Here is a 144,179-nt window from a genome sequence, read left to right as displayed (position 1 = left end):
GACCCCCTAGGGTCAAGGTCACCGTTAAAGTGTTACTAAAAATAGAAAAATTGTTTCCGGACAATAACTAGAGTTAGGAATGAGATATTGTAATCCAACTTGGTGTATAGCAAGCTTATTTCGAGACCCCAGTTGTGATTACAATTAATTGAAATATTTCTTTGTACACAGTTGATAGTTTGTGTTCAAATTTTTCTTCAGACTTAGTCTGACTACTTTTTTTCAAAAAGTCAAAGTTGCTGGTGGGGGTATTAATCACCTTCAGTGATAGGTCTAGTTTATGGGGGGGGGGGGGGGCTTTTGTCCTATGTGTAAATATCATGGGGGGGCTTTTGTCCACCTTGTCATTTTTAGATGGGGGGGGGGGCTTTTGTTCGTATCCCTGAATATCCATGCACAATAACTAAGACCCCATTTTAGGTAAATCAATACTTTGGAAAATATTTTTGCAGACGACACGGAAAAGGTTGGGAAGTTTCTGTTTGTCTGATAAAACCATTTTAACATTGCTTCTTGGTACTGAAATATATTCAAAATAAAACAGGTCCGGAAAACTGCTATGAATTTTTGAATAAGGTGAAAAAGGTGTTACATTTCAGGCCTATATTCAAATTAAAAAGTAAAATGAAAGTGCAACATTAAACAGATGGCAATGTTGGACAGGTACCTACCTTTGTCCTGTCAAAGTTTTGTTCGCCTCCGTAGACTGATTTTTATTTTATTTGTTAAAAAATGTGATTTGTGGCCGGAAACTGCTAGGAAACCAGTAACCAATAAAAATGTGACGCGCTAAAAACAAGTACGGAAACAAATCAGGCGCCATTTTGCTTAATATCAGGTAGGGCAGTATTTAATTGATGATGTTGTGTTAGAATCGGAATAATATATCCAAATCGGTCACTTTATCGCTTGATAAAATCACTATTTGTTGTTTCTTAAGTTACGTATTTAGCTCTGGGGATTTAACACCTTACAAATTATCGATGGACAGCAATTGTTTATTAGGTGCGTCGTAAAGCCTAAAAGAAAAATTGTTTGTTTCCTGTGTCCCTATCTACCCTATTTTATGGCCGCCGACCCTAAACTTTTTGAGGGAAAACAGGCCACATTTTTTGTTTGACGCTGCATAATAAACTTTGCGTCGCATATTTATATTTCTGTCGCATACACTTGATATAAAAAAATATATACAAAAAAAAATGCCTGCCTACCTACCCTATTTTTTAAAACCATGTCACTGGAAACAAACATTTTTTTGTTAGGCCTATCTATATACACCAAAATACACAGCGATATTACATGATATTTTTTTTTTATTATTATTTTAATGTACACGAGTAGTTCCTGTACAAAAGAAGTACCCATATTTTTCGCTTAAAAATTTTTTACTTGCATTCTTTAACAACTGAAATCAAATCAGGCTGATATTTCCATCAATCAATAATCAAAAATAACATTTTATTACATGCTTTTTGTTGGTTTATAGAAATATATCAGTGAAATATAAAACTGATATTTCACTGTTTTGATATTTTCACTGTTTTGAATTAAAGCCTGTTACGTTGTTTCAATGATATACCAGCATACACAGTACTGGAAAAGAAGCACTAAATAAAAGCACATACAGAAACCCTAATCTTGGATCATTCTATGACTGTTTGAGGCAAAAAACTCAACAGACTTGAACTTCTCTCTCAACAACAAAACAACAAGGAATCAAAAAATGTTATCCTGTATTTAACAACATATAATCCCTATGTTCCAGATATACGAAATATTCTTAACAACTTTTTAAGAATATTAACAAATAACACATCTACCCATTTTATAAATAATTCCAACATTATTGCTGTACACCATAGAACAAGAAATATTAGGAACAATCTTGTTAAAACAGACTTAAATCCACAACATGAAGTAAATGGAAGTTATACATGCAAACAGATCTGTATAACTTGTAGACACGTCTAAGATAAAACTCATTTGTATCATAGTTTGGAGGCCTTTCTGTTGAAAATGTGTCAGGGTTAAATCGTATACATATACATGCACAGTGCGTTAACTGGAGTGCGGGTATTAGTTACCCCGCACTCCAGAGCATGCCCATTGATTGGCTCATTTTTGCTGGGGTTTACATATTGTGCCGGCAGAGAAAAGGAAAGCGACAGAAATGTCATATTCAGATGTTCGTTCATTGGTTCATTTTTGCCGGGGTTTCATATTGTGACAACAGGGAACGTGCTTTTATATTTGACTATGATACAAAGAGAAAGAACACCAAAACACTCGGCAATCTGTTTAATACTCGGGGGCTACGCCCCCTCGTACAAATCAGATAGCCTCGTGTTTCGGTGCTCTTTCTATTACATAACAAGTACAACTACAAAACAAACCTGTAAGATTTATGGACACCATAACTGCAGAACAATAAGCGTTATATATTTAATAACCTGCAAAAAATGTGGCTTACAATATGTAGGTCAAACTGGTAAAACAGACCAAAAATAAAAGGTGTTCAGAAATAAAAACATTTCTTGGGCATAATGTGCCTTTAAGAATAGTTTCATAAGAATGAATATCTCATCTTTGAAAAAGTTATTCATTTATGAAATAAGTCATTGTTGTTTGATATTTTGTAGTGATTGGAGCTTTGATTGGCAAACAGACTGGAAGAAACATAGAAGTGATGAATTCCTTTGAGTTGCTTTTTGATATTGTTGATGGGCAAATTGTTATAGACATGGATTACTATAATACAAAAGAAGAACAGTGTAAGATTGTATAATTTTATACTTTTTATTACCGGGTAGCTCACCTGTCACAAAGTGACAAGGTGAGCATTTGTGATCATTCGTCCGACGTATGTCCGTCTGTAAACTTTTACTTTAAACAACAGCTTCTCATAAACTGCTAAGCCAATTTCATCCAAACTTCATAGGAATGTTCCTTTGGTGGTCAACTTTAAAAACTGTTCAAAGAATTTAATTCCATGCAGAACTTTTGTTGCCATGGCAATTGAAAGAAAAAAATAGAAAAAATCTTCTTTTCAAAAAACCCAAAGAGCTAGAGCTTAGATATTTGGCATGAAACATCTTCTAGTGAGTGTTTACCAATTTTGTACTAATGAAAGCCCTGGGGTCAAAATTGGCCCAGCCCCAGTGGGTCATTGATTTTCCTAATATGTACACATCTTTTGGAACTGTTGTTTTCCCATAGCAATAGCAACCAGTAATGTTTTACAGATGCACTAGTTCAGATAAAAAATGAACTTTGTGATATCAGTTTAAGAGTTAGATTTTATATTTGCTTATGTTTTCATACATTGTAGTTTACAATAGTACTTGTTCCTTGTCATGGAGTGTTAAGGTATTCAGGTTAGCAATTTTAGGGCCATCATTGCCCTCTTTTCTACGGATAGATTTAGTGTCATCCAGGAATGCAACAATTTACTGTTTTACCTATGTATGGATGATGCAGCATTGGCTGGTATGGTATGGAATTCCCAAACTTTCAAGTTTCATTAGATAGTTGTTCAAAATGAACAATCATGCATTTTAACTATTTCAAGAGCTGCAACCTTGTAAATGTACAAACTACGTACAAACAAAATTAATGTTTCTGACATCTAAAAAGTGATCACAGAGAAAACAGTTACCCTCGAGAAAGATATTCCGGTTTGAACAGGCAGCCGGTGTAAGATCCTTATATAGTTGTACAGGCAGGGCATTTTTCAACTGCTTTTATTAACCAGGTTTTCAATTTTGAAAATTAGATTGAGGTAAAATGGGCAGGCATCAAACGTGAGGGTTTCCGGTCAATTACTTACCAAATGGCTGCCGATGTATGTATAATCACAAATTTGGTCCAAAATATCTTAAGACTTTTTATATAGCGCTTGTTTACTTAGTAATTAAAACATTCATTAGTATGCCCTGTTAGGCGTCTTTAGCTTAATTTTAAATATTCATTATTTCAATATTCATACACCTGATAAGAATGGTTAATAGGGTAGTGGGAAATTGTCTCATTTTAAAATGTTCTCTGGTATTGAAAGGGGTTTGCTGAAATCAGCCACCAATGTCAAAATTCTATGTTTCAGTTGTATAAGCAGTCAATAGTTGATTAACTGGTAATGAAAGATTTCTTTCTGCAAAATATATTGCATTTTACATTTAATTTTGTTGTGAAAACTTGTATTTTATTACAATTGGTAGTGTATTGAAATATTTTGTCAAATTGAAAGAGCCTGTTTTTTCAAAGGTTGATTTCTTTGTTTCAGTCAAACAGGTATTCAGTGAGATGGACTTTCTTGGCTGGTATACAACAGGAGACAGTCCTTCACATTCTGATATACATGTACATAGACAGGTATTTATAGTCATACTTTATATTTCTACTGCTGGTTACTTGCACAGTTACCATTTTATCTTAACCAATTTATTTCTCCATTATCAAACTGAAAATGATTTTAAAGTCAGCTCTAATAAAAGAATGAAACAAAAATTGTTTAGTGTAAAATGGGTCATGTTTCTGAATACACAAAATGCACTAGCTGTTTTTTCTTGCATTGTCTACTTAAGGTTTCTTGTAATGTATGTAAATTAAAAAAAAATTGTACCTTTCAATTCTTCAGATTCTTATAAATTGCAAACTGATTGGGACACATTTACTTTTCAGATCTGCAGTATAAATGAAAGTCCTGTTTTGTTGAAAATGAATCCAATGGGCAGGAACCAAGATGTAAGATGTTAATATTTACATGACAGGCAATATCAGTGCAGTGTGCTTCCGTTTCCATTTTCAAGTCCGCTCTATAAATCCTATGCCAATTGAAGGATTTTCTTCAAACTTGGCTCAAATGTTCACCTCAACATGGGGATGTGCAGAACCCATGTTACCCATGTGTCAGCTCAAGGTCAAGGTCACAATTGAAGGTCAAATATTAAAAATCATATATTAGACAGTATGTTGTGTCGCTCTGCAAGTCCTACACTAATTGAAAGATTTTCTTCAATCTTGGCTCAAATTTTCACCTCAACAAGGTATTGTGCAGAATCCATGTCACCCTTTTGCCGGCTTAAGGTCAAGGTCACACTTGAAGATCAAAAATTGACTTGGAAAATATTCTGAAATTTTAACATGTATTTGAATATTTCTGAAACTAGAAAAGGTATTTGCTTGAAACTTAAAATATATATGAAATGTCACAATTTAGATATATGCAGGTCAAGTTTCATAACTCTATATTGCATTTTTTTTTTTAACAAAGTTATGCCCCTTTTTAAGTCTTCAAATTTACATACAATCACATATTAGACAATATGTCGTGTCCGCTCTATAAATCCTATACTAATGGAAGGATTTTCTTCAAACTTGACTCAAATGTTCACCCCAACTGGGCAACGTGCAGAAACAATCTTACCCTTGTGCCAGCTTAAGGTAAGGCCACACTTGAAGGTCAAAAATTGACTTAGAAAATGTTTGAAATTTTAACATGTACTTGAATATTTCTAAAACTAGAACAGATAATCATTTGAAACTTCAAATATATACAAAGTGTCGCAATTAAGATATGCAGGTCAAGTTTCATAACTAAAAAAAGTGGGGGGGATAACTTGTATTGTATTTTGACAAAGTTAAGTCCATTTTTAGCTCGACTATTCGCAGAATAATCGAGCTAATGCAGTCAGCCATTTGTCAGTGTCGGCGTCCCTGTGGTTAAGTTTTTGTGTGTAAGCTGGTATCTCCATAACTACTGAAGGGAATGGATTGAAACTTCACACACTTGTTCTCTGTGATTATCTTAGATGATTGGCACAAGTCCCATAACTCTGATTTGCTTTTTTACATAATTATGCCCCTTTTTCAACTTAGAAATTCTTGGTTAAGTTTTTGCGTGTAAGCTGGTATCTCCATAACTACTGAAGGGAATGGATTGAAACTTCACACTCTTGTTGTCTGTGATTATCTAAGATGATTGGCAAAAGTCCCATAACTCTGATTTGCTTTTTTGCATAATTATGCCCCTTTTTTGACTTAGAAATTCTTGGTTAAGTTTTTGCGTGTAAGCTGGTATCTCCATAACTACTGAAGGGAATGGATTGAAACTTCACACTCTTGTTTTCTGTGATGATCTAAGATGATTGGCAAAAGTTCCATAACTCTGATTTACTTTTTTGCATAATTATGCCCCTTTTTCGACTTAGAAATTCTAGGTAAATTTTTGCTTGTAAGCTGGTATCTCCATAACTACTGAAGGGTTTGTACCTTTTTAGACAATTTTATGTATTCATATAGGTAAGCATTATTATACTCAATGAAACACCCTTGTGACAACTTTTCGAATAGTCGAGCGTTACTGTCCTCCGACAGTTTTTGTTATGTCTTTAAATTTATTTACATGTGTACTATATTATTTCTTAAACCAGAACAGATATTAACTTGAAACTTAAAATTTATATGAATGGTTACAAGCAAGCTCAGATGATGAAAATTCTACAATTCCATTGAATTATGACACAAGTTATGCCCCTTTTAGGCTTAGAAAATGTTCTGATATAACCATTAATACTTAAATGTTTCTGAAACTTGAACAGATATTCACTTGAAACTATATTATATATAAAGGATCACAAGTAAGCTCAGTTGCAAAGTTTTTCTGCTCTTAATTACATTTTGACATAATTATGCTATTTTGATAACTTTGCTGCTTTTGTTTGTTTTAGTACATTGGGAAAATGAAAGGTTATTTTGTAACTGTTTCAAACATGATTTGACAATATATATTTATACTATTACCTGTACAATTTGTCTTTTTTTCAACAGAGATTATTTCTTTTTATGTATATGTATTTATGCCACTAAAGTTATTCCCTTAACCACCTTTCCAAGTCGTCTTCTGTCAAGGACATTGGTGGGGGTATGAATAGTTCTAGTTACTACTGTAGGCAATATTCAGCAATGTATCATATATGGATGAAATGTATATATGGACCATATGGATAAAATATTTCAGTTTAATTTGGTGTGTGTGTTTTTTTTTATTGTTTTTTTGTTTTCTTCAGAACTTGTTTTTTTTCTCTTCAGAACTTGGTTTTAGATTAGATATTATTGCCTTAGTAACCTAAGAATTGTGTTCAAGTCATGGCACTGTGGTCATATTTTGCATACCAGAGGTCATTTGGTACTTTAACAAAATTCTTGTCAGAAACTAAATGGTGTTTAGTTAATATATTTGCCAGATTGCGAAATGGATCTCTACCAAGTTTTTTCTTCAAATCATGGCACATAGATTGGTCATATAATTTGGAAATTTTTTTTTATTGTGCACAATCTTGTTCAGTGGACATGGGTCTGTGTTGCAAATGCTGAAAATAGGTTTTTCTACATTTCCTCTCAAAGTTTTTATTAATGGCCAAAATTTCAGATATTTGGTATGTAGGTTTCTTGCTTGCAACTTCATACATGTACCAGATATTTGAGAGGGGGTAGATTTCTCTGGTGTCAAAATCATGGTCATGGGGTCTTTATAATGCCAACGCCTGACTGAGCATGATATAAAAAAAGTAACTTATTTAAGGCAATTTAAGGAGAATCATTGCACTGTTGTTAAATAGAAGAATGTGTGTATTTGTGTTTATTATTATTTATTTCAGTTACCTGTTGCAATATATGAATCAGTGATAGATCTAGTGAATGGAGAGGTATGATGTTATGTTATAAGATAATAAGGTTTTATAAGTTATCAATTAACAATTATACAGATTATGATAAAAAACAATAATGTTTTATTTTGATAAAAAGCAAGACAATAGCTATATCAAAAACTTGAAGTCATGGTTACAGCCTTAGCTTTCTGTTTGATTGAATAAGTTTCAGATTGTTTTGTGTGAGAAAGTAAACTTCAGTCTGACCATAATGAAGCTTTCTTGATACTTAAACAATTATATATTTATACACCATTTTAAATGTTGTACTTTGACTGTTGCTAATGGGGCATAGCAGTAGAAGGCATTTACTACTGGTGTCTGTGTACAGTTACAACTATATATCAGACCTATATTGTAGTATTTTATAAACCCCTGGGGTGTTTCACAAAATGTTTTATCCTTATTTACTATATTATTAATGCTATAATAATGCAATAAGTAGAATTATGAAACTATTTTGAAGATGTTTAAGAATCATAATAAATACTTGATAGATATGAATTGTTGTTGGATATTTTAAATTATTATACATTTGGTAATGCTAGGCAACAATGTTATTTGTGGAATTACACTATACACTGGCTACAGAAGAAGCTGAAAGAATCGGTGTTGACCATGTTGCTAGAATGTCTACAGCTGACACTGGAGAGGCATCAAGTGGTAACGTCTAAATGTTCACACTTTGCACATGAAAAACATCAAGAAAAAAACTCTAAAAATATTTATAATTTATTCATGAGAGGCATCAAGAATTAATTAAGGTCTAAAATATTAACATTTTACAATGAAGATCTACCACAAAAAGGCATGTCTTCAATATAAACATTTTATTTTGGAGAGACATCAAACAGTAAGGTCTTGCAACTAGTGAAAGTAATTCTGGAAATACATCAATTGTTAAGCCTGGTCATGTAATTTGAGAAAAAACATATAGCATTGAGGGATAGTAAATCATATTTATATATCATCAGCTCCTGAATGTCAATACAACAGGCTTATGCTTAAACCATGTCCAGATAATAGAATATTGCATATCACCTCAGAAGGTTGAAAATTGAATCCATTTTTGTGTTTGATTCATAACTATGACATTCCTTTTCACATCTCAAGATACATTGTGTGAGGATCTGTATGTTGTTACTATTACAGAAGAAGCTGAAAGAAGTATTTTTTATCCAGTCCACAGCTTTTACATTCCTTGATGGACTTTGAAATTACTGGCTGTCAAACTTTAAACACAGATTATATTGTAAAGCATCATACTTTTAGTGAGACATATTTTAGGGTTTAATGATCATTTGTTAAGAAGAAGATGAATTGAACAATTTCAGAAAATAGCCAGATAAATTATTAAACTACTAAACTTTATAGATGATTATCCTGTTTTCTCGTATTCTCGGGGGGTTAAGCACTAAACTTGGTTGAATAATATTTAAAAAACATTTTGTTACAATATTTTTAGCCTGATACACAGAGAAATACCTTATTAACAAAATATAAAGAAAGAAAGATCGTAACTGTAAGCAAAACTAAAGATATTTCTGCTTGTATATACTGACCTTCACCCTCTATGTGAAGCAGGTGCTTTCTCATATTCTCGTGGATTTTGATTGGTTGTTAAGGCTGGTCGCTATGTGATGATTTTATTCTACATACCAGTTCAAATCATTAGTGCCACACCTAATTAAGTGTTAAATGGCCTAAATCTGTAATTTTATTGTGTTTTAATAACAGCTTGGCAGGCAATATCAAACTTTTAGGATCATATTGACGCCTCTTTGGTACCAAATGATTTTGATTGTTCCAAAAATGGTTTGAACTCCATTTAGTGTTGTTATTTACATAATCTCTCTAATATATATTAAGTTTACGTTTATTTATTAGTGACCTATTAGTTATATGAGCATTAAACAATGAATACTACTGTTTTCCATTGCAGTTGTCAAAAATGAAATGTGTTTAGGACAAACAATGTTTCATTATTGGTTTTTAATTGGAGTTCATATCCTTTTTATACTATCTATTCGTGGAACAAATATTTTGAGCTGTATTGTATAAATAGTAGTGTGAGACCGTCATTTGAAGCGTCTTGCGTCAGAGACCCGCTACAGGTTTCTGCAACACGGAAAAAACTAGAAAATTGATGATTTTTGGGGGGAAATTGATAAATTTAATGTTTATTCTCTGGATTTTACGATTATTTCCACAGTTATTTTGGTTTTTGTGTCGCCTCTACGGAGTAGTGGCGACATATAGGGATCACTTCTCCGTCGTCTGTCTGTCCGTCTGTCCGTCTGTCTGTCTGTCCGTCCGTCCGTCTGTCCGTCCGTCCGTCACAAAACTTGTCCGGACTACTCCTCATAAACTACTGGTGCAATTTCATCCAAACTTTACAGAAATGATCAGTACCGAGTCTAGTTGTGCATATTGTCAGCATTTTCCGGTTCAATGATTTTTGTCAGAGTTATGGCCCTTTGATAATTTTTATTTTTAAAGTTTGTCCGGACTACTACTCTTATACCACTAATGCAATTTCAATGTAACTTTACAGGATTGATGTGTAGCTCAAGTCCTTGCGCATATTGCAAGGGTTTTCCGGTTGAATGATTTTTGGCCGAGTTATGGCCCTTTGATAAAAAGGTTTCTTTTTCTGTGTGTTGCCAGATACACAAAAGCTTGTCCGGACTACTCCTCATAAACTACTGGTGCAATTTCATCCAAACTTTACAGGAATGATCAGTACCAAGTCTAGTTGTGCATATTGTCAGCATTGTCCGGTTCAATGATTTTTGTTTGAATTATGGCCCTTTAAAAATTTTTATTTTTAAAGTTTGTCCAGACTACTTCTCTTATACCACTTATGCAATTTCAATGAAACTTTACAGGATTGATCTGTAGCTCAAGTCCTTGCGCATATTGCACGGGTTTTCCGGTTGAATGATTTTTGGCCGAGTTATGGCCCTTTGATAAAAAGGTGTTTTTTTTCTGTGTGTTGCCAGATACGCAAAAGCTTGTCCGGACTACTCCTCATAAACTACTGGTGCAATTTTATCCAAATTTTACAGGAATGATCAGTACAAAGTGGTTAGTCTAGTTGTGCACTGTCCGTCTGTCTGTCCGTCTGTCACAAAATTTGTCCCAACATGAAATTGGCCATCATGAGGCGACACATGTGATTACTGATCGCTCTTGTTTATCTGTTTTTGTCGCATTTCTTTTATTTTTTTAATGGAGATGAAAATGCTCTGCTAAATAGACATGTTTTCGGATATCGACGGAAGTCGCGAGCGTCGCTTCCATCCGTTTTAATTATTCCACGAGAATACGAGAAACCCCGAGAATACGAGAAACAGGGATACAGTTTGATGCAACTGCTTGGCTTTAATTATAACAGATTGCATACTAATATGTATTTGCTGTTTTCTAGAAGTCTTCATGAAATTAGATGTTAAATAAAGAAATACTACTTAATGTTTCTTCGGTGGTTTATGTCCAGTAAATATAAATGTATAATATGTATATTCAACATTTAACAGTTGCTGAGCAGTTGATTGCCCAACACAGTGCTATAAAGATGTTACACAGTAGGGTGAAACTAATATTAGAATACATCAGAGCTGTTGAGGCTGGTATGTCAATAGTGTACAATATTTAACTTCATACACATAATAAAACTTATCCTGTGAAAAAACACATAGCAGACCTTTTTCACTTGAAAATTTTAAAAAAATTGACATTGTTGAATAAACTCTTAGTAGGATTTTCAACATTTGAAAAGTGTTTGACTGTATTAGTTTTTTTTTTTTTTTATCATTCAAATATTTGTATTGATCATTGTTGTGTTTTATTGAATATATATTTATCAGTAAGAAATAAAAGGTTTATAATGTAAAAATAGTTTTAAATGTTAATATTTAAGAAATATATGTTTCACCATTAAAATCTTTGGTCTAATTTAGGTGAAATTCCGAAAAATTTGGACATACTAAGAGAAGCATACAGTTTATGTTACAGACTTCCTGTGTTAAATACAGACAAATTCAAGGAGGATTTCTTTAATGTAAGTTATTAAATGATTTACTTATATTTTCATTAATAAAAATAAGCATTAAAATGATTACAGTTGGGTTTTTTTTTGTTTTTTTTTACAAATTTTACCCAATATATAGTGAAAGTTTATAAACCTATAAAACCAAACATTGAGAAATTCTGAAATCTCGAAGTACGCTGTGTATTTTTATGTTTGGTGCCCTATTAAAGTTTCCAAAAAGTTACTCATTAGCCGTATAACTGAGCCATCCTTCACATCTATTGCATTTTGGCAATTATTACATTTATAGTGAATTAGTACTTTGCATGGAAAACAAAATACCACTTTGTTTACATTTTACTACTCTAATGAATAATAATTTCACATTCCACACACCGTTCTTTTGATGATAAGCATCACATGTTCTAATCCTTTATCATTGCATTACTAAACACAATTTGCCCTTTCTACAGACAGAAAAAAATCTTTATTTCTGAAGCAAAATGTACCTTTAAGCTTTTTATACGCCCGTTCGTATAACAGGTCATAGTTTACCCCCCATGGCAGGCGGGCGGGCAGGCAACGTCCAATATTTTGTCTGGAGCATATCTCCTACACATATTGAGGAATTTTAATGAAGCTTCAAAGAAATGTTCACCACCACAAGAAGCAGTGTCAGGCTTATGAACTAATTCCATTGGTCAATGGTGAATGTCACACTTAGAGGTCATTGAAAAGTCCTTGTCCTGAGCAAAACTTCTACATTCATAGAAGGATTTCAATATAACTTGGGACAAATGTTCACCATTGAGAATCGGAGTGTCAAATGCGAAATTAAGGTTCATGCAGGCAAGGTCACACATAGGGGTCAAAGTGCAGATAAATATATGAAAATGTAATGAAACCAATTTAGTATTCATTTATTGAGGGATTGAAAACACAAATGGTCATTATCATAACTACTGGTGTGAAACATGTAATTTAGGTAAATATATGCAAGGTCAAGGTCACTAAAGATGATAAAATATAGAAATTTTGTCCAGAGCATATCTCCTCCACGCATGGTGGGATTCTAATGAAACTTCATAGAAATGTTCACCACTATGAGAAGCAGTGTCACGTGCATGAACCAGGTCTCTAGGTTAAAGGTTAAGGTCACACTTAGAGGTCATTGAAAAATGCTTGTTCGGAGCAAAACTTCTACATTCATCAGGGGATTTTAATGTAACTTGGCACAAATGTTCACCATTGTGAGGCTTATTGCGCACATAATCCAGGTCCCTGCTACCAAAGTCAAGGTCACATAGAGAGGTCAAAGTTTGTGTATGTGGACCATTTAATCGTCATTTATTGATGGATTATAACACAAATGATAACTATCATTTATCTACAAGTGTGACACATATGATTTAGGTTAATATTTGCAAGGTCAATGTCACTAGAGATGATAAAATATCTAGATATTTTCCGGATATTGCCAAGAGCATATGTCCTATATGCATATCTATAATGCCCACATATCTGTCAAAAGCTTTTGTGACGGGCATATTTTGCGACAATGTTGCCCTTGTTATTAATACATGTATATTAATTGTCCCCTGCCTTTGGGGATATAGAAATAGGCCCTGTCCGTCTGTCACACTTTCGTGTCCTGTCCATAACTTTGTCATTTATCAAAGCAATTTGAAATAACTTGGCACAAATGTTTGTTATAATAAGACGATGTGTCATGCACAACAACCAGACCCCTACCTCCAGGGTCAAGGTCGCACTTGCTCACTCAAGGTAAACATTGTCTATTTGAGGGTATATGTCTTGTCCGGTCCATAACTTTCTTATCTTTGAAGGGATTTTGTAAATATTCGCCGCAATTATTTACAATAATCAGACAGTGTGTCATGCGCAACAACAGATCACCTACCTCCAAGGTCAAATTTGGAGGTCAAATATTAACATAGTCTGTTATAGGGTATATTTGGTGTCCAGTCCATAACTTCTTCATAGTTCAAGGAATTTTGAAAAAACTTGGCACAAATAGCCACAATAAAAAGACGATTTGTCAAGTACAACACCTGCACCCCTATCTCCAAGGTCAAGGTCACATTTAGAGATCAAAGGTTAACAGAGTCTGTTATATGGTATATTTTGTGGCCTGTCTATATCTTCTTCATAGATCAAAGGATTATGAAAATACTTGGCACAAATAGTCACAATGATAAGATGATGTGTCATGCCTAACACCTGTGTCCTGACCTCTAAGGTCAAGGTAACATTTAGAGGTCAAAGATTTACATAGTCTGTTAAAGGGTATATTTTGTGTACAGTCCATAACTTTTTCATAGATCAAGGGATTTTAAAAATACTTTGCACAAATAATCAAAATAATAAGATATGTCAGGTGCAAAACATGGGTCCCTACCTCCAAGGTCACACTTAAAGATCAAAGATTGACATAGTCTGTTATAGGGTATATTTTGTGTCTGATCTATAACTTCTTCATAGTTCAAGGGATTTTGTAAATACTTGGCACAAATAGTTACAAAAATAAGACAATATGTCATGCACAACACCTGCACCCCTACCTCCAAGGTCAAGGTCACACTTAGAGGTCAAAGCTTAACATAAAAGATTTTTAAATTCTGTGCTTCATTTTATTTCTTTAATGAATTTATTGTTGCATTTGCAGATCTAGCATTGATCATAATTTTGGACTGAAAATCCTGAGATCCATACCTCAATCTTTTGAAATAGCACAATTTTATGCTTCATATAAAACTTCCCTGAGGCGGGGGATGTTGGTAACTCTGTTACAAATTCTTGTTTTTCTGACAGTACCAGACAGCACAGATGTGTATAACTCTGTTACAAATTCTTGTTTTTCTGACTAATACACATACTGAACGAAAATGGGGGAAAAAAGATAAACATTGCAACTTATTGATTTGCCTAATTGGTTTATTATGTTTTTATAGTTTGTTACAGTAAAAGGCATAGATGTGACCTATTGCATACTGCTAAAAATGCACAAGGAAGTGTTAATATAAATTCACTTAACATAAAAAATAGCTTTAATTTCCAAAATATCAATACCACGGAAAGACATCTATGGGTTCCCAGTTACATATTCCTGTGTCAAGACATGTTTAACTAGAGCTGTCAATGAAATAAAAAGTTGACTAAAGAGAGTGAAATTTTGCCAAAACCTACCGGTACTTGAAAATCCTTATCTTAGAAATATGGCATTTGAAATTTTACCGCAATCATTATGAAATGTGTTTGTTAAATTATTATCCTGTACCCAAATGTAACATGTGTGGATATACTCAAATATTCTGTTATTAGATAAATACCGTACCAAAATAAGATTTTATTTTTTATGCAATTATGTGACATGTTAAAAAAACTGTTCTAATTACAGTTAATTAAGCATACTGTATGTGCTTAATTATGTGATTACAAAACAGAAAATATATAGGTACATGTACATGTGATAGGTAGTTTTGTTATAGTTGTCATATTGTTAGTTTTCTGTGGTGAGAGAACTGAACAGATGCAATTTGTCTGGGATATTGTTAGTTTTTAGTGAGAAGGGTGTTTGCAGTCAATCTGTGATGTTGCCAGTGTACTGTGGTGGGAGTAAATCTAAGATATTGCCAGTGTACTGTGGTGGGAGGAGAAATGGCAGTAAGCCTAAGATATTGTCAGTCTAAATTGTCCTTTATTTTATAGAAAAAAATGTTTAGTACTGTCATATGGTTTATTTTCAGCAATGTAATGATGTTTGTTTAATGGCATACCTGGGAACTATTACAAAGGGATGCAACACAGTGAATCAGGTATATTTTTATGAGTTTTTTGTTTGTTTTTTTGCGTCATTCTGAAAATTATATTATTTAGAGTCTAGCTGACAATTTTGAAAAGTATAATATGTGTCTTTAATAAGTTGATAGGACTGCACATACAAACATGTTCACAGAATTGCCAAATTCATTTTATATGATGATATACTAGAATACAAGGGTTGTTCAAAAAGTAATAGGACTGCAGTTCTACTGTTTACATTTTTTAATTTACCTGCATATTTTTACAAGAAAATAATATAGGAACATATCCTCTATATACAGTGAAAGAATCAATAAAATATGTTTAAAAGTAACGAGTGTGTTAAAATTTAAAATGCCAACCAGGGTACCCGCCCTGGCGCACGCTAACAGTACAATAAATGATGTTTATGACGTTGTAAAATAAAAAAAAATGTTACAAACATCATTCCTTCTGAATGAATTCTCCCTAGTGTTCTTGTCTGTGACCAGACCTCATATGTGCAGATGAAGCAAGAAAGAAAATTATCACATTCTCGTTCCACTCTCAAAAAAAAAAGAATGCGGCCACTCTCCGCTTTATCTCTCGTATTCTTATAGTTATCAATATAGATTAAAAAGGCATGAACTTATATTAATGAAAAGGCGATTTATAGTATTAATTTACGCATATCATTGTATGTTCTTTATGTAAGTAAAGTAACAATATTTATCAATTGAAAAGTATATTTTCCTACTACCATTTTTAAAAGAAAATCGGGGGTAAATATTAATAATCATTATTATATTAATTTATTGATAACACGTATATATAGTTAATTGCAATAGAATATTGTTTGAAACAAATGTCTCATATTAAATCAATTGGTCAGAACTGAATCAGTAGACCTGATGCAGACATCAAACATGCCAGACAGTTCCTGGACAGTTTACAGTCGACCCTTTTTAGAGCTTTTTTCATTTGAAGTCACTAATAACCCGTCAATTTCCCACTTAACTATCATCCTCATCCTGTTTGTGATCTTGTATGTGCCGTTTTTGAATTGCTTGAGCAAGCTGAAAATGAGTATCCTGATAGCTGATTAATTGTACTGTGTTAATTTTATGTTTTTGTATGTATCTGAAGGAGTATCGCCAATTTGTTGGAAAAGATTAACAATCGTATGCATTTTCAGTATTTTAACGAAAGTCAAATATCCACATTTAACGGTATGACCACTGCTGTTCAAAACTTGATGATTTAGCGATTTCATGTCTGAATGACGTCAAATTTTAGATCACTTGTTGGGAATCTATCAATTTTAGATGACTTGTCGGGAAGTACCTCAATTTTAGATCTTTTATTGGGAATTACCTCAATTTTAGATCACTTATTGGGAATTACCTCAATTTTAATCATTTATTGGGAAATACCTCAATTTTAGATTACTTGTTGGGAATTATCTCGATTTTAGATCATACTGACATGAAGACATTCGGAGACAGCTTTTATGATAGTCAGTTGTATTATATCTAAAATTTGCTTCATTTAAAATTTGTTTAATTAGTTAGAAAAAATAGTGGAATGTGGTGTATGTGTGTCCTTAAACATAGATAATTATCCATACACATTGCAATTTAATTATTTTTTTTCATGTGTTTAGATAAAAAAAAATCCAAAATTACTAGAGAAACTGTCATGTATTTGCACACACAAACCCCCATCAGATACTTCACTATATAATTATACTGTAACTTGTATTGATTTATTTTTGTCAACATTTCAGTTTGTGAATAAGTTTAATGTGATACATGACCGTCATAGCATGGGCAGAAGAATGAGAGGACTGTTTTTTTAAGTTCGGGAGCAGACGTAACTTTACAGCTAACTATTCCTGTTGTTTTGACATTCACATAAAGGAAAACTACACTACAGAGATACTTTTACTTGGAATTATAACACTTGTACTGTCATAATTACTTTTGAGTTTACATGCATTTTGTTGACAGGAATGTACTCTGTGTGTCAGTGATAGAAATGTTTTCCTGTTGGACAAAATCATCAGAAGTGCTATTATTAAATTTAAAAACATGCTTTGTTCATTGTTTTATCATGGTAAAAGAAAAACAATACTGAAGGACGTCACAAATAAATAAGAACTTGGCTTAACATGGGAATGTCATTTTACTGAGATGCTGCCATTCCAGTTGATGTCAAGTGTATTACTTGACACATAGTGCAACCTTTAAATACTGACATTAATAACCTTTTAAATATTTTACAAGGTAAAATTGTAATATATCTGAAGTTTGGAGTTTTGTTTAACTAATCATAAAGATCTGAATGTGTTATATTTAGTTTAAATGAAAATTACATTGTTACAACATATTCTATAAATGATTAAACTCTACCAAATTATTTATGTTACCTTTTCCCTAATTTACCTAGTAAGGCCATCAAAATCAAATGCTTAATGTAAACTGAATGCAAAAGATGTCGTGCATGGAGATTTGGAATAATTTTGTCATATTCATTATTGAAATTATATGAAGTTTGGTAGCATGATTTATGTCAATTGATTACCTACTAAGTCATCTAACTTGTAAGCTGTTTGCATAGGCATCTGATGTTTAATTTTGTGTGATAAGGGGGAAATGAAATAACACAAATAGTGTTATTGGTGTAATATGGAGGATAGTTGGCTTAGTCTCCCCACTCCCAGTAATTCCTGCAGTAATAGTGATGAAAAATTAGTAAGTTCGCAAATAAGGCAGTCGTGTATTATTTGTCACTCAAATAAATGAAGAGTTTGTAGTTTTTGTGTCCCCTTGAAAAGCCGACATATAGGGGTTACTTTTGTCGGCGGTGTCGGCATCTGCAGTGTCTGCGGTGACGGCGTCGCTTGTCCGGAGCATAACTTAGTCACTATAAGTCGGATTGACTTCAAACTTAGTATGCATGCTTCTTTTAATAACCCGAAGTGCAGTGCACAAGGACCCCTGCTCTGCACTTCTTAACTTTTGAGTAATTGCCCTTTGTAAATTTTCATACTTTAATTTTGTCCGGGCCATTTCTCTTCAACTATAAAAGCTATGGACTTGAAACTTCATAGGATGATAGATCTCATTAAGAAGAAGTGCAGTGCAAAAGAACCAGTACTCTGCATTTCTTATTTTTTGAGTTATTGCCCTTTGTTAATTTTCATACTTTATTTTTGTCCAGGTCATTTCTCCTCAAGTATGTAAGCTAAGGACATGAAACTTCATAGGATGATAGATCTCATTAAGAAGAAGTGCAGTGCAAAAGAACCAGTACTCTGCATTTCTTATTTTTTGAGTTATTGCCCTTTGTTAATTTTCATACTTTATTTTTGTCCAGGTCATTTCTCCTCAAGTATGAAAGCTAAGGACATGAAACTTCATAGGATGATAGATCACATTAAGAAAAAGTGCAGTGTACAAGAACCGGTACTCTGCATTTCTTATTTTTGAGTTATTACCCTTTATTAATTGTCATATTTTTGTCCAGGCCATTTCTCATAAATTATAAAAGATATGGACTTGAAACTTCAGAGAATGATAGATCTTATTGATAACAAGTGCAGTGCACAGAAACTGCTGCTCTGCATTTCTTATTTTTTGAGTTATTGCCCTTTGTTAAATTTTATATTTCATTTTTGTCCTGGCCATTGCTCCTAAACTATATTGTTCACAAGGCGACACATCCGACTCGCGGAGTTCTAGTTTATCTAGAGCAATATGTTTAGATTATATTCAAGAAAATTAAAAAAATTGGGAAAAATGTACTAAGATTTTAAGAAAAATAAAATTATTCAATATTCAAGAAATGATTTACATGTTATGTGTGAATAAGGACTGATTTTGCAGTATTTATCACCATATTTTTACTGCATTACTAACCAGTAAGGACTATTTTTCACTCACCTGAGCTAGCTCAGTGTGAGCTTTTAGGATCGTTTAAAGTCAGTCGTCCATTCGTGAATATTGGCCACTTGTGCAAAAACTATGTCACACAGCCCTTATATGGAAAAACCTTGTTAACACTAGGGTGTACTGTTCCAGTCCAAATATCCTGGAAATTTTGGTTAAAAAGGTTGTTTGAATACACAGTGCTATGGAATAACCTTGTTTACACACTAGAGGCTACTGTTTTGATCCAAATATCCTGGAAATTGGTCACACAGATTATTTTGATGATTTCTAGATCAATCTCAAATATGGGTCAACTGGGATCAAAAACTAGGTCACATAGCCCAAATATGGAAAAACCTTGTTTACACACTAGAGGATACTGTTGTGATTTAAATATGCTGAAAATTGGTCAGATTGGTTGTTTTGGTGATTTCTATGTGAGATTCGAATATGGGTCATCTGTGATCAAAAGCTAGGTCACACAGCCCAAATAAATTGAGATTGAGCCTTCAAAATCAGGTGAGCGATATAAGGGCCATCATGGCCCTCTTGTTTATTATTTTACCTCTTTTTAGCTCACCTGTCACAAAGTGACAAGGTGAGCTTTTGTGAACACAATTCTTTCGGCGTCCGTCTGTCCATCACTGGTCCGTCCATCGTCTGTCTGTCTGTTAACTTTTACTTTAAAAGACTTTTCCTCATAAACGGCTAAGGCAATTTTTATCCAAACTTCACAGGAATGTTCCTTTGGTGGTCACCTTTAAAAATTGTTCAAAGAATTTAATTCCATGCAAAACTCTGGTTCAAAACTCTGGTTGTCATGTCAACCAAATGAAAAAAATTGAAAAAAAAAAATTCTTTAAAAAAAACCCCAAAGAGCTAGAGCTTAAATATTTAGCATGAAACATCTTCTAGTGAGTGTCTACCAAGTTTGTTCAAATAAAAGCTCTGGGGTCAAAATAAGCCCCGCCCCAGGGGGTCATTGATTTTCCTTATATGTATATAGGAAAACTTTTAAAAACCCAAATAGCTAGAGCTTAGATATTAAGCATGAAACATCTTCTAGTGAGTGTCTACTAAGTTTGTTCAAATAAAAGCCCAAGCGTCAAAATTGGCCCCGCCCCAGGGAGATTATTGATTTTCCTTATATGTATTCAATCAAAAATCTTCTTTAAAAAAGTCCAAGGAGCTAGAGCTAAGATATCAAGCATGAAACATCTTCTAGTAGGTAATAAATTCCCTGGGGTCAAAATTGGCCCGCCCTGGGGGTTATTGATTTTCCTTATATGTCTATGGTAAAAACAAAGAAAATATATTAAGCATGGAAAATCTTCTAATAGTGTCAAAATTGGCCCCATGCAAGGGGGTTATTGATTTTCCTTACATGTATATTGTAAAAATTATAAAAAATCTTTTTAAAAACTCAAATAGCAAGATCTTAGATTTTTAGCATAAAACATCTTCTTGGGAGTGCTTGTTTAAATAAAATCCCTAGGGTCTTAATTGGCCCTGCCCTGTGGGGTCATTGATTCTCTTTTTCAAAACACATGTTTTGGAACTGTTGTTTTCCCTTAGCAATAGCAACCAGTAATGCTTTAACACATGCACTATTTCAGATACATATATGAACTTTGTGATATCAGTTTAAGATTTAGATTTTATATCTGCTTTTGTTTATATCTGCTTTATATTGGAATTAATAATTTGCTGCTTAGATAAATCCAAAAATAATATGTTTTTGTATTATAATCGTTTACTTGAGTTTGCCTAAAGAGTAAGTTAAATAAAGACCTTTCCCATTAGGTTATATGTTCTTCTGGATGCCATTTCGATATGAAGTTTCCACAAATGACGTCGCTAGAACTTTACTAAATATCAACTTGCGCATACTCTTTTACCAGGAGACATATCTTGAGTTATTTCTTCATCTTCAAGTAAACTTTGGCCTATTTGATGAATGATACATTGTCCCACTCTCTTCTCGACATTGCCTCCAAAGTAATGAGAAAAATGTTCTACCTGGAAAAGCATTCTTCAATTTTTGAAAGACTTGCTTATCCTTATTTTTGAAAGACTTGCATATCCTTTAAAACGGGTATTTTTTAAAATGTGTTAACCTTTTAAAGCTTTGTTTTTGGTCGAGGGCTTTCAGATCCCAAAATGTGAAAGAGCCACCGTATAGTAGGGATGTATATCACACTGCAGATAACCCTTGACAATTATGCCAAACATCAAATTATTCAAATAATGGACATAGATAATTTCTTTAAAAGTTCTTGTGTAAAACACGGTGAATCTATTAAAATATACTATTATGAAAGTAGTTCTGTCACTTCTAAGTCACCAGGTACTGCCCCTTAATTATTTAAATTAAAAACTCCCATCTATAGATACACAAGTGTTAGTGATTGTGCCGGATTCAGTGGACTACAAGTATCGAGTCTGATATACCCAGACTTTCAATTAATTATCGTAGATGAGATGTTGAACACTCTTCTATAGGCGACTTTAAATAAACATTAAAGCACAAGTGAAAGAATCGGCATTACACACATACCTTATTCATTAACAAAGGAGAATAATTTAGTATGTATTGAAGTGTTTACAACCGCCTCTATTACTCCCTGGTGCCAGTCATTTTCAACCGCGGGCCACACACAAGTAACATCGAAAAATGACTGAACCGGTGTGCCCCTTTGGTAAATTACGGTCCAACGGGGACAATTATTGGTAAAATTCATGATAAAAGATACCGTACTACAAGTTAAAGCCGGTGCTATATGCATGGGGCGTGAGAGGTGTTGCGCTCACACTCAATGAATCTGAGTCTACAACTTGTATACCTGCTCTCCGCATGCGCTTGTAAGTGAGAACTGGGTTACAAATTAACTTTTATCAATTTAAAACAGAAGAACAATAAAACAACAAGTTTCCCGTACTATTAATAATTGGTAACCAGATTCAGAGACATGTGATAAATTACAAGATTCAATACATTATAGGTAGTTAACCTGTCAATAAACACTGTTTGATGTAGCCCCGGGAAATATTTTACTCTGTTCCAGTCAGTTTGTAACATCTTTCTTTTAGTTAGTCATAAATTACACCAGCTTTTACCGTTATAAGACTATACTGTGATTTCTTCTCAGTTATAAATATACTAGATCACATTCCATATACCACACGTCTTATAGATACTCATAACCTGCACATTTATGGTCCGGATAAGTTCTTATCACATTTCTTTGATAATTCGTTCACTTAATAAGTTTTTTCACTTGTACAATATAAGTTACGTTTATTTCCCGTCATATATAATATCAAGTCTCATGATAATTACATATATAGTTACAATAACTATCACATAATTCTTGTCACTCTTTGTTTTCCTGACGCTTTTCAATGTACACACATACATCCTTTCAAGATGGACATACTTATGAAATCGAATTTACAGGATAATTGACACTCTATTTCCATTTGCATGCTGTAAGCAGAGACAGAAATTACTATAGCATAAAATGCGTATATAAGTATACATTTATAGAATATTGTTCACAGATATAACATCAAGATGAAGTGCATACCGAATCACAGGTACTCACTGAAATTGCATTTCTATAAAAATCATTTATTTGATAGCTCTTGAATAACTACCGAGATATCTAAAAGATTTCTTATTTTCTCTATTAAATTTCGACATTCAGGTAAGATTAACGATTGTTATGGCTGTGTGCGAGTTTTTCGCCTTTTTCCTGGAGGCGCTCCCCGGCTATAATAATTCACAAAAAAGTAAGTATATTTATGTAAGTGCCTCAATTCATCACATGTTTTGTCGTAGGTTCGTAATAAGATATATACTAAATCAAGCATTGTTCTAAATAATACCATGTTCCAATTCTCATTAAGAATATATCAACATCTTCTAATTAACTTATTGTAACATCAGAATAAAAATAATAAAAACACACGCACGCACACACACACACACATTCGCACACACACTATTTTTTAAAATATCAAATAAACACTTCATTAGAAGAAAGAAAAATTACTAACAAAATTTTAAATAATCTTTCTCCGCATTTTTTTTGTTTATAGGTCTTGTTTATTAAACGACGTTTACACTGGAACAATCTATAAAATAAGATATTTTAACATGTACGAAGACACAGTCCGTCAAATGTATCTCGCCCGAGCAGACTGACTAGTGTAGCGCATGATATCTTAATTTTGCTTGTGGACATTTCCTGACAAAGATGAAGATATCGTTTTACTGCCCAGCCCTGCGGGACCTTTACCTTTCACGACATCATTCATCAATTGTTTACCAACGCAATTTAACACTTGTATCATAGTTACATTGGTACACGAACTAATGCTGCATAAATACTCTTTTAGAGAGAATTTTAAGATTTAAATTAATTTTGCCACTGGTGGTCATTTTTTTTTCGTTACAAAACGTATGCCGTATGAAACACGATAAATTGTTAACTATAAGAAGTGCAACATTTTTGTGATAAATTGTTTGTCTTATCACGTTTGTTTTAAGAAATTTTTCTTTCAGAATTATTTATTTTGGCAAAATATTGTCTTGACAGAACCAATTCATTCAACAAATGTTTAATGTTTTATCCGGGACTCGTCTGCGGCTTTTACGTAAGAAGGGAGTGCACAAATTTGGACACCTTCAAATTGTCACATGTAATTGATTCTGCAGAGTGACAAGCTGAACACATTATAAGCGGACAGCTGACTTACCTAACTTATTTACATAAAGGTAGTTGGTGACAGCAAACCTTGCTACGTCCTCTTTTGATAAATTTCGTTCTTACATTTCGGATACTTTTAATAGCGTTTATATTTGATTGCGAATAATAAGTTATTTTGTACTCAGTATTTCTTTAATATTGCTGATTTTGAAATGGATTTATAACATTGTGATTTTGTGAATTATTCCGTGTTTGGATTCCTAAACAAGATGACACGAGAAACACCGGAATGGGTAGAACATATGAAAGGCGATACAATGCCGAGAATGTCCACAAAGACTGACGATGATTTCTGGAGAACGACTAATTCTGTATGTACATTTTTTTCTGTAGGCTCACTGTACAAAAAGAAAATATATAAAGATATTAGTTTGACATTAATGCTGAAAATATATATGATTCTGTATTAATGAAGCAAGTAATTATTTGATATGAAGCAAGTAATTTTTTTATATATAAGGATGGTTGAATATTGCTCGTGTTAATTAATATAATAGTGAATTGCGCTTATTGATGGAGGCCAAAATGCACTGTATTTGAAAGACTTCTATGGTAGTCTTGTAAAATATATTGTAAATAGTTACGGACTACTTTGAAATAATAACTAGACAACTAAATATCTAAATTATTGAATATGTTCGTTTATATTCCGTGTAATTATGTTGCATATATTTTAAATTAAATACATCAAATTATATATCATGTTCTGTGTATCAAACGGTGTATTATAAAATTTAAAGTATCAGGTAAGATATATAAAATTATCAATTTATGATTATATAAAAATTATTTTATATCAAATAATAAATAACAGTAATAAATATCTAAAATATTTTAGTTGTACATATGGTGTTGAATATATTATCATATTGTTTACAACTCTATCATACCTGTGATATTTATAATATATATGACAAGAAATCATCTTATAAATATAAACAGGACAGATATCTTTCATACAATTTAAGTACACAAAAATGATGTTGAACGGGCATGAACATGTTTAAACATTGTACAACCTAGATGTCGAATTAACATTACAAGGTCCATGTTGTAATATAACCTCTTGTCATTATTTCAATGAAGTAATTCTTATATAAACATGTACTGTCTGTTTGTTATGTCAAAACGGAAATATGTACATTAAATCATCTGTTGTCGTCGGCTCGGTTTAGTTTTTCAACAAATTTGATGCACCAAAAAAGTTTGAATTACTTTTTATCTGCTCTTTTCAGTATTATTTGACTCTAGTAAATTGGAAAATGTTTCAAATGTAAACACTTTGCTGGAAATATTTGTAAAGCAGATTAAAATATAATGTCCTGGGTGCCGTATGATTTATACATGTATTTAGAATCCACTATAAAATAGTTTGGTCCATTTACTATCAGGCGATTCGGCGTTACTCGTGCTGAATTCCTGCATTATTTTCACATTCCTTTAACGGGATACACACTGTAGTTAGCCTGGAATGAAATTCATTGTCACTAAATGATTAAGTTATAGAATAACAATTATCATACATGTAGTTGTTATAACCATGTATTGAATATTTCGTTGTTTTATTTTTTGTTGTTGTTTCTTTTGTTTTTGCTTTTATTTTCAATGACACAAAGTCCACCCAGCTGCTTAACTATGATTAGTGTCATGTGTACATACTTAATAAAGATTGGTGAGTTCGACATGATATCTATGAGTGGGAGTTATGGCCGTGGAGCATGTTCCGCGAGCTAGAGTCGAAACAGAGTAAAATGTTCCATGAGGTAGATATGTGACCGAGTAACATGTTCCGTGAGCTAGAGTCGTGACCAAGTCACTAGTTTCATGAGCTAGAGTCGTGACCAAGTCACATGTTCCGTGAGCTAGAGTCAGCAGGTCACTTTCGTTACGATTCATCATGAATTCTTTTCTACGGTCATTCGCACAGAAGTTTCTATTCCTGGCGAAAGTGAAGGCAACTATAGTACTGGTAAACTGCTTGACAGCCTGCCCAGGAACGATGCGGTGGCTGAACTGTGCTCTGGTGAATTCAATGTGGCTTAATTACTGCCATGATCCGGAGTGAAAACTACCAACACCACCACCAAATGTATATGATTGAATTAATTGGGCGTTCATATATTGATTGAAAACCAAACTCTGCGGAAACTTAAAAAATACGTTTTAATTGATAGCAGAATAACACGTTGCATTATATACGCTATTTTGAAAAACAACTATTTTGCTTATGTATTTAAACAAATTTGATTCTTGCGTGAATTAGACTTAAACGTTTATGTTCACGCTATTTTCTTATGCAACATAAGAAAATAGCGGGAACATAAACGTTTAAGTCTCAATAAATTCAACTTTAAAATCTCAAAATAATTGGCTTGTATTAGTTCTAAAGAAAATTAGTATTCATAAGTTAAACATTTGTAATTTTATTTTGAAAACTAAGGTATTATTATCATTTTGATCTTATTTCCAAAATGACAGTTCCTTTTTCCCAAAATATTTAAGGATTTTCTGGACAGTTATAACATACATTACAATGTACATGTATGTATTGAAAGGTCTCGGCATAGTTTTCTGAGCTTTAAAATAATTAACACCATTGTAATCATAGTGATAGATATGTTGGAATAATGCATAATTTATTAAATGTTATAAAGACGGCTTTAACAAACGATGAACAAATGATACACGTTGTTACTTATATAAACATTAATTTTGGACTGTAATTTTGCAGGTAGGGTCAAAATAAAACTTGATCATGTGGACAATTTATTGAAACAATGATCAGATGATAAAGAAGACCCGGGGAGGGTATCGGCCAGTTTTATATCATACAAGTATATTGCTGTCAACACGTCGTGCTAGATCAAAAGAATAGAGTTATCTGATAAGAAAACATATGAAATGTTATCTGTTAACATAATACAGGATCAACAAGATCATTATCAGATTCCCAACAGACGATATTATATTGATGAAATGTTTGGAAAAACTGCTTATGAAATACGTTGAAGTGAAATGGTTAAATACAAAATAAATAAATTAATAAAGACAACGGACCCAATGAAATGCGCTCTTAGATAATCAGTGCTCATTTTGTACTCGATTTATAATCACACATTGCCTGCTAGCTGAACTTAGTAATCAAAACAGCAAGAAACGCTTTCAAATCATCAATAAATTTATAAAGTTCAGATTTTCTGTATCTCTTTTTAACGATAAAGGTGTCTTCTTTGGCCATTTACCGCGTACAAGATTTGATATTATGAAGTATAAACAAAACAAGTCAACAACAAATGGCATGTGAAGGAATGTATCGTTTGACCTAAGGCTGTTAGACATGAGACCGGAGATATATTGTATGTAGCCACTAGCCTGATGATGACCATCTTTGAACTTGATAGTACCACGTGATAAATTAAAAACAATTTGTCACTTAACACGATAGCCCACGTTATGTCTGTTTCAAGCCTACAAAATGACTTCAAGCCTACACAATGTTTCAAGCCTACAAAATGACTTCAAACAGATTTATAAACGATACTAACAATATTTGAAAGATTTGTGTGTTTTCTAAGTAAACATCAAAACATTGGATACTTTTGATATAAATTAAGAAACAAACATTCTGTTATTGATAAGCCCCAGTCATTGATAGGCTTACTCCTTTTTTGTTATTCATTTATATAAAATATAACGTTTTTTTTTTTCGAGTATCTGCCAAATGTTCGTTGTCTGTTATTATACTGAACATGGATTAATCCTGTCTCCAAACTGCGAGGGTGACTCTAGAGTGTTATACATAGACAAACGATGCCGTCTAAACATTATTATTTTTATTTGACATGTATAATACATATATATAGACAAGTTGTCTCTTCTGATAATAACTGCTACATTTACCAACGAATGCTACCACGTCTCTTATTCTATCACATAACCACAGTCTTCATTATTTGTTTTTGTCCAAGCATAATTGATAAAACCTGGTTTTGTTGCATGACAATTTCCTGTCATTTGTATATCATTTAACACTAAGGGAAAGCTGGATTGTATGAGTTACTATATCAAAATAATTGACTTTTATTCATGTTTAGAGAGGACCACATTGTTTAACTGCACATCTGCAGTTTCAAAGTATACAGGCATTTTTCTTATAGAGATAATTGATAATAAACATGGAAGTAATCTACGTGCGCTTGCAGCGGGTCTATAAGAAATGTACATTAAATATAAATATTGTTTTGCTGTTTGTTTTAAAACATAAAGTTTTTGATGACATGTGAGTCACCACAGGACAAGAGTGCTGTGATATATTGCGGTCATTAGAGATTTGGTTAGTCCACCCATCTCTGACATACATGATATAAATTGTTGATAAACTAGCCTTCAGTTACTTGCTATATACCTGAGTCAGACGTTATAACTTTCATTGTTGAACGTTATTAAATTATATATACAGTATATGTTTTTATTGTATTAGGTTTATTTTCAACCATAATCCAAACCAGGGATGATGTAAATAACAGAGATAAGCAACTCCTATATACTCCATTAAAATATATCACACATGCCTATGAAAAAGTGGAAACTTTTATCTATTGCTGCATTTTAAAATACTGATAACTTTCTATACCTTTCACTTCAAATAACATAGCAGAATATAGCCTTAGATTCTTAGATTCTGAGCCAGTTTTTCGTCATATGTATAGCTATGTAACAAAAGTTAATAAGTAGTAGTTCTGTTAAAAAAAATGATGTATCCTTTATTTAAATGGGAACTATAAAAGTTTTTACCTGCTGCCATAGACTTTCAGAAAATATATTTTACTGATTTTGATATTTTTAATTTTAAGTTTAGCAAGTAGACGTGATATCTTACTGGCTCTGTCCGAACAAATAAAAGAAACATGTGTTCTAGATCAACACATCTGCAAAATGGCTTTTCAACTTCATGAATGGCAACTTAATGAATGGACGTTAAAATAGGTGTAATCTGATGGCGTTTCCACTGATCATTTCACAAGTTTTTCACAAAGTTAACACCATCACCATTCGACGGCCTCACAAATGCATAAGCTCATTTAATTAAGTCTTTGATTAAAACATACGACGATCGCCGGGTATATGAATATGTTGCTAAACGTTAAGTGGCTAGTAAAGACTTATTTAGTTGAAACACATAACTCAATATACCGGAAAAATGCATCATTGCGCTTACTATTTACATATCTTAGAGTTTTAAAATAATAGTACTTTTGGGATTTCTTTTGCAAATGAAGGAGCTTATGACCATTTTTCTATAATTAATCTGCAGTAATTGTTCTCTGCAAAACTTCAAAGTAGCGTAAAAGCGTCCATAGATAATACCTTCATTAAGTTAAAGTTGTAATGTTTGACTGACTTGTTATTTTTTGTATATCAGATGCCGCGTCGTTTCCATGGTGGAGACTCTGGCGGTGGTTATCATCAGGGCTGGAGTCATAGAAACTATGACTATGGAGGCTCCTCCGGGACATTAGGAAATAGTCCTAGTGATTCCATCAAGTCGACCAAATCCGCACGTGCAGTGACGGCACGAAATTGTTGTCTCATTGTCTTACTGATAATTGGTGCATTTTTGCTGGCTCTCGGCATTGGATTACTTGTTTATTATCTATTATTGGGGTGTAAGTATACATATACTGGCAGATCTTTGTTATCGTATAAGTTTTACTTTCATTTTATAACTGTCATTTTTTAACCAGTTAATATGGTACGAACAGAAATATTAAAATAATGAATGCTTTCCTACAGAGAACTTTGTGAGAAGAATTACTAATCTAAAAACAGGTGTTTGTCTTTAAAACATATGATATTGAGAGCATATTTAAAGTGTGCACTGTGAAAATATAATTAAAAGTCCAGTAAAAAAATCTCACCGAGACAGTACAGTGATGATACATGTTTCTGCTCACGAAAACCCTAACGGGATTTGAACCCAGGTAGTCTACAATCCCCGCCACTACTAATTTGACGATTAAAGCATTCTATCGCCGCCACACAGAGTAAAATCTCGTTAAAATGAAATATGCATATATCTTGTGCAAGAATTTACAAAAAAAGAATGTATTGAAGAAATAGATATATACATGTATATGAAAACAACGCAATTTAACACATTATGACAAAATACACATTTGATACTCAGTAAAAGATATATACATACATTCGTATACGCTTAATGTTTGTTTTCTTTTATATATATTTCATGCATATTTCATTTTCATTTTCAGCCCCTGGCTTTGCCAAATATCGTAAGTAAATCATGTTTTAACGGAGGTAACTCTAACTTTACTAAAATAAGCGTAATCTAGCACTATGCTTTTGTATGTTACTTTCATGTTCCCAGCAGGGTTTGATCTTTATAAAACATTTACGTAAAATTGAGTATGTTCATTTTTCAAATATACCTGACACTGACATTGATATATTCGACAAACATTGCAGCATTAAATAACGAATAAACGTATAACACTACTTTATAATTATGTATATATATATATATAGGAAGTACAACTACAGACAACGAGATGAGATTACAGAATGTACCATATCATCCTTCAATGGCGAATACATCATCAGCAGCATTTGCTAATGTTGCTACCCCTTTCTGTGCTGAAGTAAGTCGATCCTTGCACCATAAATAACACACCTATAACACGCCATACGTGCAGTCTAAACCAGGCTGTTTATTTTAACGTCAGGATAGGTAATTCATCAGTATTAATTAAGTGGCTATATAAAGATATATGATAAAATTAAAGTCAATAATAATAAGAAACATTTTTATACATTAATTACGTTTTTAAAATTGAATTAACGTTCCTTTACCAATTGTGTTTATAAATATGAATAATAGTTTGTTTATAAAATGTTGTCCATTTGTTTCCTTACAGATAGACAAGTATTTCAAGGACAGTAGTTATAAAGACGTCTATGTTGGTTGTAAAGTTAGGGAACTAAAGTAAGATATTCAGCATATGTTTTTTAAAACCTCAATATACCATTGTCAAGAAAAATCTATCAAATGTTATATTGCAGTGAATGTTAATAAAACACAATGATTTAACTAAGGAACACAAACGTTGTGTGTTGTGCATATTAAGAAAAAAGACAAGATATAATTTTCTAAAATAGTTATTATCGTTTAACAAAACAATGCTTCGTATTTCATATTCTTGCATTTCATATTCTTGCGAAAAAATATAATTTGAAATAAAATATAATATCTTCAAATTAGATTTATAGGTTCACAGTAGTTAGTGGCATTTTTATCCATGACATGCGTAAAACAACGAAACTCAAAGCCCGTGATTCAATGGATCAAGAACACAAATTTCATTTTTTTTAATTGAAGACAGTAATGCACTTAAATAAAATAACGCATGCTGTAGTTTTAACGATATATCTATTTAGACTTTTTTCGCTTTTTTGTTTATGCAAAAAAATCTATTTCCCTGGATATTTTGTTAATTGATTATGTTGTACATTTTCTGTTCGTGTAAATGTGTGATTTCGTTCTAGATAGTCTAAAGTTTGCTAACAAAGTAATAAATTGACAATATTTTTATCTATATTACAGACCAACAATGGAACCTATTATTTGTGAATGTGCTGGTATTTGGAACAAATCCAGCCTCGCCGAGTACATAGAGTAAGTATAACTTTATAGATCATTCTTTCGTTTAATTTGCAGTCTTTAATGAGATATCAAATGCATTTCATTCTTAGTGCAACATTTTTTTTCTCGTAAATTATTGTTTCCAAGTGCAACAAAGAGTTTTTTCTTCATTTTCCTTTACAAAAGTAACTTTTATCTCAGCAGTTTTTACATTGTATATATATTTTCGATATTTTAGAGAAGGAGCGGTTAAAGTTCGTTTCAATTTGACGTTTCGAGGTGACCTTGATGGACTAAAGCTTGATATTCCCAGCATTATAGACTCTAAAACAAACAAAAAGGAGGGAATAGATTACTTAGCGTTGTTCCTCAAAGATTTCTTGGTGGATGTAAGAAGTAAAACAGGAATTAAACCATCAACTAGTAGACCTATCAATCCAGAAGGTCAGCTCATATATATACATCGTTTATAGTAAAACAACTTCTAACTATAGTTTTATATAACTTGAAAGTGTTGAAGTTCTAGATATACATGATACCACACTTGATGATTTATTATAATAATCTTTGTGTATAAGTTTAAAATCGCGCTGCAGCTGCCACATTATTGACTAAAAGAGTTAACATTAACATATTACGATTAAATTTTATTAAATGCAAGGTATTTTAACAATTAACTATGTGTTGATAAAAGGAATTACGCTATCATTAATATGTATTTCAGTTGGTGTTTTGGCCAATTTGACAATCTGGGTTTACAATTTATCTTACTCGAGTATACTACGAGACAAAAAGTCTTCACAATTCCTCCATCTGGCAAATCCATTCTGTGATGATGTAAGTAGATTTATGTATGATGTAATTTCTAATAAATCATAACAATACAATATTGCAAAAAATATGCTGATCATGATAGTTTCAAACAGATATATCGTGGGTAAATTACGGGTAACTGTATTTTATAAGAAGTTTTATATGACAATATATCGTATTTACATATAGAAATCTATAAACATAACGCACTGGTTTTAGGAAAAATTATTTGTAAATATTCATATTTTTGTTAATAGTTACCTGTTTCAAAAGAATGTTGCTTATTTATTATTTAAAGGCTAATGCAACTTACAAAATCCTCATTTCCAGAAGTTATCACCTATTCTTAAATCTACATACATTTATGTGGAAAGCACGAATGATGGATTATACTGTATGACGATTTATGATATACAGCTAATATGAAAAGAGATTTTTAGACATGTGGTTAGACTAACTGTTAAACTATGTTTATTTCAGATCGGGTCTATAATGCAGAATAGCATCCTCAGTAACCGCTACCACAGCTGTGAAGTATTTGCATTCGGGTATGCCTCTTTTGTTATACAAAGTTTTTTTATAGGAAAGAAAGAATAAAATGATTTCTGTAGACAACTAATTATATAGAAGTGACATGTTTTCATTTGTAAGACAGTTAACTGTACATTTGTATATTTGATAGTTAATCATAAGATGCGTCATGCACATATGCTTTGAAATGTCCTATTTTAATTTCTTGAAGTACAAATCCGGACGTGGCGATAGCGCACGTGAGTTTTACCGGTGATGATACAGCGGCATTACAACGACTTATAGCAAAGACAATCATGGAGGGAGCTAGAACTGTTCTAGTTGATGGGAAGAGACGTAAAATGTTAGGGACGCTATTGATTACTCCACCAGAGGGAGATGGTAACATTGTTGTCGTACCTATCCCGGTAAATCCCGGGGTTACCATCAAACCCACACCCACAGCCACCATTAGTCCAGGTATATATAGATAACATCTTCTTGTGTATTTAAGTATATGATTTCTTCGTTGAATATTTTTATTTAAGATGTTTGTTCTGTTGGGGGGTTTAAGTCACACCGACACAGAAGTTCATATGGACCAACGATCCATATTTTCAAGAACAATACAAACATCGGGTTTTTATCAGTAAACCTATTTGATAGATAAATATCACTCGCAATACCAGTTTTTCTGTGTATCTTTATATAAAAAGTTAAGTTCTAAAACTCTTGTACTCAAGAACTTATCGTACTAAATAAAGATTATTATTATTATTATTATTATTATTTCTTAATAACAAAATTTAAACACATTATATAGTTTAAGAACACTTAATTAAAGTCTTTTTTCTGGGAAATAACATGCATATGTTATAGAAGATAAACAAATAATTTGATGGTGCCTTTTCTTTAAGTGATTATATATTTTACAGATGGAAATCCGTACATTGATATGTACCTGTATATATATAATTTGACGTACCAACCAGCTCTCAGTGATAGAAATTCCGTGCTGTTCAAGGACTACTCACAGCGATTCTGTAAAGATGTAAGGATAGAAGTTTTGACGAGTCTCAAATACAATAAAATGATCTAAATCTCCTTATAAATTCATTGTAAATAATCTGTTTTACGAATCCAAACAAAATAGTACAATAACATCAGGATTTGCTAAATCTAGAAAGTTGTAATAAACTTTAATCCCTCATCTATATCACACTATTCAATAAACATTTTCATCTCTCAATGCTCAATTTCTTCTATATATACATTATGCTACGATATCTATGGCTCGGCGTGCTTTGATTTGTATTTGTAGTTATTCTTTCAAAATGTCAACATAACAGGCTCTTGAATTGTTAATAATCGTATGTTCATATCTTATAAATGTATTGAGAATAAATGCTGACACAATGTTATAGGATTTTCTATTTTTCTGACTCTGATATAATAGAGTTGTTATTGTAATTTGTTCATTTATCCTGATTTTAGTTGGAACGACACATTAGAAGAAGTTCCTGGAAGGATTATTTTTACTCTTGTGATATAATTGGATTTTAGTAAGTTCTATATTTCTTTGTGCATTTTACAAATAAAGAAGTTGTTTTAATTTTAAATCGAATACACTTCTGGTATGTGCTTTTAAATTTTAACTATTTTAGTTTATTTGGTGTTTTGATGATTACACATTATTGTATTAGCTCGCTTGATTATATCTACAAGATTTTAACACACGATTGTTTAATGCTTTAGTCCACCAGGTCAAGGAAAACGATTCTCATCTCTTCGTGCTTTACTCAAAGTAGCAGATCCATTTATCTACAACCCAGACTCGCTGAAAAATATAATAATGACATATGCACCACTATATGAATTCATGGACGATCCAGATGGACCATTGAAGACATATTTAGTTGGAGATCTACTCGTTATTCTGGCGGATGGTAGTTTTGTAATGCGCTACACGCCGTATCAGACGGCCACATCTTTATATCCATCCACAGACACTTTCACAGCGCCAATGACGTTTGCAACAGCTTTTACATCATACAGTTTTATTCCTCCAAAATCTACACCCGGGATGGTTTGGCCAGTGTCCAGTTCCCTTACTGTGATAGTTTACAGTAAATTTTATGTTTCTATTTAACTTGACTCGATGTAATGATTTTAATTCTTCATAACTTGTTTCATCTTTAATGACCAAACTTTTATTCATGTCTTTATACAGGGTTTTGATATTGGATTTCATTTTTCTACGCTACACTATTATAACATATACACAAGTTGATAAAAACAAATTTCTTGTAATTGATATTGAGTTCGCTAGTATGTTTATATAAACGATTATAAATGAATGAATGATCTCAGACCTGTATGTAACTTATACTTCTGTTTTTTACATATAAGATTCAACAAACGCCTTTGTGGACGCTCTATTGTATGGGTTTGGATATACAACCGACTTGGATGATAAAACGTCACCTGTGTTCCTGCGTCTACAGTCACGATTTTGTACTGATGTATGAATATATTCTATTCCTGGAATTATAATACTTGACACACATGTTATAATTATAATGAGGATATTATTTGTTTGAGTAAAAATGAATTAAATATTTCACGAAAAATGAAAAAATAACAAAATTGATAACAATAAACTATTTCTTGGTTCACAATTAATTTGTACAGCGCGCAATAAAATATTGATTATATGAGTAACGCGGTTCAAATGTGTTGAGAAAACATAAATTTTCATTTGTGATTACGAAATGAGTATTATGACTGAGGCTTATACTGATTGTCAGAGAAAACACCATCGAAACTAGTCCCTAAAAATAGATATGAATTTTGATTTGACCGATATAACACCATTTTCCATGTATATATAATATAAAGTTCTCAAGAGGATAATAAAATAGTTGTGTGGTAAATCATACGATTTTAGCCGGGGTTATTTCCAAAAATATAATTATGTTGATTAATTTACAGATTGAAAGATATTTCAAAAACAGCAACATGAGAGAAATCTACCAAGATTGCAGGATAGAGAACTTCAAGTAAATTTTCATACACTTTTACAATAATCTTAGAATTCATGATGAAAATTAGTTCTCATAAATATGTCTTGTATGACTAAATATTCCATTAAGATTTTCCATACAATTCTCAAACTCACGGAAGTGTGGTGACTTGATAAACACGGAAACGATGACTTTATGATATTTATATATGCAGATTATTTTATAAGTGCATGATTTACGACTCTTACTGAATTTATGTAGAATAATATTGTATATTTTGTTACACTTTTTAAAGCTGTTTCTCTTTTATTAAAGGCCTTCTCCTCATGGGCTTGTATTCAAATTGACATTTGCGGCACCACTCGGGGATTATCTACGCAAAAATATTACATCAATTATAGCAAATCAAGCTCCACATGAATTACTTGGAAACTACGAGCTCCTTGATATTGGTGACCTAAGGTGAGCTTATTTGAAACTGAACATAAATTTTAATAGTCACAAAAATGCTATTGTCCGCCGTAAAAGCAAGAAATAGATATTGAATATGTTTTCAGGATCCATTTGTTAAATTGTAATAAAACTTTGCATGAATATGTATATGATGAATAAAAAGGAAATGATTCTATAATCTAAGATGCAATAATGAGATACTGCTTTTTCTTATGATCAACTATTCTTGTGCCTTCAATCTGTGTAGGAGAGAGCATTAAAAGAGTAATGAACATTGGATGTAATAATAAACAGTGAACATTGGTATAATAGATCAAGATGAAATAATAAACAGTGAACATTGGTAGAATTAATAGATTAAGATGTAATAATAAACAGTGAACATTGGTAGAATAGATCAAGATGTAATAATAAACAATGAACATTGGTAGAATATATCAAGATGTAATAATAGATAGTGAGCATTGGTAGAATATATCAAGATGTAATAATAAACAGTGAGCATTGGTAGAATATATCAAGATGTAATAATAAACAGTGAGCATTGGTAGAATATATCAAGATGTAATAATAAACAGTGAGCATTGGTAGAATATATCAAGATGTAATAATAAACAGTGAGCATTGGTAGAATATATCAAGATGCAATAATAAACAGTGAACATTGATATAATAGATCAAGATGTAATAATAAACAGTGAACATTGGTATAATAGATCAAGATGTAATAATAAACAGTGAGCATTGGTATAATAGATCAAGATGTAATATAAATAATAAACAGTGAGCATTGGTATAATAGATCAAGATGTAATATAAATAATAAACAGTGAGCATTGGTAGCATAGATCAAGATGCAATAATAAACAGTGAACATTGATATAATAGATCAAGATGTAATAATAAACAGTGAACATTGGTATAATAGCTCAAGATGTAATAATAAACAGTGAACATTGGTATAATAGCTCAAGATGTAATATAAATAATAAACAGTGAGCATTGGTAGAATAGATCAAGATGTAATATAAATAATAAACAATGAGCATTGGTATAATAGATCAAGATGTATTAATAAACAGTGAACATTGGTATAATAGATCAAGCTGTAATAATAAATAGTGAGCATTGGTATAATAGATCAAGATGTAATAATAAACAGTGAGCATTGGTATAATAGATCAAGATGTAATTATAAACAGTGAGCATTGGTAGAATAGATCAAGATGTAATAATAAACAATGAACATTGGTATAATAAATCAAGATGTAATATAAATAATAAACAGTGAGCATTGGTAGAATAGATCAAGATGTAATATAAATAATAAACAGTGAGCATTGGTATAATAGATCAAGATGTAATAATAAACAATGAGCATTGGTATAATAGATCAAGATGTAATAATAAACAGTGAGCATTGGTATAATAGATCAAGATGTAATAATAAACAGTGAGCATTGGTAGAATATATCAAGATGTAATAATAAACAGTGAGCATTGGTAGAATATATCAAGATGTAATAATAAACAGTGAGCATTGGTAGAATATATCAAGATGTAATAATAAACAGTGAACATTGATATAATAGATCAAGATGTAATAATAAACAGTGAGCATTGGTATAATAGATCAAGATGTAATATAAATAATAAACAGTGAGCATTGGTAGAATAGATCAAGATGTTATAATAGATAGTGAGCAATAATAAAGCAGTTAACATTGATAAACATAGTGGCGGCATAGCTGAGTGTTAACGCGCCGGACTAGTGGCCATCAGGGCCAATACGTTGCTTATATGGGCATGGTTTGAGTGTTTCATTAAGCTTATAGCTTTCAAACAGTTGAACTTAACAAATGAGTGATATGAAAACTGATCTGGAAAAACATTTAACATTTATAATAGTGAGCTTTTAAGATCATACAGTGATTAAGCAGTGAAATTTGATAAAATAGTATTTTTGTTGTCATATTTATTGTCTGATTTTGTTTCAGGATAATTTGGAATGAACGTGACGTTAAAGTGTCTGTGACTAACTTTACTGGTGGAGCTACTGAGATGATTCGACCATCTAGAACAATTGATGTCCTACCTACAGACACAGGCGTTACTATATATTGTAAGTTTCTCAATAATCAAACTTTTGTTACCATACAACATTCATATTAATTTATTCATCAGTTTTAGATTTTATACCTTTCACTTTGTAATTGATATGATTTGCACATTATATTATCTTTCTCTGTTTATTTAAGCTGCAACACTAGCGGACATCACATGTCTACTATACAACAGATCTCTGCCATTTTATCATGATGACAGAACATCGTTCGGGTTTGTCAAACAGCAGGAACAATTCTGTGAAGATGTAAGTTTATATATAGTTCAACGTTTTCAAGTATTTTTCGACAGACGGAAAATAATTAATCCTCACTTGAAATGCTTGTGTACATGTATAATCATTAATTCCCAAAGGCTGTGGTACCTGCCCGGTCTATAACAGAAATCCATCAATTACTGTGAGGTACAAACTTGATAAAAGCAACACTATTTAACCCATTTAACTTTAGTTTTCTATGCTAAAATTCAAAATATACAAACTATTTATCCTGCACATGTTTAAATGATAAACACAAATATTGTATATTTAAAAGGTTGCCACCTACTATGGACATGGCAAACTAGCGGCATCTTACAAGAATTGCTACATTGTTAGATTCAGGTAATTATTTCTACATACATATGAACTCCTTATCTTGCTATGAAGTTTGCATCTTGATCATTTATTTATTTATCATCATGTACGGTGTGTGTTTTCATTCAAGGAAGTATTTATATTTTTCATTTGTAAATTATTTTACAAAACGCGCTTGCCTCAGGAAACTATTCGAATTTTTTTCGACCATATTAAATTGTTACAAAAGAATATTATTCGGTTCAGGAAATATTTTCATAGATGTGATCTCATATACATATTTTGTTCAGTTCAGTTTTTTTTTCAATTGTTCGGTTTATGACATATATGTTTGAATTGTTTAATTTAGGAAATGTAACATTAGTGTGTATTTCTTAATTACGTCAAAAGTTATATTTTTATTGGTAGACTTTTCATCTGTAGCACATCATTGATAGATACATGTAGGTGCATTACATCATTATAAATAGATAGATGCCTTACTTCGGCATGGCAGCAGGCATTTTGCATTATGTAAGATAACCGAGAGTTCGAGCCGTACTTGAGCCACGACCCTGTCTCCTCTTATGACACTAGTACTGGTTTGTTCTAGTCTCCACAGGCTTTCTTATAAACTCAACGTTCTTCACGAACAAGAAAGAATGAAATATGTTAAATAAAGTTTTGCATTGCACTCCTCTTTTTTATGCGGTCTCCGACTGCTGTATGAGAATTAATGGATGATGTTTAATCAAGTTTTGCTTTGCTTTTCTTTTTTCAGGCGATCTCCGTCTTCTGTAAACTTCCATCTTATATTCGGAGAGCTTTTGACAGATACTTTAAAAGCTGCAATTATTGATGAACTAGAAAGACATGCACCGCGTCATGTAATTGACAGGAAAGAAATGTTTGAAGTTGGAGATCTGATGTTAATAGCTAAGAGTTGTAACGTGTCCTTACACCCGGTCAATTACACACACACTGATCCGTCAATTATACCTTCAATCAAACCTACTCAAACCGCTGGAGTATCACCTTCTTTAAGTAAGAGTTTCTTATTTACTGTTATTTCTCCTGTGCAATAAAATTATTTGTTGAGTTGTAAATCATAGAATTGCACATTGTTTCTTAGTTAATCCATACATAATGAATAAATGCTTGGTGTACGTGTGTGGTCAGTGTAGTCAAAGTTGTTGTTTTTAGTTTTATTTATGCTCGGCGCCAGAATGAACCATATGTCAGCGTTCATGCCGGTCCGCATTAGCTGCCACATCGGGGATGTCTTCGTACATGGTGGTATCCAGTGGGAACGACAATAGCATCCATGCATCTTTCTTTCAAAACGACCCTTGCTTGACCACAATCCTCCCGAGTTTGTCACGACAGGTCAACCAATCATCGCTAGCACATCGGATGACTTGACCTGCCCTCTTATCGACATATACACCTCGGGAGGGATTTGAAGAAGTAGAATTAAAAAAACTAACACTTTTGATTTCATATTCAGTTTTTAAGTTCTGCTTGGGCAATCCCTGTCGTAATGGTGCAACTTGTGTTGAATCTATCAACGGATTTCACTGCCAGTGTCCAGATGGCTGGACTGGACATGATTGTAGCTACGGTAAGTTTAAAATCGTGTGATCAATGAATATTCGGGTAGTTAAATAATGTAAAATAAATTGTGAAATTAAACATTGACATGTTGTTTTACATTGATTAGCCATTTTTATAAGGGTTTTTATACTGGTACTATGAAAGTAGTGTTGTCTCGGAAAATCATTTAAAAGAGAATCTAGTTTGTATGATTGATAGTTGCTATTAAAGGTAATATCATAATATAATAATTATTGTTTATGTCACATATAGATATAAATGAGTGTAGCGTTAATCGGTGTAAAAATGGAGGTAAATGCGAGAACACTCCTGGATCATTCGTTTGCAGATGTCCCGATGGCTGGACAGGACAACACTGTGAATTTGGTACATTTAAATTGAATTATCTAAAAACTTTCTCTATTTTCTATGAAAGGGTAATGAATTGAATTCTTTGTTTATCAAGTTTTCTTTAATCGTTATATATTGTCATTAAATATTTGAAGGAGTAAATAACATTAAGTGACTCTTCATTTAACAACATTTAAACAACATTTCTCTTGTTTTATACTAAAATAACTAAATTCAATTAGGTAATTTTAATTACGTGTGAATATTAACTTAAATTTATAGGACACAGGAATAATAAGATACTTTTATCTATATCAGATATCAATGAATGTGCTGGAGGTAATCCGTGTCTTTATGGTGGTAGCTGTCAGAACACATTGGGTGGTTTCTTCTGTCAATGTCCACAAGGTCGTACTGGTCAGCTCTGTGAAGAAAGTATGTTCAATATTTTGTCTCTTAGTGAAAATAAGTCTATAAGTCTGGGAATATACCAGCATTTGTTTGTTTGTTTGTTTGTTTGTTTGTTTAGAATAGAAATAACATTTAATGAAATCAAATATTGATATTGTAAGAATGTTTACAAACACTGCCATATATTTACATTGAGTTTAAGTTAGAAAACAGTAATATGATATTATGAGGTAAGTATCCATTGTTGAGTACAATACTGAATTCTGTTGGACGAGTTTACTGTTGTATAAATTTATATTGAGCGAATATTAAAATTGATTACAGACGTGTATGAATGTCAAGAGAAAGGTATTTGTCTAAATAATGGAACGTGTGTTGATACAGCAGGATCTTACTATTGCCTCTGCCAAAACGGATGGACCGGTGACCATTGTGAAACAAGTATGTCATTTATTCATTGTTAACCTGCATCTTGTGAAAGTTAGATAAACTTTACCTTTTCTGCTTATCAACAAATTGATCATCATCACGTGTAAGCCGACTCATTTTTATTCGAATTGATGACACGTTTTAACACAAATCAATTTATTTTATTCACAGACTAGAATATTGTCAAAAAAAATAAAAAAATTTAATAATAATAATAGAAACAAAAAAACAACAACAACAACAACAAATATTTTTTTCAAAAGACGAAAAGATTCTTCTCGCCGGGACAAAAACTACAAGCATATTGAGATAAGATTTGACAAAATAACCGGATAGACAAATTAATTTGTGTTTTTAAATACAGTTCATCAAATCCAATTAAAATCAGTCGACATCAAGATCGTACTATAAACGGAGGCCCTCTAACGTTACCGAACTTCTAATATTCTATTCTTTTGTTACTAAACATACTGCATTTAGTAACAAAATATTCGGTATATTAACTTATATTATATCAAATTATATAAATACAGAAATTATGGAATTCCTGTCAGTATTGACAAGTATTAGATACAAAAATAATTTGTGTTTTACAATAATTTTACAATTAAACATGATTAATTTCAGATATCAATGAGTGTCTGGATAGACCATGTCAGAATGGAGCCACATGCCTGGACAATTTAGGATCATTCACATGTCAATGTACACCTCAATGGAGAGGTCCTTACTGTGAGAGAGGTAACATTAGTATTAACATTAATATTAAAAAAGAACAGGCGTCCTTATCAAATGAATTTGCTTTACTAGTAAAGAAATACTAAAGTCGGATTTCTCTTATATATCATTGGTTTAATTTTGCTCTTCACAATTATGTTTTTTCTATACATTCACATAAAAATGTACATTTACGTATAAATGATATAAGACAGTAAAAATATATACGCATTATTTAATAACAATATTTACTGAAATACAGCTCGTAGTGTCTAACAATAGATTTTTTCTTTTATATTTCAGATATACATGAATGTCTTGAGAAGCCAGACATATGCAAGAATGGAGCAAGTTGTTTTAATTTAGTGGGTGATTACATGTGTAGGTGTCTGTCGGGATGGACAGGTCGTAATTGTGAAACAGGTAGGCCTAATTAATTATGTTTCTATTTCGTATACAAGTTCAATTTTCTTCTATAATAACTGTTAATGATTGTTGATTTTCCCTTTTGTTAATTGAAAACTATTTAAAAAACCTACATTTATTTTCAGACATTCGTGAATGTGACACAAACCCCTGTCAAAACAATGCAAGGTGTATTGAAAAGGCAGGATCATATGAATGTATCTGTGAGCCAGGATATAGCGGGTCAAATTGTGGAAAAGGTTTGAAAACATAACTTTTATTACTTATTTAACAAGGGGAGGAATCACGCCGTTCGTTACCCAAACAAACAAGATGGCGGACGCAGCCAAAAAGTAGGTTTTTCCCTTTTTTCTCTGAAATTCGTGATGTTCTTGTGTAAAGGTACATATAACAACCTTCTACACAATTTTCCTGGCACACAGAAATTTATTTCATGGTGTTTCGTCCCGTACTTCTTCTGAAATGCGCGTCACCAGATTCGAAGCGAGAGAATTTTCCACCGGTTTGATCGTGGTAACGTACGGCTTCTTCACTCAAATTCGCTGTTTCTTTACATATATGTATATTAACTGAAACCACTGACTTTAAAAATTTGTAATATGTTGTTAAGTAATCATTCATGCCCATTTTGGCTAGATTTACTGGTGTAAATATTAATATCGGGGCATTTTCCGGAAATGATAACGTATGGCGTATAAAATATCAATGATAACGTACGGCGCATTTTTCTACTTGGTGGATTTCTATTTGTCCAGTCAGCTGATGATAAATAATTTGTATGTAGGAAATGATAGATATTTGAAACAAAAAGTTTGTCATTTCAGAAATAAATTATTGAACAATGCTGCACCATCGGGTATCAATATCTTTCTAGCTGGTGGCATAATAGATATTCGTTGTAAATATACCAAGTAAAACACAGGTTTATAGTTTGAGAATATTTTTGTATAAAATGCAGAAGGGAAAGAAAAGCCTCCACTTTTAGGAAACATTTGTGTATTGTTGTCTTCACATTAAATTTCGCCAGTGTTGTGCGATAATTATGGTCTTATCCCCTTATCAGAAAGAAGAAATGCATTCACCAGAGCAAAAATGTTAAAATGGTACGGAAGACTTGATATATTTTCTTTTCCAAAATTACTTTAACAAATTACTGATAAGAAAATCTTAATATTTCACGTCAAACATAAACAAAACGAAAAGTGATTGCGACTATCTTACACTCAGAGGAGATGAGCCTGTGTTTATACAATCTGGTCGCTCATTAAAAGAAATTCATAAAAGAGAATAATGAATCAGTATAGGTTCTATATTGAATTTATTGAATTAGTTAGAAAATAATGTTTTGCGAATAAATTCAATATATTTTTAAATAAGAAATTTCCAGTTTATTTGACGAAACGTTTTCTATTTAGCGTGACGTTGTGCCACTATGACGTCAGATATATTTGCACGACATATCCGTACAGTTTTTTATTATAAATGATTTGATCAAAACAATTACATCCAATTCATAAATTTGCCTATCATATTTTGGCTTTATTTCTCGCAAACGCCCCAACAAAAACAATCAATCTCTTACAAAATAGTATTGCAGGTATCAGCAATAAAAGAGTGTCATTGAAATTTGCGGTAAACATTTTACCGACCATGATAAAGTTTCAAATCGGATTTGGATTTCGATGTTTTGTCCATTACCGAGAACCCGTCTGAAATCATTAAAGCTAGACCGCTCATGAATGCGCTCAGATGACGTCATTATCTTTACGAAAGAACAGCTGTACAATTACTACGCTACTATGATAATAGTGTTTACGAAGTATATGTTAGTAACATATACTTCGTAAACAATAATATCATAGTAGCGTAGTAATCAGTTAGTGTTCATCTGTGTTGTTCTACAGAATTTAGAAACTTTGACAGGAGCGATAGCGGCCGGAGAATGTTTCTTATTTCCGTAGAACAGCATGGATGAATACTAACATATTTAGTGTCAAGCTTTATTTGGCTTCATTAATATTTACTTTCTTTCGTCACTATACTTGTCTATTTTACGAACACATTTCTATGAAGCACTTTGAAAAATAGAAGTTTATGTAGTGTCCAAATTTATTTCTCACCCAATGAAAGCGCTGTTTTTCTAAAAGAAAATCTGTGCGCTAATTTTCATTGAAGAATAAAAGACGATACTTTATCGAATACCGTTCATAGTCGATTTCTCATTTTCATAATAAAATTCATAGAACAGCATAGTGACGTAATAAAGTGCCAAAAAAGCTTGACGCTTAGTATGTTAGTACATTTTTGTATTCATCCGTAGCTGTTCTACAGAAATTAAAACATCATTCTGTCGCTATCGCTCCCGTCAAAATCTATAATTTCTATAGAACAGTACGGATGAGCACTAACATATACATAGATATTTGACATTTGGGATCAAGTTTCACTTTTGACGAAACTTTAAGATCACCAAAGGTGGAAAAGTTGCTCTATATTCGAGTATGATATGCAAGAAAACATATCACTCGTGATTACCTATCGGATTTTAATATCCATCCCACTGGCACCTGCACAAGGGCTTAAGTTAGCAAGACTCGTTACAGCCCAATGCGAAAGAGCCCTGAAATGGATCGGATATTTCTATCCGATACAAAAACACATGACAGATATTATGCAAACACTAAATAATATTCAGTTTCTTTATTTGGCTCTACACATCCTCTTATGTCTGGTAACTGGTAACATAACTTTTCTCTTATATAGAAAATCAATTAAGCAGACAAAAATGCGCCGTGCGTTATCATTGATATTTTGTGCGCCATACGTTATCATTTCCGGAAAATGCCCCGATTTTAATATTTTCAGCGGTTATTCGAGCCAGAATGGGCACGAATGCTTAGATGCCGACATATTACAACTTTTTAATGTCAGTGATTTCAGTTAATATACATATATGTAAACAAAACAGTGAATTTTAGAGAAGAAGCCGTACGTTACCACGATCAAACCAGTGGAAAATTCTCTCGCTTCGAATCTGGTGACGCGCATTTCAGAAGAAGTACGGGACGAAACTTCATGAAATAAATTTCTGTGTGCCAGGAAAATTGTGGAGAAGGTTGTTATATGTACCTTTACACAAGAACATCACGAATTTCAGAGAAAAAAGGGAAAAACCTACTTTTTGGCTGCATCCGCCATCTTGTTTGTTTGGGTAACGAACGGCGTGATTCCTCCCCTTGTTTAAGTTATTTATTTTAGACATATTGTTCTTCGAAAATATTAATAAATTTGTAACAGAAACTGCATGTATCCTTTTTACTCATCGACAGTATTTTTTACTGTTTTATCTAAAAATGAATGAAGACCTCGGAAACAATGAAACAACTACCAAAGTGCAGAAAACAGCTCATAGCTATGGAGATGGGGTTTCTTATAAACTTTATTAATATCCTTGTTTAAAAGTGGTATTTTTAAAAAAAAATATTTCACAATAATGATTACAAGTGTAAAAGACAGGAAAGGTCCCCCAGTATACATGTATTCTAGAGATGGATCTATGACCATAAAATCTTGTTTGTTTGTACGAATGTGGCTTTTTGGCTGTTTACATGTTTGATTATTATTTGTTACAATTAATTTGCTTTATATGGCATTATCTTAACAATATTCGAGATTTGATATGTGTGTTTTGTTGATATTTTAGATGTTGATGAATGTTTTGTATACAGTCCATGTAAAAATGGAGCGACCTGTATCAATGAAATAGGAACCTATCGTTGTATATGTCCGCCTGGTTGGACAGGAGAAAACTGTACCATGGGTAATAAATCTGTAATTTCTATATTTAGTGTATATACATGGTGACTGAAGCTTACTGCTTACTGTATGTGTCTTGCTTTATATTTTAGTTTAGGTGCATTTCCAAACTCACTTTATTTGTTAAATTTAAAGCACGTCATTTATTAACTGATCGAGTTAACTTCACCTTTTAATTGCTATAAAAGAACATACTATAATAGTGGTGTCTTTCTGTTTTTGAAATAAAAGAAATACATGTAGTGTTACCACAACGAGGGAATACCCCCTGTTAATTAAGTAGATGTACATTTATTATAAATATTTCAGACATTGAAGAATGCTCTATAAGCCCATGCCTGAATGGCGGTACATGTGAGGAATTACAAGGATCCTACAAATGCTCTTGTCCTCCAGGCTTTACTGGACCAACATGTGAAACAGGTAACTAAATTAACACCTTTATCCCTGTAAACATGCAGTGGTTGGGCCAACCACGAAAAATCGTCATAGGAAAATCGCTGTTGGGCCATGGTTGGCCCAACTCTAATTAACATGTACTATAAATGCAGTTGTTGGCCCAACGTCGAACCAACCATAAGTTAACGCCAGCGACATTTCTGCATTGGCCCAATAACGATAAATATGTACTTTAAAACAGATGTTGGGCCAACGTTTGACCAACGATACATTTTCGTCAAATATATTAATGATATAATTACTGCACCTGACCCAAAATTTATTTTTTTAAAGACAGATATGCATGTAGATATTTTACTGTATATAAACAGTACACTACAATGAGTAAAGACTAAAGTTTATAATGTTTTTTGAAGCCATGTTCAATATTGTCACATTCAAGAAATACTCATATAAATTAAATGAGAAATGTAAGAAATAATTACTTTTTGAGTCTAGAAATGCCCAAAGCCCAGGCTATGCAGTAGTAGGGAATATGTATCAATAGATCTATAGAAATCTTGAAGATCTGATGTATAATCTAAAGCAATTATACATGTGCTAGAATAACCATAATAAACCTCCAGAATCTTCCACTCTGAACTCTAATTAACCTCTGGTTATGTTATCAATGAATGAAAATAGGATCATTTTGGCACTACCCATCCTTTCCCTCGCTTGATTTCGAAGCTGCGTGGACGTGTTTACAGATAGATCTAAATAAATTTGTATTAGACTGCAATTTCTCAACACTGAAAAATGTAAGTAGATCTAGAGTTTTTTTACTTTAATCTTTTAAATAAACCCTTCTAATATAGTAATGTATTTACGGAATTAGTGTTTTAAAACCTGTTATACTATCCACGTGACCAGGTCATGTGATTAATACAAAATGGCGGATTGGTAGAGGAAAATACTTTGATGTTTTCAGGTACACAAGCCAGAATGAATTTGATTTTTGTAATGAAATTAAAACCATTTAATTCTATCAGTGTTTATCAACTTAAAATATGATATGTTTATAGTTTTACATCTGAATTTATTGTGATAACTGCAAAAAAATTGCAAGTTAGTAAAAACTGACAAGCTACAATTAGCACTGCAGTGATAAGCTCATACAATCTGTTCTGAGTATAAATGGGTAATTATGATTGATTATGAGTTATTTGCAAAATTCTGCTTTGTTACTAGACTTTTTAACAGTTACACCACTCATTGCAGAAGAGTGTATACGAAACTTTGTGTAAATTTAATTTGAAGTGTAACTTCGCATTAAACACAAATTACTTTACCCGACTGCAAAAATTGTTTTTATTTCATTTCAGACAGCAAATTTATGTCTAATTGGGAGAGCATTGTTCGCCATGTTATGTCTCACACTTTGTCTCAGGAAGTTGCCCTAGAATACAACTGGGTTGGAAAAGGCTCGAAAAAACCATTCGAAAAACTTAGACTTAAAAAAGTCATATTAGGTTTGTATTTTTACTTTTTCAAAGGTGAATTCACCGGTGCTAGAAAATTATTTTACACCGTGGGTGTAAGATGTGACTCTTGTGTTGTAAATGATCATCATAACTCTATTTGTATTTTGACAGAATTGTGCTCCTTTTTAACTTAAAAATTTTAGGTTAAAATTTTTAATTATGTCAAATATCTCTGTTACTATTAAATCTATTGACTTGTAATTTAAAATATTTCTTTACTATCAAAGTCTTATCCCCTTAGCTCTATTTGCATTTTGACAGATTTATGTGCTTTTTTACTAGTAAATTATAATTTTAGTAGTGTATATTTAAATAAAATCAGTAAACTGTATAAATTTCAGATGCTGTAAGAGGAAGAAGACAGGGGTCTACTAATAATGAAATCGAGAAGACAATGAAGGAGTGCCTAAGATATGCCAAGGATAGGGAAGGCGGGCGGAGGAAGAGATTGACTAAAAAGTTGCAACAACAAAGAGAAGAAAATGAAAATGATATGTGAACATCATTTAGTAATAAATTGTAGTAATTAGTATATATTTTGTTCTTTTATGAAAACAAGGCATTGGGCCAACAAAGGGCCAATGTTTATTGTAGGAAACCTGTCAGTGGGCCAACGGGGGGCCAACAAGAAGAAGGGAAACCAGTTGTTGGGCCAACAGAGGGCCAACGATAGGAAGGAAAACCAGTCATTGGGCCAATGGAGGGCCAACGATAAGAGTAGGAAAGCAGTCGTTGGGCCAACCATATACCAACCGTTGGCCCAACGTTGCCCCAATTAGCAAATTGACATTGGGCCAACGTTGGCATTATGTGTTGGGCCAACAGAGCAAATGTAATTGGCCCAACGTTGGGCCAACTACTGTCTGCTATCTGGGTATATACACCTCATATATGAACTACAAATGTAAAATAAACACAATTTACAGTTGATTTTGGGAGAATATTGCATTATTATTATTTGAATTACTTCATACATTGTAAGACGTGATAAGATAATATAATCAGACACATTTCAAATGTGTGCAACTTGACAGCATGAAATCATTGTCAATGCATCATATTTCTGTTTAATGTAGAACGAAGTCTATTTTCAGATGTGAACGAATGTGAACGGTTTCCATGTGGCAATGGTGCACGGTGTATTAATACTGTTGGAAGTTTCTATTGTGTTTGTCCACTTGGTTTTACAGGTCCTGACTGTAGACAAGGTGTATATTTTCTTTTAATTTAAATATTTATAAGTAATGAAATATTTATAATGTAAATGGCAGATTCGTTTAAAAAAATTGGATCTTCATAACGATAACATCAATTACTACAATTTAAAGAACAATACATTTTGTTTGATTATACAGTAAAAGACTGGATACTTTTACATAAGTTCATGATGCGTTTCATTACACCAACATAATTTATATGAAAAATCTTCCTTCATTCACTTGTGTATTATGTGCTTCTCCTGTTTGAAATTGGAACTGTTATCTTGAGGGAATCGTCAATTATCTCTGCTGAAATTCAAAGAATTATAATTCTAATTACAGAGCTTTGAATGACTAAATATAATATTTCCATGTTGAATTAATGTCAGTGTTTTCTTTTAAATGGTTGTGCATATAGTGAGTATCAAACTAGGATAATATAATAATACAGAATGTATACATTTTACTATTCAGATCTGGACGAATGTGGTAATACAGGTTTCAGCACACCATGTCAGAATAATGGCACATGTATGAACTCTTACGGCTCTTATTATTGTGTGTGTAGAGACGGTTGGACCGGAGTTAACTGCACTGTTGGTATGTTACATTTTAACAACTTGTTTTCCGGTACCTCATGCACCAAATATTAGGCCTTCACAATATAGACAATAATCCATCATCTTTGATTTACATGCTACCTTTTAAACTGTCAGTATACTTTAGATACATGCAAGCGATGTTTTATCAGTAAATTACAAGTTTGCTATGCTTTCATTTATACATTTATGTATTAACTGCAGATTTCAATGAGTGCTCCTTCCAGCCATGTGGAAATGGAGGAACATGTGTAAACACTCCAGGCTCTTACTATTGTAACTGTCCTGTTGGTTTCACTGGCAAAGACTGTGGAACAGGTAATCTTTAACATTTATTTGACAGGGGCTTCCAAGTAATATATCTTTATTCTCTTTAATGCCATTTGATCGATTTGAAAAGTTGGTACATGTATGTGTTTTTTATGTCTAACCTTTTGGTATATTTTTTTTATACTTTATAAGCTCTAAATGAGCTAATAAAACTTTTATAGTTTTGGCATCGTAAGACAAAAATATGGTTAATTTAATAAATGTATACAAGACGGAACAGGTATAACTGGCATACGGTTATTATAGTTACGTGCATATTCCATCAGACAAACTCTTATGTTTGAACATTTGGTAAAGTGTTTATAGACTGTGTTTTTTTCACGGTTCTGGGTCAGAATCTCTGAGTCAGAATCTCGCTTTACCCATACTTTCTTACCTCGATCATACACCTTGGACCTTAAAAACACCTATGATATAACAGGCACATTGTGTATGGATAAAATATTCTACAAAAAAAATAGTTATATGTACTGTAAGCATAAATATTATTATGGCTTATAAAAGCCATATGATACTGTCGCCTTGATAGATATAACATATTCAAATGTGCTTATAAATACAAAGTTATTTTCCTCTAATGTAATATCACCATTTGCTTACAAAATAGAGAAATCTACAATTCAGGTAAAATGTTAGCCCTAATAATTTATACCTATACACAACCTTTTTCTTGTTTGGGTGAGAAAAATGTGCAGCCTGACCGGGACACAAACTTGGAACACTTGGAATACCATTTCAACGCTACTGACTGAGCTATCTGGCCTCCTTAATATAGTGATTACATACTGTCCTGCTATATTGAAATTTTTCCATGATTTTCTCAGGGTTACAGAGCAATAGGCTACTTAATTTTGAGCTATATTCAGAAACAGTCCCTCGTTGGGTATCAAATGTCACAGGGTGAGAAAATATGAGAGCCAAATACAAATATTAGATCAAATAAGTTGATGATGACCCATTTATTACTATACATGATACTATACTCCTGAAATTTAATCATTTGATTCAATCATGATATATTTTACCTCCGCAATATCAATCTGGATCACACTCATACATTGTATGTCATACAAAGTTTCTTTCTGTAGTTGTGATAAATGTATTAAATATAACAAGGTATGTACATTTATATAATAAAACATTTTATCATACAAACTTTATGGTATTACAAATTTTAACAATTGCAGACATAAATGAGTGTCAAAGTGTAAATCCCTGTCTTAATAATGGAACATGTGTGAACACAGTGGGACTGTATTATTGTCGATGCCAAGATGGATGGTCTGGTGATAACTGCGGGACATGTACGTTTTTTATTCTAATGCAACCTTTCTATTTTCTTCTTTATGTTATTTTGACATGTTTACAAGTTAATAAAATCTGTTATAAAGATGTTTGACAGACAATATGACTGTGTATAAATGGTTGTTTGCTATATAACTGCGGCCATTGGCTTGGGTATTATATCATTACAACCATTAAACACTTCCAGGTAACATGTCATATTTTTTAAAATGAATTACAGCAAAATTCCTTACCTATCTTAGGGTAAAATGAAAAATTAATTAATAAATTTAGTGGAGCCATGTTTATAAATTATATAAACATCTTGAGTATATCCAATGAAAAGCTATGTTACATGTACAAGCATGCAGTATTACAATACATGTTTTTGATGATATATTACTTATGTTACTGTTTATGTATCTATATGTTGAATATAAGATGATATTTTCTATTTTGATGTATTTCAGTTGTTGATATATGTAAGACTATTTCATGTGATAATGGAGGAACATGTTTAGGTTTACCTAACCAGTTGTGTGAATGTACTAGAGGATGGTCAGGAACATATTGTAGAATTGGTTAGTTTGTTTTTGTTACAAACACTTACAATATATATAAACTTATAAAGTGACCAATATGGTCACATATTTTTAACCAAACTGTGCCTACATTTTGTAAATCACTGTTAAATCTGCTTTAATTACTTGACTTAAATAAATTGCATTAAGCTGGCCAGGCAAGTGTGAAAGATGGTTCATGTCAGACTTTTATCATATGTTTTCCTGTGATTTGTAGATATAAATGAATGTCTGGTAAATGCACCATGTAAGAATGGAGGTTCATGTATCAATATAGCTGGAGGATATGAATGTTTGTGTAAACCAGGATGGAAAGGACCAAATTGTGATACATGTAAGCTTAAATCATCATTAACCTGCTTAATTTTCAACAGTTCATTAGTAATTTAAGGAAATTAAGTGTAACATTACAAAAACAGAGTAGTCAACAAGAACTATTGTTTTAAACCATCAACTACAATATTGGGTTTTTATCATGTTCACTCAACAATACTTTTGTACATAGTTAGTACTTATTTGAAATTTTGCTGACATACAAAGACCTTATTTTAGTTTAAATTGTTCTACATACATTATCTAAGGAACTGATCTTATGATATTTAAAACTTAAAACAAACAATGTGATATATAAGAAGAAGTATGATAATGAATCATGATTTTACATTTATTATTATAAACAATTGTGGTTATTGTTAGTTTTATGCTGGTTTTATTTCAGTGAGTCAGGATTGTCTAACACAGCCATGTAAGAATGGTGCTACATGTATTGATGGTAGTGATGGTAAATACATCTGTAAATGTGCTCCAGGCTGGACCGGACCAGCATGTACTGAAGGTAATATAATATCTACAGTTGATTTGTGTGTATGTTTTTTTCTTTAAATTGTCACATTCAAATATTGAAATTGATTAAAAGAATACATTATTACATACCGTAAGTGACAGCAAAATTTATAGTTCAAATATATATGTATACATTGAAACATTTCCAGATAAAAATGAGTGCACAGATTTTGTGGAGGCATGTGAATATGGAGGGACATGTGTAAACCGAATAGGAGGATTTGAGTGTATATGTCCACGAGGAAGAACTGGCCCTACATGTTCAGATGGTAAGTGTACAATTTCATTTAGGTTTACATCACTTGTAGTTAGGTAACATTACAGCACCTGCATTTAGATGTATTTCTTTTGCAATTTGATATACTGCTCCAGCAATTAGGTATATATTTGTACCATTCCTATAAATGGATAGATTAACTGTTCTTGTAATTTTAGCCTTGGGTTGGCACAAAATTGAAATGTACTGAAAATAAGCTCATTGAACTTGTTGATTATCTTTTTAAAGATGAAGATGAATGTGTGTTATATCGGCCATGTGGAAATGGTGCCACATGTGTAAATACTGATGGTTCATATCAGTGTTTTTGTGCAGATGGGTGGACAGGACAAAATTGTACTGAGGGTATGTTTGATTTTTTGAATGCTACATGAATGTTTTTCCAATTTTTTTTTTAAACAATTTTTTAATTTAAGGGTATACATACAATATAAAATTCGAACAGTGTCAAAGAAAATACAAATTATTAAGAGTACAGTAAGATCTCCCACAATGCCATAGTAACTGTGTAGGAGATTGTATTGGTGTTTTCTGAGATGTTACTCATGTCTATCACACTTAAAGAAAGTGAAAATGAAAGCATCAAGACTTTGTCACTGCAGTTCTAGCACAGTGTCATGTGTGCGCAGACATTTGTGAACAAAACACTATAGAAATATGATAGAACACATTGGGAACTCTCTAATAACATAGTCACTGTAGGCTGTTGTGAATACTTATCTTCACAATAAAATTAATATGCTTTTTTGTGTGATTTTCATGTAAAATATTTGACCATGCAATGTCAAAGCATTGAGAACAAGGTATAGTGTGACAGATGTATAAGCATAGTAAGGATCATTTATATAAGACGTGTGTATGTATTTCAGATGTAGACGAGTGTTTGTTAGATATATGTACCAATGGAGGACGATGTGAGAACTTGTATGGTTCTTATAAATGTTATTGTACACCTAACTGGACTGGACCTAACTGTCGCAGAAGTAAATATTTTAATCATATTTTTCATTTGATAATATATTGGTAAATAAATTAAAATAAAGTTACAGAATATATATTTACTGTACTATAGCTTATAGTTATAAAAAACATATAAAGTTGCTTTTGACCTCAGTGGAGTTGCTTTAAAATAATTTTTATAAAATTTGTGCATGGTTGCAAATTTAATTTGTTATATTTGACTTTTACTATAAAGCGAGGTCTGTAATTGTATGATGAATTGTATATATATATATATATATATATATTTCTGTATCAATTTTTAGATGTGAATGAGTGTAATATTTACATGCCGTGTAGACATGGTGGTACTTGTATAGATAGTCCTGGCTCCTATACTTGTAGGTGTCCTGCAGGATGGACTGGCGCTAATTGCACTATTGGTAGGTACCAAATATTCTTAATATGTGGGTTTTTTTTTTGGCCAATTAAATTTGAAAAAGTTTATAACTTAATTGTGGAAATAGAGAACAGTTGTTTCAACAGATCAAGATACATAACTCATTGTAAATTTATAAAACATGTAAAGTAAGCTGGATTGTGTTACTAACTTGATAACAAAATACTCATCTCTAATAAAACTAATTAATATACATAATTTGTATCTATTTTGTATATTAATTTATAATGCTTTGTTCAAGGAACTAGCAAACCATCAATAAATATCAGCAAGAAATATTAGAAATAAGTAGAGAGTTTGTTCAGACTACTCATGTATGTGTCAACTGGCCTGACTTTATTATGGCAGTATAGTCAAGATAGTATTATAGTTATCATGTTAAAATGTTGAATTATTTCAGATTATAATGAATGTATTGATATTGTTGACCCTTGTCTAAATGGAGGAACATGTGAGAACAAGAATGGTTCATACAGCTGTATTTGTCCAAATGGATGGACTGGTTCTTATTGTGGAAAAGGTACACTTATTCTTCTCACAAATTGTTGCTAGGTAACATTGATAACAATAATTATAATAATATAATGATGAATATGTGAATATATACTTTCAGTACAATATTAAATACTATTATTATGTCAAGATTATGATAAAAATGTGATATTTTTCATGAATTTCTTTGTGAATATTTCAGTATGTTGTTTTTGTCATTTTTGTCTACAATCACATTAAACATCTCTCCTGTTAAGTATATATGCTATACATATTGATGACAATAATCATGTCTATTTTCCAGATGTTGATGAGTGTATGAACCCAACAATGTGTAAATTTGGAGGTACCTGTATCAATCTACCTGGCTCCTATAGGTGTCAGTGTCCACCTGGAAGAACAGGCAAAAATTGTGAAACTGGTAAGTAACTTTCAAATATGATCAAATTGTTCTTTACAACAAATAACAAGGCAAGAAATAGCAATCACAAATTATCTAATTATAAATCATCTGTTGGTGGATGCAGGAAATTGACATTAATGATTTAGTAAAACAAATAAATGCAATGATATTTCTGTGTATATAATTTTTTTATGTCTTTCTACATAACAGATGTGAATGAGTGTGATTTTAACCGTTGTATGCATAATGCCACATGTGAAAATACAGCCGGATCTTTTATATGTGAATGTCTGCAAGGCTTTGAGGGACAGTATTGTGAAAAAAGTAAGTTTATTACAGGAAAAATACATACTGTGGATCTAAGTTCTAGTGAAGTCACCAGTATAACAAATGAGTATGTTATAAACAACCAGTATATAGCGAACATTACAATATAACAAAATGTTAACACACACAATCATTGCAATATATCAAACAGCTACAGACACAATCATTACAATATAACATACAGCTAACGCACACAATCATTACAATATAACAAACAGCTAACGCACACAATCATTACAATATAACAAACAGCTAACGCACACAATCATTACAATATAACATACAGCTAACGCACACAATCATTACAATATAACATACAGCTAACGCACACAATCATTACAATATAACATACAGCTAACACACACAATCATTACAATATAACATACAGCTAACGCACACAATCATTACAATATAACAAACAGCTAACACACACAATCATTACAATATAACAAACAGCTAACACACACAATCATTACAATATAACAAACAGCTAACACACACAATCATTACAATATAACAAACAGCTAACACACACAATCATTACAATATAACAAACAGCTAACACACACAATCATTACAATATGACAAACAGCTAACACACACAATCATTACAATATAACAAACAGCTAACACACACAATCATTACAATATGACAAACAGCTAACACACACAATCATTACAATATAACAAACCGCTAACATTCACAATCATAACAATATAACAAACAGCTAACACACACAATCATTACAATATAACAAACAGCTAACACACACAATCATTACAATATGACAAACAGCTAACACACACAAATCATTACAATATAACAAACAGCTAACACACACAATCATTACAATATGACAAACAGCTAACACACACAATCATTACAATATAACAAACCGCTAACATTCACAATCATAACAATATAACAAACAGCTAACACACACAATCATTACAATATAACAAACAGCTAACACACACAATCATTACAATATGACAAACAGCTAACACACACAATCATTACAATATAACATACAGCTAACACACACAATCATTACAATATAACAAACTGCTAACACACACAATCATTACAATATAACATACAGCTAACACACACAATCATTACAATATATAACAAACAGCTAACACACACAATCATTATAATATAACATACAGCTGACGCACACAATCATTACAATATAACAAACAGCTAACACACACAATCATTACAATATAACAAACAGTTAACACACACAATAATTACAATATGAAAAACAGCTAACACACACAATCATTACAATATAACATACAGCTAACACACACAATCATTACAATATGACAAACAGCTAACACACACAATCATTACAATATAGCAAACAGCTAACACACACAATCATTACAATATGACAAACAGCTAACACACACAATCATTACAATATGACAAACAGCTAACACACACAATCATTACAATATAACAAACAGCTAACACACACAATCATTACAATATAACAAACAGCTAACACACACAATCATTACAATATAACATACAGCTAACACACACAATCATTACAATATAACAAACAGCTAACACACACAATCATTACAATATAACAAACAGCTAACACACACACAATCATTACAATATAACAAACATCTAACACACACAATCATTACAATATAACATACAGCTAACACACACAATCATTACAATATAACATACAGCTGACACACACAATCATTACAATATAACATACAGCTAATGCACACAATCATTAAAATATAACATACAGCTGACACACACAATCATTATAATATAACAAACAGTTAATGCACAAAATCATTACAATGTAACAAACAGCTAACGCACACAATCATTACAATATAACGAACAGCTAATGACACAATCATTATAATATAACATACAGCTGACACACACAATCATTACAATATGACAAACAGCTAACACACACAATCATTACAATATAACAAACAGCTAACACACACAATCATTACAAAATAACATACAGCTAACACACACAATCATTACAATATAACATACAGCTAACACACACACAATCATTACAATATAACGAACAGCTAACGCACACAATCATTATAATATAACATACAGCTGACACACACAATCATTACAATATGACAAACAGCTAACACACACAATCATTACAATATAACAAACAGCTAACACACACAATCATTACAAAATAACATACAGCTGACACACACAATCATTACAATATAACAAACAGCTAACACACAATCATTACAATATAACAAACAGCTAACACACACAATCATTACAAAATAACATACAGCTAACACACACAATCATTACAATATGACAAACAGCTAACACACACAATCATTACAATATAACAAACAGCTAACACACACAATCATTACAATATAACAAACAGCTAACACACAATCATTACAATATAACAAACAGCAAACTCACACAATCATTACAAAATAACATACAGCTGACACACACAATCATTACAATATAACAAACAGCTAACACACAATCATTACAATATAACAAACAGCTAACTCACACAATCATTACAATATAACATACAGCTGACACACACAATCATTACAATATAACAAACAGCTAACACACAATCATTACAATATAACAAACAGCTAACACACACAATCATTACTATATAACAAACAGCTAACACACACAATCATTACAATATAACATACAGCTGACGCACACAATCATTACAATATAACAAACAGCTAACACACACACACACACAATCATTACAATATGACAAACAGCTAACACACACAATCATTACAATATAACATACAGCTAACACACACAATTATTACAATATAACAAACAGCTAACACACACAATCATTATAATATAACATACAGCTGACACACACAATCATTACAATATTACAAACAGCTGACACACACAATCATTATAATATAACAAACAGCTAACACACACAATCATTACAATATAACAAACTGCTAACACACACAATCATTACAATATAACAAACTGCTAACACACACAATCATTACAAAATAACATACAGCTGACACACACAGTCATTACAATATAACAAACAGCTAACACACACAATCATTACAATATAACATACAGCTAACACACACAATCATTACAATATAACAAACTGCTAACACACACAATCATTACAATATAACAAACAGCTAACACACACAATCATTACAATATAACATACAGCTGACACACACAATCATTACAATATGACAAACAGCTAACACACACAATCATTACAATATAACAAACAGCTAACACACACAATCATTACAATATAACAAACAGCTAACACACACAATCATTACAATATAACATACAGCTAACACACACAATCATTACAATATAACATACAGCTGACACACACAATCATTACAATATGACAAACAGCTAACACACACAATCATTACAATATAACATACAGCTGACACACACAATCATTACAATATAACAAACAGCTAACACACACAATCATTACAATATAACAAACAGCTAACACACACAATCATTACAATATAACATACAGCTAACACACACAATCATTACAATATAACAAACAGCTAACACACACAATCATTACAATATAACATACAGCTAAGCACACAATCATTACAATATAACAAACAGCTAACGCACACAATCATTACAATATAACATACAGCTGACACACACAATCATTACAATATAACATACAGCTAACACACACAATCATTACAATATAACATACAGCTAACGCACACAATCATTGTAATATAACATACAGCTGACGCACACAATCATTACAATAACACACAATCATTACAATATAATATACAGTTGACACACACAATCATTACAATATAACAAACAGGTAACACACACAATCATTACAATATAACATACAGCTAACACACACAATCATTACAATATAACATACAGCTAACACACACAATCATTACAATATAACAAACAGCTAACACACACAATCATTACAATATAACATACAGCTAAGCACACAATCATTATAATATAACAAACAGCTAACACATCATTGCATTTTTCTTTATTCTTATTCTTATTATCAAAATTTTATGGTGATATCTTAAGTTAAAACACAAATTCTTAGCTTTGTATGTTTGTTTTAACAATTTGTTGATTCATCATAATTCAATACATATTTATAAGTTTTAGTGAAGTTATCTATTTTGAGGTAACTCACTTCTTCCCGCATTATCCCTGAAACTGTGCATAGTTATTGTTCTAGAAGCTGCTGAGATGGTTAACATGACTAGATGTATTATATTTGTTATTGTAGATATAGATGAATGTATGTTATACAGTCCATGTTTACATGCTGAAAGATGTATAGATATGTATGGTACTTACATCTGTGAATGTAAACTTGGATGGACTGGCAAAAACTGTGATAAAGGTATGTTTTCACTGATTTATAGGCTAAACAAATTATATAAAAATAATTTTATGCAGTATATTTAACAAGATAATTTTAACAGATGTCAAAATTATATATTAATTATGTTTTATTTAATTCAGTGAGCAATCAAAAATGTCTCAATAATCCTTTCCCTTAATCTTATTACAACAGAAATGTTCTTTTGTTCAATGTGAAGAATTAAGCAACAGAGAAGTAAAAACTGTTAAATATCAATACCCTGATAGAGTAGCAAGTTTCCATAATGTGAGTCTTGTAGAAAAATGGAAACATTGTTATTTATATCAAGAAGAAAATGCAACGGCTGCTGTGATGTAGTTGTAAACATCCTGGACCGGAAATCTAAAACCCTTGGTTCGAGTCTCTGATGCAGCATGCCGATTTTTCGTGTGATACTGCGTATAATTTCCCGCTCATGACTTTCATTATCATATATATGATTGATTTAAATTTGTTTAGATGTAGATGAGTGTTCAATAGCACTTGAGCCTGGAGTACCATGTTTTAATGGCGGTACATGTACAAATACTTTAGGATCTTATAGATGTACATGTAAGCCAGGTTGGACTGGTCAGAACTGTGAAGTTGGTAAGATATTTTATATATATTATTTAAAGGAAAATGCAAATCATTGTTTTTAGTTAATTGATTTTCATCTCAAATAAAACCATCTGAAAAATCATTTAAAGTTCTCTTCAAAGTGAATATTGAATTTTTATAATAGAAATGTAACATTCTGATTATGAAATATGATTAACCAAAGTTTACATTACCCTATATTTTTAGATAGTATAATGATATGATAGTCTAATAGTTACATGTAATCAGTAATTATTTTAAGCACGATTGGTTAATATCAATGTTACTCTGATGTGTGTAAAGTAAGAAAGAAGAAATCTGTTATAACTTCTTCTTTCCTTGACAATTAGATATCTTATAACAGATAATTGGTACAATCAAAATGATCACAATAAAGCATTTATTCACAGCAGAAGGACAAGCCTTTTACAAAATAATTGATATAACATAGGTACATATTCATCATGACATTATAGTTTATATAAGTGTTCATACTTTGGTTTATAGTCAAGTTAACTCTTCTTTCAGATGAGAATGAATGTAATCGTAATCCATGTAGAAATGGTGGTAATTGTGTGAACTTGGATGGTTCATACCAGTGCCAGTGTCCACCTGAATGGACTGGTAAAGATTGTTTGACTGGTATGCAATTTTATTATATACCCTTTTTTCTGTCTAATTGCTTTGGTATATAGTTTAAACAATTCTTCCCTGATAAAATTCAAAAAGGCTTTTTGAGATGATATTGTCTATCTGGAATTGGTTGTCCTAATTGTCCTGAAATGTTGCAGGAATGTTTATACATATAGTGAAATGACACCATATGTCATAAAAATCCACTCAACTGTTTTTGAATTATGGTTCTTTGTTTCTAAGATGGCATTTTATAGGAGAATTATCTTTTTTCTAGCCATATTTATTAGTTGGATTGTTATGAACGTTTAAGCAGGAATGTATATGATAAAATGAAATCATTAAATTCAAAATAAAAGCACTTCCCTTATATTTAAATTTCCATAAAAGAAATTGTGTACACTTGAAATAATTGTTGGAAAATATTGTATTGTGTTATTTTATAATATCTTTTCTGCCTAAATGACATTGTTACAAAATCAATATGATTGTAAAGTTAGTAAAATTGTATGTACAACTGCAGTAAATGATTATATGAGTTATATTTAAATATAGATGTTTATGGATAACATTTATTGATATTTTAGATGTTGATGAATGTACACTATATTCACCTTGTCTTAATGGTGGTACATGTACAAATATTGCTGGTGGTTATATCTGTCGTTGTCCCGAACAATGGCAAGGAGATGACTGCCAGTTTGGTAAGTAATATATATTTATACATTTGATATACAATTAGGATATAAGTAATTTTACTGAACTAGTAACATATTATATCAGTTATCTTTATTAAACATAGTTCACAGTTATCCACTTTCTAAATGATATGGGCAGTCTACCAAAACGCTGCATTATTTTTAGCTCAACTATTCAAAGATTGTACTCATCTAAGAGTCCATGTCACACTTTGGTTTCTGCATGCAAATTGGTTTCTCAAAACAATAGTAGGAGCTTGGTTGAAACTCAAATCAATTATTTGAGAGCATAATTGGAGGTCACTGTATAAGACCCATAATTCTAACAGGATTTTGTCAGAATTATGGCCCTTATTGAACTTAGAAATTTCTGTATTATCCAGACTCTTGTTTTACTATCAACCACTGAGAAAAATCCAGTGGATTATTAAATCAACAGCTTTAGTTGTTTATAATTTTTACATTGCTGAGCTTTTATAACATGTTGCTTTAGTTTTAATAAGTAACTTAAATTGAGCAAATGTGTTAAACTGTCTAACTACTGGCCTTAATATAATAGTAGCATGTGATTTACATTATTGTCTCAAAAGCTCCGCTGGTTAATTAGATACTCAATGATTACTTAAGTTTATTATTTATATGTAAACTTATCTAATAAATGTTTATATATAAACTTTGATGTTGTGATTATACAGTGTAAACATCATATTGTTATTATATAAACATAATATGTGATTATATAAACATAAACTTGTGAGTATATAAAATGTGTTGCTGTGAGTATTTGGTTATATATAAAATATGTTGCTGTAATTATATAAACATAGATGTTGTGATTTTAGATGTGGATGAATGTCTCAACATTAACCCATGTAGTAATGGAGGTACATGTATCAACATCAGGGGAGACTTCCAATGTTTATGTCCACCACAGTGGACTGGGGAAAAATGCACAATTGGTAATTATAGAATTGAATTATTGTATGTAATGGCTTTATTCTAGTTGTATTATGACTGTCTTAGATAAGAAGAAATGTTTATTTGTTGTCATAAAAATGGGTTTACTTTTATTATATCCACACAAACAAAGTTTAAAGTGGGTATACTGGAATCAAATTGTCATCATCTGTCCACACTTATATTATCTTGTAAATGCTACTCTTCTAACAGTAAAAGACAGAAACTAATTAAGCTGTTTGTGCTAGCATGTAGCTAGGCATCCAGAGAAGCAAATTATAATTCCTAATCATATCATCCACTGATTTATTGTGCAAAGTGACTTGATTCCTGCAAACACATTGAAAAAACAGTAACAACTAAAGATATACTTGAAATAAGCAGACCTGTAATGCACTTGATCTGTGGTGTGCTTATTCAAATTTAACTATGTACTTACAAAATTTTCATGAAACATAGATAAATGGTAATATGGAGATATTGCACATCATTTTGAGAAAAAAAGGTTGCATCTTGAAACATTATATAAACTATCCAAGATAATTATGTATAAAAGAAAACAAAGAATATAAATATATCATATATATGAAATTATTCAAAATAAATAACCTATTTACAAAGTGGCATGCAGGGGTATCCTTACCAGTCTGTAGCAGTTCTAGATTTTTGTAGTGTTGTCTCAACATAGTAAATTGTTATTTCAGATTTTAATGAATGTGAAATGACAAATCCATGTCTACATGGTGGTACATGTACTAATACTGTTGGTGGATACAGATGTTTCTGTCTGCCTGTATGGACTGGAGATATATGTGAATTAGGTTAGTAAATTATAATATATCATGTATACTACATCTTTCTTATGTAAACATGTCAGCTTTCTATATTGACTAAGTAATTTATTTTCATATTTTGATTTTACTTGCACAGATAAAACAGCTATTAAGTAGCATTATTTTGATGGTTTATGTTGTTTATGGCATGTTTATTAAGATAGTAAATGTGCTTATGAATAGTTGTGACAGAAATGTCACTAATGACTGTGTTGTTTGATTTTCTTCTATTTCAAGTTGATGTTTGATAAGTCTTGTAACTGTCCTAGTTGTGGTGACTTTTTATATATATTTACTTAGATATTAAAAACAATAAAATCACTAAAACTTTATAATAGTGTACAATCATGTTGTATTAGTATTTTTTATATTATATTTCAAGATGTAAATGAGTGTGAACAAACACCATCTATATGTCACAATGGTGGAACCTGCTTTAATTCTTATGGTGGTTTTATATGTCGCTGTCCGCCTGAATGGACTGGACCTACTTGTCAAGAAGGTATGTATAAATCATTAAATAATTGACATCACATATCCTGATACACTGAGTTGTTTGTTAAACTTTAAAGTTTAAATATCAAATGGGGTTTCTTTCTCTACAATTTTATAATAATTTAAACATGAATGTTATTATAATGTTTTACAGATCCAGATGAATGTGTAGATATAAAACCATGTCACAATGGTGCTACATGTATAAACCAAGCTGGTGGATATGTGTGTCAATGTCCTCCTGGCTGGACAGGCAAAGACTGTAATATAGGTAAGATAATTGAAGCACTATATTTCACTGTCAATGTTTTATAAACAGCTATTCCTGCTTTGAATATGTAACTGTCAATTGTTATATCAGTTTAAACTTTCCTGTAATGAAGTGATCTGGCTATATGTTACTGGCATAGACAACTGATAATATACAACTGGTTTTATGTGTCAAATCACATCAATACTACAAATTGATAATTTCACTTCCTTTAATATGCCTTGTAAGTCATAGATATATTTTACCAGTGTCTGTTAATCCTGTAGTAAGTTTTGTTTGTAATGTTGTCTGTTTTATTTTTCCCAAGTCCAGGAAACTGTTAGAAGTTATTATGATAAAATTTAACTTTGATTACAATAAGATAAAACAACAACAACAACATTTTTTGAATTATTTTTTTATGTATTAACCCAGGATGGTTTATTTTAATTCTTCACACAAAAACTATGATTTTAAAAAGTTTTAAGATGTTTATGTTAATATTGTAGATGTCAATGAGTGTTTACAATCTCCATGTGCTAATGGTGGAATATGTTTGAACAGTTTTGGGTCATTTACGTGTGACTGTCCTTCTCAATGGAGAGGTCCACTCTGCAAAAATGGTACTCTACTAACTATTGGTTTATGTATATAAGTATACTCTAAGCTATTTTTTTCTTTGTTAATAATCCAAGCTGTGAGAATTATAGGAAGTATTGTCTATGTGGATCCATCTTTATACATCTTTATACATTTAATAATTTAACAAAAAGAACTTGTTCATGTAATTTTAATCACATTTTTAACATTAAAGAATGACATATATGTAATTATAATAAAAGACATCTATTTTAACATCTTGTTTCCCTTTTTTCTCTTCAAGATACAAATGAATGTCAGTTGAATCCATTTATATGTCTTCATGATGGTGTATGTATAAATACTGAAGGTGGATACAGATGTGATTGTGCTCAGGGCTGGGGAGGCAAACATTGTGAAGAAGGTATTAAAGGGCCAGTAATAAAGTGATAATTGTACCCCTTGTTCATCAGTAGATAGCTGTCATTCAACAGAAGATAACTGTTTATAAATGGTAGCCTGTCAACTCAACAAACTGTTTTAACATAACTTTTATGTCTGTAAAATGCTTTTTACATAAAAGAAATATTTAGTTATAACTGCAAACTTCAGTGGGTGTTCTATAATGAATAACTTAAATACTTTACAACATTTGTAGAGCAAATTTCATTCAGAGCAAATTCTTAATGTGAATGATAATCCATAATTTATACCTGATTTTTTTAAATCTCCATTTATTGCATGAATAAGTACACTGGAGCCTTGATAAAGTGCTCTCCGATATAACGCTCATTAAAAAAGTCTATGAGATGAAGCTTATCAAACATGATTGGCTAGGGAGTGTCTGACAATTGAGTAGTCTGACAAATGAGTAAATTAATTTTGATTGGTCTTTGTTTGGTCAGCGCTAAAACATTGTGCATATAATTAATCAATACAAACATCTTGAGCATGACGTAAGTCGGTAAGAACTGCTGCCTTGACAAACTATCAAAGGTACCGTCAATGTACATTGTCTTAGCACCTGTTGACACTTTGTTTTTTGAGAATGGTAAATCTTTTTAGTTTATATTCTTCACCAACAAAAGGAAATGTTTGAATTGCTGAATGTGAGTTTCTTTATTCGGCTGATTAAATAACTGAACATTTTTATCAAACATCCATTGCATCATTTAAATTGGATTCATTTTGATAGTTTTTTCTTCAAACATTATGTCTTTGTTTCTTTTCAAATCAGTTCTAAAAATGAACCCGCATCACTGTAAATAAAACTCTCAAAAAAGGCCAACAAGAAATCGAGTTGATTTTTATGGACAATTTTTGCAACCCTTTTTTGTCAACTTAAGGCTGCTTATATGTATGGTACTCAGTAATACTTTACAAAATAATATTAAATTGCATTACAAATCATTTTAGAAAATATACTAATATCCACTGATTGGTAAGTGAACAATTGTTACCGCTAATAAGTGTTAAAAGTTTTGGTGGTGGATGGGGTAATGTAATTACACGTTGAGCATATAAACGGTTACCCATTACAACATGGTCTTGAGATCATGGACCCCAACATGAGCATTTTAAAGGGCCTCCAGTGTATATTGTAAAGAAATATGTATATTTATCACTGCAGACAAGAATCCATGTTTAAGAATACAGTGTGTAAATGGTGGTACCTGTGCAGAATCTCTTACACAGACTGGGCTCTTCAACTGTATATGTCCACATGGTTGGTCCGGAGACAAATGTCAATATGGTAAGATTAACAAGTCTCTCAAATGTAAAACAACACAAGTTTCAATAAAAATATGTCATATATTTATACGTTTAGTTTATCAAAATAATTTAAGACAAAGGTCAACAATTTACACAATCAATACTTATCAATTTACTTTATTTTTCATTCAATTCCAGATGTGAATGAATGTTTGGAGTCAAACCCATGTAAGAATGGTGGAACATGCACAAATTTGATTGGTTCCTTTTATTGTCGATGTCCAGATGGTTTTGAAGGAGAAACATGTGAAATAGGTATGTCACATATTTCATTTGTATGTAAGCCACATATCTATATGTAAGCATCATATCTCATCTGTATGTAAGCCTGATATCTCATCTGTATGTAAGCCAGATATCTCATCTGTATGTAAGCCTGATATCTCATCTGTATGTAAGCCTGATATTTCATCTGTATGTAAGCCATATATCTATATGAAGGTCTCATATTTCATCTATTCATCTATATGTAAGCCAGAAATCTCATCTGTATGTAAGCCTCATATCTCATCTGTATGTAAGCCAGAAATCTTATCTGTATGTAAGCCACATATCTATGTGTAAGCCTGATATCTCATCTGTATGTAAGCCTGATATCTCATCTGTATGTAAGCCTGATATCTCATCTGTATGTAAGCCTGATATCTCATCTGTATGTAAGCCTGATATTTCATCTGTATGTAAGCCAAATATTTCATCTGTATGTAAGCCAGATATCTATATGAAGGTCTCATATTTCATCTATTCATCTGTATGTAAGCCTGATATCTCATCTGTATGTAAGCCAGATATCTATATGAAGGTCACATATTTTATCTATTCATCTATATGTAAGCCAGAAATCTCATCTGTATGTAAGCCTCATATCTCATCTGTATGTAAGCCAGATATCTTATCTGATGTAAGCCACATATCCCATCTGTATGTAAGCTGTATACCTCATCTGTATGTAAGTTACATATCTCATCTGTATGTAAGCCACATATCCCATCTGTATGTAAGCCTCATATCTAAATGTAAGCATGATATCTCATCTGTATGTTAGCTGTATACCTCATCTGTATTTAAGCCACATATCTCATCTGTATGTAAGCCACATATCCCATCTGCATATAAAGTCTCATATCTAGATGTAAGCCACATATCCCATCTGTATGCAAGTAACATATCCCATATGTATGTAAGCCTCATATCTAAATGTAAGCCTCATATCTCATCTGCATAATTATAAGCTGTATAACTCATCTGTATTTAAGCCACATATCTCATCTGTATGTAAGCCACATATCTCATCTGTATGTAAGTCACATATCTCATCTGTATGTAAGCATGATATCTCATCTGTATGTAAGTCACATATTTCATCTGTATGTAAGCCACAAATCTCATATGTATGTAAGTCACATATCTCATCTGTATGTAAGCCGTATATCCCATCTGTATGTTAGCCACATATATCATCAGTAACGGTATGTAAGCCTCATATCTATATGTAAACCTCATATCTCATCTGTATATAAGCCACATATCTCATCTGTATATAAGCTGCATATCTCATGTATGTAATTGTGTTTAGGATTTCAGTTATTTCACTCATTCAAAATAATTTCTTGTAATGTTTAGATATTTTCAGAATAGGATATTCATTTTTTCTTAACTTTGCAAAATTATGCTAACAATTGGAAAAATTATTAAAGATATACTGTGCTCATCCTTGAATAAATTTTTTTTTTCACAGAAATTTATTGAAATCTATGAAATTCTTATTGAATATGTCTAATTTGAATAACAGAATAAAAAAACTATGTATGGGAAGCTGCGTTCCGTATTACAGGTCAAGTGAAGTTGGTCTTTTCTTAAAAAACTGCCATTTTTTAAAATGACATTATATATTCATATTGTGACCACCTATAGTGGGTAGAATATTAAACATGACATATCTACTTTGTGTGAAGTTTAAACATGTTTCTTTTATATTTACAAGAGACTGTGTAGCAATTATCAATATTTTCTAATGTCAAACTTGAGCATAGTATATCGTTAAGTGTTTTAAAGGAATCAACTTACTTTTGTTCACCTAACTGTAGCTTGTAACAAGTGTACAATTTGTACTACAAAATACTGTATATGCTGTTTTATGATTATGGTGGTCATTATTCATTTATTAGATCGAAATGAATGCCTGAAGAACCCATGTCAGAATGGAGCTACATGTGTTAACACAATAGGTTCATACTATTGTGAGTGCATTGATGGTTGGGAAGGTACACATTGTGCTTTAGGTAAGGTGTTTTTATTTAAAAGTTACATTTGTGTGCACACCTACCTTGATCACAGTAAAAGGTAGCTTATCTTGGATATCTACAGGAGTGTTTAATATGAAAATCTGAAATGATTCTTGTGTAAAAAATAATCAAAATGGTTTCTATATAAAAAAAATCTAAATAGTATCTTTTAGAAAATGGTTCTGTACAAATAATTGGAATGATTTCTGACAATAGAACAAAGTTTTGTTTTCATGATAAATGATGACTTTCCAGTATACAGCCATGCCAGCCTGTACTGCAATGCAATCTGACAAATTGTATAACAGCTGCTTAATTTTGAGAATTTTTATGCTGTATCCTCTAAACTACCAGTATTTACACATTTTTCAACTTATTGGTATTTACACAATGTTTACTGGTTTCCTAGCAGTTTCCGGCCACAAATCGCACTTTTTAACAAATAAAAAAAAAATCAGTCTACAGAGGGGTACAAAACTTTGACAGGACAAAGTTAGGTACCTGTCCAACATTGCCATCTGTTTAATGTTGCACTTTCATTTTAATTTTTAATTTGAATATAGGCCTGAAACGAAACACCTTTTTTCACCTTTATTCAAAAATTCATAGCAGTTTTCCGGACCTTTTTATTTTGAATATAATTCAGTACCATAAAGCTATGTTAAGATTTACAAGACAAACAGAACTTCCCAACCTTTTCCGTGTCGTCTGCAAAAAATATTTTCCGAATTATTGATTTACCTAAAATGGGGTCTTAGTTATTGCCCATGGATATTCAAACTAGAATTCCCCAGGTGTTGCTTATTTTTGAAAGTTGCAAGTTCTTTTATGAAACATAAAATCCCCCGGGAAATACTTCAAAACATTTTAAAGTCGTTGTATTTTTTTTAAATTTTCCCTGTTTACAAAGGAAAAAAAAAGTTTTCTCTGATTGATAAAGGGTAATAAGGGATGCTTACGGTAAAAATTAACTGTATGGACAAAATAAAAACACCCGGGGGAAAAAACTCCCTGGGGGAGGGAAAACTGCTGGGAAAACCCAGAAAAAATTTTTCAGAAATTTACTTATTGTTAAACTACCATATTTTTTTTGGGTTTTAAAAACTACCAGTATTTATTTGGGTTTAAACTACCGGGTTTTACACATTTTTTAAAGGTGAAAACGCTTTTTCCCGTGGTACTGCCCATAAAATGAAATTTAAAAACCAACTTTTTTTTAGTAAAAATTTGGGTTAATTGATAAAAATGGTAAAGGTACCATTTTAAAACATTTAAAAGCATAGTTTCAGGATTAACTGCTTCCAAAATCAAATTGCGAATGTGTTCAGGAAAGGTTGCCAAAAATATTATTTTAGGTATTTTGAGTGATCATTGACTACGCTGTCACCTTAGACTACTGGTATTTACACAGTGTTTAACATATCTGTATTTACAGTGTTTAACATATCTGTATTTACAGTGTTTAACATATCTGTATTTACAGTGTTTAACATATCTGTATTTACACAGTGTTTAACATATCGGTATTTACAGTGTTTAACATATCTGTATTTACACAGTGTTTAACATATCGGTATTTACAGTGTTTAACATATCTGTATTTACACAGTGTTTAACATATCAGTATTTACAGTGTTTAACATATCTGTATTTACAGTGTTTAACATATCTGTATTTACAGTGTTTAACATATCAGTATTTACAGTGTTTAACATATCTGTATTTACACAGTGTTTAACATATCAGTATTTACAGTGTTTAACATATCGGTATTTACAGTGTTTAACATATCGGTATTTACAGTGTTTAACATATCGGTATTTACAGTGTTTAACATATCTGTATTTACACAGTGTTTAACATATCAGTATTTACACAGTGTTTAACATATCTGTATTTACAGTGTTTAACATATCGGTATTTACAGTGTTTAACATATCTGTATTTACACAGTGTTTAACATATCAGTATTTACAGTGTTTAACATATCAGTATTTACAGTGTTTAACATATCAGTATTTACACAGTGTTTAACATATCTGTATTTACAGCGTTTAACATATCTGTATTTACAGTGTTTAACATATCGGTATTTACAGTGTTTAACATATCTGTATTTACACAGTGTTTAACATATCGGTATTTACAGTGTTTAACATATCTGTATTTACAGTGTTTAACATATCTGTATTTACAGTGTTTAACATATCTGTATTTACACAGTGTTTAACATATCTGTATTTACACAGTGTTTAACATATCTGTATTTACAGTGTTTAACATATCTGTATTTACACAGTGTTTAACATATCTGTATTTACACAGTGTTTAACATATCTGTATTTACAGTGTTTAACATATCTGTATTTACAGTGTTTAACATATCTGTATTTACACAGTGTTTAACATATCTGTATTTACAGTGTTTAACATATCTGTATTTACACAGTGTGTTTAACATATCGGTATTTACAGTGTTTAACATATCGGTATTTACAATGTTTAACATATCTGTATTTACAGTGTTTAACATATCTGTATTTACAGTGTTTAACATATCTGTATTTACAGTGTTTAACATATCGGTATTTACAGTGTTTAACATATCAGTATTTACAGTGTTTAACATATCTGTATTTACACAGTGTTTAACATATCTGTATTTACAGTGTTTAACATATCTGTATTTACAGTGTTTAACATATCAGTATTTACAGTGTTTAACATATCGGTATTTACAGTGTTTAACATATCTGTATTTACAGTGTTTAACATATCAGTATTTACAGTGTTTAACATATCTGTATTTACACAGTGTTTAACATATCGGTATTTACAGTGTTTAACATATCTGTATTTACAGTGTTTAACATATCTGTATTAATAGTGTTTAACATATCTGTATTTACAGTGTTTAACATATCTGTATTTACAGTGTTTAACATATCTGTATTTACAGTGTTTAACATATCAGTATTTACAGTGTTTAACATATCGGTATTTACAGTGTTTAACATATCTGTATTTACAGTGTTTAACATATCTGTATTTACAGTGTTTAACATATCGGTATTTACAGTGTTACATATCGGTATTTACACATTGTTTAAACTACCAGTATTTACACAGTGTTTAAAAATCAAGGATGGCAGCTCTATTATACAAATTTATGAAGATAAAAGTTTACCTAAGCTGAAAATGATAACTATATTGTTGCAGATCGTAAAGAGTGTACAATGATGACTAACCCATGTAATGGTCATGGCATGTGTATTGAGTTAGCAGGTTCCTTTAGGTGTGAATGTGATAAAGGATGGACTGGACCTCATTGTAAAGAAGGTGAGTTAATAGTATTAATGAGAACCGAGGAGTCTTAGTGTTTGATATCAGCTATAGTGGATTCCTCCCTAGTATTGTCTGTGAATCGTATATCAGCTATAGTGGATTCCTCCCTAGTATTGTCTGTGAAATTTCATATATCAGCTATAGTGGGTACCTCCCTAGTATTGTCTGTGAAATTTCATATATCAGCTATAGTGGATTCCTCCCTAGTATTGTCTGTGAAATTTCATATATCAGCTATAGTGGATTCCTCCCTAGTATTGTCTGTGAAATTTCATATATCAGCTATAGTGGGTACCTCCCTAGTATTGTCTGTGAATCGTATATCAGCTATAGTGGATTCCTCCCTAGTACTGTCTGTGAAATTTCATATATCAGCTATAGTGGGTTCCTCCCTAGTATTGTCTGTAAAATTTCATATATCAGCTATAGTGGATTCCTCCCTAGTATTGTCTGTGAAATTTCATATATCAGCTATAGTGGATTCCTCCCTAGTATTGTCTGTGAAATTTCATATATCAGCTATAGTTGATTCCTCCCTAGTATTGTCTGTGAAATTTCATATATCAGCTATAGTGGATTCCTCCCTAGTATTGTCTGTGAAATTTCATATATCAGCTATAGTGGATTCCTCCCTAGTACTGTCTGTTGAAATTTCATATATTAGCTATAGTGGGTTCCTCCCTAGTATTGTCTGTGAAATTTTGTATATCAGCTATACTGATTCCTCCCTAGTATTGTCTGTGAAATTTTGTATATCAGCTATAGTGGGTTCCTCCCTAGTATTGTCTGTGAAATTTTGTATATCAGCTAAAGTGGGTTCCTCCCTAGTATTGTCTGTGAAATTTTGTATATCAGCTATAGTGGATTCCTCCCTAGTATTGTCTGTGAAATTTCATATATCAGCTATAGTGGATTCCTCCCTAGTATTTTCTGTGAAAATTTCATATATCATCTATAGTGGATTCCTCCCTAGTATTGTCTGTGAAATTTTGTATATCAGCTATAGTGGGTTCCTCCCTAGTATTGTCTGTGAAATTTCATATATCATCTATAGTGGATTCCTCCCTAGTATTGTCTGTGAAATTTCATATATCAGCTATAGTGGATTCCTCCCTAGTATTGTCTGTGAAATTTCATATATCATCTATAGTGGATTCCTCCCTAGTATTGTCTGTGAAATTTTGTATATCAGCTATAGTGGATTCCTCCCTAGTATTGTCTGTGAAATTTTGTATATCAGCTATAGTGGATTCCTCCCTAGTATTGTCTGTGAAATTTCATATATCAGCTATAGTGGATTCCTCCCTAGTATTGTCTGTGAAATTCATATATCATCTATAGTGGATTCCTCCCTAGTATTGTCTGTGAAATTTCATATATCATCTATAGTGGATTCCTCCCTAGTATTGTCTGTGAAATTTCATATATCAGCTATAGTTGATTCCTCCCTAGTATTGTCTGTGAAATTTCATATATCAAGCTATAGTGGATTCCTCCCTAGTATTGTCTGTGAAATTTTGTATATCAGCTAAAGTGGGTACCTCCCTAGAATTGTCTGTGAAATTTCATATATCAACTATAGTGGATTCCTCCCTAGTATTGTCTTGTGAAATTTCAAATATCAGCTATAGTGGATTCCTCCTAGTATTGTCTGTGAAATTTTCATATATCATCTATATAGTGGATTCCTCCTAGTATTGTCTGTGAAATTTCATATGTCAGCTATACTGGATTCCTCCGCTAGTATTGTCTGTGAAATTTCATATATCAGCTATAGTGGGTACCTCCCTAGTATTGTCTGTGAAATTTCATATATCAGCTATAGTGGATTCCTCCCTAGTATTGTCTGTGAAATTTTGTATATCAGCTATAGTGGGTACCTCCCTAGTATTGTCTGTGAAATTTCATATATCATCTATAGTGGATTCCTCCCTAGTATTGTCTGTGAAATTTCATATATCAGCTATAGTGGATTCCTCCCTAGTATTGTCTGTGAAATTTCATATATCATCTATAGTGGATTCCTCCCTAGTATTGTCTGTGAAATTTCATATATCAGCTATACTGGATTCCTCCCTAGTATTGTCTGTGAAATTTCATATATCAGCTATAGTGGATTCCTCCCTAATATTGTCTGTGAAATTTCATATGTCAGCTATAGTGGATTCCTCCCTAGTATTGTCTGTGAAATTTCATATGTCAGCTATACTGGATTCCTCCCTAGTATTGTCTGTGAAATTTCATATATCAGCTATAGTGGGTACCTCCCTAGTATTGTCTGTGAAATTTCATATATCAGCTATAGTGGATTCCTCCCTAGTATTGTCTGTGAAATTTCATATATCATCTATAGTGGATTCCTCCCTAGTATTGTCTGTGAAATTTTCATAATATCATATATAGTGGATTCCTCCTAGTATTGTCTGTGAAATTTCATATATCATCTATAGTGGATTCCTCCCTAGTATTGTCTGTGAAATTTCAATATATCAGCTAATATGTTGATTCCTCCCTAGTATTGTCTGTGAAATTTCATATATCAGCTATAGTGGGTACCTCCCTAGTATTGTCTGTGAAATTTCATATATCAGCTATAGTTGCTACCTCCCTAGTATTGTCTGTGAAATTTCATATATCATCTATAGTGGATTCCTCCCTAGTATTGTCTGTGAAATTTCATATATCATATACACTTAACAAAACTTATAACTGTGCAGTTTTTAAATGTGAATAACTTTTTTATTACTTGACATTTTTTACCCAAATTTTGGAATTCATCGTTTGAATGGTTTATTTTTACAATGCTATATTCAGAAATAACGGTTATTTTTGCTGTGTGCGTTCATCCGTGACATGACATAAACAACAAAGTGCACGTGAGGATGACAGGTGGAGCTAAATGAAGTTATTATTGACTATCAAGGATTCTATTAAAATAAAGACATCCCAATAAACATAAATTTATTGCAGAATTTTTGCAATTGAAAGAAAAATGGCCGTCTAGAAGTTTTACGCTAGGGAATTTGCATTTCGGGCGCCCATTTTGAAAAATAAATTTGCATAATATTTTCTCTCAAATAAACATATTGACTAAGATTTTACTTTAAAAACTAAAACAAACTTTCTTGGTACTTTCATATTAATGAAAATATTGTGTTTTGCATTGCTTTTAGTAACTGGATACAAAGCGTTACGGAGATCGACATAAAACCAGTCTTTACTGAAATTCATAAAGCAAATATTAAAATCACAGTGACATAATGCCCTGGAATTCATTGTAGTATTATACCCTATCGGTGATCCTAATGTTTTATGTTTGTATTTTAGTAAAATCAAGAGATTTAGACCTTTTTGCACACCATTATAAATACGCATTTTACAGAAATTTGAAATTAGGTTTTCGCGCAATCTTGCACACATCGCTATTTCTCAGTAAATACGAATTGCCCTGACATAAAAATCGATACCCATCATTGCACATATCTGTACTGTACTTTGTTAAAATTTCAGAGACCTATGTTTATTAGTATTTGAGAAAATTTGATTTTTATACGTGCACAGTTATAAGATTTGTTAAGTGTATAGTGGATTCCTCCCTAGTACTGTCTGTGAAATTTCATATATCCATGTTGAAACACATTGACTACTGATTGTGATATAAGTTTATAGTGTGGATTATCTGACACATCTTTTAATTATTCCAATACTGAAATCCCTCAAACTATTCCTAGATTATTCCCAGCCTAATGCATGATTGATTCAGCTTGGTAAGAGACAAATGTTAATAACAACATCTTGTGCCACTTTGTCCCAACATTAAATATTTACACCTTTTGACATCATGAGATGTATAAAGAATAGTTCTTCAATATTGTCATCAAACACTTGTAATAAAAGAGAGATTGAGTTTAAAGGAAAAAAGATACTTTCATGGGAAACAATCTCTTCACTCAGACTGTGTGTTGTTTATAATTGGTCTTTGATTTATTTAGATAAGGATGAATGTTTGCAAGTCACATGTCTACATGGAGGAACTTGTAAGAACATACCTGGTGATTTCTTTTGTGAATGTACATCAGCTTGGACAGGGAAATATTGCGAGAATGGTAATTTCTATGACAAAATTATTTCCATAAAATATGTTACTTTTAAAATTCTGTTTTTAAGTTAATGAACATAAATGTATTCTGGGTTTGAAAATACAAAATGCAACTTTATTCACCATGGATGAGGATAGGGCATAGTTACAATTGTTTGTTGGATATCATGTACACTTATGTAAATTTTTATTTAAAAGTTAATGCATGATAACCTCATTAGTTTAATTAATTATCTGTTAAGTTTCTAACAAGAATACATGATTGTTTAATATAATAAAATATAAGAGAATATCTTATCTTCTAGATGTCAATGAATGCCTTAAGATAGAGTGTTTGAATAATGCTACATGTGTGAACAGGGCAGGTACCTACCTGTGTGAATGTATGCCAGGATATACAGGAGAATTTTGTGGTGAAGGTAAGTGTATAAAGAGATAGATATTGTATCAATTAGTTATTGCCCTTTTTAATTTTATATACTTAATATTTGTATTTGACAGAACTCAAAAAACGTGTAGCAGGTATTTACTTGAAACTTTCTTGATTGTTAGATCACATAAAGGCAAGGTCCAGTGTTAGATCACATATAGGCTAGGTACAGTGTTAGATCACATATAGGCAAGGTGCAGTGTTAGATCACATATAGGCAAGATGCAGTGTTAGATCACATATAGGCAAGATGCAGTGTTAGATCACATATAGGCAAGATGCAGTGTTAGATCACATATAGGCAAGATGCAGTGTTAGATCACATATAGGCAAGATGCAGTGTTAGATCACATATAGGCAAGGTGCAGTGTTAGATCACATATAGACAAGATGCAGTGATAGATCACTTATAGGCAAGGTGCAGTGTTAGATCACATATAGGCAAGGTGCAGTGTTAGATCACATATAGGCAAGATGCAGTGTTAGATCACATATAGGCAAGGTGCAGTGTTAGATCACATATAGGCAAGATGCAGTGTTAGATCACATATAGGCAAGATGCAGTGTTAGATCACTTATAGGCAAGGTGCAGTGTTAGATCACATATAGGCAAGATGCAGTGTTAGATCACATATAGGCAAGATGTAGTGTTAGAATCGCATATAGGCAAGATGTAGTGTTAGATCACATATAGACAAGATGCAGTGTTAGATCACATATAGGCAAGGTGCAGTGTTAGATCACATATAGGCAAGATGCAGTGTTAGATCACATATAGGCAAGATGCAGTGTTAGATCACATATAGGCAAGGTGCAGTGTTAGATCACATATAGGCAAGATGTGCAGTGATAGATCACTTATAGGCAAGGTGGCAGTGCTTAGATCACATATAGGCAAGATGCAGTGTTAGATCACATATAGGCAAGATGCAGTGTTAGATCACATATAGGCAAGGTGCAGTGTTAGATCACATATAGGCAAGATGCAGTGTTAGATCACATATAGGCAAGATGCAGTGTTAGATCACATATAGGCGAGATGCAGTGTTAGATCACATATAGGCAAGATGCAGTGTTAGATCACATATAGGCGAGATGCAGTGTTAGATCACATATAGGCAAGATGCAGTGTTAGATCACATATAGACAAGGTGCAGTGTTAGATCACATATAGGCAAGATACAGTGTCTTTAACTTTTGCAAAATTTTGGAGTTAAACACGCTATTTGTTATGTTATATCATGCATAATTTTAGTCCCATTCTAATTAAAAGCAGCTCTTAAAAAGCTACATGTAAGAAATAAGTAGATTTGAACTTAAATCAGATTGTTTTAGTCCAGGGTGTAAATCAAAAAGTACTTGAGAAATCAACTTGAAATTGATAATAATATTTTGAGGTACATAATGCTATGAAGGTTCCTTCAGTGGATTTGTATCATTTTGAGGGGGATATCAATTCAAAGATTTACTTGTTATCTTGGTATCAAAAGTATCAGAGCCTGGCATTGACTATCTTTTTTTAATCTTTCAAGTGAGTGTTTTCTTCTCTGTAAACATTGGGGGCTTTATAATAGGAACCATCAGATATCTGTGGCGTAAAATCATATTGTCTGTTAGTCTATAGGAAGATAGTTGTAAACATATATTTAACAAAGACAGATCTTTTGCAATTATAAAGGGGCTTTATACTGGAAATCGGTTGTCAACAGATATTTGACAATTGACTTGGAATACAATAAAAGGTGATGTACTAACTATATAAGATTATGTACTAACTATATAAAACAATACTTGTATGTACTAACTACATTTTTTTTTCTCAGATGTTGATGAATGTTTGAAATTGCCTTGCTTTAACAATGGTACATGTGTGAATACTAAAGGATCATTTACTTGTTTGTGTCCTTCTGGATTTGAAGGCGAATTTTGTCAAAGAAGTAAGCATTTTAACTTTTTATTTTGATTACCTATATAGAAATACTTTAATGTTATATTTTACTGAAGTAATATTTTATTTTGATTACCTATATAGAAATACTTTAATGTTATACTTACTGAAGTAATATTTTATTTTGATTACCTATATAGAAATACTTTAATGTTATACTTACTGAAGTAATATTTTATTTTGATTACCTATATAGAAATACTTTAATGTTATACTTACTGAAGTAATATTTTATTTTGATTACCTATATAGAAATACTTTAATGTTATACTTACTGAAGTAATATTTTATTTTGATTACCTATATAGAAATACTTTAATGTTATACTTACTGAAGTAATATTTTATTTTGATTACCTATATAGAAATACTTTAATGTTATACTTACTGAAGTAATATTTTATTTTCAGTCCATGTTATGTAAAATCAAAGCAGTACATTAATGACTGTTTTGATAAATTATAGTCAGCAGTTATTCTTGTTTCTTTTATCACTCAATGTCCCTGGTCTTTTTACACCTATCTTTTTACAGCTTTTCTTGAAGCTTCATTCTGTCATTTTGTTTTAAAATTGTTCATAGAACTGTTTTCCATGCATAGCTTTGGGTGTCTTTGGTGGTAACAAAACAGGAAATCTTTAACAGCCTGTTGTGAAAAGGAAATTACCTGATTTTGATAATATTTTGCAGAAATGATCATAAGAAAGCCCTATAACTTAATTGTTACAGCAATTTGATTTGTGAACAAATATGGTTGCTAAGGAGTCTTTTCTGTAGATATATATACTTGACAAATCTTTGAAGACCATCTTGTTTAAACCTGGCCCTGTGTTCACTAAAAAATACCATCTTGTTTAAACCTGGCCCTGTATTCACTAAAAAAAGACCATCTTGTTTAAACCTGGCCCTGTGTTCTCTAAAAATGACCATCTTGTTATAAGATATTTGACATTGCTTTTCTTCATAAGCATACTAAATAATTTAAAAGAGTTTTAAGTTAACTTTCATTATCATCATTATAATTTGCTTTTATTTTTCTAGATGTGAATGAATGCTTGAGAAACCCATGTAAGAATGGTGGAACTTGCATTGACCTGATTGGTTCCTATGAATGTTTATGCCCAGATCAATGGTCAGGACCAAACTGTGACAATGGTACAGTTTTTTTTAATAGATCAGTGTTTAGTTTATCTCAACTTTCCAGTATTAAAGTTCATCCTTTCTCAGTACTTTTTATGTGGTTATTCATTTAAAAATCATAAGTTTTAAACAGTCTTGACATCACATGAACTTACACTTTGTAATGTTGTTATGATATATTTTTAGCAAACTAACAAAAAGTCAGTCATTATGAAAAAGTTTGAAAACTTGATTGTCAATAATCTGGTATGAAAAAGTCATTGCTTATTTATTGATTTTATTTTCATTTACAGATACAGATGAATGCTTTAGTAACCCTTGTAGCCATGGTGCCACATGCAGAAATATTCCAGGTGGATTTATATGTGACTGTACAGAAGGATGGACTGGTCCCACCTGTAAAATTGATGACAATGAATGCAGTCGTGGCCCTTGTTTAAATGGTGCTAGATGTGAGAACACTCTTGGATCATTCCAGTGCATTTGTGCTGAGGGATGGATGGGTGTACTATGTGATGAAGGTAACATTTAGCTTTGTCTTTACTAAAAATGATTACTGAAACATTTGTTAGCATTGCAGTTAGATATATATAATTATTACATGCTTTTCAGTGGTTTATAGAAATATATCAGTGATATATAAAACTGAATGGTGTTTCATGGAAATGACTGCTTGCACAGTACTGGAAACCAACTCAAAACATCGTAAATGACGTCACATTGTATTATAATTTGGCGCGCTTTTCATTTAGTATTACGTTAAAATGTTTTTAAATGTTTCTTTGCATATAATAAAAAGAAAATTTGTTTAGTTTAGTGTAAGATAGAAATATATTTCACCTTCTGAACACCAAAAGTTCATATTTCACTCAAGGCTGCGCCACTCGTGAAATATATATTTTGGTGCTCACTCGGAGAATTATATTTCGATCTTACACTGAACTAAACAAAGTTCCTCTATATCGTCCTTATCTTAAGATATTTTCAGTACAATAGAAAGTACTGAGTAAGTTTAGAACAGCACAAGAAATTTATATTGTATAGCCTTCCCTTTTATAATATTTGACCCTTTAAAGGCTTAATGTTCTGAATAGTCACTTTTCCAACTTCAATTTGAGTGATATCAAACTAAAATGTTGGCAGTTGATCAGTGAACAGTGTAAAATCATAGTTATATTAGTATATATAATATTCTGTTGTCAGATATCAATGAATGTCTCTATCCACTCCCTGTTTGTAAAAATGGTGGTACATGTCAGAATACATATGGATCATATAGATGTATATGTCCACCAGCTTGGACAGGAAAAGATTGTACAGCTGGTAAGTTAATATCCACTAATGAAATAATAGTGATATCTTACTAAATAGTCACAAATATTCTGAGTACATTTATGAACCAAGAAATTAATAAACATTAAATTATGTAGAAAATGTTAGAAAATATCTATTAAAATAGTAAAAACAGATGTGCGCAGTTAAATATATTATTAAGTAAAATCAAAGAAAAATTAACAAAAACTTCTAACTTCTTTACTTAATTTTTTTTTTAAATTTTACTTTTATGTATTATAGATAATAAAATGATTCTGTTTTCTGCATAAAACTGAGCTCAAAACATAAAACATTTTTGTATGTTTTAGATTTTAATGAGTGTTCTAGAATAGAATGTCTACATGGAGGGTTCTGTATGAACTTAAATGGCTCCTACAAGTGTGATTGTCCACCAGAATGGACCGGAGATATATGTCAAAAAGGTTCTTAAACATATTATTATAAATTATGTCCAACTTAATCCAAAACACAAAGTCTATGTAACACATGTATATAACAAGTTTTAAAATGAACACAGAATACAATAATTTTATGTTATCAAATTTATTAACCTTTTGTTCATCAATACAATTGTTTTCATTATTCTACTTTATTTAAGTCAATAAAATGATTTTTCTGATATAATGTATATGTATGTAAAAAAATCATAACTTATTACTACAAAAATAAAATACTAAGACCATAATAATTGTTGTTTCAGATGTTAATGAATGCCTTATGGCAGATGCATGTCTAAATGGTGGTACATGTAGAAACTTTGTTGGTTCGTATCGCTGTGACTGTCCGGATGGTTGGTTTGGTGATAAATGTGAACTTGGTAAGCTATTCACTTATAACTAGTGCCTTACTGCAATGTACTTATCCCTGTAGATCAAAATGTAATTAAAGCTGTAGAATGGCATATTATGAAACCTGTAGATTGACATGTTATGAAAACTGTAGATTGACATGTTAAATCAAAGCACAGAAGGTGCTGAATTTGTTTGGGTCTCAGAATGTCAGAAAGGTGAATGTTGTGAGATTATAAACCAATTTGTTTTTGTATAGTGCCACCAATGCTTTCCAGTGTTTAACTGTAGTAAATTGGCTATAAGACTAATTGCAACACTGATATTCAATGTTTATTTGACTTAAAAAAAATGAGTTGCCTAAACTGGGATTCGAACTTCAGACCTCTCGATTCATAAGCGAGCGTGCATACCCCTCGGCCACGGTGAAGTTATATGTTAACAGCTTGAAGAAAACCATATTATTCTAAATTAGGGTTTGTAACTCTTATTATTTTGACGCTAAACCTGTTGTTTAACACAGATGTAAATAATCATGAAGCTTACTGTAAGCATGTATATCTATAAAGAATGAAACAATATTAGAATTCTTCGACCATTCGGGAACTACTATGCTTGAAAATTAATGCGCCTGTCATTTGACAATCTTTACACATTGATCTCCCCTGAATTTTTCGGCGTTAGTGTACATATAAAGGGAAGTAACCGCTTCAAAAAAGTGGACTACTTTAGGCATTTGCAATTAACAGCATTAGGCTCTGAAATTTCGCTACCATTATTTGTTTGGTCTGACGACCCGAACAAATAAAAACTGTAGATTTACATGTTATGAAAGCTCTAGATTTACATGTTATGAAAGCTCTAGATTTACATGTTATGAAAGCTCTAGATTTACATGTTATGAAAGCTCTAGATTTACATGTTATGAAAGCTCTAGATTTACATGTACTGAAAACTGTAGATGGACATGTATGGAAAACTGTAGATGGACATGTTATAAAACTGTAGATGGACGTGTTATAAAACTGTAGATAACTGTAGATGGACGTGTTATAAAACTGTAGATGGACGTGTTATAAAACTGTAGATGGACGTGTTATAAAACTGTAGATGGACGTGTTATAAAACTGTAGATGGACGTGTTATAAAACTGTAGATGGACGTGTTATGAAAACTGTAGATTGACATGTTAAAAAGCTCTAGATTGACATGTAATGAAAACTGTAGATTGACATGTTAAAAAGCTCTAGATTTACATGTAATGAAAACTGTAGCTACAACATTGAACAGACTTTTATTAGTTTTGCCTGCATACATTAATTTTTCCCCAATCTGTGATAATATGTTCTATTTAAGCAAAACTTTTCCATAGGATTTAAGAAAAACATTTTTTTTCTTTTATCATTTAGATAGGGATGAATGTCTACAAAATCCTTGTTATAATGGAGGTTCTTGTACAAACACAGTTGGTTCGTTTAGCTGTAGATGTGCAGCTGGATGGACTGGACCCACATGTCTCATAGGTAACATATAACAAAAGTTATAATGTCAGATTTAATAAATAATTTGTGGTTAAATTTTTAAAATTCAAATTTATTTAAAAATGCATGTACTTTGATGTAATTAATTGAATGAATGTTAGAGGGTAGGCACTGAATACAGTAAAATCAGAGATGGCTGACATTCACAGTTAGCATGTATTACAGTTCTTACATACTTAACAATAAATGTGCATAACATACTTTAATCATGTTTATAAACTGTTAGTTTTTTATGATTATTAGAGAAGTTAATATTGTTGACAAATGTTACAGCATACAGAAGAATAAGTTTAGTACTCATGGAGATTTTTTTTTGTATGAAGTCACTTTTGGAGTATACTTTGGATAAAACATAATGCAAATGTGAATTAATAAAAGTGAAATTGGCCCTGAATTTATTCAATAGAATCTACTAGTGGCCTTTTGTAAGTAACAAACATTTTACCATGAAATGCTTTTTAACACCACTGGTTGGGGACCACCAAAACCGGACAACCACCAAACCCGGACAGCCCCTAAAATGTTTAATTTAGTATTTTCTTTTTTCAGTGGTTGTCAGTCACTTTTTTATAAACAATAAATGCGTGTTTCCTCTAAAATTAAGTAAAATCTTTTATTTCAACCTCCTTAAATGGTAATATTTTAATGTCTATTTCAAAAATGTTGATGTTCAAATTTGGGGGTCAAGAAAGCAATGGCTGACCTCATATACCAGCTATAATCATTTGCAGAGTAAACAATAGAATATCCAAAACTTCAGCATTTGTTGCTGAAATATTGTTTATCATGTTAAAAATCAAAACACCCAAGCTTTTATCTGAATTAAATCATGTCATGTACATATCTTTCCGGACACATGGTACTGTAGTGTATACAATTTATGTAATTTTGATACCCTCCTTGTCGAGCCTCAGATATAAGTGTCAATGCAATCAGAAATAAACAAACTAGTTTGTTAGTTAGGAGAAGAACCTAGCTGAACGGTGTCAAATTTTTAGGTCTCTAGGTTAAAAATTATGAAATCTGTACGGAAAAATGTTCAAAAAGTGTCCGGGTGATGGTCCCCGACTAGTAGGAGGCTTGGTTTTTCCTGAATACTTTACAGTAGATTTCACATACATTAAGTAAATATCATGCCCAATTTTCTATAGAGTTTATTCTAAAAAATGATTGAAGTAAATATAAACACAAGTCTACTGTGTTTTAGCTCACCTGAGCACTTTTTGCTCAGAGATGAGTGTTTGTGGCAGTGTGTCCGCAATTTGTTGTCAGTCATTATCCACAGTTACTATAAAGGACATCTTTCCAAAAACCATGTGATGTATTTTGACCAAATTTCACAGGAAACAACTTTAGTCAGTCCTCTATAAAAGTTTTATAATTGGTCCCAGTCTGATCAATAAGTAGGTCACAGCAGCTAAAAATAGACTTAAAAATCTTCTTCTCAGAAACTCGAGTGCCCAGAGCTATTTGGCATGTAGCCTCACCTTGTGGTCCTCTACAAAAAAGTATTAAATCATGCCCCTGGGGTTAAAATTGACCCTGCCCTGGGGATCACTTAGTTTATGTAGACTTCTATAGGAAAATACATTTAAGTCTTCTTTTGTGAAATTACAATGCCAAAAGTGTAGGTATTTTTTGTTAAGCATTTTGTTGCAGACATCTATAAATAATTCTAACATTATGCAGCTTGGGTAGGAAATGACAAACCAAATGTGACATCATTACTGACTTTAACATTGTAAAATTAAAATTGTGACCTTTTCTACCAATGTATCTCAGGTGAGCATTCCATGGCCATCATGGCCCTCTTGTTTAAAATCCTTTTGAATCTCTGAAGTAATTAATCATTTTAGTGTAAATCACTATAAATTAATTTATCACAAAATGTTTTTAGAAACAACTGAACAACACTGGTTTTAATTTTAAAAAATGTCATCAATAGAATAATTAAGAAAGCCTGGATTGACTAGTAGTTTTACTCTTGTGTACAATATGATAAAATTTACCTCATTGAATTCCATCCAAAAATTTAAAAATAAAGTAATGTTTTTCTAACTTCTCTGATGTCTACAGTTATATAGAATTGGCTTTAATGGCAAATTTTATATAAGATCTCACTTCTACCATATCATAACCTTATCATCTTCCCACCACACTAGTTCTCTCACTTAGTTTGTTTACATCTCAAGTATTCAGTAATGTAAACTCAAGTAACTCAACCTTGCATGTATGATGTCTCTTATTTTAGATGTTAATGAATGTTTGGACACGCCATGTCTGAATGGTGGCACATGTGACAATACACAGGGATCATACATCTGTAGATGTCCAAAGGGTTATAGTGGACCAAATTGTGAAAATGGTATGTAAAACATATTTAATGTACATAAGTAGTATTAAGAGAGTTGTAAACGATCATTCATTGCTCATTTTATTAGTTATTATTTTATCTTATCTGGAACTTTAATTTTGTATTTAAAAGAAAAAAAACAATAATATTTTATACAATGAGTTTAAAAGTAATTTTCCATGTTGTTAATATTTTTATGTTTAATTATGTTATTTCTTGTGTACTTTTATTTTATTTTATATGAATATATTAGATAGAAAGTATAAATTTTGTGATTTTAGACATGAATGAATGTGAATTTGGTCCATGTTTGTATGGTGGTACCTGTATCAACACAGTTGGTTCATTTTACTGTGAATGTCCACCAGGAAGATCAGGCACTGATTGTAGAAACGGTATGTATATATACAACACGTACTGTCTGATTGTAGAAACGGTATGTATATATGCAGCAAGTACTGTCTGATTGTAGAAACGGTATGTATATATGCAACAAGTACTGTCTGATTGTAGAAACTGTATGTATATATGTAACATGTACTGTCTGATTGTAGAACCGTTATGTATATATGTAACATGTACTGTCTGATTGTAGAAACTGTATGTATATATGCAACATGTACTGTCTGATTGTAGAAACTGTATGTATATATGTAACATGTACTGTCTGATTGCAGAACCGTTATGTATATATGTAACATGTACTGTCTGATTGTAGAAACTGTATGTATATATGCAACAAGTACTGTCTGATTGTAGAAACGGTATGTATATATGCAACAAGTACTGTCTGATTGTAGAAACGGTATGTATATATGCAACAAGTACTGTCTGATTGTAGAAACGGTATGTATATATGCAACATGTACTGTCTGATTGTAGAAACTGTATGTATATATGCAACAAGTACTGTCTGATTGTAGAAACGGTATGTATATATGCAACAAGTACTGTCTGATTGTAGAACCGGTATGTATATATGTAACATGTACTGTCTGATTGTAGAAACTTTATGTATATATGTAACACGTACTGTCTGATTGTAGAAACTGTATGTATATATGTAACACGTACTGTCTGATTGTAGAAACGGTATGTGTTTATGTAACACGTACTGCCTGATTGTAGAAACGGTATGTATATATGTAACACATACTGTCTGATTGTAGAAACGGTATGTATATATGTAACACATACTGTCAGATTGTAGAAACGGTATGTATATATACAACACGTACTGTCTGATTGTAGAAACGGTATGTATATATGCAACAGTCGTACTGTCTGATTGTAGAAACGGTATGTATATATGTAACACGTACTGTCTGATTGTAGAACCATAGAAATGGTATATATATATGCAACATGTACTGTCTGATTGTAGAAACTGTATGTATATATGCAACAAGTACTGTCTGATTGTAGAAACGGTATGTATATATGCAACAAGTACTGTCTGATTGTAGAAACAGTATGTGTATATGCAACAAGTACTGTCTGATTGTAGAAACGGTATGTATATATGCAACAAGTACTGTCTGATTGTAGAACCGGTATGTATATATACAACAAGTTCTGTCTGATTGTAGAAACGGTATGTATATATGCAACATGTACTGTCTGATTGTAGAAACGGTATGTATATATGGAACACATACTGTCTGATTGTAGAAACGGTATGTATATATGTAACACATACTGTCTGATTGTAAAAACGGTATGTATATAATTATGCAACACTTACTGTCTGATTGTAGAAACGGTATGTATATAATTATGCAACACTTACTGTCTGATTGTAGAAACGGTATGTATATATGCAACAAGTACTGTCTGATTGTAGAACCGGTATGTATATATGTAACATGTACTGTCTGATTGTAGAACCATAGAAATGGTATATATATATGCAACATGTACTGTCTGATTGTAGAAACTGTATGTATATATGCAACAAGTACTGTCTGATTGTAGAACCGGTATGTATATATGTAACACATACTGTCTGATTGTAGAAACATAGAAATGGTATATATATATGCAACATGTACTGTCTGATTGTAGAAACTGTATGTATATATGCAACAATTACTGTCTGATTGTAGAAACTGTATGTATATATGTAACACATACTGTCTGATTGTAGAAACATAGAAATGGTATATATATATGCAACATGTACTGTCTGATTGTAGAAACTGTATGTATATATGCAACAAGTACTGTCTGATTGTAGAACCATAGAAACGGTATATATATATGCAACATGTACTGTCTGATTGTAGAAACTGTATGTATATATGCAACAAGTACTGTCTGATTGTAGAACCGGTATATATATATGCAACAAGTTCTGTCTGATTGTAGAAACTGTATGTATATATGCAACAAGTACTGTCTGATTGTAGAACCGGTATGTATATATGCAACATGTACTGTCTGATTGTAAAACCATTATGTATATATGCAACAAGTACTGTCTGATTGTAGAAACGGTATGTATATATGTAACATGTACTGTCTGATTGTAGAAACGGTATGTATATATGTAACATGTACTGTCTGATTGTAGAAACGGTATGTATATATATAACACTTACTGTCTGATTGTAGAAACGGTATGTATATATGTAACACATACTGTCTGATGTAGAAACTGTATGTATATATGCAACACTTTCTGTCTGATTGTAGAAACTGTATGTATATATGTAACACATACTGTCTGATTGTAGAAACGGTATGTATATATGTAACAAGTACTGTCTGATTGTAGAAACTGTATGTATATAATTATGCAACACTTTCTGTCTGATTGTAGAAACTGTATGTATATATGCAACACGTACTGTCTGATTGTAGAAACTTTATGTATAAATGCAACAAGTATTGTCTGATTGTAGAAACAGTATGTGTGTGTATGCAACATGTCAGAAACAAGTAGATCTACATGTATATTAAACTTAAAATACAGCTAGAATGTGCAACACATACTCTCTGATTGCAGAAACAGTATGTATAATAATATGCAACATGTCAGAAACAGTATGAGTTTATTGCAACACATACTGTCTGATTGCAGAAACAGTATGTGTATATATGCAACACATACTGTCTTATTACAGAAACAGTATGTGTATACATGCAACACATACTGTCTGATTACAGAAACAGTATGTGTATATATGCAACACATATTGTCTGATTGCAAAAACGGTATGTGTATAATTATGCATATATGCAACAGGTCAGAAACAAGTACATGTATGTGAAACTTAAAATACAGCTAGAATGTGAATTAAAACCCCACTAACAAAACATGAGATAATAAGATGCATTAGCTTAGTAATATAACAAATCTATGAAATTTCAAGTTTTATATAAATAATTGAAATCAACTACAACAATGTTTTTTTTTATGTTTTGGTACAAAGAAAGAAACAGTTTTATTACAATCATGCACAACATTTGTTGTTGTTTCAGTATATATGTCTTTTTCAGATACAAATGAATGTGAACAAAATCCCTGTCTACACGATGGTACATGTTTTAACACAGATGGGTCATACAGGTGTCAATGTAATGAATTTTGGGAAGGCCAAGACTGCCAGAAAGGTAAAATAAGTCTTTATAAATAGAATTATGTTACATAGGAGGATAGAAAGTGACTAACATAAATATTTGAGAAACATAACCTTTACATCAAAGTTCTGTGACATTTAAAGTACAACACATGGTTATCATGATGTTTGTAATAAAATTAAAATTATACTTTTATATTATATTAATGAAATTATTTTTTAACAAAATGTATTGGTTTTTTTATTGTTTTTTTTTTTCTTGTTAAAGACCGAAATGAATGCATGGAACTGATGTGTATGAATGGTGGAACTTGTAACAATCTGATCGGTGGTTTTGAGTGTGTTGATTGTAATCCAGGCTGGGTTGGACAGATCTGTGAAATAGGTAGTATAAAATTTTATACCCCATACAAGATATTACCTTAGGCTACAAGTATATGATCATTTTGTTAAAGTTGTGTAGATATATAATCAGTGTCTATGTTTTCTAGAGGTTTAACATATGATAACATACTACAATCCTTTACAGACTTGATGTTATAATCTATAAATTTTAAATATAAATTTAGATAACCTGTGTTTAAAATAAATTTTTTTTTACTTTTAGTTCTTTATGACTAGCAAAGTAAAGTGAAATATACAAATAATGATTACATTTTTTTTTATTATCATAGATATCAATGAGTGTTTAAATGTGACGAATCCATGTCTACATGACGGGAAATGTATCAATACAAAAGGTTCATTTATATGTCAATGTATGACTGGCTGGAGAGGCAACATATGTGATATTGGTCAGTTTTTGTTCATTATTTATTCATGAGTTTTCTTAATTTCATTTTTAGCTTGAGTATTTTAAGAATAGGAAAAGCTATTGTATTCATCTAGGTGTTGGCATCTACATCAGTGTTGGCATCACGGTTACACTAATGTTGGTGTCTGCATCAGTGTTGGCATCACCGTTACACTAATGTTGGCGTCTGCATCAGTGTTGGCATCATTGTACACTACTGTTGGCATCTGCATCAGTGTTGGCATCACGGTTACACTAATGTTGGCATCTGCATCAGTGTTGGCATCACCGTTACACTAATGTTGGTGTCTGCATCAGTGTTGGCATCACCGTTACACTAATGTTGGCTTCTGCATCAGTGTTGGCATCACCGTTACACTAATGTTGGCATCTGCATCAGTGTTGGCATCACGGTTACACTAATGGGTTACATTTTTAAGTTGGTATCTCCAAAACTACTGAAGGGAATAACTTGAAACTTTGCACACTTATTTCAGAGCATAATAGGAGGTCACTATCCATACCTCTTATATGGATTTTGACAAAATTATGACTTTTTGACTTATAAAATTCTACACTGTCCAGGCCCTTGTTTTACTATTAGACACTGAGAATAGGCAAGCACACTGTTCTACAGACAATCATGTTAGTCCTAAAACTTTTATTATTACCTCAATTTTCATTACTAATTTGTTTTCACTACCTGTTGTCAGTCTGTGTGTGCATGCATTTCTGCATGTCAACAATTTTTTGACAGCACAATTATAACAGTTACATTTCCTCTTAGGTTTTGACCAAACTTGTGAGGATTGCCAGTCAGTTTTGGTTCCTTTATTCCAATGATCTGATCTTATTAGTATCAATTGAAAGGGCCAAACAAGCACTTCCAGGCAATTGGACATAACCCTGTCATGGATTTTAACAAAATTATGCTCTTTTTTTCAACATAAAATTTAGTTATGTTTTCCTTTCCACCCCTAATTTCCTATACCCATTTCATGTATTACTCAATAACTATTGCCATCTAATAAAATGATACAGAAAGAAAATGTTTCCACTTACTTTGGCAAAGTTAAGCTGTGTAAAAGTGGACTCAGAATGCATCACCAATATTCTTATTGAAAAAAGTGTTTTATTTTGTTCTTCCTCATTATTATATAAATCTGCTCCTTTATCTGTAATATATACATGTATCTTGATCAGTAAACGTAATAAATTAAATGACTAAGTAGTAATAGTAAAGTATTTTATCATACTGTAGATGAGAATGAGTGTTTGATGTATCCATGCCAGCATGGTTCAACATGTAACAATCTACCTGGAACATACGAGTGTATTTGTGCTGATGGCTGGGAAGGCGATAACTGTCAGATAGGTACAGTAAAATTATGGTTATAATGAAAAATGATAGGGTGTCATACAAAATGATTTACTGTTAACATGATAAGAATGGAAGTATGCACGCATTATTTGACAGATAGTGTATCTTATATCAAAATCTAAGTTATACAAACTCTAAAGGCCATATGTGTGGATGAGAAGCTCACCTCAGACCATATATTGGGAGTTATTTGCACACTAGGTTATAACCACTGGACTATATGTTAGGTATAAGTCGACACAATATGTTAAATCCAGGCAATGGTACCTCAGATATACTTAGTTACGCTAGGTTATTACAACTTGATCTTATCTTTAGTATAAGTTAGCATACTAGGTTAGAACTACCCAACCAATCTCAGGTAATATTATGGTAATGCAGTATATTATATATCTGTAAATACAATATATGTTATTATGAAAGGACTGACTTTCACTGACTTACTTTACTAGAATGGAGTGCTGCATCTTAACATTAAAGTATACATGTCTATGAATAGTCAATGTTAAATGGTTTCCTAGCTGTTACCAGCCCCAAATTACATTTGTTACAAATAAGATAAGAATCTGTCAACAGACAAACACAAATATTTGACAGAATACAGTAAGGTACCTTTCCAGCATTACCATGTTTCCAATGTTGCTCTTTATCTGTAGCTTTTAATTGGAATATAGGCCAGAAATGTAACACCTTTTCTGGTTTGTATTCAAAATTTTAGAGCAGTTTTTCAGACCTTTTCCATTTTGAATATAATTTTATACCAGTAAGCAATGTTAAGGTTATTTTATCAAAGAAACAGAATTTTCCAACCTTTTAAGTAGTATCAGCATGTATATTGTTCAAATGTACTGATTTACTTGGAATGGATCCTCAATTATTGCACATGAGCATTCAGGCTGGAATTGCCAAGGCGTTGCTTATTTTTAGATATAGTAAGTTCTCTAAAGTAACTTTTAAACAACATGCAAATGTTTAAGATAAATAAACCTTTGTACATAATTAATGCTATGGTGCTTAGAAAACAAAAGTCTCTCATTCGACATAAATTATCCTTTATTGGTAAAAATAGTCTGTGCTGGATGAAAATGATAAAGGCTTAAAAATAGTAAGGGTCCAGAAACTGCTATGAAACCAGTACTGACAATAATAACATTAAGTTCAATTTGCCATTTATTAAGGCAGGGACATGGTACTATAAGTGGACACAGTATGGTATAACCACACATTTTGTTATGTAAGCTAGATAACTTGGCTATATGTAGACTTACAAGAGAAATATTTGATAATGATATAATTGTATATACAATGTTACAGATATCAATGAGTGTCAACTATTTGCACCATGTTTAAACAATGGTATATGTTATAATGATATAATTATATATACAATGTTACAGATATCAATGAGTGTCAACTATTTGCACCATGTTTAAACAATGTATATGTTAAATATAATTATATATACAATGTTACAGTATCATGAGTGTAACTATTTGCACCATGTTAACAATGGTATAACAATGATATGTTATGATATAATATATATACAATGTTACAGATATCAATGAGTGTCAACTATTTGCACCATGTTTAAACAATGGTATATGTTATAATGATATAATTATATATACAATGTTACAGATAATCAATGAGTGTCAACTATTTGCACCATGTTTAAACAATGGTATATGTTATAATGATATAATTATATATACATTGTTACAGATATCAATGAGTGTCAATGGTATATTATAATGATTATTATATATACATGTTACAGTATCAATGAGTCAACTATTTGCACCATGTTTAAACAATGGTATATGTTATAATGATATAATTATATATACAATGTTACAGATATCAATGAGTGTCAACTATTTGCACCATGTTTAAACAATGGTATATGTTATAATGATATAATTATATATACAATGTTACAGATATCAATGAGTGTCAACTATTTGCACCATGTTTAAACAATGGTATATGTTATAATGATATAATTATATATACAATGTTACAGATATCAATGAGTGTCAACTATTTGCACCATGTTTAAACAATGGTATATGTTATAATGATATAATTATATATACATTGTTACAGATATCAATGAGTGTCAACTATTTGCACCATGTTTAAACAATGGTATATGTTATAATGATATAATTATATATACATTGTTACAGAAATCAATGAGTGTCAACTATTTGCACCATATTTAAACAATGGTATATGTTATAATGATATAATTATATATACATTGTTACAGATATCAATGAGTGTCAACTATTTGCACCATGTTTAAACAATGGTATATGTTATAATGATATAATTATATATACAATGTTACAGATATCAATGAGTGTCAACTATTTGCACCATGTTTAAACAATGGTATATGTTATAATGATATAATTATATATACAATGTTACAGATATCAATGAGTGTCAACTATTTGCACCATGTTTAAACAATGGTATATGTTATAATGATATAATTACATATACAATGTTACAGATATCAATGAGTGTCAACTATTTGCACCATGTTTAAACAATGGTATATGTTATAATGGAGCAGGAACATACTCTTGTCAATGTCAGGCAGGATGGACTGGTAGAAATTGTGAAATTGGTAAGTTCATGACTAATGTATCATACTTTAACCTACTTAGTGTTTGCATATACATGATATAATAATAGAGGACCTCTTCTACCAATATTGTCCTTACCTACAAATCAGTGTAATGTGATCACGCTCTTATATACTGCTTCATGATTTTAGTATTTTAATAAAATCTTATTGAAAGAACTGTTTCAAGTTCAAACCTGTGCAAGTCACTAGTAATACATATTTAGGAGAGTAGGGGATTATTTATGGATTGGAATAATCAATATAAACAAATTCATAACTTTATATATCAATTTAATTATTTCTTTGCACCACTTTCAATTTATTTCGCAGACTCATTTCTAGCATAGCATGCACCACTTATTTAATGTAAGCAATAATTTTAAGAAACAAAGGACTAGAAGCAAGTTTATGACTAAAACAAAGTTTATGACTAGAAATCAAACATATTGGTTTGTTTCAGTTAGCAAAACAGAAAGGAATTGTACATTCTGCGATTGGTATCTATAGCCGACCCCAGAATAATAACAGAACAAATCTGATTATGTGCTATAAATAGCACCAAGAAAAAAGCCGATTATTCACATCAAAATAAACTTTAGTTATTTCTATATAGAAATAATTGGTTTTATTCTATACATGTAGAAAAGTTAAACTTTTCATACTGACACCTGTTAACATTGTTTAATGAGAACTACATCTACCTTTCATTTGTAGTCTTAATATATGTATTACTACAACAAAACTACAGTTGATTGCCTTATGTCATTAATTAACAAATAATACATTCTCACTTTTCATCTGTCATATAACAACAGTGTAACATTTCTAATAATACATTCTCACTTTTCATCTGTCATATAACAACAGTGTAACATTTCTAATAATACATTCTCACTTTTCATCTGTCATATAACAACAGTGTAACATTTCTAATAATACATTTGAGAAACATTTTGTTAAAGTTTTAAGTAGTAGTTGAAATTATATAGAGGATATTTGTTTTGGTGTTCACAAGATGAAATATATTTGGATCTTACACTAAACTAAACAAATTTTCTTTTTATTATATGCAAAGAAATGTTTAAAAAGACATTTTAACCTAAAACTAAATGAAAATTGCACCAAATAATAATAAAACGTGATATCATTTACAACATCATGTCATTAAGTTGGTTTCCAGTACTGTGCACGCTGGTATTTTACTGAAACAACGTAATAGCAGGCTTAAATTAAAAACAGTGACAAATATAAGTTATTTATTTCACTGATATATGTCTATAAACCACCTAAAAGCATGTAATAAAAATGTTTAATGTTTATTATTGTTGTAATAATTATCACTGTTTTCAGATATAAATGAATGTCTTCAACAGCCATGTCAGAATGGTGGTACATGCTTTAATACAGATGGTTCGTTCACATGTAATTGTACAGCAGGATGGACTGGTTCTACCTGTGCTATGGATGTTAATGAATGTAATGTTTTACAGTGTGCCAATGGAGGCACCTGTATTAATACACCAGGATCATATACATGTATTTGTGATATAGGCTGGACTGGGGAACTGTGTGGAATAGGTACAATATAAATATAGTAATACTGATCTTGTTATTACAGTGATATATTTAGGACCATCATTGTTTGGTTGTATCCACCTAGTCATTAAGAAGGAGATAATTATTATAAAACAATATAAACATTATATTATTCAAAAGCAGGATGAGAAGATCATTCATCAATGTATTATTTTACACTCTTTTACTGTACAGTCAGGTTTGTTAGTGTGAACTTGTCAAATAATAATAGCCCTTAAACAACACCATAAATATTATTATCTTTCATACACAGCTGCAGAAGTATACTTCCACCTACACCAATAATAAAATTTATTATATTTGTAGATATCTGAAAGCATAAAACTTTTCCACTTTTATGTAAGAATAAGAATTTACCATTAATAATGTGTAGGACAAATGAAGTGACCATTGTTTTATGAACAAATGTTGTCAGATAGACAATAATTATAGATTCTATTTCCAGACATAGATGAGTGTCTCTCAGTCACATGTTTAAATGAAGGTACATGTATAAATGAGATAGGCGCATTCCGTTGTGAGTGTCCACCAGGTTTCCGTGGAGACACTTGTGGAATAGGTATTGAATTTTTATTACATTATATATATTTTCTTGAAATTGTAAGATATATTAATATTGGTTATCAACATTGGTTTTTAAACACCACTTTGGAGCTCTTATGCGTCAGAAACTAAGTTGAAGGCTTTTGACATGAGTGTTGTAAATTAAATAGTGCTTGATCACTGCTGTAACTAATATCATTTTATTTCTAACAAAGATGATAACATCTTGAATAAGAAAAAGTAAATTAATAATAAAAATAATCCAAACACAATTGATTATAGATTAACTTATGTTTTGTTAAGTTAGAAAGGAAAAAAATGATTTTAGAGAATAATGATATTGAAGTATTATACATAATTATGTTTGTGTATTGTAGATATTAATGAATGTTCGGAATATTTCGGTATATGTCAGAATGGTGGGCAATGTTTTAATTCCATTGGAAGCTATACTTGTCAATGTGCAACTGGATGGACAGGACAAAACTGCACTGAAGGTATATATATCACATGCATAAATGTCACATAAAGATATATTGAAGGTATAAATAAATGGTTGTTGAGTAACTAGGGTATGACTGTATTGCATGCATGTTACCTAAAACTACACTGAAGATTATATCACATGTATTAATGTCACATAAATACACTGAGATATATATAGCATGTAGAAATGTCACCTAAAAATTCCCTGATGACATAAAAACATTTGTAAATGTCACCTAAAAGTACTCTGAATGTACAAAATGTCACCTAAATTCTCTGAAGGTATTTAAAACATTTCTAAATACCACCTAAAACTAGTCTGAATGTATATAGAAAACAATAATAGATAAAACTACACTGAAAGTTTATATCACATTTATATTTGTCACTGGTTGTAGAGAAATCTGCTTGCTGAATGATGCTGTTAAATTTCCTTCCATAATTACTTCATCATTTGCTTTAGGCATGTAAAAGTCTAAATCTTATACAACATATTTGCATGTCAATGCATTTTAAATACAGAGATAAATAGCTTAAAATTTACATCATTTACTATCTAAATTTTGCTTCTGTTTGTAGAATTTTTTAACAATGTATAATTTACTTGTTAGAAATCATTATATGACAGGTTGATTTTTTCACTAAACTGTATGTTTATAAAACTATACCTGAGAGAGGGAAATGATTTTTACAAGATTTATAACAAATCATCATGATTTGCTATAGGCATGTAAAAGTCTAAATCTTATAACATATCTGCATGCCAATATCATATCATTTTCCAACAAAAACATTAACTGTAGCTGTAGCTTGGGTAGGTTATTTAGAAAGAGATCATCCTGATTTTATGGTTATACATGTATTATCTATTTACAGATATAAATGAATGTCTTCAGAATCCATGTTTAAATGATGGAACCTGTACCAATACATTAGGTTCATATACATGTCAATGTACACCCCAATGGATTGGTCCACGTTGTGAAATAGGTATACTTTCTTCTTACTGTTGTTGACTGTGAGCTCAATGAATTCAACACTTTGCTCAGACAAATATGTATGTGAATGATGGTGAATAAATAATAATGAGTTATGTAGAAATCCATGTAGTGTACACAAAAAATAAGTATGAATCCATGAAGGGATGAAGGGATATGCAAGTTTATAGAAAAAATTTGCACTGAATATCTGACATTTAAAATAAGCAATTGGCAAACATTAAAAAATAACAACAACAAAAAACCAATTGACATTTAGCTATTGGATAATTATGATTAGCAACTAGAATGTCCCTTCAGGTACTCTATAGAAAGTGTAAGAAACTATGTATTATATTTTTGATGAACTGCCTATGGGTTATAATGATACATAAAGTCAAATTTGTTTATTTCTGAAACATGGGTTATGACTTGACTAAATGGCACTAAAATAAGAAGTATGTGCATATAAAAATTTTTAGTGGAAAAATAAAAGATACTAGTAATAATTACTTTTAGAAGGTAACCTAAATTTTTCTTTTGTAGACTACAATGCATAGTAATAATTACTTTTAGAAGGTAACCTTAATTTTCTTTTGTAGACTACAATGAATGTCAGGACCTTTCTATATGCGCCAATGGTGGTCAGTGTATTAATACAGAGGGAGGTTATACATGTAGATGTCCAACAGGATGGACAGGGCAAAATTGTTTAATAGGTAATCATGAATTGTTGCAGATTTGATTTAAGCCAAACCCTGTCATTATTTAGAACTAATGTAGAAATATATACACAAAGTAAATTTTCTGTTGGTTCTTTATAGCTGTATGGTATATTGATATTTTATGGAGACAGTAAGATAATAATAAAAAAAAATATATCTGTACTTCCAAGCAATTATAAACTGTGTAGGTTTGTTTTAGACATAAGTTATATATTGTCAATAATGTTTTATTTTACAAGGTAATTTCAATCCAGTGAATGCTAGCATAAATTAATAGATTTTGTCCATTAATTATATTGTTTTTACAGATATCAATGAATGTATACCAGACAATCCATGTCTAAATAGTGGAATTTGTAAAAACCTGCAAGGCTCATATGAATGTGTTTGTCCACCAGGATTTACTGGCATAAATTGTGAATCTGGTAAGAAAAAGAAAATCTCTGAATTGGCATGTGACCTTAGGTATTTTAGATAGTGTTTGATTAAAATCCTCATATCAGTAGGTATTTCAGATAGTGTTTGATTTAAATATGTTCCTCATATCAGTAGGTATTTCAGATAGTGTTTGATTTAAATCCTCATACCAGTAGGTATTTCAGATAGTGTTTGATTTAAATCCTCATACCAGTAGGTATTTCAGATAGTGTTTGATTTAAATCCTCATACCAGTAGGTATTTCAGATAGTGTTTGATTTAAATCCTCATATTAATAGGTATTTCAGACAGTGTTTGATTTAAATATGTTCCTCGTACCAGTAGGTATTTCAGATAGTGTTTGATTAAAATATGTTCCTCGTACCAGTAGGTATTTCAGATAGTGTTTGATTAAAATCCTCATATCAATAGGTATTTCAGATAGTGTTTGATTTAAATATGTTCCTTGTACCAGTAGGTATTTCAGATAGTGTTTGATTTAAATATGTTCCTCATATCAGTTGTTTGATTTAAATATGTTCCTCGTACCAGTAGGTATTTCAGATAGTGTTTGATTTAAATATGTTCCTCGTATCAGTAGGTATTTCAGATAGTGTTTGATTTAAATATGTTCCTCATATCAGTAGGTATTTCAGATAGTGTTTGATTTAAATATGTTCCTCGTATCAGTAGGTATTTCAGATAGTGTTTGATTTAAATATGTTCCTCATATCAGTAGGTATTTCAGATAGTGTTTGATTTAAATATGTTCCTCGTATCAGTAGGTATTTCAGATAGTGTTTGATTTAAATCCTCATATTAATAGGTATTTCAGATAGTGTTTGATTTAAATATGTTCCTCATATCAGTAGGTATTTCAGATAGTGTTTGATTTAAATCCTCATACCAGTAGGTATTTCAGATAGTGTTTGATTTAAATCCTCATACCAGTAGGTATTTCAGATAGTGTTTGATTTAAATCCTCATATTAATAGGTATTTCAGACAGTGTTTGATTTAAATATGTTCCTCGTACCAGTAGGTATTTCAGATAGTGTTTGATTTAAATATGTTCCTCGTACCAGTAGGTATTTCAGATAGTGTTTGATTAAAATATGTTCCTCGTACCAGTAGGTATTTCAGATAGTGTTTGATTAAAATATGTTCCTCGTACCAGTAGGTATTTCAGATAGTGTTTGATTAAAATATGTTCCTCGTACCAGTAGGTATTTCAGATAGTGTTTGATTTAAATATGTTCCTCGTACCAGTAGGTATTTCAGATAGTGTTTTGATTTAAATATGTTCCTCGTACCAGTAGGTATTTCAGATAGTGTTTTGATTTAAATATGTTCCTCGTACCAGTAGGTATTTCAGATAGTGTTTGATTTAAATATGTTCCTCGTACCAGTAGGTATTTCAGATAGTGTTTGATTAAAATATGTTCCTCGTACCAGTAGGTATTTCAGATAGTGTTTGATTAAAATATGTTCCTCGTACCAGTAGGTATTTCAGATAGTGTTTGATTTAAATATGTTCCTCGTACCAGTAGGTATTTCAGATAGTGTTTGATTAAAATATGTTCCTCGTACCAGTAGGTATTTCAGATAGTGTTTGATTAAAATATGTTCCTCGTACCAGTAGGTATTTCAGATAGTGTTTGATTAAAATCCTCATATCAGTAGGTATTTCAGATAGTGTTTGATTTAAATATGTTCCTCATATCAGTAGGTATTTCAGATAGTGTTTGATTTAAATCCTCATACCAGTAGGTATTTCAGATAGTGTTTGATTTAAATCCTCATACCAGTAGGTATTTCAGATAGTGTTTGATTTAAATCCTCATATTAATAGGTATTTCAGACAGTGTTTGATTTAAATATGTTCCTCGTACCAGTAGGTATTTCAGATAGTGTTTGATTTAAATATGTTCCTCGTACCAGTAGGTATTTCAGATAGTGTTTGATTAAAATATGTTCCTCGTACCAGTAGGTATTTCAGATAGTGTTTGATTAAAATATGTTCCTCGTACCAGTAGGTATTTCAGATAGTGTTTGATTAAAATATGTTCCTCGTACCAGTAGGTATTTCAGATAGTGTTTGATTTAAATATGTTCCTCGTACCAGTAGGTATTTCAGATAGTGTTTGATTTAAATATGTTCCTCGTACCAGTAGGTATTTCAGATAGTGTTTGATTTAAATCCTCATACCAGAAGGTATTTTAGATAGTGTTTGATTTAAATCCTCATACCAGTAGGTATTTTAGATAGTGTTTGATTTAAATCCTCATACCAGTAGGTATTTCAGATAGTGTTTGATTTAAATCCTCATACCAGTAGGTATTTCAGATAATGTTTGATTTAAATATGTTCCTCATATCAGTAGGTATTTCAGATAATGTTTGATTAAAATATGTTCCTCATACCAGTAGGTATTTCAGATAGTGTTTGATTAAAATATGTTCCTCGTACCAGTAGGTATTTCAGATAGTGTTTGATTAAAATATGTTCCTCGTACCAGTAGGTATTTCAGATAGTGTTTGATTTAAATATGTTCCTCATATCAGTAGGTATTTCAGATAGTGTTTGATTAAAATATGTTCCTCGTACCAGTAGGTATGTAATGGAAGAGCACATGTTTATATTACTTTATCAGACATGGTGTTGGAATTGATTCTACTTATATATAACACAAAAATAATTATATTTTCTTACTAGGTTATCCCTTTCATTATCACAATTTATTAAGCTTTAAAGATAATCAGATAATTTTGTGTTTTATTGGTAGATGAAATATGTCACATAGGTAATGCATGAAATCATGTATCAGAACATTTTTATGTACTTTTTACAGATATAAATGAGTGTTTTAACAATCCCTGTAAGTTTGGTGGTACTTGTATCAACACTGTAGGCTCCTATTTTTGTAACTGTCTACCAGGGAGATCAGGACCAAATTGTGATGGAGGTATTTATTTATTTTTAGATTTCCCTTTTGATGGATATTGAGGTTTCAAAGAGTTGTTAACTCTTACATCAAAGCCAAGTTTTATCAGAATTTTAGTGTACATGTATTTGATCAAACTAGGTTTTGTCAGGATTACTTTCTTTTTCATTAAGTTTTTTTTGAAAAAAGCTTAAAGCATGTAAAATTTGCTAATTTTATGTACCCATTTTTTCTCAACAACATAGTTTTATGATCCAACAACATAGTTTAATGATCTTGTGTCAGTGACTTACTATATCCTTATACATGTTTTATCATTTTCTTCATTATCTTTTGATAAGTCAAAATTATCTGTTTTTATGATTTAAAAATTTTATTTTTCTAGATTATGATGAATGTGTGCAAAATCCTTGCATCAATGGTGGAACATGTTATAATAATGAAGGTTCTTATACATGCTACTGTCCAGCAGGCTGGACCGGCCCTAATTGTGAGATAGGTAATACATTAAATCATTTTGTGATAAGCATTGTTAGACTATGGTAAAAAAAGAGATCATTGCAAATACAAATGCTCTTTTGTTCATAGAAAATTAACAGAACAATTTTGTTAGTCTTATTTGCTCGACTCAAGAGAAAAAAGTGGAGCTATTGTCATGACCTTCTTGTTGGTGTCAGCTGTGGCATTGGTTTACCTTTTTATAAAGGTTCATAAAAATATCATTTTCTCAGAAACTATAAAAGCTATTTACTTCAAACTTGGTGCACATGTTTATTGTCATAAGAGGATACTATAATCAGCTGTGATGGAATTCACATGTGCTCCCTGTGTTGGGGTCATCAATGAAAAGTAAGGCACATATCTTACATAACTTTAAAACATATGTTTGTATATGAAAAACTGATGATGAATTAATACTACATACTTATAATACAGATAAGATACTACATACAGATAATGCCTTATCTCCTTAATGTAGTGCTATAGTTGGTATCTTTTAGATTGATAATACTTCACAAACATCCCTCATAAAATACATGTACATACATGTATAATATATTAATTCAGCTTGCTGGAAGTCTGTTTAAGTCATGTGATGGTCAACAATTATATATATATTTTTTTGTATATTTAAACATATTAATAGCTATGACTTTAAATGTTACAGATATAGATGAATGTTTAACAAATCCTTGTTTAAATGGTGCTACATGTATTAACAATGCTGGCTCATACACATGTCGTTGTCCTGTGGGATATACAGGGAAAAACTGTGAAACAGGTCAATAATGTTCCTCTTTCTAAATTATTTTAAACAACCACAAACTTATATTATATCAAAGATTTCCACACTTGAAACTGTTTTTATCTAAATACTGAATTATCACTAAAATTACTTTAATTATTAATCGTTTGTTAAACATTTGATGAATCTTGACCACTGATTGTTATTTGAAGTTTATAAGTATCAAAAATTTATAATAAAACAGTTGTAAGCAAATTGTCATATTTGAAAGTAGAACAAAAAAATAAATATTGTAAAACAATGTCTATTTTCCTAAACTGTTATAAATATATTTTATTTTGTATTTTAACTTGCATGTAAGCATACTATATTTGTGGTTATACTTGTTTACATTGTATATTTACATAGAAAGTTTAATTGTTTCAGATGTGGATGAATGTTTGACAAACCCATGTCTTTATGGTGCCTCGTGTTTTAATACACCTGGATCTTATGTGTGTCAGTGTATTGCTGGTCGTACTGGTGTAAACTGTGAACGAGGTGAGTGTAACACAACAATAAATGATCAAAGGGCTGCAAGCTCTGTGGTATTTTCTGATCTTTGCAATCTAAATCGTACTGTATATCTGTATGTATTTTCCTGTATGAGTTTATTTTTATATACTATCATTTGTCTAACAGGGCACCGAGATGCAGCGACTGCATTTAGATTTTTTACTATAACAGTTTGAGTTTGATGCATACAGAAATGACTAGAGTTGCATCAAAAAATCATTTATGTTTATTTATTTATGACAGCACACATTTTCCTTGCATATCGTGGCTACTTCCTTTAAAAAAAAAGAAATAGTTGCCTTGACTGGGATTTGAACCCCAGACCTCTCACACCCTAAACAAGCACATTACCCCTGCACCACGGGGAAGTTACACAAAGAAAGCCTGAATAAAATCAAACAATTCTACATTTAGAATTTCCATTTTGGGTTTTTAATCCTTATTAATTTCGAGGTATTTTGTTCACGATAAACCTGTTGTTTAACACTGATGTAAATAATTTAGCAAAAATCTTCTCGCCAAAACAGTCCGACATGTATATATTCCACTACTCGACAGTCATATTTATTTGTGTACTAATGCTCTGAAGTAATCGGTAATCAACATCGCTAAAAATAGCATTATTATTGATTAAAATGACATTCATCCGCATAATTTGTAATTGTGCATTTATTGACAATTCTATAAGTCAACCCTACTTTTAAACTTGGAATGCGTTGTAATTTGTTAGATACTTGTAACAAAATGAAAATATTTCTTTTTTTTACATCTCTAGGTTTAAGCTGTTTTGAGAACTACATGTACTTGTTGTTAGGTTTGTCGTGAAATTCTGTGCCAGAGATTGAATGTCAGCATTGTATTTCCTGATCTGTGATCAGAAAATTTAAAAATACACGTGAACATCATTAATGGCTTATTGATCTGACTGTATCTGTCTTATAATGAAATAAATTATTAACCACTACTAGGATTCTCAAATATTGAGTTTTGCTTTACAAAGCAAAATTTTAATATTGCATTATTATTGCAGAAGTACTTGTTAGGAAGTTGTTTGGTTTAAAGAGGTTGTACTGTACAAGTTTATAGTAATATGAGTTATCTTATTATCAACTATATGTTATAAATGTTAACATTTCAGATGTGGATGAATGTTTAGAGCAGGGTATATGTAAGAATGGAGGTACATGTATAAACACACAGGGATCATATCTATGTAACTGTCCCCAACAATGGACTGGTACACATTGTGAAAATGGTGAGGCTTATTTTTTTGTTAAGGTTTCTGAGGGTTGCCCTTGTTCTATCCAATGTCCAGCTGTATTGTGGACATATTTCTAGTTTGTAAAAATATTGAGTATGTAATTTCTCATTTGATTTCTTATATGGAGTTTTTGAAAGTAGTTGTATTTTATGAACTATTGTAGATGTGAATGAATGTATTATGGGTCTGTCTCGATGTGAGAATGGTGCTACCTGTATCAACACAATAGGAGGATATGAATGTATATGTCCACCAGGTTATACTGGACAATTATGTACAGCAGGTAAACACTTGTCTTATAACACTGTCACAATTTAACATTTACATTTCTATATCAAATTCAACTGCTGTAGTTAAATATTGTCACATTATTTCTTATTTTAATATAAAATATATGATGATTTTTGTGTAGACATTCACTATAATATAGGTATTGAAGTTATCACATTTATTACACAAGAGTTGCTCGTAATCACTGTATAGTGTGCAGGAAATATGTATAATTTTCCTTACCCTTTCACTGCCATAGGGATGGCTTATGCCGTCCCTGTTATTTTCGGCGTATTTGCCATATGGACGGCTTTTGCCATTTCTTTAATAATCATAATAATAATAATAAATTAATAATAATAATAAAGATAATAATAAATATAAAGAAAATTATACCATCGACAATAATTATTATTATACTAGCATATTTAGAAACATATATAATTATTATAATACTAATAACAAATAATAATAATAATTATATTAATTAATAATATAGTAATTTCTTAGAAAATCCTCTGGCAAATAGGTTATCAATAAAACAATAACCCTCTGGCAGCGAAAGGGTTAATGCCCATTATTATGTTTAATACTATACAAGAATATACTAAATAATGTTATATGAAATCTGTTTGTTAGACATCAATGAGTGTGCTGTGAACCCATGTTTGAATGGTGGAAGCTGTATTAATAATTTTGGATCCTATGTCTGTATATGTCTTCCTGACTATACAGGACCAAATTGTGAGAATGGTTAGTAATATAATTAATCATCCAACTCTTTTTATAATTTATCAAATGATGAAAGTTTATGTTATAATTGCATTATAATTGACAGTATTTTTTAATAAACAACTTTAGAACTTGAATTTTCAGTTTGTGTAATAAAGTTTGTGTAATAATACTAGCTGCATGTTGAAAGAAGTTAACAGCCAATAAGAATCACTTGCAAGTTCTTATAATTTTATCATGAAGTAATTGTAAATGTAGTTGTGAATCAATTATAGATCAAACACATCATATCTGACGACATTCTACATGACAATCATGCACTTAGTTTTAAATATTGGAAAACATAGACATAGTTATACTTGAAAGTATTCCCACAATTTCTGTTTATTTATTACAGGAATACAAACTGCATTCAAAATTTCATTCCCAACACTGAACCTAACATATACTCCAGACCTTGCTTTCAACACATCGTCCAAGTTCCAAAGGCATGCAATGCTGTTTTGTAAAGACGTAAGTACATTTAAATAAACTATAACATGGTATAATCAGTGATATGATTTGATTCTTCATAATAAACTATAACATGGTATAATCAGTGATATGATTTGATTCTTCATAATAAACTATAACATGGTATAATCAGTGATATGATTTGATTCTTCATAATAAACTATAACATGGTATAATCAGTGATATGATTTGATTCTTCATAATAGACTATAACATGGTATAATCAGTGATATGATTTGACTATAACATGGTATAATCAGTGATATGATTTGATTCTTCATAATAGACTATAACATGGTATAATCAGTGATATGATTTGATTCTTCATAATAAACTATAACATGGTATAATCAGTGATATGATTTGATTCTTCATAATAAACTATAACATGGTATAATCAGTGATATGATTTGATTCTTCATAATAGACTATAACATGGTATAATCAGTGATATGATTTGATTCTTCATAATAGACTATAACATGGTATAATCAGTGATATGATTTGATTCTTCATATTAGACTATAACATGGTATAATCAGTGATATGATTTGATTCTTCATAATTATTAAACTATAACATGGTATAATCAGTGATATGATTTGATTCTTCATAATAGACTATAACATGGTATAATCAGTGATATGATTTGATTCTTCATAATAGACTATAACATGGTATAATCAGTGATATGATTTCATTCTTCATATTAAACTATAACATGGTATAATCAGTGATATGATTTGATTCTTCATAATAGACTATAACATGGTATAATCAGTGATATGATTTCATTCTTCATATTAAACTATAACATGGTATAATCAGTGATATGATTTAATTCTTCATAATAGACTATAACATGGTATAATCAGTGATATGATTTGATTCTTCATAATAGACTATAACATGGTATAATCAGTGATATGATTTGATTCTTCATAATAGACTATAACATGGTATAATCAGTGATATGATTTGATTCTTCATGATAGACTATAACATGGTATAATCAGTGATATGATTTGATTCTTCATAATAGACTATAACATGGTATAATCAGTGATATGATTTGATTCTTCATAATAAACTATAACATGGTATTATCAGTGATATGATTTGATTCTTCATAATAGACTATAACATGGTATAATCAATGATATGATTTAATTCTTCATAATAAACTATAACATGGTATAATCAGTGATATGATTTGATTCTTCATAATAGACTATAACATGGTATAATCAGTGATATGATTTGATTCTTCATGATAGACTATAACATGGTATAATCAGTGATATGATTTGATTCTTCATATTAAACTATAACATGGTATAATCAGTGATATGATTTGATTCTTCATAATAGACTATAACATGGTATAATCAGTGATATGATTTGATTCTTCATATTAAACTATAACATGGTATAATCAGTGATATGATTTGATTCTTCATAATAGACTATAACATGGTATAATCAGTGATATGATTTGATTCTTCATAATAGACTATAACATGGTATAATCAGTGATATGATTTGATTCTTCATATTAACTATAACATGGTAAAATCAGTGATATGATTTGATTCTTCATAATAGACTATAACATGGTATAATCAGTGATATGATTTGATTCTTCATAATAGACTATAACATGGTATAATCAGTGATATGATTTGATTCTTCATATTAAACTATAACATGGTATAATCAGTGGTATGATTTGATTCTTCATAATAGACTATAACATGGTATAATCAGTGATATGATTTGATTCTTCATAATAGACTATAACATGGTATAATCAGTGATATGATTTGATTCTTCATAATAGACTATAACATGGTATAATCAGTGATATGATTTGATTCTTCATAATAGACTATAACATGGTATAATCAGTGGTATGATTTGATTCTTCATAATAAACTATAACATGGTATAATCAGTGATATGATTTGACTACAACATGGTATAATCAATGATATGATTTGATTCTTCATAATAGACTATAACATGGTATAATCAGTGATATGATTTGACTATAACATGGTATAATCAATGATATGATTTGATTCTTCATAATAAACTATAACATGGTATAATCAATGATATGATTTGATTCTTCATAATAAACTATAACATGGTATAATCAGTGATATGATTTGATTCTTCATAATAGACTATAACATGGTATAATCAGTGATATGATTTGACTATAACATGGTATAATCAATGATATGATTTGATTCTTCATAATAAACTATAACATGGTATAATCAATGATATGATTTGATTCTTCATAATAAACTATAACATGGTATAATCAATGATATGATTTAATTCTGCACAGTTTTCTGCATTTGAAAAACAGAATATATTGATGTGTTGATTATGTTAATTTTAACCTGTCTGTGTCAGTATTGAAGGAAACTTTTTAATATGTTGTTTTTGATTTTTGTACAAATTAATAGATAAATGAGATGATGTCAACTCATAGAAGTAGATTCCCAGATTATGCTGACTGCGTGGTGACAGCTTTCAAGTAAGTTGTTTATATTTGATAAGCCATATAAAATCTTTTAATACATTTCATGTGGAAATTTAAGCTGGTGAATATGATGCGATATTTACTGAAATTAAAAAATTACAACCTGGGCTATTACCTCAGTCAGTCATGTTTTTCAATACATATCACATAATATTCACTAGGTAAAATGTCTGCATTTGTATAATATGTCATCATCAGATTCTCATTTGAAAATATGACTTTTCCCTAATACCAGCTGGTTAGCAAATCTCCATAAAAGTACATATAAGCATGCAAACATGTAATTAAACATTGTTTTATATTTTAGAAATAACCCAACACGTATGGAGTGGGACATCAAATTTAAGGGTAATGTACCTCCAGGAACTGTAGAAAATGCCAAAGGGCTCATATATGAGTCATTTCCAAGGCGTGTTTACGGTGACGCATTGGGTCTTGAGGTTGGAGACATCCTTTTCTTCCTAGACAATTACACAACAACAAGTTTAAAACTAAGCAAGGAATTACTGAATTTCTCAAGAACACCTGACTTTAATAATCCGGAAAGTTTTACATTCAAGCAGAATGAGCAGCTCTTCTGTTCTGATGTAAGTTACCTTATATATTCAACACAGTCAAATTGTTATTGTATAATGAACAAAGTAACAAAATATATGTTAATATAAACAACTCAAACATGTTAACTGATAAACTACTTTTTTATACTTTATTTACAAACATATAAATCTCCTATTGTATTATTAAATGAAAATGTGCCCATTGTAGTTTAGTGTCTGATATGTCAATCACGCTGTCCGTATACTATATGGATCTTGTATTAAACTGTTTTAATGCATTTGCAATAACTGTTTGTGAAATACTGTTAAGTATTTCAATAATTATTGTTGTCGATGTAACAAACCGGGTTATTACAACCTAATTATTAATACATGGTAAATATTGATATTTACTGAATTGTTAGCTCAGTTAGGTAAGACTGCAAGAAATGCCTGATTGCGGAAGAGAACTTGTATTCACAATTCACTAATAAAATATAACTATATTACTTTTTGACAACCCCTGGGACTCACCACCTGGGACTTTGACAAATGTGAATGTGTAGAATCAGGACAAAACACCAAAAAAAATATATTCACGAATACAAATTGAGTTACAGTATTTGCTGAAAAGTTAATAAGTATATTTGCTTTTTCAGGTGGATGCTTTGATGAGGGCAAATCCAGACAAGTTTCCAAGTTACATTGAATGCACTGTGGATTCTTTCCCGTATGTTTAACAGTATCTTATTATATGTTCTTATCTTATATAATTATCATTTGTTATATAGATAAATATGTACCCAATAATTCAAGAGAAAGAAAGAGACTTTTTCCAATTATTTTTGTTCGCATGAGATTTTGTTTATTTATTTATATTGGTCTCAAGCCTTTAATAATGAAAATTTTATTTCTTGACTAAATTATTCTCAATTTCAGTGGAAGTCCTGATAGAGTTAATTTTGACTTAAAATTTGAAGGGGACCTAAATCCTGACAAGCTACAGACAGATTTTAACAACATATTGTACAAAGATTTACCTAAGATACGCTATGATAGGTGGCTTGGCTATAATCTTGGTGATCTCCTCATCTACTATCAGAACTTTTCAGAGTTCACAGAAGTACCTCTCAAGTTTCGTGTCCTCAATCTGACCTGGAGCTCAGACCTTTCCAGCGAGTTTTCACCCCGATATCGGCTACATGCAGAACGCTTTTGTAATGATGTATGTTCTGACATGTATTTTAATTGAATGGAGAAGTTTACTCAATCTGTACATTACTGATTTTTAAGTCATATGAATTTATGTAATGTATAAATTTTCCTGTCTTTGAAATTTGGGACAGTCATTAACATTTTATAAGTAATTAAAGTTGTAAAGTTGATTTTAGCCAACAATGTATAGCCTGGACATGCTGAATTGATGTTACAGTGTGACCTCTACTTTATTTTAGGCTATGCAGTTAGAGTTTGACATTTTATCATTTTCTGGTTTAAAATACATGTATAATACATTATATTTATTTTATCTGATTCTAATGATGTCCATAATACAGGGTTTTACATAATTATAAGTAAAAGAATTTTTATGCCCCCGGGCATATAGTAATTGAACCGACCGGCCGTCTGTCCGTTCGTACGAGGCTAACCTAAAACAGCAAGTTGGTAGCAAGTACTAACTATACCAATGACTTCATACTTTACCCACTTATTTATCAACACAATGTACATGATCTGGGCAAGTAACATAACTATGGCTTCCATTTTTACCAAGTTATTGCCCTTTTCAGCACTTAGAAAATGAATAATTGGTTAACCTAAAATGGCAAGTTGGATATATCTTAAGTTCTATCTATACTAATAGCTTCATAATTACCACACTTACTTACCAATACAAAGTACATGATATTGCCAAGTTATATAACTGTGCCATCCATTTTTTCCAGTTATTTCCAAAAATAGGGCCTTGTATGGTTAACCTATTCCAGCAAGTTGGATTTATCTTGAATGTCTCCTAATTACTTTATTTATAGCTTTCATATTTGGTAGGTGAATACCTTAAATGGTCCTCAGAGAAAGGGGCCCCTATGGTCAAGGTCAAGGTCACTGGTGTAAAAACAAATTAAAACATTTTTGCACATACAGCCTTTATTTTTAAGTTGATGTCATTCATATTTTATACAAACTGCTTAGGGAGGTCCTCTTCCTTTGGGTTTAGTTAGGTTATTTGGGTCAAGGTCACCAATGTCAAAAAGATATTTTTAAACTTGAAGGTGTATTAACCTTCTTCTATTGACAGACTGATGTCTCTTATATTTTGTAGGCATATAAAAATTTTTTTTTTTTCTTCGGATGAAGTTCAAGGTCAGTTGGGTCAAGGTCATCAGTGCTAAAAACAGATTTTTACACTTTTGCTGGGGCGTCCATGACCGAGTGGTTAAGGTCATTGACTTCAAACCACTTGCCCCTCACGGCTGTTAGTTTGAATCCTGATAGGGACTTTGGATTCTTTCAGCTAGCTTAGGGAATGTCATTGGTTCTACTCGAGTTCCCATTCGTGCCTGAAATAATGCACGAAAGACGAAAGGGCACCTGAGGTCTTTCTCCACCAGTGAAGCTGGAACGTCGCCATATGACCTATGATGTGTCGGTTTGACGTAAAACCCAATTAAACAAACAAACAAATTACACTTTTGCTCATACACCCTTTATTTATTAACAAATGTTTTTCATATTCGATAGGAAGATAACTATCATGGTTTTTTTTCTTCTGAAGGTCACCAGTGCTAAAAATAGATTTTTACACTTTTTCCCATACAGCCTTTATTTATTGATAGATGTATTTACGAACAGATGTCTTTCATATTTGGTTTGGCTTCATCACAAGTCATAGCAATGACTTGACAACTTATATTTTTCACATTTACAAAACGCCATGGCTCTGTCAAGTTATATAACTGTGCTTACATTGTTTTTTTTACTATTTTCCGTCCTTAACTGATTGAATGGGTAAATATTTTTTTTAAATATTGTTACTTACAAGAATCTGAGCCTGGGCATTTGTGTCTAACAAACACGTTCTTGTTTTTATATAAAATAGTTCAGTGCAATAAAACATAATAGGAATTATAAAAGCTTGTATAACATAGGTACTGGTTCATATAAAACAAAAATAAATAAATTCAAATGTTTTCATTTCCTTATAGATTGACAAGCTGCTGAATGCAAGGAAAGATTTATTCCCTACATATGAAAAGTGTAAAGTTGTGGAATTTGGGTAACTATATATTATATTTGGCATATTATTTTTGCCTAAAATATATTTCTCACAAAGTGTATCGCTGCATTATCTGTAATATTTGCTTTTACTGTATATGTTATTAATATGATAAGTTCTAGAGATGTCTGAAAAGTTTTGAGACTTTTTTTGCAATGCATTTTTATCAAATTTTTGTTATATAATATATTGGTTCATTGTGTATATTTAGCCAAAACAATTTCATGTGATATATCAATTGCTTTTTGGGTAACTGGTTTCTTTTAAAACCCATCTCAAGCTGTACTGAGCACTTTGGTTTTTTTTTTCAATATTGGTTATACCCATATTTAAAATTGGTATTATTACCAGTTGAAATAAAGAAAAGTGATTCAGAGGCAAATCAACAAATTTTAAAATTTGACAGAAAGCGAGCTGTTAGAGACAATTTTAAGTAATAAATCCAACTTCAGTAAAATAATCTCATGTTATAATTAAATCTGAACTCCACATGAGTAAAATTTTGGGAAAATGAATTTTTCAAAAGATGGATTTGTTAAAAAATACAATGCAACATTATTTATTTTTTGTTAACCTTTTACCCCATGAGCATATTGTGAAAAATGGCCGTTTTCATTGAAAGCCTCCTGTTACAAGTTCACGACAAACTGCTATGAAACTATGAAAAAATGCTTCAATACTGATGAAACTTGGCACAAATGTTGACTAGACCATGGCCTCTGTAACAGCATGCTCAATCGTAAATTTTCTGTTACCATGGCAACGAGGGGACATCTCAATGTTGCCAAAAATCACTATTTTCGTATTTTGCTTTGATTTTTTCCATCAAAATTGATTTCAAAGTGCTGCAACTTCTCAATGCATTGAGAAAGAGTAGGCTTTTAAGATCGACCTGGGGTCATTTATAGCCTGTCACATGTCCAAAATTTTCTTGGCGATGAGGGGGACTGCCGCCCCCCTTTAAACCCCCCAAACAAAAGGGGGGCCAATCCCCCTTCTGGCAACCCCCTGATGTACCATTTTGATGGGGGGCGGCGCCGAAAAAGTGGTCACTTTTCTAACAACATTTCTCGAGCAAAAACAGTGTTTGGGGCCTAAATAGGGCATTTTTTCACTGTTTGAAGCCTCAAAAAAGGGGGGGGAAGGTGGCATAAAGCCGTCAAAACACGTCTTTATGAGGGAAAAGGTTAATATATATTTTGATTTTGAATATGTAAGTTTATTATTGTAGTAAAAAATTCATGATTGTTTTTTTTTTAATTTTGATAGCAATAATCCTGTAACCATTGAGGTCATGCTTGAATTTACTGGACGTCTCTCTGTTCCTGAAATGCAGCAGCTGGTTGCCACAGTGATATTTGAGGACACTCCAAGATACAGATACAATGAGGCTGTTGGGCATTTGATTGGTGACCTGCTTGTTTATTACGCTGATTTGTTACTATACCAGGATAACATACCCTTTGGTACTTTATATTTTTACATATGATTACAGTCCATTTATATAATTTTAAACATCTCACTGAAATTTTCACTCACATTTTAATGTGTTAACATTTACTACATCTTTTTAACACAAATATTGTTGTTGTTTTTTTCACTGACACATAACATTTGTTTACAGATATACAAATATATTTACATAAATGATATTTTGATTGATATATATACATATCCTGCTCATTAAACATTATTTAGATACTGAATTTGTATGGACAAATACAATGTAATAGGACAAATGCAACACTTAAGTCTGTGCGATGACATAACAAATGTTTTTTTTTTTTTTTAAAAATAACAACATTTTGTTTAGTCACTTTACTAAAAGCTAATTTTTTTATGTGTTAGTCCCTTTCTTGTTATAAAGTATGATCATAACTACAGATTGGTATATTGAAGAATTAGCTTATAAATAAAACATTTTACCTATAGATGCCTGGCTGACCAATTTACTAGAAAAACTATGGGTTACCATGGAGAATGAGAAATTTCTTTGGAACAGGAGTCCCCAAAAATTTAAAGGGGTATGAGAAAAACTTTGTTTGAAGAAGAAATTTTCCTACCTTAAATTTCTGAATTTACTTGTCCCGCCCTATTTTAGAGATAAAAAATAAAAATTGTATTATAAAGAATATTATATTGGATTACAACAAGGGTCAGATTACCTTGATGATGAAATCATAAATATGAAGCTATATTTTTTTGTTATTATGATATGTCATGATCTTGTAAGAATGATTGTTAAAGAAATTATTGTATAAAGTAATTTATATCAGCCACTGGTATGTTTTATCATAGTATAATACAATATGTTGGTTTGATGTTTCCAGTTCTCTGGTGTGGTAGGAATTGTCTCTCTATGTTCTCATATTTAATATAATATTTATATAATAAATTATTTAATATAATATTTATACAAGAAATTATTTAATATAATATTTATATAAGAAATTATTTAATATAATATTTATATAAGAAATTATTTAATATAATATTTATACAAGAAATTATTTAATATAATATTTATATAAGAAATTATTTAATATAATATTTATACAAGAAATTATTTAATATAATATTTATATAAGAAATTATTTAATATAATATTTATATAAGAAATTATTTAATATAATATTTATATAAGAAATTATTTAATATAATATTTATGTAAGAAATTATGTAATATAATATTTATATAGTAAATTATTTAATATAATATTTATATAAGAAATTATTTAATATAATATTTATATAAGAAATTATTTAATATAATATTTATATAAGAAATTATTTAATATAATATTTATATAAGAAATTATTTAATATAATATTTATATAAGAAATTATTTAATATAATATTTATATAAGAAATTATTTAATATAATATTTATATATAGAGGATATTCAAGTTTTTTCTATAAATACATGATTTATTTTCATCGAGTGGTATGAAAATAAATATTTCATAAGTGGCGGTAGCCACGAATGAAATATGGTAATTTTCATGCCACAAGATGAAAATAAATCATGAATTTATAGAAAAAACTTGAATTTTCTGTTTATTATATATATTTTTCTCTTTTTTGCTATAAAATTTGAAAGACTTTCCCTTAAATTTTGTGTAATGGCAGAATTTAAAAGAAAGTAGTCCGGCAAGACACCAGTGAATATACGGAAAATATGCTTCACTGAACTGAAAATTAATTTTTACAGTGAAAATACGGAAAATGAAAAATACGCATTTTATATCATCAATATTTCTCAATATTTCATTTATAAGTATATAATAAAAGAAATTATTTAATATGATGTTTATATAAGAAATTATTTAATATAATATTTATATAAGAAATTATTTAATATAATATTTATATAAGAAATTATGTAATATAATATTTATATAGTAAATTATTTAATATAATATTTATATAAGAAATTATTTAATATACTATTTATATAAGTAATTATTTAATATAATATTTATATAAGAAATTATTTAAACTATTCAGGATCTAGATGTGATGCTTGATATAAAATACCTCATTATGATAAGACTAGTATATAGAAATAGATGTAGATACATGATAAACTTGTTCTCCCTACTAGACAACAGATACAGTAAACCAGATAATATGTAATTTATAAGATAAATATGAGGGTTGTTAATACATGTGAGAGATAAAATAGTCTTACTATGTTAACATATATGTTTAATTAATTAAATTAAGTACATGTAGTTTTAATATATGTAGTTTTATAAACATGTAGAATCATACGTATTTTACAGATTGACAAAATGTTCCGGAAGCAACCTGTGTCTGGTAATGCCTTAAAAGAAAGATATTACAGATGCTTTATTGACAATTTCAAGTAGGCATTTTTGTTTATATATATTTTAGATTTCCATAATAATTTTATTAAATTGTTTGGGCCATTAATTTTTTGTATTGCACAGAATTTGACACATTAATACTGATAGGCTTGTTAAACTTTATAGATTTTAACATGTGCTTAAAAATTGTTTTAAGTAAATTTGATTATTAAAGAAATTGAAAATATTTGTTTCAGACAAAATTACCAAGATCCTGAGGCTCCCGTTTCATTCACATACTCTATGGTATTTAATGGCACAGAACCACTCATTAAATCTGAAATAGATGACTTGATAGCAGCTAACACTGAAGTATATGACTTTGGTGGCAACAAGTGGCAGCTCATTGGGGAGCAGTTACTCACAAATGAGCTCTTATTTGATGAAATTAAAATTAATATATCAGATTATCTCATAAATCTGATAACAACTACTCCTCCAAGTGAAGGTAACTTTCTACCTTTCAAATATAATAAATTGTTTGTAAAGACTTTTGTTCCTCTAGGAAACAAGAATTGATTACTTTAGCCTGGTTCTACAGTTGGAAAAGCTTGAAATCTGTTTTGATACACAAGTATTGTATATATGACAATATTTTAACTTTATTTTAACACAAATGAAAAGGTTTTTTATAAACTGTTTTTATAATGTTAGACTTACCTGGTCATGTATTATAATAATAATGTTTGTCTCCTTACCATGACACACTTGTGTTGTTAAAATGTTTCACCTTGATGTTTGATATTTGATATATTCCAGTGAATACCATTGTCAATATGACATTCCGCTTATTGAACTTTTCAATGTCACCAGCCATGCAAAATAAAAACAGTGCAGAATTCCAGGCAATAGCATCAAAATTCTGTCAATATGTAAGTACAATAGTTTACTGATGTACATTGTATATCAATCTAATAACCATATTTTGTCTGTTGTTTTTGTGTGATAATATTGGGTTATATATTGTTAAGTACAAAACTGACTTGTATTGGACAAGTATACAGTTGTCTATAACAAGGCACAGGGAAAGTCTTATATTGGTGTTGCAACTGTGTATATGATAGAATTAGTATTGTGCTCAACAATGTAATGACTGCTTTATTACACACCACCATTTTAGACATGCTTTGATGAGAATTTCATAAGTTTCCAAAAAATGAAAGGAGACTAGATGGAGTATGTTATGTATTTGATAAAGATGTTTTGGACTCTGAAAATGAAACCAAACTATTTAGGATACGATATGCATTTGATATTGAACTTTTGGACTTTGATTTGAAAACAAGGCTATATTTGATCCAGTAATGATTTTTCTATTGGAACATCACAACAATGAAAGTTCAGTTTGGTTGTGTTTTATAACATATGAAATAAAAGTACATATTTATGTAATTCAATGTGTGTAAATGTTCAAATCTCTACCTCCGGAAAATGTAAATTTTAAAAATAAACCATGTTTGCATACATATTCTGTTACTTATAATACACTCAGCAAAAAAAGAAACTTTACATTTTGTAAACCTGAATTTCAGTGCATACACATCATTTGTGATAAGCAAGTCTACCTCATATTATTTACCTGTTGATACACTACACAAACTTGATAATCTCGTGCACTGGCAACTTAGACGCTGATTTCCGGTTTTTAACACAGGGCACACCTCAAATAATCTCATACACAGAAACTTTTGCTCTTATTCACAGCTTAGAAAAAACATTATTGTTAAATCTTAAGACTTTCAGCAGCCATGCCACAGTTCTCAAAATCAACGTAATTAGTCTATTGGGATGCTGCAAGCAGGTGCTCGGGTTATGGACATACACAGCATTTTGGCTGCTTTATGCAAACAATTCAAAGTCTTAGTACACATCTCGGTAATACTGGATCCGGTCATGATTGTCTGAGATCTGGTGCACCTTGTGTGAAGTCACTAAGGGACGAACATTAAGCTGAATCACCTTGGCAACCAGTTTTTGCCTGCTTCAATTACTGTTCTGCAGCTACGTGTCAGTGCCCAAACTATCTGGAATCACCTTATGCAATCCCCTGTCCAATTTGTGCCACAGACCATATACTGGTCAGATACTCAGGAGACCCCGCCATAGGGTCGCCAGGTAGGCCTGGGCACAGCATCACTTACGCTGGACATGAAACCAGTGGGGTCCGGTTATTTTCAGTGCCCAATCTCGATTAAGAGTAAGTCATGCTGACAGAAGGGTGCGAATAGTTGCAGAAATGAACGTTTAACACAATGTTGCATTTGGGAAAGGGATAGGTTTGGAGGAAAAGTTTGATTGTATGGTGAGGGATTATGGGGGACCGGAAGGCGGAGCTTGTGGTTGTGCATGGCAACCTTACAGCACAGGGTTATTTGCATATTCTGGCAAACACTCTTTTATTATTCATGTAGACTCGTAGTCCTGGCTTAACTTTCCAGCAAGACAATGCAAGACCACACACTGCCTGTTTAAAAGCCAACTTTCTAGCTCTTATAACCATGCTAACGTCTTGCCCTGGCCCGCTCTCTTCCTGGATATGAATCCCATTGACCATATCTGGGATGAACTTGGGCGAAGAGTGAGGAAATAAACGTTAACAACCTGTCACCGGCACTGCCGGGTGAATAGCGGACCTTGCCCAACGCCTTAATCAGGCGTTCACCCAATGAGGAGGTGAATTTCAGCTTGTATTGCCACACACATTACCGAGTTGTTCTGATAAGCAATATTGGTTTTAATTCAAAGATTCAGAATCTCAAAAGTCTCGTTTACTATCGCCTTTCATCCCTGTATTTTTAATTCGGACCCCTAGGTCAGAATTTGTTAGTGTATAAATTGTTTCTTTTGGTTAGATTTACAAAAATGTGAGTAACTCAAAGCAAAATTTCAGAGGAATAAAATGTAATCAGATTTATCTGGATACACCAATAAGAAATTGAAATATGCCCATTTTAAGTCCATGTAAAGTTTTTTATTTTGCTGAGTGTAGATTTTAAGTAGAAAATGATATCTGTAAAATGCTGCTTGCAAATTATAATACAAGCATCTCAGTCATAGACTCTTGGTTTATTGTTCTAACACATATTAATGATTGTTCTCATATGGTGTGATGATGTACACACCAGTTTTCTGTTAGAACACAGTATGATGATGTATATAAAATTCAGATTATGTCATAATGTGAATGGTTATAATGGATATTTTGTTTATTTCCAGTTGGACAAGAGCTACAAGAGTCGTTTCCAAGACTATCTGTCATGTGATGTACAAAAATTCTAGTAAGTATTTTGATATTGTAATTATGTTTAAGTGTTAATGATAATTTGGTAGGTAATTGAAAGGGACTCCACTAAGAGTTTTTGACATGTAGGGACTGATTTTTTTTTTTTGAGATTTTTATACCATTTGTTGTAGGTCTGAACTGATAACTTGTATCCAAAATTTCATTTTATTCTCTCTCCCAGTTTTCTTCCCATGATAAATATTTAATGACCAAAAATTGAAAAACATTGCAATGCTTTTCACTCAAACTTGGCAAAAATCATGGTTAAAATTAAATTTTCAATTTAACTCTAAGTATATTTCTTCATCCACTTTTAGTTAATCACTTGATCTATGCAAGAATTTAAAGTTTATGTTTTTAGGCTTTTTGACCTCAGTGGAGCTCCTTTTAGAAGAGCCATTAATTTTATTAATTTAGTATTTTGTTAAAAATAACTTTTTGACTTGTTACCTCTTCAGCAATAAAACTTTGTTTCTATTTCTTTACACTATAGCACTGACTTCACTGATGGTTCAGATCATGTAAACTTCTACCTTACTTTCCGTGGAGACCAAGATGCTAACCTGCCTAAGTTACTTATAGCCATTATTGTTGAAAATGCTCACAGGGAAACTATCAATACAAATATAGTTCTTGTTGTTGGTCCGTTGAATGTATTTGAAGACTCATTACAACAAGATCACACTAACTCTATGGTTGTCACTGGTGGTGGAACAACTCTAGCCACACCTTCAGGTAAATCAAATTGAAGTTGATTAAACATTTTGTTTAATATTAATTTAAGTATTGATCACCTTTAAATTGTCTTAAAGTAATATTATATTGTATGCACACTATAGAGAGATGGGTCAGAAATACCTAATAAAAAGATTCAATGATATTTAGTACAGTCTATCAAATAAAAATACTTATTGATGCATAATACATGTTTCTTTACAAGAAAACACAAATTTGAGTAATTTAACAATAAAATATGAGCAGCACATGCATACCTAAGCAAACATTGTTAAAGATACAATTTGTACATTATGTGACAACATCATTAGCATATAATGAAATTAAACAACACTCAAAATTTGTCAAAGTACTTGCCAGTGTACTGTATATTATTGATGTCTATGAACACATTTTATGATTATGTTCTTATAATGTGACAAGTTCTTATGTTGGAAAAATCCAGATCTTGTTCTCAGTTTAAGTGTGCTAGCAACTCAAACCTGACTCTTTAACTATTGTTTTATTATTGCATTTTTAAAGATTAAAAATGTACATGATAAAATCAGATGTTTGACAAAAACATGATTACAATGCTCAAATTACATGAATTTTATATGTTGTTGTTTAACATCACTTTCTGCTGATTTTTGTAACAAAATGTATTTTAATATTTACATGTACTTTGTGTTGTGTGACCATGGTTATTTAAGGCAGACAGAAATGGCACCAGGCAACATAACATAGCATATATTTTATGATAAAATAGATTTAACAGTGTACTTTACATAGGTGCAAATTCATTGGAGACTATCAGACAACATGCAAATTATCAGACTTATAAACAAATTTAGGGTATTTTTGGACCATCCCTCATAAAATGTGTCATTCAATTATTTTTCTTTTAAATTATAGCTTGTTAAAAACTTGGATTATTTATTAAAGTTATTGATAAAATAGTGTATACCTTATATAATTATTTAAGATAGCATGAATATATAATAGCATGTTTCACAATCCATTTATAAAATCCTACCACTATAAATGTAAGGTATATTCAGACAGTTCATTTTCTAAAATTAACTTTATTTTAAAAGTGACTATAATTAACATAAAGTAATCAGCCATATTTTACATTTAACCCTTTCATTGCCATAATGTTATAAAGGGGACCGCAGTACTTACTATCTTGGTCCAGTATACTAGAATATGAACTGTGATAAATTTAAGTTTAACTTATTACATCAATTATTATGAAAGAGATTTTTTAAGGAGTTATGTCTCTTTTTAACTTGGAGTATTTATAAAAATTGGTTATTAAAAGTTATTTCTCTTAACTCTGCATCTGTATTTGTAGTACTTCATTTATTTATATCTGAAAATTTAGAAAATAAAACAAGATTTACTAAGCTCATGAAGGCACCAGATTTGCAGGAATTTTTGGAAAAAATTTGGTACTGGAAGAAAACATTTGTAAAATATGGCAGTGAAAGGGTAAATTTCAATACATAATACATGATTGGAGTTTCTATCCTATATTATATACCTGTTTGTGTTAACACAGTGTTTCTGTCCTATTTACATACCTGTATGTGTTTACACGATGTTTCTGTCCTATATTACATACCTGTATGTGTTGACACAATGTTTCTGTCCTATATTATATACCTGTATGTGTTGACACAATGTTTCTGTCCTATATTATATACCTGTATGTGTTAACAACAAGTGTTTCTGTCCTATATTATATACCTGTATGTGTTAATATGAGTGTTTTTGTCCTATAATTATAAACCTGTATGTGTTACCGGTGTTTTCTGTCCTATATTATATACCCTGTATGTGTTTACACGATGTTTCTGGTCCTATATTACATAGCCTGGATCATGTGTTGACACAAGTGTTTACTATCCTATATTAATAGTACCTGTATGTGTTAACACAGTGTTTCTATCCTATATAATTACATCCTGTATTGTTGTTGGACGATAGATGAGATACGGAATGTTTCTGATCCTATATTATATACCTGTATGTGTTTTACACAATATTTCTATCCTATATCATATTCCTGTATGTGCTTATATGATATTTTTATCCTATATTATAAACCTGTTTGTGTTTACATGGTTTATTATCCTGTATTATATACCTGTACGTGTTTACATGATGTTTCTATCCTATAGTATATACCTGAATGTTAACATGATGTTTCTATCATATATTATGTACCTGTATGTGCTTTCATGGTGTTTCTATCCTATATCATATTCCTGTATGTGTTTATATTATATTTTATCCTATATTAAAAACCTGTATGTGTTTACATGATTTTTTATCCTATATTATATACCTGTATGTGTTAACATTATGTTTTTAACATAAAGAAATAACCAACATTTCATTTTCCTTAATGCTTTCTTTTACTTTTTTTAAAGTTTTTGTTTTTTGTAAAATTTTGCTCATGAAAATATTCATTTAAAAAAATAAAAATTTTTCCTTAAATGTAAAAGAGGGAAAAACTGGGTTTGCTTGCTAGGGTGAAAAAAAATGCTAATTTTATATTTATTTGTATGCTCATAATTCCTTAACAATATATACCTAATACAGAGATCAATGCAATATTTGCATACTGAAAGGTACTTTCATGGTGTATCGCATTATATTTGTTGTTTTATATTATATTGATCTAATTATAGCGCAATCTCATTGTCCAGGTGTACAGAATTTTATAAACTATATTCATGGTGTAGTATCATATTTAACGGTTGAATGGATTTTCTAAACATATGAGAATCATACAAACATTCCTAACTGTTACAGTGTTAATAAACAATAATTGTTTGTTTTTTCTTATGGATATTTCTAGTAAATATATCATTCTTAATATATATACAGCTAACCAAGATGAGTATAAACATGAATATTTTTTACGAGCATTCGCGTAGTCAGGACGCTAAAATGTGCATCTTTTTCACGAGGCTGTTCAAACAGGCAAAATTGTACATGTCTATAAGTTTTTTTGTTATTAATTTCTTAGCAATATCTATAAGAAAACAATATTGACAAGGAGCATTGAATGATGTGAATTACTGAGAAGTCATTTGAGCTGCGGCTCACTAGTGCAATAATTGTAATTTAATTATATGATCTAAATATAGCTGCAATCTCATTTGCCAAACAGTAGTCAACAGAAGTTCTATAAAATATATTCTGTGTGTATCATATTCACGGCTGAATGATTCCCATCTAAATAGATTTCAATGACCATAACTCAACTGTAATTATGTGGCTTATAAAAATTATTGTTGCGTTTTGTTCTTTATGGCATATTTCTCGATTAAAATATCATTACTTTACTATTTTACTAAACGGCTTCACCGTAATGATGAGCGTATTAACTTGAATTGCTTTTGTTAGTGCAGCGTAGTCATTGCAAGCCTGACATGTGCATTTTTTTGCCGCGCTTAAAGAATCAGGCAAAAGTTCTATAAGGTTGTAATTTTTATGATTTTTTTTAATTCTTAGCCTATTAATATAATAAAACATTTGTTGACTATTGTGCCATTGAATATGTGATATTCACCGGCAGAAAGTCATATTGACCTTGACTATCGCCTTGGTCAATATGTCATCTGCCGGTGAATATCACATCATATTCAATGGCACACTAGTCAATAATTGTATAATATTTTACTGTTTAACTGTTTAAAATATCATGTTGTAAAACATTCATGTCATTACTCTGTCATCACCAAACTTCCATCTATTGTGCCTTCATGCTTGTCCATCACTACAATGTTTTACATCAAGAAGTCAATTCAAAATGAAACAGAATAGAAATTAGTGAAGATGTTGTGGCCAGACATATAGAACTTTTGTTAATTATTTATAACTCTCATGAATTGCACTTGTATGAAATAATTTATATCTGTTCAAGTCTATTGTATGAAATATAGTATTTGGGAAATAATTGTATTTAATAAACAATTAGGCTAAATATTTTCACACTTCACTTTAGGTTTGGCATTGTAAGATAGTCCCATAGCAGGATATATTTACATAAAGTCTACCAAGGAATACAACACCCTGTCATTTATTTTGTCAGAATGTTGTTAGTATGACATACTACTTTGTTTTCCTTCAATGTTACTGCTTATTTTGTGAATTCTTAATTAAAAGGGGTTGCCAAAGTTGGCCAAGTACTTTTACAATTTTTACTCAAATATCCATAGTTAATGTTATTTAAAGTTTTAAAAAATTATCTTATATCTAGCACTGTTAACATAAAGAGAGATTGCTCCTGTGCTTGGCAATCTAATTTCAGCCACTCAAAAATCTATGTATAACTAACTGATCTTGAGTGATTCATCATTTTGTCTTATGTCCAATAAACTGAAGTATTATCTGCTGGATCATTGTATCCCACTATTTACCATTGATATTCCATTTATTAAGAACTGATTAATTACAAAATATCCAATTCATTTATTTAAGCAATAGTTGTTAGTTTGGATTCTGTGTTCAGGAATTAACATCATTATTACTAAAATAACAGTTTTATCATTATCATCATAATCTGGAAAAGGATAAACAAATTTTTTGGCATGAGTAAATAGTTCTAATTGAAATAATCCATTTGTTACTGTATGTGACATATATAATGTTTTCGATAGTGTTAGACTAAAATGTTAATCTAAATGCTTACACTCAGTAGTTTCTAAAAGCATGGGACTGCTTGTTAGTAGAAATAATAGACTTAACCATGATGACATAAAGTAGAAGTTAGAATGAAGGCAATGATGTCATTCAATTTATTGCAGATCCATGCAAACCAGACAAAAAGAATGTTTACTTCCCGTATGCCGGGGATCCTACTAAATTTATTATATGTTCCATGGGTAAAGCTTACATTTTCAAATGTGATCGGAATAGGACATTTGATGTGAACAGAAGTAGATGTATATAATAAACAATATGGGAATGTAGAAAACATTCAGTTGTTGTTATAATGTGTTTATTGATGTTAGAAGGGCCATGCCATCTTGATGATTTATTGAAAAAATTTGAACAGATTAAAATAATAAATGCTGATCAAACAACAAAGTGTTTACTGAATATAGACAGCAATAATAACTTCACTTGACTTTAACTGAAGAAACACTAAGGCTCATGTTATATAAATATACTTGCATGGAATGTATTAAATTTGCATGGAATTAAGTTAAATAGTTAAAATGAAGTCAAATCTGACTCAGGTGTGATGTTGTTTGTATCATATATACATATCAATGGGAGCTGGCAATATCTTTTATTCCCAAACAACAATAAACAAAAGAAGAAACTATTGTTACAGCGGACCCATGTGCACCAGACAAGAATAACGTTATGTTGCCAGATACCAGGGACAAGTCGGCTTATTTCATTTGCTACAAAGGATCAGGTTACCCAAGTACTTGTGGAAAAGATAGAGTGTTTGATCCTGTACGAAGTATCTGTACTTCACCTTGAACAAATATTCACAATGTGTGACAAATATAATATACCATGAAATATAAAACACCTTGCAGATGGTTAAAAACGTCATAGTAAAATGCAAAAACTTTTGTGCTAAAATCTGATATAATATATATGTAGTAATAGGTTGCCAATGCTGAAGTTACACATGAATGTACACTAATACTTGATATGCTTTAAACAATAAATTATCAGAGACAATGTCTTTGTTGTTTGAATGTTTATAGTAGGATAATTTCCAGTGTTTGTATGTTTTTACCATGTTGATAATGTCAGAAATCCCACTGTACACTATGATTATCTAAAATTTGTTTTCTTTTCTAAAACAATAACATCTGTCAAGAAAAGATATACCTTGAACATAAAGTATTGTGTAATAATAAATTTGTACATTTATAATTTGTTATAGAAACAAGCTCATTCACTTAGTAAGTATGCAGTGCACAAATTTATAACAATAGTAGATGTAGTAAATATTTCTGTATAGAACTGTAATTATCTTACCACTCCACAAATTCTACATAATCCACATGTCTAACCTATCTATTGTTTTTCACATAGTAAATATGTCTTACTTCTCAAATATCTTACATAGTCAACATATCTTACATAGTCATCATGTCCTACCTCTTAAATATCTTACATAGTCATCATGTCTTACCTCTCAAATATCTTACATAGTCAATATATCTTACATAGTCATCATGTCTTACCTCTCAAATATCCTACTTAGTAATCATGTCTCACCTCTCAAATATCTTACATAGTCATCATGTCTTACCTCTCAAATATCTTACATAGTCAACATATCGAACTGAGTCAACATGTTTTATCTCTCAAATATCTTACATAGTCATCATGATTTACCTCTCAATTATATCCTTCATAGTCATCATGTCTTATCATTCAAATATCTTAAAATACCTCTAAAATATCTTACATAGTCAACATGTCGTACTTCTCAAATATCTTACATAGTCAACATATCTTACCTCTCAAATATCTTACATGATGTCATCTTGTCTTACCTCTAAAATATCTTAGATATTCATTATGTATTACCTCTCAAATATCTTACATAGTCATCGTGTCTTACCTCTCAAATATCTTACATAGTCATCGTGTCTTACCTCTAAAATATCTTACATAGTCAACATGTCGTACTTCTCAAATATCTTACATAGTCAACATGTCATACTTTTCAAATATCTTACATAGTCAACAAATCTTATCTCTCAAATATTGACATAGTCATCTTGTCTTACCTCTAAAATATCATTGCGTATTACCTCTCAAATATCTTACATAGTCAAAGTGTCTTACCTCTCAAATATCTTACATAGTCATCGTATCTTACCTCTCAAATATCCTTCATAGTCATCATGTCTTACCTCTCAAATATCCTACATAGTCATAGTGTCTTCGTAACCTCTCAAATATCTTACATAGTCATTGTGTCTTACCTCTCAAATATCTTACATAGTCATCATGTCTTCACCTCTCAAATATCTTACATAGTCATCATGTCTTACCTCTCAAATATCTTACATAGTCATCATGTCTTCACCTCTCAAATATCTTACATAGTCATTGTGTCTTACCTCTCAAATATCTTACATAGTCATCATGTCTTCACCTCTCAAATATCTTACATAGTCATCATGTCTTACCTCTCAAATATCTTACATAGTCATCATGTCTTCACCTCTCAAATATCTTACATAGTCATCATGTCTTACCTCTCAAATATCTTACATAGTCATCATGTCTTCACCTCTCAAATATCTTACATAGTCACCATGTCTTCACCTCTCATATATCTTACATAGTCATCATGTCTTAACCTCTCAAATATCTTACATAGTCATTGTGTCTTACCTCTCAAATATCTAACAAAGTCATCATGTCTTCACCTCTCAAATATCTTACATAGTCATCATGTCTTAACCTCTCAAATATCTTACATAGTCATGGTGTTGACTTTATCTCTCTGTTAATCCTACATAGTCAGTAGGGGTGTCACATTTATCCATTTTAACAGGTTTGGTCAGTTTTTAGCCTAAAACTGGTTATTTTAAACATTACATACATGTATCTATGACATTTTGTTTTTAAATCTATTTTTTTCTGATTTTTTCTTGGACAACAGTAACTCCATAATAGAATAGAATATGTGGTGTATTCTTGGTTAAGTTTTTGTGTGTAAGCAAGTAACTACTGAAAGGAATGGATTGAAACTTCTCTGTGATGATCTAACATGATTGGCATAAGTACCATAACTCTGATTTGCTTTTTTGCATAATTATGCCCCTTTTTCTACTTAGAAATTGTTTGCTAAGTTTTTGTGTGTAAGCGAGTATCTTCATAACTACTGAAGGGATTGGATTGAACATTCACACAATTGTTCTCTGTGATTATCTTACATGATTGGCACAAGTCCCATAACTCTGATTTGCTTTTTTTGCATAATTATGCACCCTCTCTCGACTTCGAAAGTTTTTGCTTGTAAGCTTGTATCTCCATAACTACTGAAGGGTTTGTGCCTTTTTTTGGGACAATTTTATGCAATCATAATAATAAAGAAGTGATTTACTCGATAACAAGCCTTTGTACCTTTTTGGACAATTCTATGTATTCATATGTGACAACTTTTTCGAATAGTCAAGCGTCGCTCTCCTCCGACAGTTCTTGTTCAACAAGTTTTTAGCTGTCAAGACGGTTTGACACAACATCTGCCCTAAAGGTGTGTTGTGCAGTTATTAGTTAAATTTCGGGGGAGCATATAGTCGTCGGGTTGTCCATCCCATAACTTCGTTATTTGAAGTGGGACTTTACAACTATTTCACAGAAATGATCACCATATTGAGACGACGTGTCATGCGCAACATTTTGGGTCGCTACCTTGAAGGTCAAGGTCACAGCATGACCTTGCAGCAAAATGGTGTCAAGCCCATAAAATTTCGTGATTTGAAGTGGGATTTTACAACTATTTCACAGAAATGATCACCAGATTGAGACGATGCGTTACTCGCAACATTTGGGTTGCTACCTTGAAGGTCAAAGTCACAACATGACCTTGCAGCAAAATAGTGTCTGGCCCATAACTTCGTTATTTGAAGTTTGAGTTTACAACTATTTCACAGAAATGATCACCATATTGAGACAACATGTGGCGCGCAACATTAGGGTTGCTACCTTGAAGGTCAAGGTCACAGCATGACCTTGCAGCAAAATCGTGTCCGGCCCATAACTTTGTTATTCTAAGTTGGATTTTACAACTATTTCACAGAAATGATCACCATATTGAGACGACATGTTGCGGGCAACATTTGGGTCGATACCTTGAAGGTCAAGGTCACAGTATGACCTTGCAGCAAAATTGCGTCCGGCCCATAACTTACTTATTTGAAATCAGATTTTACAACTATTTCACAGAAAAGATCACCATATTAAGACGATGTGTTAAGAGCAACATTAGGGTCGCTACCTTGAAGGTCAAGGTCACAGCATGACCTTGCAGCAAAATCATGTCCGACCAATAACTTTGTTATTTCAAGTCAGATTTTACAACTATTTCACAGAAATGATCACCATATTGAGACGACATGTCGCGGGCAACATTTGTTGTTTTTACTCTTTGATCTTTGTCTGTGTCAAAACTGTGACACTAGAAGAGGTATACCTTCCTGTGTCCAAAACCTATTCGGGGAGCATCACCCTGTTAAACCGGCTCTTGTTTTTAATTTTTTTCTGATTTTTAATGTTGATTCAGTGTACATGACCTGTGTATTTTTTGTAAATATTTACAATGTCTTGGTCAAAGGAACAAATCAATGAATTGATACACAGAATAATCAAAACATTTATCTGTTTTTCAAAGGTAAAATCAATAGGGATTTTAAATGCTAGTAAAAAACTTGCATCAAATAACGAATTTCCATCAATTAATAAGCTCAAAATATATTTTTTCTCACATTTTCCATTTACTGTAACCCAACGAATATTCGCGACCAATTAATATTCGCTTTATTCGCGGATGGCCACGGAACGCGAATATTTGTTTGCGCGAATAAGTCCGCACGATTTCGCGAATAAATTGGAGAGAAATTTTTATTTTAGACGTTGTTCATGCAAAGCTACTTGACCGGATATATTCGAATTTTACGGACACCTGTTAGGAAGTAATGAATTGTTATGAATATTGCCATAAAGCAATAAAAACACAAACTGACTAAACTACTTCTATTTTATAAATATCAAAAAAACTCTATGTCAATATAGCAATCAAAATATCAGTAGAATACCGCTTTTAGTACAGGTGAGAAGTGCAGTAATTTGCCTTTTGTCCTCAAGTTTAGTGACCTAGACCTGTTTAAATTTGGACCCTATAAAAATTTTTTTTGAATAAATCTTTTGACAAAAGTGGGAAAACTATCGAGCATCACAAAAGGCTATTGTTTTTTGGATCCTATAAAATAATTGTTTGAGACAAAGGTGGTATAAATCTATCGAGCATCACAAAAGGGTATTAGGTGTACATAATTACAAACAGTGAAATACAAGATGGTTTCATACTAGTATCGAATTTTACCGTCAAACTTAACAGCCTGTATAGCTCAGTTGGTTAGACTGCGGACTCACTTAACATAATTTTCTCGGCGTGGGTTCGATCCCTGATGGGAGAAGGTATTTTTTTATGAAACGCTTAAATTGAATTTCCAATCCGCGAATATTTCTTTTTCGGAAATCAAGAAAACGCGGAAATTAATATTCGCGAATATGTCCGACCTCGGCAAAACGCGAAAATTTGTATTCGCGAATATAAATTGGGTTACAGTATTTTAAAAGAATGTACACATTTCATTAACTCCATCACACATTTTACAGAAACATGATAGTCTTTCTGTAAACAAAGATATAAATTCTGGGCAGCTTTAATAAGACATTTCAGTAAAAAATGTACAAGATTATATGTTGAAAGGGCCATTTATTTAGCTTATCTAAATGAGACTTGAGTAGGCCTAAACACTCTGTAAGTCTTTCATAGTCAAAATGTTCTATTTATATGTACATGTATCTGTAAAACTTAATCTTACAAAGACACATGTTTTACCTCTCTGTAAGTCTATTCTAGTCAACATGTCCTACCAGTATCTGTTTATTGTACATAATTAGCATGTTCTATTTGTCTTAATTATTGGTAGCTAGTCATCCTGATGTTAGAAATATAAAAGCACATTGTCACTTTAATTAATTATACCCCCTTTTGAAGGAAATGAGATAAATTCTTTCCAGTTGTCGGTATGGTAGTGGGTGAAATTGTAGACCACTTTGTTTCTGCTTGACATCTAGAGAACCATTTGACCCAACTAAGCCTCCAAACTTCACAGGATGATCACCCTCATTGAGTTGAAGACAGTCCTTTGTTTATTTGGGGCTGATGCATTTTTTTATTTGCCCGAGGAGATATAATGAGATGTTGAGATGTGTTCAAATTATTTACAATTGAGTTTATTGTATAGAAACTTAAATTAGTTTACATTTTACTTAAGATTGAGAAAGTAAACAAATATACATGTTAAAGTTTGATTGGTTAGTTTAAATTATTTTATGTATTTTTGGACCGGTCTTACTGATACTTGAGATATTTGAGAGACCGGTGTGTATACAATGCCCTAAGATGACATTTTTCACACTTTTTTCCGGGACTTAATTCGTATTAACGAAATATTAATTTGTAATTACGAAATATTGATTCGTAATTACTAAATATGAATTCGTTTTTTCCAAATATCAATTCATAATAACAAAATATTTATTCGTTTTTACGAAATATTAATTCGTTTCTACGAAATATTATTTCGTAATAACAAAATATTAATTTGTAAATAGGAAATAATATTTCGTAAAAATGAATTAATATTTTTAGAGAGTTTTTAAAGGGTTTTAGTAATATTTATAAAGGAGGCTTTGAAACTAAGTTTCTGACTAAATGTAAAGCATGTAAACCAAGGATAAATATTGATTTTTTTCTCCCTAAGTCTTATACATTAACATGACGGTATAACAGTTCTGTATATAAATTGAAATAATCAACTGTTGGTTGAGTTGCAGAGACAGCCGTTATAGTAAACGAGCTAGGAAAATTGTGCCTTTTTTTGTTTCATTTTGTCGAAAAAATTGAGTTTTGAAATAAAATGTCATATTTTTATGATCCCACGGTGCCCATACATAAATTGTAAGGAAACATACTTTAACTTCTTTAAGTGAAAATCTGGAAGCCAGTCACTTTTAGTTTTACTAATATGTATGATAAAAGAAAGTAATAATATAGCCCGTTTCTTTTTTTAGCTCGACAGGGTGAGCTTTTGTGATCGCTTTTTGTCCGACGTCCGTCTGTCTGTCCATCGGTCGTCCGTAAACTGTTACTGTAAATGACATCTCCTCATAAACTACTAAGCCAATTTCATCCAAACTTACAGGAATATTCCTTTGCTGGTCACCTTTAAAAATTGTTCAAAGAATTTAATTCCATGCAGAACTCTGGTTACCATGGCAACCAAAAGAAAAAAAACTTTAAATACCTTCTTTTAAATAACCCAAAGAGCTAGAGCTTAGATATTTGGCATGAAACATCTTCTAGTGAGTGTCTACCAAGTTTGTTCAAATAGAAGCCCTGGGGTCAAACTTGGCCCCGCACTAGGGGGTCATTGATTTTCCCTATATGCATATAGTAAAAACTTAAAATCTTCTTTTAAAGAACCCAAAGAGCTAGAGCTAAGATATTTAGCATGAAACATCTTCTAATGGGAGTCTACCAAGTTTGTTCAAATGAAAGCCCTGGGGTCAAAATAGGCCCTGTCCCAGGGGGTCATTGATTTTCCCTATATGACTAAAAAAAACTTTTTTCAAAGAACCCAAAGGGCAAGAGCTAAGATATTTAGCATGAAACATGTTCTAATGGGTGTCTACCAAGTTTGTTCAAATAAGAGCCCTGGGGTCAAAATTGGCCCCGCCCCGGGGTCATTGATTTTCCTTTTATGTGAATAGCAAAAACTTAAAAAATCTTCTTTTACAAAAAACCCAAATAGCTAGAACTTAGATGTTTAGCATGAAACATCTTCTAATGGGTGTCTACCAAGTTTGTTCAATTAAAAGCCCTTTGGTTAAAATTGTTGGCCCCGTCGGGTTGGGGGGGGGGTTAGTCATTTATTTTCCTTTTATATGTGTATAGTAAAAACTTAAAAAATCTTCTTTTAAAAAACCCAAAGAGTTAGTTTAGATACTAATCATGAAACACCATGGAGTGAGTGTCTACAAAGTTTGTTCAAATAAAAAAAAACCCTGGGGTAAAAATTGGACCCGCAGGGGGGGGGGGGGGGGGGTCATTGTTTTTCCCTATATGTGTGTAGTAAAAACTTAAAATCTTCTTTTAAAAAAAATCAAAGAGCTAGAGCTTAGATATTTAGCATGAAACATCTTCTAATGGGTGTCTACCAAGTTTGTTCAAATAAAAGCCCTGGGGTTTAAATTGGCCCCAACCCGGGGGGCTATATACAGGTGAGCAACATCAGGGCCATTATGGCCCACTTGTTAAAGAAACATGTCAGAAATGATTATTTGTCTCAAAAATTAAAACATTTTAATTTTTGCCAGCTTTTGGATATATGTATTTGAAAATGGGGAAAGAGTGGATATTTTGGATTAAGAATGACTTCTCACACAAAAACCCTGTTCACTAAAATATAATAACTTGAGAACCATTAGGCTTATAATCGTTATAGTTGGTTGCAGTATTGATCTAGGCTTGTAAATGACCCCTTTTGATTGTGAGGATAGAATGTTTCTTTGTCAGGCTAACATTTTGTAAAAAGGAATTAATATTTCGTAAAAACAAATTAATAACAGAATGAATTAATATTTCGTAAAAACGAATTAAGTGCCGAGAAAAAAGTGTCGAAAATGTCACATTAGGGGCTCCGTAGTTAACACTAGCTGTAGCTGTCTAAACTGCAGTTTTTTGGTGCTGTCATGTATAAAGGTAAAGGTCACATTGACCTTGAATAATTTTGAAATGAAAACAGAACCATTTGACCCAATTGTCTTCAATCTGTATAGGATGATTAAATTTAATAAATCCAAGCCCACAATTATTTCTTGGGATTGATGCATAATACTGTCTTAATACTGTCAAGGTGATTTGAACCAGTGATATAGTGATGTGCAGTATATAATTACTGTATACAACAAGAGTGACAGTTTTATGGAAGATACACTCAGACATGCCATGGTCAATGATGGTTTTATTTTGTATTCTGTGGATTTATTGCTGGGTCAACAAAATTCTACACCAAGACTGAGTCTTGATTATGGAAGGTTGAACGTGTCAGTACCAAACCAATTTACAGTTATTGCAAAATCAGCTTATTTACTTTGTTCAGGGCATCAGAACAACTATTTGTTTTTGTTAACTTTATAGATAAATACAATATATACCATACCATAAGTATGAAGAAAAATCACTGATAACTTGCAAATAGTAAATTACTGCCATAAGTATGAAGGAAAGTCACTGATAACTTGCAAAGAGTAAATTACTGCCACAAGTATGAAGGAAAGTCACTGATAACTTGCAAAGAGTAAATTACTGCCATAAGTATGAAGGAAAGTCACTGATAACTTGCAAAGAGTAAATTACTGCCATAAGTATGAAGGAAAGTCACTGATAACTTGCAAATAGTAACTTACTATATACATATATTTCCACCCTATTATAAGTTTATATATAAACTAGAGCTATCACTAAAGGTGATTAGTACTTTAACTCGACCTATATCTAATGAAGTATCAACTGTGTACAAAGTTATTTCAATTAATTGCAATCCCAACCAGGATCTTCATATAAACTTGCTTTCTACTAAATTTGAGTGTAATATCTCATTCCTAATTCTAGTTATAATTTAACCCTTTCGCTGCCAGAGGGTTATTGTTTTATTGTTCACCTATTTGCCAGAGGATTTTCTAAGAAATTACTATATTATTTATTAATATAATTATTATCATTTGTTATATGTATTATTATAATTATATATGTTTCCAAATCTGTTAGTATAATAATAATTATTGTCGATGGTATAATTTTCTTTATATTTTTATTATTATCACTAGATCTATTAATTTATTATTATTACTATTATTATTATAGAAACGGCTAAAGCCGTCCATATGGCAAATACGCCGAAAATAACAGGGACGGCTTATGCCGTCCCTATGGCAGTGAAAGGGTTAATGAAAGTCATTTTTCTATCTTTGTGTCAAAGTAGTGGCGACATATAGGGATCACTTATCCGTCGTCTGCTTGTCCGCACTACCGAATAGGGATAGGGGGCCATCTAACTGTAAACAGAACAAAAGAGAAAAATAAAATTCATCCCATAACAATAGAATAAGGGGCCATGGCCCTCTATTAAACATAAGAAAATAACAATAGAAATGGCCCTTTATCCCTATTCGGTCGCACAGCCTTGCGTCTGTCTGTCCATCATAAAACATGTCCAGACTTCTTCGGTGCAATTTCATCCAAATTTTACAGGAATGATCTGCTTGTACCAAGTGTAGTTGTGCATATCTTCAGCATTTTCTGGGTCAATGAATTTTAGCTTGACTATTTGATAAGAATAAGAATAGCTATCCTAGTCACCGGAGCGTCGGTGTCGGCATCGGTGTAACCACTTATGTTAAAGTTTTTGTAACACCTCAAATATTTTCAAAGTCCATTGACATATGGCCTTTAAACTTTGCACACTTGTTCACCATCATGCCCCCATACCTATGATGAGGTAACTCTATCAGGCATTTTGACAGAATTATGTCCCTTTTTCGACATAGAATTTACATTAAAGTGTGCATCCCACCAAGAAATTTTTAAATTTTTCCTTTGAACTGGTTTTAAACAATTTAAAATTTTTTATACATTCTTTGAGAGCAAAATTGGTCCTTTTTAAAGGCATATAACTTAACAGGGATTTTAAAAAAAAATTTAAAAAAATTTAAAAAATAAAGGCTTTTTTCTTTAAGGGCACATAAAAAGTCTAGGAAAGCTGCCCCTCCCGACAGCTCTTGCCGATTATGACTCAAATGGCCCAAACCCAAAACCCGATGACAAAGCTGACCCTAAAATACCTCTATAAACTTTGTTTGTAGCATTATAGAAACATTTATAATATTTTTTCTAACATTTGTGTACACATATGATATTTTGATGCTGAATTTGAAGGATATCAGGTTGTTACTGACACGTGATGACAGCCATCTGTGACTAATGGATTTTTTCCTTGATTGATTAAGAGAAATACTTTAACAATTCAGAATTAAGGTGTGAAAAAATTTAATTATGTGTTCTATTGAACGCAAAAGTGAAGCTTTATTAATATTTTCGTTTGTGTATAGCTCATCATTTCTTAGCTGCATGATAAAAGCAGATTATAGAGATACTGAGCTAATTGCAAATGACAAATTATGCAAGGTGAATAATTATGATAATATTAAATAATTGTGCTTAATCATATTGCACAATAAATGATGATAATTATTGTTAAAATTTTGGTAAAATTGTTACCTCATCCATGTACACATACCATTGCATATACATGTAATGATTATTTTCTCTGTGACTTTTATAATGGTTACTTATTCTTACTAGGCAATAAAAGTTAGAGGAACTGGTGGCATGTCATTTTACATCTCTTATTGTTTCTTTGTACATGTGTATTTGATATTTGTCAAGTAAATGCCTAAATGTTTATAATGTAGTATAAATGACGCAAGTACGTTGCATCAAGAATTATAACAAAACAATTATTATTTGTCATGAATTTTTATTATGATTTTCTATTATTCAGACGCTAATATATTGCCTGCAACAAGTGTGGGAACATCAGCAATACCATCATCATCTTCCCTATCATCCTCAATTTCATCTCCAAATTCATCAGAATTATTGCTGAATGATACTTCATCCCTTCTATCTTTTGTACCAATGATGACAAAGATTAACATTATGCCAAACAAAACATCAACAGTGTCAACAACAGAACCGACAAGAGAAACTGGTAAAGCTACTGACAACATCAATGATCCGTGTAAACCTGATAAAAATAATGTATATTATCCTGTTCCTGGACACTGTGCTAGCTTTTATCTTTGTTCATATGGCACTACTTACACTTTTAAATGTCCAGGAATTACAGTTTTCTTTCCTGGAAGGGATATATGTGATAATAATGATGGTTCAATTCAGTGTTAACATGACATTTAATTTATGTTTTGTATAAAGTAATTTCATGGCTTTTTTGTTTGTTATTATGAGTTTCATGAAAGTAATGACTACTTGTATGTTTCATGATAGTAATGACTACTTGTATGTTTATAAATGTTTAATAAAAAAAAGTAGAAAAAAAAAATAGAGGTGTTGTTACAGTCATTCATATGTCAGCATTGCCGTCTGCACACTTTATCATTACTTTTTTTTAAGTGCGTGGTGTATTGTCTTCATACTTGGCGACAACACCCCTTGAAGTAAACCAGACTAACCTTGACATTCATTTATAATTGACCTTGACTTTCAAGGTCAAATATCTAAATTTTGTCTTTGCTGATTTTTGTCAAGCCAGCTTGCGGTGAGCTCGACTTAGTTGCCACTTTTGGCGTATGTGTGTTTGTTCATCCGTTCGGCTTGTTCGGTCTTTATCTAAATCATTCTTTGAAGGATTACAAAGTAATTTGGTGCAAATGTTCACCATGATGGGGATGCACTCAAAGCACTCAAAGGACAAGGTCACACTTGGAGGTCAGCGCAAAACATGTGTCCGGAGCGTAACTTCTACATGAATACAGGGATTTTAATATAACTTGGGATAAATATTTTCCATAGTGAGGCGAAGCGTTACAACAAAATTCAGGTGTCTGTGGCAAAGGTCAAGGTCAAAAACTAAAAGGTAAAAAAGGGAAATTTAAATAAATTAAAAAAATTCTGTTTCGTATTAATTTTAATATACATTGATGGAAATTTTTAAAATAACTAAACCACAAAGTTTTTCCCTGTTTTTTTGAGATGTTTTACAAAAAAATGAAAATCAAGGGCACAAGGAAAGGGCAAAGGTTAAATAAAAATATTAAAAATTTTTCTGGTCTATATCTTGCTCATTCTTTGAAGGTATTACAAAATAATTTGGGTTCAAATGTTCACCATGATGGGGTGGTGTGTGTTGCAAATAAAAAGACTCCGCTGCTCAAAGGTCAAGGTCACACTTTGGTGGTTTTGGCAAAAACATGTGTGGCAGGATTTTTAATATAACTTGGGATAAAATGTTCTCCATATAGTGAGGGGATTAAGCGCAAAAATTCAGGTGTCTGTGTCAAAGGTCAAGGTTTTGCTTCATGGTCAAAGGTCAAATTACAAATTAAAACATTCATTTGTGAGTAAAACTTCTATATATATTGATGGATTATAATATAACTTAGAGCAAATGTTCTCTATGGTGAGTTGAGTTGTCTTGCGCAAAATGAAGGTGAAAGTCACAAGAAGTCAAATAGAAATATCAAAATTTGTTTCTCTGCTCTGTATCTTGCTTAGAAGTATTATGCTTAGTGCTCAGAGGATTTTTGTACAGACTGCTTGAGCTGAGCTTGATATAGTTGTCAAAATGACTGTTCATTGTTTGTGCCAAAACTTGTACATGGAGGAATGTTCTAATAACATGAATGAGTTTTTTTTTAGGCACAAGCGTTCAGCATGAGACTTTGTGTCATGCACATGAAGCAGGTCACTGGGTCAGAGGCCAAGGTCATGTAAGATGATGCAATGGCAAGATATCAAGAGGATGTGTTGCGCACATCTCACTTATGTATATATCTTTCTCTTTGATCTGAAGCTTAAAGGTTCAGGTTTGAATAAGTGGCTATAACATTGTTATTTGTTCCCTAACAGTATAACCTGAGGGGACTTTAGGTTTACCCTCTGTCTGTCTGTCTGTCTATCTGTCTGTCTGTCCGCAATACAGAATAGGGTTAGAGAGCCATTTAACTGTGAACAAAACCATAGAGAACAAAAGATTTCATTCTGTTACAACAGAGGAAGAGGCCAGGAAGAGGCCAATGGCCCTCTATTAAACAAAAGAAAATAGCAATAGAAGCTAGTGGCCCTTTTATCCCAATTCAGTTGCACATCCGTCCATCAGTCGGTCTGTCAGTAACACTGGATCAAAACGCAAAAAGTACTGAAATATTTTTATGAAACTTGATATATAGATAGATGGCAGTCTTGAGTTTATACACATCTTTTTTTCTTCCTATGTTGAAAACTGTGGTTGCTATGGCAACAAATACACTGAAAATATTGCAAATTTAACACATAAACTGGATAATGCAAAAAGTACTGAAAATATTTTGATACTTCAAACTTCAAATATATGATTCTAATCATCAACCACATCATATATGACAAGGTTCACAACTCTAGAACAAAAATTATCAGAATTACCACCAACCCCACCCCCCTGAATTTTCATTTTTTTTAATTTCTTGATTTCTTAATGTATCTACTTCAAACGTCATATTTATGTTTCTTATTGTAACTCAAATCATTTGAAAGAGGGTTGACTATTTCCAGAATTTTTATGTCCCCCATGAACTTTTTAGCTCACCTGACCACGAAGTGGTCAAGGTGAGGTATAGTGATGGGGCTATGTCCTGCGTCCGTCGTCGTATGTCGTTCGTTGTTAACAATGGGGTTGTTAACACTCTAGCAGTCACAGTTTTGATTGGATCATCATCAAACTTTGTCAGAATGTTTGTCTCAATGAAATACAGGTCAAGTTCGAAGATGGGTCATCTCAGGTAAAAAACTAGGTCACAGGAGCTAAAAATAGAAAAAGCTTGTTAACACTCTAGTGACTGCAGTTTTGATCCAAATTTCCTTGAAATCGGTCAGGAAGGTTGTTTTGATGATTGCTAGGTTAATTACAATTATGGATCATCTCAGGTAAAAAACTAGGTCACAGCACGGACTTTAATTGACATACATGTATTGTAATATAAATCCGTGGTCACAGGAGCTAAAATACAAAAATCTTGTTAACACTCTAGTGGCTGCAGTTTTTATCCAAATATTCTGGAAATTAAACAGGAAGGTTGTTTTGATGATTTCTAGGTCAATTTCGAATATGGGTCATCTCAGGTCTAAAACTAGGTCACACTGCCCAAATATGGTTAAACCTTGTTAACACTCTAGAGGTCACATTTTACTCAATTGTCATCAAATTTGGTCAGGATGCTTGTCTAAGATATTGTTCGGATGAGGTCCATGGGTCAGGGGAGCGATCTAGGGCCATCTTGGCACTCTTGTTTTAATTATGAATGTATTGACTTCACTAGACTTATTAACATTTAATAAAAAAAATGCAACAAAAAAACCAACAATTTTTCACCAAAATTATGTTTACGGCCACGTGTTAATATGGAAAAACTTGATTTTGGTTATTAATTCCAAGATTTTTCATCAATTTTTGTTAAAAAAGTAATAACTTTTTTTTCCTTATTTATTTTTAAAGAATTGTTAAAAACTTTTTTGAAAAAGTAAAAAAGTTGAGCGTTGTCCCGGCCAGGTGGTAGCTCATGTTTATTGAATTTCTTGGTTAGCATTTTGAACAATGGAAGTTTTAACACCTTTAACTTGGAGTACTTATAAGTTCAATATAAAATTTAAAATGCATTTCTAAACGGCAGATAATCATAGGAACATCTTTTACTTAATTATTTTCCTTTTTTCATATAAAATATTTGCCTTTTGACAAAAAGGTGTTCTTTTCAAGCTTGAGATATTTGTAGGCTATCAAGGATAGGTAAGTTTGCTAAGTACTTGATTTAAATGCACCCTTTTCTAGGTTGTTAACCTAAAATTGGAGCACGCTGTCCATGGACAGGTTTTCTTTGTACAAAAATAAGACACTTTAATTCTTTTTCAGCTTTATTTATATCCCCACCATGGCCCAATCAGATGTAAGTATTCTAAAATCGGTCTGTCATCAGTTCATCCATCACCAAATTCTGTGTCTGCTGTACAAACCTAGATATTTAATCAAATGCCTATTTCTATTGCAATATTTAATGGTGTTTTACATACATCACACTTTTGTAAATTGAGTTTTTTGTATTTTCTGTTCGAAGATCAGAAAATACAAAGCTGAGATTCAATCTCTGACACAGCGCTTAACGACAAACCTAACAACAAGTAGTTCTCAAAACAGCTTTAAACTAGCGATTTAAAAGAAAGAAATATTTTTATTTTGTCACAAGTATCCAACAAATCACAACGCATTCAAAGTTTAAAAGTAGGGTTGGTTAATAGAATTGTCAATGAATGCACAATCACAAATACGCGGATGAATATGATTTTAATCAATGAAAATGCTATTTGTAGCGATGTGATTACTGAATACTTAGATAAATCTGACTGTCGAGTAGTGGAATATATACATATATATACATGTATGTCGGACTGTTTTGGCGAGAAGATTTTCGCTAAATTATTTACATCAATGTTAAACAACAGGTTTATCGTGAACAAAATACCTCGAAATTATTAAGGATTACAAACCCGAAATGCAATGGAAATTCTAAATTTAGAATTACTTGATTTTATTCAGGCTTTCTTCGTATAACTTCCCTGTGGTGCAGGGGTAACGCGCTCGTTTAGTGTGTGAGAGGTCTGGGGTTCAAATCCCAGTCGAGGCAACTCTTTTTTTTTTTAAGTGTCTTTGTTAAGGAAGTAGCCACGATATGCAAGGATAAAGTGTGGCTGTCATAAAAAAATGAACATAAATGATTTTTTGATGCAACTCTAGTCATGCAAAATTCCGTATGTATCAAACTCTGGTGCCCTGCAAGATGAATTATAGTACATAAAAATAAACTTATAAATACAGGAAAATACATACAGATATACAGTACAATTTAGATTGCAATGATCAGAAAATACCACAGAGCTTGCAGCCCTTTGATTTAAAACGTTATGAAATTCTATTCAAACTTGTTCACGTGTTAGACACTTAACCGTCTCATACTATTTTAAGCAAAAATTTAAAACTAATAAATAATACTTTTAGTTTTAGCTCACCTCAGCTAGCTCAGGGTGAGCTTTTAGGATCGTTGAATGTCCGTCGCATGGTTTCGAACGTTTTCTTTGTTCTTTCTAACCCATTTTACTCAGTACACTTCAATATACATTTGAAAACTGAATTGATATATAGCAGTAAAGTTTTTTCGTTGATTCATATAAGAAAAAAACTCGACTGCTATATTTATATATTATTATATGAACATTCCCAGTAGCAAAAAGAGAAAAAAAAATGGAATCAATAAAATAAAACAAA

General features: G+C 31.3%; 4 protein-coding genes across 7 annotated transcripts in view; all 4 read left to right on the top strand.

Moving 5' to 3' along the window:
• The window catches only part of LOC132744306 (COP9 signalosome complex subunit 6-like), a 20,774-nt gene extending 2,816 nt beyond the window's left edge, over positions 1-17,958 (top strand). Inside the window, exons 2-10 of the mRNA XM_060732976.1 lie at positions 2,640-2,771; positions 4,280-4,368; positions 4,678-4,740; positions 7,656-7,703; positions 8,255-8,369; positions 11,246-11,338; positions 11,669-11,769; positions 15,507-15,575; positions 17,327-17,958. Coding sequence (XP_060588959.1) covers positions 2,640-2,771; positions 4,280-4,368; positions 4,678-4,740; positions 7,656-7,703; positions 8,255-8,369; positions 11,246-11,338; positions 11,669-11,769; positions 15,507-15,575; positions 17,327-17,398 — 782 coding nt within the window. The 3' untranslated portion in view covers positions 17,399-17,958. The remainder of the gene's footprint in view (positions 1-2,639; positions 2,772-4,279; positions 4,369-4,677; positions 4,741-7,655; positions 7,704-8,254; positions 8,370-11,245; positions 11,339-11,668; positions 11,770-15,506; positions 15,576-17,326) is intronic.
• A 5,803-nt stretch (positions 17,959-23,761) lies between these two features.
• On the top strand, positions 23,762-118,002 carry LOC132744302 (fibrillin-2-like). Its single transcript, XM_060732968.1, has 96 exons — positions 23,762-24,555; positions 29,667-29,910; positions 30,517-30,537; positions 30,791-30,903; positions 31,180-31,247; positions 31,866-31,937; positions 32,143-32,348; positions 32,629-32,741; positions 33,198-33,265; positions 33,460-33,707; positions 34,163-34,278; positions 34,722-34,789; positions 34,983-35,353; positions 35,637-35,749; positions 36,219-36,286; positions 36,566-36,712; positions 38,701-38,825; positions 38,962-39,074; positions 39,361-39,428; positions 40,162-40,424; positions 40,888-41,001; positions 41,247-41,360; positions 41,643-41,759; positions 42,060-42,176; positions 42,792-42,905; positions 43,185-43,304; positions 43,433-43,546; positions 47,011-47,127; positions 47,433-47,546; positions 50,140-50,253; positions 50,719-50,844; positions 51,048-51,161; positions 52,361-52,477; positions 52,928-53,038; positions 53,256-53,372; positions 53,757-53,873; positions 54,031-54,150; positions 54,387-54,503; positions 55,028-55,141; positions 55,424-55,540; positions 55,958-56,077; positions 56,354-56,470; positions 56,663-56,776; positions 61,138-61,254; positions 61,735-61,863; positions 62,383-62,496; positions 63,075-63,191; positions 64,028-64,144; positions 64,847-64,963; positions 65,358-65,477; positions 65,625-65,741; positions 66,230-66,343; positions 66,604-66,723; positions 67,930-68,052; positions 68,211-68,327; positions 70,241-70,354; positions 73,577-73,696; positions 77,695-77,808; positions 78,107-78,220; positions 80,055-80,168; positions 81,218-81,331; positions 81,610-81,837; positions 82,520-82,639; positions 82,960-83,073; positions 83,352-83,468; positions 84,849-84,962; positions 87,232-87,345; positions 87,615-87,728; positions 90,835-90,948; positions 91,183-91,299; positions 91,589-91,708; positions 92,969-93,082; positions 95,613-95,729; positions 97,080-97,307; positions 97,771-97,884; positions 98,246-98,365; positions 99,231-99,344; positions 99,934-100,050; positions 100,365-100,481; positions 103,325-103,438; positions 103,803-103,916; positions 104,586-104,699; positions 105,090-105,203; positions 106,357-106,473; positions 106,643-106,762; positions 107,389-107,502; positions 107,879-107,994; positions 110,475-110,545; positions 110,859-111,138; positions 111,747-111,817; positions 112,027-112,312; positions 114,294-114,364; positions 115,634-115,830; positions 116,297-116,388; positions 116,695-116,706; positions 117,874-118,002. Exons 1-96 carry the CDS (start codon positions 24,454-24,456, stop codon positions 118,000-118,002), a joined length of 11,940 nt encoding a protein of 3,979 aa, XP_060588951.1. The 5' UTR covers positions 23,762-24,453.
• Positions 48,392-49,575, top strand: LOC132744305 (uncharacterized). Its single transcript, XM_060732975.1, has 3 exons — positions 48,392-48,492; positions 48,887-49,033; positions 49,387-49,575. Exons 1-3 carry the CDS (start codon positions 48,483-48,485, stop codon positions 49,542-49,544), a joined length of 315 nt encoding a protein of 104 aa, XP_060588958.1. The 5' UTR covers positions 48,392-48,482; the 3' UTR covers positions 49,545-49,575.
• Positions 118,003-118,110: 108 nt separating the features above from the next.
• LOC132744304 (uncharacterized) lies at positions 118,111-139,142 on the top strand. Of its 4 annotated transcripts, XM_060732973.1 has the most exons (7): positions 118,111-118,234; positions 118,433-118,683; positions 118,995-119,107; positions 121,452-121,513; positions 122,012-122,253; positions 128,159-128,177; positions 138,651-138,784. In XM_060732973.1, coding segments are annotated over exons 1-7 (762 nt in total). In that variant the 5' UTR covers positions 118,111-118,160; the 3' UTR covers positions 138,652-138,784. The 4 variants fall into 4 exon arrangements, with proteins under 4 accessions (XP_060588956.1, XP_060588953.1, XP_060588954.1 ...); XM_060732970.1 differs by lacking the exon at positions 128,159-128,177 and having other exon boundaries at positions 138,651-139,142; XM_060732971.1 differs by lacking the exons at positions 128,159-128,177; positions 138,651-138,784 and adding an exon at positions 127,589-127,777.
• Positions 139,143-144,179: the final 5,037 nt, after the last annotated feature.

This window comes from Ruditapes philippinarum, unplaced genomic scaffold (genome assembly GCF_026571515.1).
Source record: "Ruditapes philippinarum isolate M1 unplaced genomic scaffold, ASM2657151v2 ctg1632_1_1_1_1, whole genome shotgun sequence".
NCBI classification, from domain to species: domain Eukaryota; kingdom Metazoa; phylum Mollusca; class Bivalvia; order Venerida; family Veneridae; genus Ruditapes; species Ruditapes philippinarum.
This window is presented reverse-complemented; position numbering and strand designations above follow the sequence as displayed.

Coding starts and splice junctions, on each gene's coding strand:
- LOC132744302 (XM_060732968.1), top strand. CDS start 24,454: ATGACACGAGAAACACCGGAATGGGTAGAACATATGAAAGGCGATACA. Junction 34,279..34,721: donor CACAGCGATTCTGTAAAGAT/GTAAGGATAGAA, acceptor TCCTGATTTTAG/TTGGAACGACACATTAGAAG. Junction 115,831..116,296: donor CCAGGATAACATACCCTTTG/GTACTTTATATT, acceptor TTTTACCTATAG/ATGCCTGGCTGACCAATTTA.
- LOC132744305 (XM_060732975.1), top strand. Junction 49,034..49,386: donor ACTTAAAAAAGTCATATTAG/GTTTGTATTTTT, acceptor TATAAATTTCAG/ATGCTGTAAGAGGAAGAAGA.
- LOC132744304 (XM_060732970.1), top strand. CDS start 118,161: ATGTTCCGGAAGCAACCTGTGTCTGGTAATGCCTTAAAAGAAAGATAT. Junction 118,684..118,994: donor AACTACTCCTCCAAGTGAAG/GTAACTTTCTAC, acceptor GATATATTCCAG/TGAATACCATTGTCAATATG. Junction 119,108..121,451: donor CATCAAAATTCTGTCAATAT/GTAAGTACAATA, acceptor GTTTATTTCCAG/TTGGACAAGAGCTACAAGAG.